This window comes from Cyprinus carpio, chromosome A24 (assembly GCF_018340385.1).
Source record: "Cyprinus carpio isolate SPL01 chromosome A24, ASM1834038v1, whole genome shotgun sequence".
Classification (NCBI taxonomy): Eukaryota; Metazoa; Chordata; class Actinopteri; order Cypriniformes; family Cyprinidae; genus Cyprinus; species Cyprinus carpio.
In genome coordinates, this window is record NC_056595.1 from 7,515,084 (window position 1) to 7,659,262 (window position 144,179).

General features: G+C 38.1%; 4 protein-coding genes across 4 annotated transcripts; 1 reads left to right on the forward strand and 3 right to left on the reverse strand.

The window, feature by feature from the left end:
* The first annotated feature begins 5,182 nt into the window (after nucleotides 1-5,182).
* LOC109074842 (bone morphogenetic protein 7-like) lies at nucleotides 5,183-47,933 on the forward strand. Its single transcript, XM_042714138.1, has 7 exons — nucleotides 5,183-6,422; nucleotides 24,344-24,536; nucleotides 29,373-29,521; nucleotides 29,846-30,040; nucleotides 45,399-45,478; nucleotides 45,765-45,875; nucleotides 45,980-47,933. Exons 1-7 carry the CDS (start codon nucleotides 6,053-6,055, stop codon nucleotides 46,127-46,129), a joined length of 1,248 nt encoding a protein of 415 aa, XP_042570072.1. The 5' UTR covers nucleotides 5,183-6,052; the 3' UTR covers nucleotides 46,130-47,933.
* LOC109049155 (thioredoxin domain-containing protein 5-like) lies at nucleotides 47,928-61,674 on the reverse strand. The gene is made up of 10 exons (XM_042714137.1): nucleotides 61,363-61,674; nucleotides 59,563-59,715; nucleotides 59,243-59,348; nucleotides 58,990-59,086; nucleotides 57,431-57,546; nucleotides 57,251-57,337; nucleotides 56,373-56,522; nucleotides 55,360-55,442; nucleotides 51,717-51,846; nucleotides 47,928-49,600 (listed from the first exon to the last, which is right to left on the reverse strand). The coding sequence occupies exons 1-10, from the start codon at nucleotides 61,620-61,622 to the stop codon at nucleotides 49,478-49,480; spliced, it is 1,305 nt and encodes a 434-aa protein (XP_042570071.1). The 5' UTR covers nucleotides 61,623-61,674; the 3' UTR covers nucleotides 47,928-49,477.
* A 40,384-nt stretch (nucleotides 61,675-102,058) lies between these two features.
* On the reverse strand, nucleotides 102,059-107,451 carry LOC109075473 (biogenesis of lysosome-related organelles complex 1 subunit 5-like). The gene is made up of 5 exons (XM_019091377.2): nucleotides 107,242-107,451; nucleotides 106,811-106,893; nucleotides 106,476-106,605; nucleotides 103,474-103,532; nucleotides 102,059-102,350 (listed from the first exon to the last, which is right to left on the reverse strand). Exons 1-5 carry the CDS (start codon nucleotides 107,261-107,263, stop codon nucleotides 102,177-102,179), a joined length of 468 nt encoding a protein of 155 aa, XP_018946922.2. The 5' UTR covers nucleotides 107,264-107,451; the 3' UTR covers nucleotides 102,059-102,176.
* Nucleotides 107,452-123,335: 15,884 nt separating this feature from the next.
* On the reverse strand, nucleotides 123,336-143,419 carry LOC109075474 (eukaryotic translation elongation factor 1 epsilon-1-like). Its single transcript, XM_042714139.1, has 4 exons — nucleotides 143,265-143,419; nucleotides 140,883-141,080; nucleotides 132,866-132,961; nucleotides 123,336-124,749 (listed from the first exon to the last, which is right to left on the reverse strand). Exons 1-4 carry the CDS (start codon nucleotides 143,346-143,348, stop codon nucleotides 124,606-124,608), a joined length of 522 nt encoding a protein of 173 aa, XP_042570073.1. The 5' UTR covers nucleotides 143,349-143,419; the 3' UTR covers nucleotides 123,336-124,605.
* Between the last annotated feature and the right edge of the window lie 760 nt (nucleotides 143,420-144,179).

The following is a 144,179-nucleotide window of genomic DNA, read 5'->3' on the forward strand; positions in this document are numbered from 1 at the left end:
CTGCAAACTTAATTACCAACTCTCAAATGTGTGTTCTTAAAACCTTTGTATTTGCAGGAATAGAGGGGTCAAGTAAACACTGAAAAAAAAGAAAACAACAACAACAACAAACAAACAAACATGCACTGCCTTCATATTCAATTTAATTCAAGTTTATTTGTATAGCGCTTTTTACGATACAAATCGTTGCAAAGCAACTTCACAGAAAATTAAGTTTATACAATATTTAATAGTAGCTTATCAGTGGTGACTGTCAGTTTATGTGCATATGGCAGAAATGTAAGGACAAATCAATTAAATACATAATCAAACAAACAATGAACACTATTAACTGCTCCGAGTTTGTGTTCACTGATGTGTGTCTGTTCACTGCTGTGTGTGTGCACTTTGGATGGGCTAAATGCAGAGCATGAATTCTGAGTATGGGTCACCATACTTGGCTGTATGTCACGTCATCGTCGCATCACATTTTTAACAGTAATTATTACATGATGCAATCAAACTTATAGCAAAATTTGGTAGTTCTGTATGTTGTTTCAGGGTTGGCATCATCTGAGGTCCTCTGAGGGTTTGGCATCATCTCTTCTCAGGTGTTTTGGATCCAGACTGGAGCTTGTGTGAATCCTAGTTACCATGGGATGTAGATCCCGTGGCAAAACAGAGAAACAAATAGAGACATAATTAGCGTAGCTGCTGTTCCAACCAAGTAAAATTAATTAGTTTAACCCAAGCAAAAGAATAATAATGCGCATTTGATCAGATATAACTGCAGTCCAAAATTATGAGATGCATTATCTGAATGCTTGGCCAAAGGGATGTGTTCTTAATCTAGATTTAAACAGAGACAGTGTTTCTGAACCCCAAACATTATCAGGAAGGCTATTCCAGAGTTTGGGAACCAAATGCGAAAAAGCTCTACCTCCTTTAGTGGACTTTCCTATTCTAGGTACTACCAAAAGTCCAGCATTTTGTGACCTTAGGGAGTGTGATAGATTGTAGCGTAGTAGAAGACTAGTTAGGTACGCAGGAGCTAAACCATTTAGGGCCTTATAGGTGAGTAATACTATTTTGTAACTGATACAGAACTTAATAGGTAGCTAGTGCAAAGACTGTAGAATTGGGGTAATATGATCACATTTTCTTGACTTGGTAAGGACTCTAGCCACTGCATTTTGGACTACCTGTAGCTTGTTTATTGAGGATGCAGGACAACCACCTAGCAGTGCATTACAATAGTCCAGTCTAGAGGTCATGAATGCATGAACTAGCTTTTCTGCATCAGAAACAGGTAACATGTTTTGTAGCTTGGCAATGTTTCTAAGATGGAAGAATGCTGTTTTTGTAACATGGGAAATATGATTTTCAGAAGACAAGTTGCTGTCTAATATAACACCCAGATTTTTGATTGTAGAGGAAGTAACAGTACATCCGTCTAGTTGCAAATTGTAATCTACGAGATTCTGTGTACTGTTTTTTTGGTCCAATAAGTAATATCTCTGTCTTATACGAATGTAATAGGAGAAAATTATTGGTCATCCAATCTTTTATATTTTTAACACACTCTGTTAGCTTAGATAATTTAGAAGTTTCATCTAGTCCTTTGAGATATATAATTGAGTATCATCAGCATAACAGTGGAAGCTAATCCCATATTTTCTAATAATATTACCAAGGGGCAACATGTACATTGAAAATAGCAGAGGACCTAGGACAGATCCTTGTGGCACTACATATTTTACTGGTGATAAATGAGATGACTCTCCATTTAAATAAACAAACTGGTAGTGATCGGACAGGTAGGATCTAAACCATCTTAAAGCCTGCCCTTGGATACCTGTATAGTTTTGTAATTGATCTATGAGTATGTCGTGATCTATGGTGTCGAACGCTGCCCTAAGATCATATAGCAATGAGATGCAGCCTTGGTCTGACGCGAGAAGCAAGTCATTTGTAATTTTAACAAATGCAGTTTCTATGTATCCAGCTTATGAAAAATTAATTATATTATCATATCCTTCCAAGGTATACATATAAAAGAACAGATATGTGTGAATATAAATGTGTTAGTGCATGTGTCTTTAAAGTGAGGCTTTTTCTAGACAGTATGATGACAGGAAAGTTAGTCTGTTAACCGACCCCACACAGACTAGCACAGGTCATTCATCACGCTACTGACAGCCGATTAGCAACTGACCCTTGAAGAATGGATGAGTTCAAACATGAATGCTGCACTTTTACATTCCTTAATGCTGCACTTTCCTCTCATCCTTTCTGTGATCGTACCAGTTGATCATTTCAAGTCAACTTGTTACAGCCATTTATTTTAAAGTTACCATGAAAACAAACAACTACCATAGCATCTTGATGTTGCAGATGGTGTGATGAAATGTATGAAATGGCGTGCTGTATACACATTTTGTCTTATGGCTGTGTGCAAGTGTGTGTTTAACACTTTAAGCAATCATTTGAAATACATTTGCAGAGGAATGCCCAGTTTTTATCTTAGTTAACCCCCTTATCTTGTCACTGTCTGTTTCCTTTCACTGTCTGTCTGAGATTCTTTCTGTCTTAAAGGACTAGTTGACTCAAGAATTAAAATTCTGTTCTTGTTATACATGTTCCTCCAAACCTCTATGGCTCTTTTTTTTTTTTAAGATTCTTAACAAAAATATCCAAAGTGCTTTTCCACAAAAGGGCAGTACATAGTGATCCAAGATGTAAAGGAATAATACAGGTTAATTTCAAACACACACACACACACACACACACACACAAAAGCTAAGGGTTATGTTGAGGCATTAAAAAGAATATGGGGCCATTTTTTAAATTGTTTTTTTTGGAAGAAGTAATAGCACTGTGAAACATAACTTCTTATATGTTTATTGTTATACACTGTGAAAAATATAAGTTGTTCTTGTCATTTGTACACTCATTCTAGGATTTTACATTAATTCTTTTGGCAACAAAGTTTTAAAAGTGTATATTAATTAATACGGAGGAGTTATTTTTCTCACTGTAACACCAACAAACATATTTTTACATATTGTGCCTATATTATTGAAACAGTATTTTAACTTTATTAATTAATTTATTATTTTTAAGAAGAATAAAAATGTTCATTGAACAATTTATATGGAATCCAGAAATTGTATTCATTTCAACATTTTAATTTGTTTATATAATATATCTGTTATATCTTTTTCTTTCAGAAGATTTAGAGTATAGTGCACAAATCACATTAACTACTTTTATGGTGCCTTCAATAGAAATTGAAATGTATCCAGCTTATAAAAAATTATATTATTTGTTCAATTTAAGTTTTGCAAAAGTGTGTGTAGCCTACTTGGTGTCCCCCACGTTATGAGGACCAACTGTCCCTGCAAGGAAGTTGATACCAGTAATTTCTGACCTTGTGGGGACAATTTATTTATTTATTTATTTATTTATTTATTTATTTATTTATTTTTTGAAAATCTAAAAATGCAGAAAGTTTTGTGTGAGGGTAGGTTTAGGGTAAGGGGCCAATATACAGCTTGTATATTATAAAACAATCATCATATCTGTGGCATGTGCCCGTTGAACATGGAAACCCATCATCGTGTGTGTGTGTGTGTGTGTGTGTGTGTGTGTGTGTGTGTGTTTGAGTGATGGGCTATCAGTGATTGGACTGATGAAGGGACGGGAAGGGGGTGGCTGGCATTGATTTGCGTTGCTTTGATGCATGCGTTTCTGCCCCACTAGATAAGATTAGCCCCTTAGAGATAACAACACGTGGCATTTTATCAATCTAGATCTCACCAGACACAACATAGTGTGTGGATTTGTGTGTGTGTGTTTTCTGAAATCAGTCTCCATAACATAAACACGTAAGCTCTCTCTCTTATTATAGTAAGTTCAGTGAGTGTCTCATCTTTAAAGCACTGCACCTGACCCTGACCGCAAACATCAGTTTGCTGTCTATCTGTCTGATGTCTGTAATCTCAAACATCAGAGAACTCCTTTAAAATACTGGAGAAAAACAGGTGAACGAGATTTTACATAAGATAAAACAATACAGTCAGGCTCAGTATACAGGCTTAGTGACTTGTCAAACATCCAAATTTTTCATAAAATTATATTTACAACACACACACACACACACACACACACACACACACACACACACACACACACACACACACACATCATGTGTGGTATCATGGTACAGTTATGGAATCATACAGTAGTCTAATACTACAACTTGTTTACGTTTTATTAATATTATAATATTTCCAAGAATAAATTATTATCATGTGCATTTATGCTTATGCATGTGCATATAAATGGCTGCCCACTGCTCCGGGTGTGTGTTCACGGTGTGTGTGTGTGTGTGTGTGTGTGTGTGTGTGTGTGTGTGTGTGTGTGTTCACTGCTGTGTGTGCACTCTGGATGGGTTAAATGCAGAGCTGATCATGGGTCACCATACTTGGCTGTCACGTCACTCACTCACTCACTTCAAAGATGGAGAAAAAAAAGAAAAAAAAAATACAAACAAACGCGGTAACACCATTAGATTGTACTTGTTGGTACTGTATGCTTGTTTTCTTCAATCTCTTGCGGTTATTTTCTGTGTCGTTAGGGGTCACGCTTCTGCCATAAAATGACTTGATTACATAGTGTAAATTTATTTATGCGTTTGTGGTGAAATTTATAGAAAGAAGTAACTGTAATCACTTGGATGATTACTTACAATTCTTAATTAAATTATGATATTCTTTCACGAGCGAATTTCGGTTTATTGGCTTGCATGTCATGGTGTAGGCTTCTACACTTCACCAACAAAACTAGAACGCGTTTGTAAGGCTAGAATGAATGAACTGTCTACATTCTAATCAATGCATGTGCAATATGGCCATTAGGGGTGCAATCCCCAATCTACACATACGCATTCAATCCGTCGGTTCTTACGTATTTGGTAGTTGCTGATTTTAAGACGCAGTTAAACTAAAAGACTAAACATTACACTAAACGTTAAACTAAACTAAACTAAACATCTGAACGACTGCGCGACGAAACTAGAACACTTGCGTTTTAATGGACGAAACAACTGTACTTACAATGAATAAAGTTATATACATGGCATTATCATCGACGCGCTATTTTAAGTTAAATACGGCCGCGTCGCGTCGCTAGTACACAAACTGTAGACACCTGACATGAAAGCTGAAATTGTCATCTATAATTACAAAGAAGACACGTAGACGTGTACGTAAAGACGGGTTTGAGGATGTTAAATCTGTCTTGTAAAGCTCCACCTCTGGACGCGCGCACTGGGGCGGGCTCAAGACGCGTCTACCTGCTTCAGCCCCGTTATTTAAAAGCCTCTGAGACAGATGCGCTGTCCACTCTGCAAACACATTCTGTAAGGATCAGTCTGAAGTCAAATCAAAGAACTAAACGGAGAAGATATATAGCTCGTAAGGACATACTTTCTTGGGAAAAGTTACGGATAACTTTTTTCTTTATTCATCGTTGTGAATTATACACTAAACTTAACAGTAACTATTGATGGGACACAGAGACGATTCAAGGAGTCTTCTGCCCGGAACGAATCATCACGCCAAATAATTGATGGAGATTTTGCGAACTGAAAAACCTGGATGACAACTGCATTTGTTTTGCACGGGATATACTTCTGTTTTGCAGAGGCAGTTTACAGTTAGGCTACAACCCAAAGGCTTTTTACAGCCTGATGCCATATTACCGTTTCAATAACATTTTTATTCTTTTATTCTTCAGAAAACCATCTATGCACTAGTGCTTTTAAGAACCCAGAAACCAGCACAGATTTAAAGATAATGTAGCCTAATCATGAACCTTTCAGGGAACCATGCAGGCAAAATCGTCCTTAATAAGAAGAGGGTTCTTCGCTGAAACTAAGAACCACTGAAGAACCTAGCTGTAAGAACCTATGGCGTGAAGCAGAAGAGAAGAGGGAAAAACACTGGCTTCCAAGTGATTTTATATTTAGAAGTGAATACACCCTCATGATCATCACAGACTGGATGTAAAGATGACAAGTGTCTGGTTTGCTCTGCTGGGCTTGTTGTGGAGCATTTATTTGGCAGGTAGTAGTTCTGTACTGGACGGATCTGAGCTTCAGCCCAACTTCATACATCGGAGGTTACGTACTCAGGAGAAGAGAGAGATGCAGAAAGAGATCCTGTCCATACTGGGACTGAACCACAGACCCAGACCACATCTGAACAGCAGTAAATATAATTCAGCACCCCTCTTCATGCTGGATCTGTACAACAGCATGTCCACTGAAGAGAAGAGCGACGTGGATCAGTACAGATCACTGTTCACCACCACACGACCCACTTTAGCTTCACTAGAGTTCCTGCATGACGCGGATATGGTCATGAGTTTTGTCAATTTAGGTAAGATGAACTTTTACATTTCCATTTTTGCTCTTGCATCCATTTCGTTAAAGATAGGCACAACGATCTCAGTATCCATACGGATCACACTACGAACTCTTTTATAAAAATGATAGCACAAGCACTCTTCAAGCAAATATTTCACAAAAATGTACAGTAAATGATTAAAAAGTAGATACTGTATATTGTTTAATAAATAGAGATATAGTATTTGGGCACTTTTATGTTCATAGTTAATGTGAAGAACTACACCTGGGTTTGCTCTGTTAAGACATCTAACACCTGTGTGAACTTGAGAACTGACTTCATACAGCCACTAAAACTTTTTTCTAAAAGTTGTTCAAAATGGCTCAGAAAACTGTAATTTGTTATCTAGTGTGATGACATTCAGGCATGTGTGTGACTTTAGTGAACAACTACTCATTTAGAGTTTTTATTTTGAGCAGGATATCTGCTTTGACTATATAAAGTTGAACAAACATATTTTTGCTGTGCCGGTTTCATTTTTTTTTTTAATTATTTCTTTCTGTTTTATTTATTTATTTTTTTTAAATAAGATATGCTTGCTTTTATATTTTGTTATCTAATGCAATGCCATTCACACATTTTTAAGTGTGAATTAAATATATATTTTTTTAATTTATTTATTTATGTGGCCTTTGCCTTTGTAAAACTTTTGCATGCACACAAAATAGATATTTTATATCTTATTTTATATGAATACATTCTTATATATTTATCCTAATAGCTTAATGTACAGGCAATCATTCCAAAATGTTTATTTTTATTATGCAGCTTGGGTAATGTGACATTGTTTACTGTAGCTTGTAGGACTGAGGCATTTAGATTTCATAACCAAGAAGAACTTTCATTGGAGTGCACATTGTATTATCAAGCACTGTCATGTCTCTTTGAGCTCACAAAAAAAAAATATCATAAATCATATTTTGCTCATATACCGTGGTAAAGTAGCCTACCTCTGAGTACCATGATATGTTGATTGGTGCTGCCTTTTTTTATAAGGATTTTTTGGATATCGCCCTTCAACACTTTTTTTAACTGACATCTATCAAGCTCATAGTGACCCTGAGCACAGTGTCAAACCACGGGTCTGTTTATGCTCAGGGATTCTGTGTGGTTTGCTTCAGTAAACACAAAGCTCATTAATGGAGGGAGTATTCGAGTCCAGAATTCACTTGTTTATGTGAACTTCCCTCCACGGGGGCCAGGAGTTGCCCAATTAAGTTAATTATAACAATACAAACTCTTCTGGCTCTGCTCACTGCAGCTATGGGCCAATTGTTGGAACAGTTGCTTTTGTGTGAGTTGCAACATTCTAGTTGTTGGCTGGGTTCATTTCAAAACTCATTTGTCTTTGTCAGTCTGTTTTATAAGACAATAAATGTGGTCTTTCTTGATCTAGTAGCAGTATTCTGCAGTCAGTAGACGGACATTTGCCATTGAATGACACAGTGGCCACATTTTCAGTTCTTATTGGAAATAAGCAGAATTTCATATCAACTGACCACCAGTATGTTACCCGAGACAGGCTTGAAGTGGCTTTTACTCATTTCAGTCAAAGTTTTTGGACAGGACAGATCTTTTTTTTTTTTTAAATATGGTTTTGTTCTAGACCGAAGTAAGGGAAGTCATATAACTTGTTTTATGTGATTTGTCTTCTAGACCGAAGTAAGGGAAGTCATATAACTTGTTTTATGTTTACTGCAGTCATTTGTATCATGTAGGAGAAACATACAGAAACTGACCAGTGTTGTGACACATCCAGAAATAGCCAGGCTTCTTCACACAGACAGTCAGTCTATCCTATGTGAATCATCTTATGACTGTAGGAACAGTAGTACACATTTCCTTTTTATGGTGTGGCTTCATAAGTAGTCAGGATTTCCGCCCTAAAGAGAAACATCACTGGTATGTTGTACACAATTATTACCTAAATATTTAACAAAAACATTGTCGTTGTGACACAAAATGTCAGTTGTGGCACAATTTACTCAAATTCATGTCATGTTAATCCTGTATGACTATTTCTTTTGTGGAGCTCAATGTTAGTCAAAATGTTCACAGTGCTCTTTTTCATAGTGAAAGAATTCAAAAATGAAAGCATTATAAGCATATGACTCATGTAATATATTGGAGATTTTAAAATTTTAAAATTGACCTGGTCCTTATGTTTCTAAATAAACTAATTTGTATGCTAATTGACAATGTCACATCACACACATGGAAGATATTCACTGGAGCCGAACTCTGAGTTTGACGGTTTTAAGTTTGAGTGATGTTTATGACAGATTCAGGTACATCCAGAGTTCTTGATGTTCCTATTTCTCCCAATTCTACCTGACCAGTCTTGCTCTGTTTATAGAAGGGTAGAGGATACCCTAAGCTCTTCTTGACACAGAGAATTTTGAGGAAACTCCCATCTCTTGCTTGCACTAGTAATATTGTGTATTTGTCTTTTTTCTGGATAAGAGGGGATCTTGCAGTAATCCAGGGAAAATCCATGGGGAAAAAAGCATTCCTGCTTTCTCTCCTTTGGTCCATTATTGCCTTTTCCCACCTGGATCTTTTGTGTTCACTCACATTTCCTCTTGTAACTGTCTCATACAAACATATACACATGTCAAACTCATTCTTTTCCACAGTGCACGTCTTAACTAGAGCCCAGCTGTCATTTCCCCTCTTAGCAAAGTCAACAGCCACCCAGGAGAGCACAGGAAAGCTTCGCTTTAGGCCTGCGAAGAAGTAAAAGTGACCCACACACATAATTGTAGGGGGTTTCTCAAGAGCTTAACGAGGTCTAGACAATCCTGGCTAATAACTGTATCAATCCTGTATTTGACAATGTGCTTTCATTTCGTTCTTCTGCTCTTAATAACGTCTTTCAATGTGCTGAGCTCCAAATCTGGGCTGAGCTGTGTGTTTTGCACTACAACCCATATTTTATCATATGAATTGTTTGATGTTAGCTGGTTATGCACAACATGGATGACCTCTTCTGAAAGACCGACCTTGGATCACAGACACAGGAGGGCTGTATCACTTCTAGTCTGCATGCGGGTGTTAACATAGAAATTAAGGAAGGAATTTGAGTTATGCGTTAGCTCCGTAAAGAAGGAAAGGGATTTTCTCAAGGGTGACTCAACAGACTGATAAGAACTGTTGAAAACAAGCAGCAAATGAGACTAATGGCCAGGCACAGATGAAATGTGCACTGATTTTGGGGGCAAAACTGGCAGAATTGTGGATTGATATAATGTGGTAAAATGTGTTAAATGGAACTTAGAATACAGCACTTTTACAATTAGTCATTTAGCAGCAGCTTTCATCCAAAATGACTCAAAAATGGTAGATGAGAGCAGTGTCAAATTTGGTCCATTCATGATGAAAGTGACACTGACTCATTTACATTCTCAGTGCATGTACCTGGTCTTCATGTGCACAATTGATCGGTGGATGTTATTCCAACCATCGAAATGTAATAACTTGTTTTGCCTTTGAAAACAATCTTAGCCTTCATAGTCATATAGAGACCACCACCATCCGATCAATTCTCCATATATCAAATCCCTCTCTGCTGTACATTCACAGCCATACATTTTTACAGAAGTGTTTTGGCATTACATTATTGACTTTAAAGCTGCATTTTTTAATGCATAAGCAAATGCATAAAAAAAGTGTTCAAATCTTTCCTTAAATTATCCCAGTGGTACATTTGTAATAATGATGGGTCAGATTTTGCTGTAAATATCAATTCTGTATCTTTTCTTTTTGTGTTGTTATGTCACATCTGTAAACAAAGAAAAGGAGGTCTGGTCATTACAATTTAACCTTTTAATGTGGTGTACTTTTGAGAAAAAATAATATTTTTACAAAATAATGATACTTGATTTTATCCATCGTGAATTGAAAAGTGTCCACTTTGATGGATGTGACTTCATCCGAAAAGAAAAAGTCGAAAGGCAAAATAAGTGATTACGTTTTGATGATTATGTGTATTGATGAAGTAAATAGAGTCCTTTTTGATTTCAGGTTGACTTTAAGCAGTTTTATGTAGGCAGGCTTAAAAGGGTGTACAGTAGTTTTAATACTTGTCTTTAAACACTGCATTTTTCTGAGACTTTTTCTTACATTCAGAAATTAGTTTTGTTGCATTTTTTTATTTTAATGAACAAAATGGGTTTTGTTGTTCTCTCTTAGCCTGCGGCCAGATCCCCTTGTTCTCTGGACATTTTTGGACAGTGATTATCTGACAACAAGTAATGCGAGTTTTAATCTCAGTTAAACAGACATGCTGAAGTTGATGATTGTGAGGCTTCTTTCAGGGAATGTACTTTTAGCTTAGCAGTGTTAGCTGTGAAGTCCTGATGCTATTTCTGCGTCTCACACCATAGCCATCAGACATGCCCCCACGGTCACTGGTTCCTGCAATCAGTTCTCAGGAATGTGCCGTTCTCTGCAGGTATCTGCTCTCTTTGACTGAAGCATCTCGTGTTATCAGGGATCATATTAAATAAGGAATAAGTAAGGATCTTGGAACAATAAAACATGCTGTGCTATTGCCCCTGGGTTATGAATTTGTCAGATAAAAAGCCGTTTGTTAAAGCAATGTGAGATGATAACCACAAACCCAAAATCTGATTACATGATAAATCACTTGTTGGATGGATCACATTCATGTAGCCATTTAGAAGTCTCATGTCAACATCTGAGTTGTAACCCACAGAAGGAAAAAGGGACCATACCACAATCTCCCCCCCACCCCCACCCTCCGCTTATTCCTAGCCAAGTGTGATATTTTTCTCTATAGCGTGCTAATGGCCTGACATCAAACACTCTTAAAGCCAAGGCTTCAACCAAGTCTGTGCTTGAAAGTGAAACGCTCATGAACAAAGTTAGAGATGTGTGGACAGCAAAGCGTGACCTCCTTGTCAATAACTTTTGACCCCCAGATGAGGTCACATCTGAGCCGTCACCATGGGTTCATACCTACAGGTATGTAGCATTTGTTATCATACAATATTATGAAATAGAAGGATATTAATCGGGGTAATTAAATAATTGACGTATTTAAAAGGATTAAAAAGAATAAGAAAAAGAAAGAAAAATGTCTAAAATATAAAATATAAACAAATTTGTCACATAAATGACAACTACATTTGATAAATGTCACAATTTGCTACGAGGAACCAGGAGACCAGGAGTACTAAACCAGGATGATTGATTTATGTGTGGTTTTAATGTTATTTGGGTTAATTTTACAAGAATAAATAATGTTTATGTAAAATGGTAAGCAGGTGGAGTGATTGGCTTATTCTAAAATGCTTAAAATAACATATTGCTGCCTCGTTATATGACCAAAATCCACATTAGATTGCAACTGGAAGTTATTACAAACACCAATGGTTATTTACAGTGAGTTTTGAGTACAAGTATAGTTTTAAGCTTGTATACCTTGCTGCAATAGTGACATCACATGCACAAATGAGTTCTGACTCACTTATGGACAGTAACTGCAATATTTTTATGGAAATCTTATTTGAAATAAGTTACACTACTCATTACTGAGGAAAGTAATATTATACCTGTAAAATATTACTAGTCAAGTCAAGTCACCTTTATTTATATAGCACTTTATACAATACTGGTTGTGTCAAAGCAGCTTTACAGTTTCAAACTGTAATAATAATGGAAAATAATAATGCAGTAATTGCCAGTAATGTAATAATGTACTAGTAATAGCAATAATGCACTAGTAACAGGTTACTGCCCAACACTGGTCAACATTAAGTGCAATTTGACCACAATTAAAATCAACAACAACAAAGAAATAGTGAGGACTTTGCCTCCTCATTCCAGAACACCACTGTATATGCCACTGGTCTGTTACAAATATTATAAAGGTGTTCCATCTGCATCAGTGGAAAAATGCAGACATTCAAAAACTATTAAAATTACTTAATGTCATGAAAATGATTTAGTTCCTGTGTTTTTAAACAAATCAACCCAGTTCAGGAAGAAACGGATCCCTCACTCATATTGTACACATACTCTCTCCACCCGTGGCGGAATGTCACCCAGTGCCCTCCACAAGTGAATAGGAAATGTGTGGATGTGTTCATTTAATGGTCAGTAGCACAATGAAATGTCTTGTGGTGTGCTGAATCAGTCATCTAAAGAGGTTACATTGTTTTGACTATAGAACAAAGTGCAAAAAAAAAAACAAAAAAACAATCTGAATGTTAATGGGTGTGCTAACCTTGAGAACATATATACAATATTTATATACACACTTCTACTGAGGCTGGCATTAACAGGTGTGGTGAAATTAAGGGCACTTGACAGTTAACACAATAGATCATTATTTATGGGATGTTGGACTGGTATTAATCGAGCATGGGATTGGTTAGTATTTACACTTAGAACATGTCCTACCTAGAGTTTCCAGGAGGAAGAAACCTATGTAAGTGAATGTCAGAGAATACACACAGCAACAGAGAGAGAAAGGACTTTGGCTGTTGTACTTGCTGCTGTGGAATGCAAGCCACCGATATTTTGACTTATCCTTTGGAAACAGCTGCATTTCCTTTTTCAAAGATATTTTTTTCTTATTTATCAGTTCCCTTAGGGGAGATCCATCTCTGCTGTCTGACGCAGACTTCCTCCTCTAGTTCTGTGTCTCTAGCCAGCCCTGAGCTCACACACACCTGCTGCAGCACACACAGATAGCTCTAACAGGTCTCTCTGTGTGGCATGCTCACACAGACATAGACACACAGGTAGCCACAGTTGTAGGAGACATTGCACATAATGGCTTAAAATACACACCAGAGGTATATCAAGACCAAATAGGTACCAGATTTGTTGTTCCGACCCCCAAGTGATGGAAAAAATACCATGTGGCATGCCACAATGGCAAGAAATGGTCCCGTAAGGTTTCAAACCCCTATCCCTAATCTTTCAGTTTGGAGTGGGCAGTATACCAGTTTGAAAAAAATCTATTTATTTATTTTTTTTCCTATTTCTGTAGGGTACTTTCTCGCCATGCAACACAAAATACCTCTGGTTTTGTTTTCCTCCTGCTGGGCTCCATTTTCCAGGCTGCTCTCTTTAGGCCGTGAGTTTACTCGTTACACCATGGTTTCAAACTGTTTTCCTGAGTCTTCCTTAAGTGTAAAGGAGCAACCATATCTAAAATGCTAGAAAAAAAGAGAGTTCAATGCTGAGGAATTGAGATAAATCAGGAAGATGACTTACAAAGCAGTATTTTGTTGTAGAAGTAATGGTTCTACCATACTTACAACAAGGAGTATAATTTACAGTTTTAGCTATCTGGAGTTTACAAAAGACTAGATAATGATCTGAGATGTCATCGCTTTGCTGCAGAATTTCAACACCGTTAACATCAGTTCCATGTGACAGTATTAAATCTAGAGTATGATTTCAACAATGAGTGGGACCTGACACGCGTTGTCTAACCCCAATAGAGCTCAGAATGTCTAGAAATGCTGATCCCAATGCATTTTTATCATTATCAAAATGGATATTAAAATCACCAACATTTAAAACTTAATCTGCAGCCAGCACTAACTTTGATAGAATATCAGCAAATTCTTTAATAAAGTTTGTATGGTGCCCTGGGATTTGTTGGATAATGTTATATGAAGCACTATTGCTTCAAACAAGTTATACTTGAAGCCCGCCCTCTGAAAATATTGTTATAAATTAAAGACACACCTCCCGCTTTTTCCTTTTTGATGCGGCTCATATTTATAACAGTAATCTTGTGGGGTAGACTTGTTTAAAATAATGTAATCATCTGGTTTTAGCCAGGTTTCTCTCAAACAGAGCACATCTAGGTTATGATCAGTGATCATATCATTTACAAAAAGTGTTCAATATTCAATAAGCCAAGTTTTATAATTTGTTTCTCTGTATTGTATACATGTCTTCTTCTTTTTCTTTTTTTTTTTTTGAACATCAGTTAAATTGTTACTCTTAAATTGGTTTGGATGTTTTTTCTAGTTCAGGGAACAGACACATTCTCTATAGTGTGATATCTAGGTGAAAGAGTCTCTATGTGCTGAGAATTAACTGATTTCTGTGACGTGAGGCAGCTAGCAGATGGTCGGTTTAGCCAGTCTGTCTGCTTCCTGATCTGGACCCCAGTTAGTCAAGTGCTGTTAGTCATATAATATTGTTTACAGCTTTTTTAACACACACCCTGTGGTTGACCAGTCATAACAGACTGGACCAGCTGACCAGTCAGAGTAAACTGGGCTTTTTCGGAATGGATCGCTGCAGTATGGACAAAAATAAATAAATACTATGGAGGTCAATGGGGACCAGAAACTGTTTGGTTACCCACATTCTTCAGAATGTCTTCTTTTGTGCTCAACAGTTGAGGGTGAGTAAATGATGAAACAATGACAGAATTTTCATTTTTTTTTAAAGCTGCAAAAAAGAACTCAATGCAGTATTTGCATGCTGTCTGAGATGCAAATTTCTGTGAGCAAGCTCTGAGACAGAGAGCTAAACATGCACAATGAAATTATAACAGAGCTAACCTAGCCTCTTAGGTTATTAATAAATAAATTAAAAAATATATATATGTGTGATGGATGTTAGTGGAGGAGAGGCTTCAGTACTCTAAATTGCTCTTGTGAGAAAATGACTTATTAATAAATTGCAATCCTCCACTAAATATTACAACAAAAAATGGTGAACAGGTAATTTTACAACAGGTAATATTCAGTTTTTGGCACTACTTCTTAATTTTTACAGCATGCCTTGATTTACAAGGCACATATGATGCAAGTTGCCATTGTTGTCCAATATTAATGCCAGAGAGGCTGGAATCTCCTCATATAAAAGATGCACCTGAACAAAAAAATGTCAAAACGCAAGTTAAATATTGAGTATTCACATAAGCAGTTCATAAACAGTTCAGTGTTCATTTGACTTTATTACCTTCACTACACTACACTAATCGAAATTGGCATCAGGAATTTTGAAATTCGATGGTATCTAAAATATTGGTATTGTGATAACCATATTTTAGCAAAGAATAACACTTAAATGAAAAACTACTGTAGCCTATTCTGCTCAAGATAAGGAAAGAAAATAATGATGGATGGCAATACATCTATTGGTCTCCAATTTTTCAGCATTATGTAATTCATAATATATTAATAAAGATATGCTTAGTTTTTTCTGAAACTAAAAATTTGACAGTTTTGATAACATATTTGTTTTTATGAAAATAGGTCCAATAATCTTTGTTGAGACATTTCTAGGCTGTGGGTGTTGAGGCCTGCATTCTAGTACTGTTCACATGTCTCTTTTCTGAGGTTGCCCAAGCACAAAGTACCATTAGTCTATCCCAAAATGTTTTGTCAGCTATTCTTATGGATTATGCCTTTATTAATGTTTCTATAAATGCCGAAAAGAAGGAAAGAATGTGAATGTTTATTTTCCAGATCATTTCCTCCATTTTATGGAATTCCCTCCTCATACAAAAAGACATTATAATATTTGTTGACAGGTCATTGGCTTGAGTAGGCACTCAAGTAAAAATGTATTTGTTTTATGCCTGTTAAATATGGAACAGCTGACTCTTATGTCATTTAGCCTGTTGCCCTACACATATGCAGAACCTAAAGTAGACATTCTCCTACACAAAGCAAGTTAACCTGATTGGAAACGCAAACACACACACACACACACACACACACACACACACACACACACACACACACACACACACACACACACTAAATTCCTTTCTGTTCTGTATTCTCCTGACATGCAGGTACAGTATGACCATCTGACTGCGGCCATTCACCATGGAAATGATTAGCTTCAGATAGTTGACGTTGGTTATAGAGATGAAGAGATTGAGAGACATCAGACATCTTTTAACAGTTGCAATTATCACTATTATTATTACTGCTATTCTCTAAATATTCTCTAAATATCCTGCAAATACAGAGCAACACAGATTTATTTTCTTCCCGTCTGAAATGGCAGATCAGTCCAATTAAGATTTGGGCTTACATACTATAAAATACTGTAAATAGGTTTTTTTTTTGTTTGTTTGTTTTTTTCCCTATAGGTCGGTACCACAAAATAAAACTGACAGGGTGATTTAATGCAAAATAAAGCTGACAGTCCCTGATGTGAAGCAAAGAAAATATTAAAAGGCAACTTGCCAAATAATAAATAAATAAATAAATAAATAATGGACATGAAATATCGATGTGAGTGTAAATTATTTTATTATGTAAGAATAAAGAGAGTGTAAAGAGACTTTAGAGAAATGAAACTAGAACAGCTATGCAGGAAACGACTTGCTTAGGACAACAGTCAGTTACACCATTGACCAATCAGAATCAGGTATTCCAGAGAGCCATTGAATGATCTTTATTAACTATTATCAGTTTGTGGATTCTGTAACTTTATTTTAAGGTGTCCTTGTTACACGTTACATGTACTTACTATTATAATAACAATTAATTATTCATAATTAATTACATTCAAGTAGCCCTACGCCAAACCTTAATCCTAACCCTAACCATAAGTGAATGTTGTTAATTAATATTACTCAGTACTTAAATGTATAATTATACTGTAACAAGGACAGCTTAAAATAAAGTGTAACCGTGGATTCCAATTTGAAATATATTTTGTATTTGCATGGAACAAGAGATACAATATGTTGTTACAATGCTTCATGTTCCTTCATAAACCACATTTTATAAGGTTTCTCTTAAAGGGTTAGTTCACCCAAAAATTTAAATTATGTCATTAATGACTCACCCTCACCCTCAACACAGTTTAAGATATTTTAGATTTAGTCCAAGAGCTTTCTGACCCTCCATTGAAAATGTATGTATGGTATACTGTCCATGTCTAGAAAGGTAATAAAAACATCATCAAAGTAGTCCATGTGACATCAGAGGGTAGGTTAGAATTTGTTAAAGCATTGAAAATACATTTTGGTCCAAAAATAAAAAAAAATTACGACATTATTCAGCATTGTCTTCTCTTCCAGGTCTGTTGTAAGTGCGTTCACAACACTGCAGTTACGCCGCTGACATATGACGCTGCTGACATGTTATCTTTGTTATTGGGCGCACCACAAAACACGTCAGCAGCGTTGTACGTCATAATTTTAATTTTTGGGTGAACTAACCCTTTAAGGGAAGAGCATTGTTGTCTTTAAACACAAAATCTAGTAAGTTTTTACATTGTATAACCACAATTTGGTGAACTAACCCTTTAAGGGAATGGATTTTTATTATTTGTCATATATTGTTTTAAGTTTTCTGTTGCACCTCTTGCTGACCTCTGCTCAGAGCTCTGACTCCTGTAGTTGCTCCTTTGATGATTTGCATGGGTCAGAGACTTAGATCATGGTTGTAGGAAATACCCACATAATGCTATGTCAAACCCCTGCCATCTCCCAGGTTCCAGAATATAAAACCCCATGAACCCCAGCCTTTTATCTACATGCAGTGACAATTTTAAGACTGGGCTATTGGATATTCATTAACTTAGTGTTAGTCCTGGGAATTGTTCTTCATTTCCCACTTTTCATATATCACTCAGGGTTAATAAATTATCTAGGGGTGTATCTCCCAAAAGCATTGTAAGCAACCTGTAATTTCAAGTTCTGCTGTTAACAACATAGTTCAACAATTTGGTTATACCCAAAAACCATAGTTTTGAATGAACATTCACAAACATAATTGCAAAGTTGTGTGGTGAGAACTACAGGTTTCGACCTATGGTTAGAAGTAGAGATCGACCAATATTCAGTCTTTTTCTTTTGACTAAAGGGGTCATATGACGTTGCTAAAAATAACATTATTTTGTGTATTTGGTGTAATGCAATGTTTTTATGTGGTTTAAGATTCAAAAAATAGTATTTTCCACATAATGGACATTATTGTTGCTCCTCTATGCCCCGCTTTTCTGAAACACGTTGATTTTTACAAAGCTCAACGTTCTGAAAAGTGAGGTATATTGTATACACAGTATACTGATTGGCCAGTTATCCAGTGCGTTGTGATTGGCCGAATTCCTCAAGAGTGTGACGGAAATGTTACGCCCCTTGCCATACTGTGATACTGTGTCCCGGCGCGACTAGACAAAACCAATAAAACCCATTATAAATGAGTCATTTGTTGCATCCAGTGGGGACATAATTACTGATTATAATGACTTATGCATTGCGTAAAAACTCACATTTGAATCATCAGTGGCAAATTCTTTAAATATGAAAATGTACTTACAGACTGTGAGTCAGAATCTAGGCTGTCCTTGCAAAGTTGGAATTGCCCCACTTTAAAGAAACAGAAGGCATTGTAGGCTACTCTCCCAGGAAACAGTCCTCCATAAAATGCACTGCACACACTAGAATATTTGGGTTGAACTGTTCTGGAACAGTGTTGTAAATACTACTTAAACACTGATTTCTAGTAGTGTCCTCTTTTGGAAGGCCAAACAAAGTAGCTTCACTTTCACAATGAAACACAGGCAACAATACTACAGTGACAGTTACGCCTTATTTCTTTGTGTAAACATTTGGGAGGTGTTATGCAAATCGTCCAAAATAGTGACGTAGACATAGGGCGTGGACAACTCTTAACTTTTTTAAAGAATATCTCCTTGGGTTTGAGACTTTAGTCTTTGCAACTTTAGGGATCTTATCTATGCATGAACAGCTTGTAACACTCCAAAGAGAAAGGAAAACTTGAAATCACATCATATGACCCCTTTAAGAGCATCAAAAACAAGTGCAGTCGTACAGATGACAAGCAAGTCGTAGTAGCCTTTCATTACAGAAGCTGGAACAATTAGATTGTGGGGGAAGAGAATGTGGATGGGGATTCTGAAGATAATTACATAAACATAGATGGATTCTTAACATGCCTGGCTTAACAGCACATTTTTATTGGTTAAATTGAAGGAGACAGCTTTCAGATCATCTGGTTCTCAATGTTTCATGTGCTGCAGAGATGCAGGAAATAATTGCAGGCTTTGTGTATGGTCAACATTTTTTTCTCACAAGTTTGTGGTGACTTGATTTTGGATTGGGCAGAATAATTAAAAAGCTTTAGATATAAATTATGCCTTAATACTTAACAGAAACTTGTTGGTAATGACTTGTTTTGCACCTAAGTACTGCATGTATAAAGTGGATACTTCTACAGTATACATTTTAATTCTACAGTTTTGTATAAATTGTGTACACTGTAGAAAATTTTATATTTAAAATTACAAACCTTGTCAAAAATTTCCTTTATGAAATGTTTGAATCACAGGGTGAAATGGTCAATGTCAGAATTCCCTGCACAAACCATAACATTTGTTTATATCAGCATAATTATTTAACATAATTAAATCAATATTAAAGTTATCACGTAGCTTAACACCTGTATTCCTATCAATACAGTTTATACTAACAAACTAATTTTAATGGGTCATTTAGTTTTATATTTTAAAGTTAGGAAATGTAAAATATACATTCACCATCCCGTGATGCTTATAACATTGTCATTGTATTTTAGCCATAGGGTGAGCAAATTAACACAAAATTTTCATTTTTGAGTGAACTTCAACTTTGAAGAAAGCAGTAGTACAGTCAGCCCTCCTACACAAAATTTAGCATCTCCCGTTCACAGGGCAAAACCTCTGGAATATAGGTTAAAATTATATGTAGGATTGACATGGACATCAGTGTAGCTCCCCCTTTGGTCTCGGAGGAAGTGGATGTAGTGAAGAAAATGGAAATGAGCTATTGTTTTCATAGTGGTTGTGGGAAGGTAGGAAAAAGTCAAGATGTGGTGAGTGAATTAAATGCAAATGACCACTGGACTTCTTCAGGGGATGTGATGGAAAACATTTAAAGTGCGACTCGCATATGACCACGGACCACAGTGAAGCCTGACTTCCCATCCCATGCAGCCGTATGCAACTTAATTTGGCTATGTATATATATATATATATATATATATATATATATATATATATATATATATATATATATATATATATATATATATAGCCAAATGAAGTTGCATCTGTGTGTGTGTGTGTGTGTGTGTGTGTGTGTGATATATATATATATATAGGTTTTCCAAATCTTTAATATCTCCATTTTGTCCTGTGTGGGCTAATGACAATAGCACAGAAGGAAAGAAACAGATGTTACGCAGGTGGAAATGGAGAATCAGCCCAAATTAGAACAAAGCAGAGCTTTATCCCAGACCCCTTCTCCGTATTTTTCAAATTCAAATTTTAATTAAATTTATTCAAACTCAGTCATGTACTACATATATATGTTAAATCTGATTCATTCTGGGTTGTGTTTGACATAAAACTTGCTGCTTTACTACTGTAGTACAATGCATCAATGAAGAAATTAACTAGTGCCTCAGTCATTTGAGGGGAATGACCTGGCCTAATGGTTAGAGAGTTTGACTCCTATCCCTAAGGTTGGGGGTTCGAGTCTCGGGCCGCCAATACCACAACTGAGGTGCCCTTGAGCAAGGCACCGAACCCCCGAACTGTGATCACATTCATATTATTCAAATGGATAAAGTGGAATCATTTCTAATCCTGGATGATGGTCCATGGCCATCCTGCCAAAATCGTTTCATGAGTAAGGTGTAATGTTATCTAGGAATTGACAATGGACTGCAGAGCAACATTCAAAGGCCTCTTACACCTTGGCAATGGTGTACATGACTCTATCATCAGAAAGACACTGGGCAAAATTAGCATCTATGACAGAATACCAAGACAGAAACTACTGTGGACAAGAATAACGTCTTATGTGGTTACACAGTTACTGTTGTAGGTCCTTTCAGGGTCTGTCCTCTGAAAAACCACATCAGTCATTTCAAGCCACATGGGCTCTGTGGTTTTGGTTGTGTTTCTTACTGTTGATGCCATGATTTTGATACAACTATATATATCATTTTGTGAGCCTCCTTTTTCCATTATCCTCTCAAAAATAATTGTATCCTCAGAGGACCCAATTAGAACTCCCGAGCAATTGGGGCCTTTGCAAATTTACACTTTCATGATGGTATTACAGACAATGAAAACTTATGAAAAGAATGGCATTGGCAGAGTATATATTCTGGCACACCCTCGTGGCTAGTCAGATTTCACTAATCATATTGTTTTGTAACAAAAGTAAAAAGGCCATTTCTAGACCAGTGGCCCTTGATACTGTCTGTGCTGATGACCTTTAATATATCTGTCATCTCGGATGTTTTTGCTACTGAAAGGCAAGCTTTTTGGATACACCTGTGGAAGTTGTTAATGAAGAAGTCTCAGCAGCATGTGAAACAGCCATGTTAAAACCTGATGTGCTGATGTGAAAAACATCACAAACGGGACCTCTGGAAATTGTTTTCAGTATGAATTACTCAGGCATATTGTGAGTGAAAAAAGGCCTGGTGTTAAGCCATCGCCATGTGAACCCTGAAGCTGGAACTGCAGTAAAGCAAATTTCTCTCTCTACTCTTCTTTCTTTTCAGTTTTTAGTAGTAAGTCCTCACTAGAGGTCAGAAGTCCCAGTTGCTGCCAGTACTCTATTTCATAGTTTGCAGGTGGGTTCTACAAGGTTAGTCAGTCAATTAGAGCCATGTATGTAGCACAAGTACAGGGTGTCCCTCAGAGATCCATCTTAGGCCCTTTGAGGTTTACTCAAGAGGCTCAGTTTTAATTTGTAACGCATGTGTCAGGACAGCAGAGGAGTGTAACTCCCTGTTGGAAGTCCACAGATCAGAGAAGCTGTTCCCTTGTGATGTTGGAGAACTTTAAACAGCTACTGTAATTCACCAAACAGAGAAAAGGGGGTAGTCTTCACATAACCCCAGTACCCTTGTTGATCCCTTATTCATTCCTCTGCTCCACAACTTTCTTTTCCTCTTCACAAGGACACTAGGCTCAGATGGAAGTGTGTGTTCCTCACCTAGGGAAGCATGGAAATACAATCAGAGCAAGACACTTCACCCAGGGCCCACAAGCAGGGTATCCGGGGGTGGGGGGGGTGGTTTGAGAGAGCAGCACGGCAGAATGACAAAGCTGTCGTCTTATGAGAAAACACACTCTGGTCATAGTTTCCCCTTTTTCTGTGAGAGTGGCTGCTGGCACTTAAAACAGTGGATAAATTGTAATGATGTCCTTTGCTGTGGGAACAGCTTGAATAAATAAAGAATTATAATTCTACTAGAAATAGTGAATCATTACTACAGTACATGCCCTGAACATCTGGACGCTCTGAGAAATGGTGCTGTAATATAAATGCATATGTATAGACCATATGGGTAAATTTGGTCAGTCAATAATAGGTGGTTAATGAGCATACATGTCTTACTTATCTTTATAATGTTTAGGTATACATAGGTAAACCAGGTATGATCAGGCTATTTTACTATTATTATTATTATTATTATTATTATTATTATTATTATTATTAATATTATTATATCATTTCAATGTATTTTTAAGAAAAAAAAATTGGTCCAAGTCCATTAAACTTTTGCATCTAAATAGCAGTACGTACCAGTACCATTATTGGTGGTGGTTGACTAGAGACCCCCACTCATGGTTGTAAAGTGCTTTGGCTGTACAGCAATACACAATAAAGCACTATATAAATGCATCATTCATTCATTCATACTTTGTGCCATCAACGTGACTTGGCTTAGCAGTAGTTGCTTTTCACTATACTTAGGCAACGAATTAGGAGAACAAGACAGTATAATCAAAATATTTGTCAATCTGGATTTAGCACCAAATGTTTACACACACACAGAACAAGACTTGAGTTTGTCTGCCACGGATGCACTGCAAGAGCTGCAAAGAATAAAAGTTTCAGAAGGAAATTTATGCAGAGACAAGTGGCTATGATAAATAAAATATACTACAGTGATAAGAATAAGTAAGTGAACCCTTTGTAAATATCTGAATGTCTGTATTGATTACTCATAACGTGGCCAATTGTAGACAAACACAATCTGATGCAACTAATAACAAACTTTTTATATTGTCATCTTAATGAATATATTAAGTAATCATTCACAGTGCAGAGTGGAGAAACTGAGTGAACCACTGAACCCTAACTTGTTAGAAGTTTATTGAGCAATTCTGGACCATTCCTTCCCACAAATCTGTTTCTGTTTATCAATATTGTTGGGTTGTCTTGATAACACAGTCCTCTTTAGGTCAGGATTCACATATTCATGTGATGTCACACCCTTAAAGGAACACCCACATGGAGGGGAAAACAAGGCTTTCCTCCACTAACCACCAGTTTTTTTATGAGGTTTGCATTAAGTAGTAATGTAGTAAGACAGCGATAGGCCAAATTCATCATACACCTTATTGACAACTAGCTTTGCGCCTCTCTGTAATGTGTTTTTAAGTTCTCATATTAGCTCTTGCGATTGAAGCATGGTTCACACTAACCTAGTTTTCCTTGAGAAGAACATATTTGTCAGTACATGCTTTTATTTAAAGAGCATGGATCTATGCAATCCACACTTATAATCTCATATCCATAACTGACTCCACTTAGCTTTTGTAGACATTGTAACACAGTGGTTCAGCCTGCCTTGTTTATGATCACTTAATTTCTTTAAGAACAGTTTAAAAAGCAAAACACTTTGTGTGTTAAGTCAGATTGTATTTGTCTTTAATTGTGACTTCAAACCACATTTTATTAGTAATCAGTGCAGAAATCCAGATATTTTCAAAGGTCTCACAAACTTGCCATTGTATAGTCAGTGTGACCAAGAGTATGCAAAAATTAAAATTATAAGTCAGTAGTAGCTAAAATATAAAAAATATATCATTGTCATTTTGTGTTTGTCTTTGGACAGTGGAAAATGACAGAGAGCTGTCACCCCAGAGAAGAAACCATAACGAGTACAAATTCAACCTGTCCCAGATTCCAGAGGGAGAGGCCATCACAGCCGCAGAATTCAGGATCTACAAGGAGTGTGTGACCAGGGCCTTCCGCAATGAGACATTCCTACTTAGTGTGTTCCAGGTGGTTGGGGAACATCCAGACAGGTAAATGAGAAGTATATATATATGAGAATTTGCTGCTAATTTAAGCCTACCACGTTTTGACATGAAAATACATGCGAGAACGGGAATGTTGTGAAACAACAAGTGAAACAAGAGTTAAAGATCTGATGTGAAAATGAACATTGGGAAGAAATTAGTGCTGCAAGCTGTTTGCGCAATGAACAAATTCGCTCCATTTCTTATGTCCAAACTTTTCTTAAAGCCGTGTTGCTGCTGCTGTTTTTCTTCCGCTGACCTCAACCCATGTTTTGCTCTCTGCTTGGCTGTAGCTCGTCGCGATGCCTGACACCACGTGATGTTGAATTGGCCAACCAGTCCAAATATTTAGCAGGTTTACCCTGCATTCCATTCAGAAGGGCTCATCCCTATGCCCTAATCCCTTCAAAGGGTTTACCCTCTAGAGTGAAATCTTCGAAGGGTTGAAGGGTATAGGGGACCAAACAACTGTTTTTTTAAAGTGCCCTTCTGCGTCATCATCACGTGCCCACACAGAGGCACCGTCATCATGCAAAGAATCTGTGCAACGGATCACGGGATCGCTTCATTCCGAAGGGCCCTTTGAAGTGGCCATTTTTGAGCACTTCGGTTTGGAATGACCCTCCAATATGGTGGCCATGATTGTTTTCACTCCAAAGTGCCCATCAGAGGGCGATATATCCTGTTTGGAACGCACCGTAGATATTGGTTTTTGCGTCAGCGAGGCATCAGCAATGTGTCAGCGAGCCTCTTTGATGTGTCGTTGAGTAGTTCACACATAAAGATTGCCGAGCGCTGATCACCTGCTGATTTTCCCCCAATCACAGCCCGACCTGTTGGCGATCTGTTAACTTGCAAATCTGGCTTAAAATCCTGTAGTGTGAAGGCATTACTTGCCCTCAGGCCATCCAAGATGTAGATGACATTTGTTCTTCAGTAGAACTGTAAAGAAGTTTTTTTTTTTAGCTGAAACCTGTGGTTCTTGCTGATTAATAAAATGCAAGTCAACGGCTGCCTGTTTTTGAGAGTATATATATATATATATATATATATACATATATATATATAGTGGCGGGAGGAGCAAATGACAGACACAGTGGGTGTGGCGTCAGGCCTCGGAGAGGCTTTTGTTAACAGAAAAGTAACAAAAACCGGGAATAAAGTGTCCAAAGGGGAAGAGTGTCCAAAATAAACAGGGAATCTGGTGTCCTTGTCGTGCTGCGGGGTATGTGAAGTGCAGGTAGTGTTCAGGAAGGAAAGGTCCAGGTAAGGGGTGGAGTCCGGCGGCCGCACGCTCTCCCCTGTGGCCGCCGGACTCTGCCCCTTAACTGGACCTTTCCTTCCTGAACACTACTGCTTGATGGGACTAGACGGCCTGGCATCCTGGCCCGACAGCCGTGTAACGGGTGCAGTTCTCGTCCAGACCGCAGGTCCGGCAGCTCACGTCTCTGGCGTCGCGGGAGTCCCTCTACGAACCCTTCCTGGACCCACAAGGACACCAGCGTGCACGCACGGGGAAGAGACTGGTCTCCCGAGGAGAGGCACGCTCGGCATTTAAACAGTGGTGGTGATGAGGCTCCATTTGCATCAGGTGTGCCTCATCACACGCCACCAGCCCAGGTTATTCCAGTGCCCCTCCTCTCTCACGCACCCACTCCGGTCGGGAGCCTGGTGAAGGGCGGCGATTAAGGGACGGGTTCATGATGATAATTAGGGGGGAGGCAGCCGACTCGTCACAATACATATATATATATGAGCATATCAAGGAAGACAAAATTAATACCCATTTGTTTAAATGAACTCAACTGGTTCAGTTCACTTATTTCTTTACGTAATCACGCAATGATGTAACATATACACAATTATATTATTAAAGCACCCAATAATGATGTGAAATATGGATGTTTTACATGTCTAAAGCATATAAAGTAAATAAACTTGTCTTCATCATCTGCTCACCTTTTCTTTAAACAATGAGAAACCTGAGATGAGAAATTTCGCCCCTTCATTCAAGTGCTTGTTTCACACATGTGCATATATGCGATTCATATTTTGGCTCATTTTTGAGTCAGAGTGACTGTCAGGCATGTCCAAAAGTAAATTTTGATTGAGGAACTTCACAGATTTCAGTGAACGAGTGCTGGTGCACACATGCACATCAAATTGATGAAGCGGATTAGAATGAGAGCACAATAATTCTGACTAAAATATTTTGCATCCAGAAGTGTAAACACTTCATATCTCTTCCCCCAATTACAACAGCACTATAAACTGCAGTGTACTGTATGTTGACAGACTTTTGTTTATTTAAAGACAGACATATTTTGTTCAGTAAACCACTGTTTATTAAAATTGAAAATCAGGTTTGTTTTTCTTCCTACTACTGAAAACATACTGAACGGTGACCATCATTTTCGTGTACAATTACACCCCTGGTAAATATAAACAAATTTAAGTACAATAAAACTGCTATTGTGAAAATATTTATTTGCTGGTGCTTATTCACAATTTTCAAGCTGAGTAAATTGACTGTTTTAAATTGAGCCAAGGCGTCCATCACTAAACACAGCAGAGGTTGTCTACCATGTACTTTATGTAGACCATGGCAATGACCACAACGCACAACTGAAATAGCTTTAGTTTGGTGTTTAAAAAAGAACCCACCAACACACGTCAAACATTGACTTTGTGGGTGGTGGGAGGGATATCTCCTTGAGAAAGGCAGATGGCGTGACCAGTGAAATGTCCAAAACTAACCAATAAGTTGTGACTGTGAATCTAGCCATAATTTTATTATTATTATTATTATTATTATTATTTAACAGAAAAACGCACCAAAAAAGAATTTTGTAACAAAACTTAGGCCAGAGCCGAAGCTGGCTAAATGAACTACATGTTTCTCTCAAATAGTTTATAATGTTTATCACAAAGTATTCATTTGATGTGCATCCTGAGTTAAACAATGTTTAACTGTTTTTCCACAAACCTGCATTGGGAATCGTTTATTTTTAGACATATCTTGATATTATGTATTGCCATGCATTGTATCTCTGTAAAACAAGTTTTACCTTGATGCAAATTATAGTGTTCTTTGTGGTATTTCCCTACATGCCACTTTCTGCCTATAAATCCCAAATTCTGTGTGGCTTGCAAAATGTATTTGCTTACAAACAGATTAATTTGCAAACTTGTCAAGTTCTAACAGCATAATTACTGTGTTTATGGTTTGTGATCTTTAAAAAACACATTGGTTGGGGAAATGCGGTATAGCTAAGCTAAGCAGATGCACAAGATGGCTGAGAAAAACTTCTGAAGTGTGTAAGCCTTTAATCCATGCAGCAAAAAATAACTTGGTTATGGAGGTGGTGCAGAGGGGCTGTACTGTATATCTGGCTGAATTTAGTCTATGCGGCAAGACAATTTGACCTAACACAGCACCATAGTGAACCTCAAGTCAACAAGTTTCACATGGCCTTAAATGTAAAGAAACAATAGCGTGTGAGAACATTTTTCAAGTCTCTGGACTTGGATTGTTTCTCTGGACCATCTATAATATGCCAAAGGTATTTCATTTCTGCACCACTATAAAGTAATATTTCCAAACATTCTCCATTTTCCATTGTTTGGGTATGACTGAAATTGATTACTAACATATTGCTGTATTTTACAATTATTATTATTTTTTTTTAAAAGTGAAGGAAACAGCATGCCAAAAAAAAAAAAACACATTACATGGCAAGTTTAATGTAGCAAGTGAGTCTTGTTTAAGATACTTTATAAATTCTTTTTATTTTGTGAAAATCACCTAATACTGGTAAACTGATAATGTAAACCATGTACAATTATTGCAAGAAACTTCGAATTTTAAGAAAATTTGTATTTGTAAATTTTTTTCAATATGACACTTTTATTCAAAGCAGCTTTGAATACTTCATTATATTGGGAAAAAATGTTTGGAAGAAATCTGAGATGCATTTTTTAAACACTGTCAGTTGTATTTATTTTGAAATCACAGCATAGATCAGGTTTTGTTTTCATGACAATCCATCAATACTTAGTGAAAAATCTAGTTTACCACGACTGTGGAGTTATTACTTGTTCTGTTTGTATATATTGTAATCTCTGGTTGTTTTCATGTGCATCTGGCCTCTGTGGAAAACCCTCCCAAGCCATATGTGAAGACGGTCCTGTATGCCTGCAATGGCATTGTGAAGCTATTAAAATTTTGGTCCATTTTAACAGCAGCCAATGACAAAGGCAATAAATGAAAAAAACCCTGACACTTCTGACTTTATTATTCCAGTTAATTTAATGTGTCTGTAAGAGGCTTTACAGTTGGGATTTTAGAGTTCACAGCTCCCCTGTGGTCTCATTCGGACCCTGTCCCAGGTGAAGGTGTGTGATTGGTGGCACTAAACAATATGAGTCAGCATATGTATGATCCGTTCATGTTGAATTTGACGTGAACCACCGGAGGGAAGAACCTCATATGGAGTTCCTTAGAGAGCAGCTCTAATTAATGAGCAATAACAAGGAGCTGCAGGGACATTACTAAAACACCTGTGTGACCAACAGCTTTGAAGTGACTTGCATTTATTCCATAATTTATTCCATTGAAGTGACTATTAGCATTTATTCCATAAATTCTTACTGTATATCCTGTTATTTACTTTGTTCTCACCATGAAGATAGCCTTTATGCTGACATGGGTTAAAAAAGGAATAAATAAATGTACTTTATTATTTATAAAAAGAAAAAATACAAAACAATTAAAAGGGGGTCATAGATTTGTGTAAATAGTGATTATAACAGTTAACGATCTTCACACTTGCGTATTTGCAGGGATGCCGACCTGTTTCTGCTAGAATCTCGCAGGTTGTGGGCCGCTGAAGAAGGGTGGTTGGAGTTTGACATTACAGCATCTAGTAATCTCTGGGTGATGAGTCCACTTCATAACCTGGGTCTACAGATCAGTGTGGAGACCAGCAGTGGTAAGATGATTTTAAGATGAGTTTAACTTATATGCGTGTAGATTAGGTGATTGACTCAAAACTGAATGCCTATGAGCTGCCATGAGCAAAGATGGCAGACTTCAAATAGCATATTTCCAAGGAGTCCTGTATCAACCAAGCAAGTGCCAGTGAGATGAATGGGAATGATTCTTTTCTCAAGGTATCATACGCTATAGACCTCCTTGGCTAGTTCAACCTATTCATTTTCATTTTTCTTTGCTGACTCAGAGTTCATTTCTGTTCATTTTGAGTTAGTTTAATGGACAAGGATATCACATTTATAGCACTTTCTTCTTTTTAAAGGGTGGAGCATCAGTCCCAAGGAAGCAGGGTTAGTAGGTCGTTATGGCGCTTTGGAGAGGCAGCCTTTCATGGTGGCCTTTTTTAAAGTGAATGAAGTCCGTATCCGAACTGGTCGGTCAGTGGGCAGACGACGTCAGACGAACCGCAATCACTCCAACAGTCCACAGGAGACATCAAAGGGATCAGCTCAAACAGGTTAGTCATTGATATTTCCCATATTGTGAACTAAGCCCCTTTCTTTATTCTAAATGAGACAAGTTTAATATGGCAGAAATTTGACAACCTCTTTTAATTCTTCGAGAGATGTTGATCTGGGATAGTTCGGGGATGTTTTTGTATTTTAGGGGATGTTTTATTAAGTACAAATCTTTATATACCACTGCATAATGAGAATCTGAACTCAATAAAACTCTTTAAGATCCAAAGATAATTTATTTAAGAAGCAGCACATATATAGGCCTGACATCCCCATTTCTTTTTTCACCAGCCCTCACAAATAGATTGCTGTTAAGGTAGCATTACCCTGGTTCCATGACAAAAGCCCCCAATCATTTTTCCATTGGCTTTTGGATTATTGTAGAAAATAAACTCTGTGACCAACAAAAGTGTAGGATTCTTACATCCCATTCTACATCCCATTTAGGCACTTGTTTGCAACAAACTTTTTCAAGACAAGTAAAAGCTTTTTAAAACTTATCAATGATTTATTTCATGTCGTAAACATGAAAATTGTGTTTGAAGCTTGTGTTAATCATAGATCTTATTTCTGGCATTTAACCGAAAACCCATTCAAAAAACCATTGAGCTCACTCCTGAACCACAGACAATGTCAGAGGAGTCTTACCTGGGCTAAGGAGAAGAAGAACTGGACTGTTGCCCAGTGGTCCAAAGTCCTCTTTTCAGATGAGAGCACGTTTTGTATTTCATTTGGAAACCAAGGTCCTAGAGTCTGGAGGAAGGGTGGAGAAGCTCATAGCCCAAGTTGCTCGAAGTCCAGTGTTAAATTTCCATAGTCTGTGTCTAATTTATTGAGATGCACCTGTATGTTCAGTAATAATGTTCTGACCCCTTTGTGAAAAAGAAGGCACTCTAAAATTCAGCTAACTGCATTTAATAAAATGAATACTAAACTTTTCATTTCACATTGCAATCAAAGGGTTAGTTCATCCAAGAATGAAAATTAGCTTGTGTTTTACTCACCCTCGAGGCATCCTAGGTGTATATGACTTTCTTCTTTCAGATGAATCCAGTCGGAGTCATATAAAAAATTGTCCTGGCTATTCCAAGGTCTATCATTGCAGTCAGCGGGTGTTGCAGTTGAACAGTCCACAAGTCGTCAAATAAAGAGCGTGCATTCATGGACTCCTGTAATGAATCCATGCTTTTTTGTATGAAAAATATCCATATTTCAAACCTAATAAACACTTTTTCCTCACTTACATTATCTGACATAAACGGAAGCTGTTCTGACGGATGATGTAAGATGTGGCCATTGCGTGATTAGTGACGAATGCAGAGAGAGAACAAAACAAAACGCTGAACATGAATTACAAATGTACAAACAAAGGATTTGCAAAGAAAAATTTAGGAGCATTTCGATATAAACTAAGAGGAGACTGGTTTTCCTTTGCTAAAGTAAGGAAACTTTGCTTCCTTTGAACCTATAAACAAACTCATGATACTAGCATATCTCAGAAGCGCGCTGCGCATACGTGCTGCGTTATCCACCGGAATGGCATCTGCTTTTGACAGATAATGGAAGTGAGAGAAAATTACATTTGAAATATGGATATTGTTCTTGCAAAAACACATAGATAGACATAGAGGAGGCCTTTATTCACCGATTTTAAACGATTCACTTTATTATTTTTCTTACAAAAACGCATGGTTTCATTACAGGAGTCCATGAATGCACGCTCTTTATTTGACGACTTGTGGACTGTTCAACTGCAACACCCGCTCACTGCAATGATAGACCTTGGAAACGCCAGGACAATTTTTAATATTACTCCGACTGGATTCGTCTGAAATAAGAAAGTCATATACACCTAGGATGCTTCAATGGTGAGTAAAACACTGTCAGATTTTCATTTTTGGGTGAACTAACCCTTTAAGTGTTCCAAAACATTACATTTAGTTTGATCTTAAACATATAACAGTATTATTTACGTAATAAGTACTCTTTTTAAAATATGGACTTTACAAGGCATCTTAAGGGGTTTTCACTGTCAAAATAGTTAACCCTGGGTCATTCTAAACGTAATCCTGAGTTATGTTGATTAGCATTTCACATTGCTCATACTTTACTCACAATCACAATCTGACATTTCACACATTACGTTCGTAAATCCTAGGTTAATATTCCTTTTGACATATTTGCAGCGTCAACAACCATGATTGGATAAATACAGTAAACAAATAGTATAAATAACAGCTTGTTGAGCACTTTTGTATCAGTGAGAAAAAAAAAAAAACTATTATTTCTCAATGTTTGTCCTGAATATACTTTTTGGAATAAAGAATCCCATATTCATTTGAGTTTAATTGCCACAAGATTTATTTTATAATATTTTAACTTAATAATTAATAATATTTTATTGTTAATTAAATAATCTTTTAAGTAAAGGGGTCTTAATCCAGTTTCATGCTTCTCATTATTCTTAGCGCTAACACTAACCCTAACCCTAACCTAACCTAACCTAACCCTAACCCACATAATCCAGAACTAATTGTGAATGTGAGACCACGAAGCACGAAGGACCTGGGGGTGAAAACTATATTTCACAACACAAGTTTATGTGTTCATTCACAATCACAATATTAGATTAATCTGAATTGGAACCTGTTGGGATGTTTTAAGATGTAGACTGTATATTTTCATTTCCTATGTCAGGAACATAATTTTCTCTCTGCTATAATTTAAACATTATTTGTCTTTGTGAAAGACAGTGCATCAAGTTTATATCTAAACTGTAATACAACAAATCGACATAAACACATACCATGTATGTAATGTATCTTGCTGAGAATAATTTACATCAGTTCCATATGTGAGTCAAATTCATCCACTTACAGTAGTGCTTAAACTCAAAGCTCCTAAACCTCCCACACTACGTGTCCCATCTTATGAGGAAAATCTGCTTAATTTGTTCTGAAGGATTGGACTTTATGTAACCCAAAACATCAACCCCTCTCCTTGGGATGTCTGGAGTGTAAATATTTAGATTTGGAGCAGGAAGTTGTGAGGCCATTGTGACAGCCATCCCCTTGTGGCAGTTCTGACAGTGCATATGGTTCCAATATGAAAACACTCTTATCAAAGCTTTCAAACAGACAGCCTGTGATCGCTGCATCTTGACCCATATTGAGAGACAAAAGTGCATTAATTTATAGACTCTCTAATTGTTTAAGAATTGAATTTTTTGAAAATGTGTTCATTTTAGAGTCAAGATAAATGTTAATAACAAGTAATATTTAATGTAATATTGTTTAATATTTAATTATACAATAATTTAAAATATTTAACATTAGTTTGCATTTGGAAAATTTCCGTGACAATTTATGATAACTATAATTACGATAACAATTTAAAATGTAATAAAATATATTATTATATCATATTTGTGAAAAAAAAGTTAAAAAAAAAGTGTGTTGCTGTCATAATGCATGTTGTGCCTTGATGAAGTCATGTGATTATGTAATAACTGTAACAGCCCTGTTGACATTGCAGCTGAAACATTCCTGAATGATTCAGTACTAAACCGATCAGTTGGAAGCTGAGCAGAATTTATTTTGTTGAGAGATATAAAGCTGGAAAAAAGCATTTGTGGAAATTAAATTGGATAAAATTAATATAATTTAATTAAATAAAATGTAATTTAATGAAAAATCAATTAAAATGACAAAAGCACATGACAAAATTACTAAAATCAAAAGTGAAATGAAAACTTTAACATAAAAATAAAAGCAAATTCAAAATCTCAATAAATTCTATAATAGTATAAGAAAAATACTAAAATATCAATGATATGATGATTGGTAGAAATGTATTAATTGAAAACATACCCTTATCTATAGTCTTATCAAGTATGTTGTGTGTACAGGCAATTTAGGTTCTTCTTTCTTTCTATCTTTTTTTTCTTTCTTTTGAATCTGGGCTGAAATATGACCCTGACATGTTCTTGAAAGGTTTTGGGGAGATTCACCTTTTGAAAATTCTTTCTTTCTCTATGAGCTTCCAATTCAGGCAAAGCACATTACGTATGTGATTAGAGGTTTGACACTATTTCTTAAGCTTTGGTGATCTGTGAAAACAAAACAACACATTAAGCACTAATGCTCATCTAGAGGTTGGGGGAGCTCACCAGCCTTTGGTCTAAGGGAAGTTAACAAGCGTCTAGCTCAGCTCAGTATGTGCTGCCCCAGTGCTAGACCTGTAATTACCTCCGAGCTGTTATTAGGTGTTGGGCTAAAATGCCTGACCACCTTAACAGTATCGCTTAAAGAATTATAATAACACAGCACTGTCCAGCTGCAGTTTTCATCTCCCCCTCTCTCAACCCTCCTTTTGTTTACCGTTGGTGTAATTAGACATCGGCAAGCTCTGGGGATGGAGGTTTAATAACCACAGTGATGAAAGACAGGAAGAAAGATAAACTTCACATGGACGCAGACAGCACTCGCATTCTCTTTCAAGTTATCATGGGAGTGGGGTGAGACAGCTTCCCTGCCTCAGCTCTTTCCAGGATGGATGTCATTCCTTGCGGAACACCGTGTCCATTACTCCAGCATGCCGTCACCATCAGGAATGTCACTGTGTAATTGCTCCAAGGAGAAACTTTTTGTGAGAGAGGGGCGGTGAGATTTCAATGCAGTTACCATATTTTTGTCTTTTGGTCAAGAAACCACATGTGATTTTGACAGTTTTTGGCCGTAACTGTCAAATTAAACAGGTCATAAAGCAAATATAAGCCTATTTCTATTAATGGTCCTTTAACATCTGTGTTCTTCCACTGATGCAGACCAATTTACTACAGTATTATTTATGATTCAATATGTGATTGCTGTGCTGTGACTCATGACTGTATTACAGTAATGAGAAACTAATTCAGTCCTCTTCCTTTAATTAGTAAATCTTATTTAGTATGTAGTTAGAACTAATTATTGGTTAATTATTTTAGCATTATTTTAGTAAAACTATACTAAAAGTATTATTAATCGACCTGCTAAAGAATCAGAATGAAGTAGAATCACGTCAAAGGTAGAATCTTTAAAGGGATAGTTCACCTAAAAATAATTTACTCTTGTTCCAAAAGTGAATGAGTTTCTTTATTCTGTTAAAAACAAAAGAAGATATTTTGAATAATGTTGATGGTAGTATTGACTTTAAATTTTTTCTCCATACTTTTTGTATTCAACGGCTGAAATTCTTACAGGTTTGGAACAACTTGAGGGTGAGTAAATGATGACAGAATTTTCATTTTTGGGTGAACTATCACTTTAAATGACTTCTAATAGTCATTCCTACATATGATAAGCAGTCAGTGGTCTTCACTTGAAGGCCAAAGGCCCACAGGACCCACTCGCAGCAGTAACAGTGTGGCATTAATTTTTACAGGCAGGAAGAGAAGCGCTTTATGGGCTACCGCAAATCTGGCCTTTACACTCAATGAAACTCCACACTAAATATCTGCTTTACTCCTAAAGAGCCCTTAACTGTAAATAGAGGCATTAAACAAAGGTGGAGGTAAACAAAACAATGTGTGTGTGTGTGTGTGTGTGTGTGTGTCACTCAATGAAACTCCATGGTGGGGACTTAAACCTTAATAAACACCAACTCATGGGAACTTGTGTAGGTTCCACTCATTCTGTATTATTTATAAGCTTTGGTACCCATGGGGACCTAAATTGAGGTCCCAATGGGTACAAAAGCTTATAAATCAGACAGAATAATAATTATTATTATTTTTTTATTTTTTTTATTTTTTTTGAGATTGTAAAAATGCAGAAAGTTTTCTGTGAGGGGTAGGTTTAGGTGTAGGGTGATGGAAAATACAGTTTGTACAGTATAAAAACCATTACGCCTATGGAGATTCCCTAAAAGGATAGTTAACCAGTGTGTGTGTGTATGATGCAATGTGTTTATCCATCCTCTCTCTCTCTCTCTCTCTCTCTCTCTCCCCCCCCCCCCCCCCCCCCCCCCCCCCCCCCCCCCCACCCCCCCCCCCCCCCCGCCCCCCAACCCCCCCCCCCACCCCCCCCACCCCTCCCCCCCCCCCCCCCCACCCCCCGCCCCCCCCCCCCCCCCCCCCCCCCCCCCCCCCTCTCTTTCTCTCTTGGATGTTGAATACACAGATGCATCATATATGGATGAATCTCACAGAAACAGTTCCAAGTCAAGAAGATGCATAAAGATGAGGCCTGTTTTAAGACCACCACAAGTTAAAGCATGTTTATTACGCAATTTTGGAGACACAACAAATGAATAGGGAAAGAAATTATACTTCAATATTCCTGTGAAATATTAGATATTATTATGGAAAGCTTGCCAATTATTACTCCCATTATTACACCTCTTTTTTTTTCATTACATGTTGCCCTAAAAACAAATGAATATGCAAATAATATACAGTGTATATATACATTATGCATATGTTATGCTATGTCCTCTAGCATGTCACACCACAGGACATCAACTTCCCATATGTGTGCGTGTGTGAAACTAGTGTGTCAAAATCTGACAATTTTGGGTTGTAGTTTGGGCTCATTCTCAGGCCTGTGGTTAGGTGTAGAACATTCTTGACTATAAATGTTGCAGTTGGGGGACTGTGACAGGTTCACTGCTTGGGATCAGAGAGGAAGGGGACCCCTGGGGGTCCGACTAAAAGGCCACTCGGGAGAGCTCGGGGGCCACTCCTGCTGGCAAATTTATCTCAGTAAATATTTACCCTAGTCCTGTCAGACAGAGTGAGAGAAATACAAGACGGGGTCTTATTTTAGGTGCTAAAAAAGGCCAGAGATTTCACACTATATTCCGAGCTTCAAACCCAGCACCTAATAATAATAGTTTAAAGAGAAATTATTTGAAAAAAAAAAAAAATGTAGTCAATATGGATTATATTTAACTCTTTCAACTAAAATTACTGTAAACTAAAACAATTATTTGTACAGCAGTTCTCACAATTAGTCAGAACTTAAGTGACATTAGTAAACAAAATGAACATTAGTAACAGTAGATAATAATAATAATAATAATAATAATAATAATAATAATTTATTTACCATTAGCATCATGAACAAAAATTATAACTGCTTTCAAAAAGGTTTTAAACGCTGCCCTCGTCTTCCATTGGTTGGATAAACTTATCTCTCCTTGTGGTGTGAGCATGAATTTTTTTTACTGGTCGAATAAAATGACAGCTTTAAGACCAAGAAGCTTTTGCCAGTCAGTTTCATCAACAGTGGACTGAACAAACCTTCTCTTAAAGGTGAAAGTGGGAAACACCTTAGCACTGGATGATTGTTGTACTTAGAATGACCTCAAAGATTTGCCTACACACTCACCATGTGGTTTCAGTTACATCCTTAATTTCTACTCTACATTATTCATAGACAATGTTTTAAGGAAAGTTTTTACATAATAGGTTTCCCCCATTTTATGACATTTGCCTTTTTTGTAAATATGTTTGTGAAGTGAACTGTCCTAAACAGCTTTTGCAATTATATAAAAAAAACTCACTTATTTAAAAGATAATCAAATCATATTTAAACTGATAATATGCAATGTAAACTTTGTCAGTTCTTAATATTGAGAACCGCTGCTTTAATTAAATTATTTATTAGTAAGTCTTTCTGTATTATCAATTATCATTTGGCAAAAAATAAAAATAAAAAGTCTGTCTGTAAATGTTATCATTCATTTGCATCTTTAGAATGTCTAGTTTAATTACAAGCAGATGGGTTTGGTTCTTATTCATTTACTGTACTTATTTACCAGATTATTTTATTCAATGCAACCTATAAGTAAAGATATAGTACAGTGACAACAGAGGGATAGTTCTTCTTTGAGGGTTCAGTGAGTGTTGTGAGGGTCAGAGGGGCTGTAATGCAAACAATTATGTATAGTAAGTGCTCATGGAAGTGCTGTGTGTTATTGTGAGGGACTCAGCTGCTTGGGTGGAGCTTTGAAGATCATTTCACTAACAAGTGGGTGTGGATGTTCTGGAAAGATGCCCTGTTGTGATGGTACCACTGGTCTGGATTCTGAATCATTGTAATTCATTTTGCTAGTTGGAAGGCTAACGAATAAAGTATTGCAGTATTCCAGTCTTGAAATGGCAATAGTTTGAACAAGGGGGAAGTTCTGAAATTGAAGAATGCAAATATGTCTGGCTAGGCAGTCATAGCAATGTAGTGGGTGAAGTTAAGCTCATCATTAAACTCTACAACAAAGTTCCTGACTGACTTGGATGTTGTTGATGTTATTCAGCCAGCTGGACTGTGATGATTTGTGGAATTGTCAGGCTTGCTGACTCTGAGTTGCATATATTGTGTATATCGATAAGAAAAAGGGGGCCAAGCATCGAGCCCTGAGGTGCCCCTGTCATTAGCTAGTGTGATTTATGGTGTTTTCACACCTAGTTCATTTGAGCAGTTCAGCTCGTATATGTGAACAAACAAGTGATCTCAGACCCCCCTAAAAGGACCCAAAAGCGAACCATAGTTCGGTTCGTTTGTGGGTCCTTTTGTGGTTCGATTTCCTCATGATTTGTGAAAGCAATGAGGTCCCGGTACGCTTTGTATGGACCAATATACTCAGTGATGCTTGAGGTTGAACTAAGCAGTTAAGTACTTGTTTTTATATAGGCCATATTTATTATTATTATTATTATTATTATTATTATTATTATTATATTGATGTAATTTTAGATGTTCAATTGTTAAATTTTTCAAAAATAAATAAATAATTGTAAATAAGTAAATAAATGAATCAACTTTTAACTAGAACAATACAAAATAATTCTGTTGTCATTTATGTAATCTACGGCTAACTGTGCATTAAATTATTTAATGCATGCATCGCTAAGCATTCTTGTCATGACAACCACCAAACGCGCCGGGGAGATCTAGAATTTTGCCCGCTTTAAATCAGACACAGAGATGAAGTAGTGTGGTAAGATCGCATATATATTAAATGCATGAAATATTGATTTGAATTAATTATCGAGAGATTGACAGAGAGAGAGATAGAAAGAGAGAGATAAAAGTTGTGTGTGTGAATTGCGTCTGTGCGTCTCATTCTGCAAAAGTGAAGCTGTGAATTTCGTTACTTCGAAACATTAATTTTTCCCCCTAGCTGCTGAGAAATATAATGTAACGATTCAGTATCAAAGCAACTATATTAATACAACTTCCAAACTTCCAGTGTCCAAGCTGAATTAACTTTATACATAACATTGCCTTTTAATTTTAACTTTGACTGAAATGCATTGTTAAAGCTATGCAAAGGTCTTGAACTGTGGTGACATGATCAGGGATTGCCAGCTCTTCCTCACCCCCTTCCCTGTCTACTTCCTCTTCCAAATTTTTCAGTAGGTCAGACTCCAGCCTTTCACTGCTGCACAGAAAGCTGGAGTCTGGGTTCTTATGAAGTTGTGGTGTGAACAAGAAAGGGTCTGAGATCACTTAAGTGCTGAAGAAGACCAAGAAAAGAACCGAGTTCTCTTTTGAGTCCACTATATTGTTAACACCAAAAGGACTGAGGTCACTTTTGGCTGGTTCCCTTTCTGGTTCACTTTAAGTGAACTGGGTTTGGTTCCTTTAAAACGAACTATATGTGAAAACACCCTTAGACACCTCCCTAGAGTGGTTTCCATCTAATGTCCTACAATGTGTTTACTGCAAATGTGAGCCCATTGTGCAAACTTAGGGGAACAAATTTTGTGTGCTGTGTGCTTAGGTGAAATAAAGATTTGTCATGTTGGACATCAAATGCACAGTAAAAGCATTAAACATTTATTCTGACAGGTGTATGTATCAATTGATTAGCTGCATTTTATGACAGGTTTTTATTTTCATGCTGAATCATCATATCCTTATATTTTGTCTTACAAGAACAGTAAATTAAATTAACTTACATTATAATGTCATGATTACAGTAATGAATTACAGTATGGTTTCATTAGGGAGGCTTTAGCAGCTTGTTTAAAAAGAAAACAAACAGTGTAACAGCAAGTATGCTCTTGGAAAAGGCAAAAGTTTGTTGTATATGGGATTGGGGGTGCGTTTGATCGAATGCTATAGAGGACCCACCTCTTCTGACTACCCATATTGCACAGCATGTCTTGCCACTGGTTTGGTCAGCAAGATCTATGGATGGCCAAAGTGCTGCTCTTTCGGACAGGATCTCAGAAAAAAAATAAAAATAAACAGGAAGGGATTACAGCTGGCCTGAACTGATAGCATAGCTTTCTCTCCTCTCTCTTACTCTACCGCACTTAGCAAAAAAAAAAAAAAAAAAAAAAAATAGGGCATATGAGAACATCAGTGGAAAGAATGTGTCAGAGTTTGAATTCTGAGCAGGAGTCAGTGCCAGAGATGACCTTCCCCTTCAGAAAACTCAAATCTACCTGCAGCTAACAGGACAGAGGGGTGGGGCTGCACAGATAATTGAAAAAAACTGTAAATGTTGTTGACAGCTACTTGTATTGGGCACATTATGTTGCACAGCAAATGTGTAGTGATGCTGACAGGATTAGCATGCTAACTTCAAACTTGCATTACAACAGATTTTGAATTATGCAATTTTGCCTTGTAAGTAAGTAGCAAGATCTTGAATTCAACTCGGTACTGTACTGGGAACCAGTGCAATCGCTGAAGAACTGGTGAAATGTGCTTAGTAGATGGTGTTCTAGAAAGAACATGAGCTGCAGAATTCTGGACCAACTGGAGCTTACGTAGCAGTTTAGAGGGAACACCAGTGAGAAGGGCATTACAGTAGTCTATACGTGAGGTGACTAGTGCATGAACAAGAACTGCTGTATTATTGGTTGGAAGAAAGGGAGGGAGACGGTTATATTACGCAAGTGGAAATATGCAGTCCGCGTGATATTATTAATTTGAGTTTCAAAAGACAGTGTGCTATCCATGATAACACCGAAACTTTTAAACTGAGAGGAAGGACAGATTGCATTATTGTCAATGTACAAGGAAAAACAATTAGATTTAGACAAAACAGATCTAGTGCCAACAAGTAGGGCCTCAGTTTTGTTCTAATTTAACTTCAGGAAGTTAGCTGAAAGCCAATCTTTGATTGATTGTGAACAGCTGGACAAAGATGGAGGAAAATAACCAGTGGGTTTGGCAGACAGGTAAAGTTGGGTGTTATCCGCATAACAATGAAAATAAATACCATGTTTCTTTAAAATATAACCAAGAGGGAGTATATAAATAATGAAAAGAAGCGGGCCTAAAACAGAACCCTGTGGAACACCAGTGGTGACAGATCTGAAACTTTTTAATTTGATACGCTGAGTGCGTCCAGAAAGATACAACCTAAACCAAGACAGAGGAGTGCCAGTAATCCCAATAGAAGCTTATCTGTCGAGAAGTATCTTATGTGAGACAGTATCAAAGGCAGTGCTCAAGTCAAGAAGGACAATTGTGGTTAAAAGCCCAGAGTCAGCTTCCAGCAACAGATCATTGGTTATTCTGACAGGAGCAGTCTTGTTTATTCATTTTTTTTTTAGATTTTTATTAGTGATTTTTTATTGAATTTGAATTTTAAACTATCTTAGAGATAAACGTTCAATTTGAAATTGGATGAAAATTATCAAAGTTAAATGGATCAGCCCCTGGTTTCTTGAGTATGGGAGTAATAATAGCAGATTTAAGAGATGGAGGCACAGAACCAGAAACAAGTGAAGCGTGAACAATTTTAGTAATCAATGGCAACAGGGCTGGTAAACAAGCTTTCACTAAAGGAGTTGGAGTTGGTAGAGGGTCTAACAGACAAGTCGAAGATTTAGTGACACCGGTGGCTGTTAAGTGAGCTGTGGTCAGCAACTTACTTCTCATGCTCTTGCACACACTCCATAGTAGTGCGAGCGAGTGACAGTCAAAGTGATTCACCAAGATCATGTCAACAGATGAGGTTTATTAAAATTACACTGTTATGATAGTTTACCTTGGATTTTCCCAGCTAAACTGCCTTCACATAAAAATTAGTTTACAGGCTCTCATTTTTTAAGTTCCGTTACATGCTGTTCACACATTGGCAATAAAAAAAAATAAAAAAAATATCTGAAAATTATTTCATAAAGCCCCTTTAAATATTTCATTTTGTCCATAGAAACAAGTAGCTAACTTAGCTAGCTAGCTAACGTCACTTGACGAGAGCACATCTTTTTCCTTCTGTCCTGTAATAACATTCAGTAAGCAATATCTGATGTGAAGATGAGTATATATTTTAGTACATACTTACCCAGTTTGCACTGAGCACCAAAACAGAACTACATTCAGTAAGCAATATCTGAGATGGAACCATGATAGAGTATTTAAAGGGATGGTTCACCCAAAAATGTAAATTATGCCATTAATTACTCACCCTCATGTCATTTCACACCCGTAAGACCTTCATTTGTTTTCCAAATACAAATTATTATTATTATTATTATTATTATTTTATTTTATTATAAAATCTGAGAACATTCTGTCCCTCCATAGTTTCTTTATGAAATCCGAGCGCTTTCTGTCCCTCCATAGGCAGCAATGCAACTTACAGTACACATTCAAAGCACAGAATGGTAGGAAAGACATTGTCAAAGTATTCCATGTGACTCCAGAGGTTTAACGTCAGTTATATTTATTTGTGTGAATTATAGTTCACATTCAAAGCACAGAATGGTGGGTTTGGTTCCAAATCACAATAAATCCATTTTGATCAATTTGAGTAAGAATTTTTAGTATTTTTTTTTTTTATCAAGAAAGTGGCAAGATGAAACCCACTATTTTCTGTTTCAAACTTTCACATAGGATGTTTAGGTTAGAATAACATTAAAAATTCAAATCCAGATTTTGATTTTTAAAGATTCATTATAAAGGTGTAATACTTTTTTCCCAAAATGCAATAAATCCATGACACATTTGTTTGTTTGTTTTCTATTGAATCAATATAAAAGTGTTTTTTTTTTTTTTTTGAAAATATTGAAACTGTTGAATATACACAACATAGTAAGTTGATCCACATATGACAGGCTCTGAACTTACTGAACTCAATGCTAATCTTATAAACAGGTACTGGACTAAAAATACATTCAATCATCATCACTCCCAAAATGAATTCAATGGGTCATCTTGTTAATGCTATAAATTAATTACAACAATAAAAGAAAATTTCATCATGAACATATATGAACAACAATACTAAACCACAGAAATTCCAAAATTATATTTCCCTTACATTTAACTAGCTACCAAAAGTGCATTCATCTTTGCCATGTTCGCATCTTTGCCATGTGTCAATATCGCATTCATAATCTAATGTGACTCATCTGCGATTATGAACGTGATACTGCATAACTTGTCAGTGATCTACGGCTCTGTGTAATAAATGCTGCTCCATCTGAAAGCACCCAATGAAGATTTATCACAGAACTGGCTTTACTGACAAGATGTGCATGGGAATCACATGCGATTTATCATGCAGCCCTTGTTTAATGACCACAAGTACAAAGTAGATGAGGAAAACTAGGATGCTGGGTGTATTCAAAGCACTGCCATTACTGTCTAGAGTGCGTGGAAAGGTGCGCTGTGATTGGTTGTTACCGTTTACAGTGCATGGAATGGTGCGCTGTGATTGATTGAGCGGATATATTGCATTCTGCAAAGAAAAGAGACTGGTGTATGGAAAAATAGGGAGAAAACATGACAGAATAACTTGGCGGATATCGCGCTTTGCGTAAAATAAAAAATTGACTTTTCAATACCGACCAGATACAATACTGATTTTGGCAGAAACTCATTTAAAAGAAAAAACAAAAACTTTATCATGTTTTGGAACCAAAGTCTTCATTTACAACTTTATTTATGAAAATATTGATCTGCATTGTGTGTTAATGAGAGCATCACAATGCATTTTTGCATGTACTAACGTTGCTTCATAAAATTGGATTGCTTGATGTACTTAATGACATGGAGTACTTTAATGATGTCTTTCCTACCGTTCTGATCCTTGAATGTCTAAGCTGCACGGCTGAGTGTAGCGGGACAGAAAGCTCTCGGGTTCATCAAAAATATCTTATTTTAAGTTCCAAAGGTGAACAAAGGTCGTACAGGAGTGGAACGGAACAAGGGTGAGAAATTAATGACAGAATAAATTTTTTTTGGGTGAACTAACCCGTTAAGACTCCGAACTATGGATCCAACATGATGTCATATGATTAACTTGCATCTAGCCAAAAACTGATAAGCTATAGCTGGCAGTACTATTGACACAGGTGAAGAAATGTTTTGTATTATCTGAGAATAAAATGACCTACTTGATAAAGTATTTTAAGTATTTCAAATACAAAATGCTGTCTCTCAGTGTATTTAATTACAAATTACATCAGATTTTTTTTGTTGTTGTTGTCCATGAAAATACAAATGACAAAATACATTAAATACATATTTTAAATACATTTAATTAAAATATTTCCCATCTCTGCTTACATGGAGCACAAAAGGAAATGTAAGGCTAAAAATACAACCTCCTTCACCATTTTTTTTCATTGTATGGGAAAAAGATGCAATGAAGCTGAAAGGTGAGGCTATCATTCTGCAATGTGGGTTCTTTTATAAAGAGTACTTATTATGGAAATAATATACTTTAAATATACTTCAGTGTGATGTTTGTATTGAATATAAATGATGTGAAGCTGTAAATGAAAATGTATTATGTTTTTACAGTCCAATTAGCTGAATTTAAGAGTGCTTTTTGACCCTCTTATAGGACTTAGGTACAACTTTAGATGTAATTTCATCCTGTAATTCTGTCTATTGTCTTTGAACAAAGTGTATTGTTGGATGTACTGACCAAGCAATTATGGTAAAATACAATACTTGTGTGTCATGCATTTAAACATATTTGTAATTACACTTTACTTCATATTGTAATGAAGTTGCGATTTTAACAATTAAAATATATAAACTAATATCAAATAGCACATATTACAGTTCAAATTATAATGAAGTATTTTACATGTGCTTTAGTATGTTAACACATCAAAATAAGTGTACTTATTTAAAGCACAATAAAAGTTAAATTGACATTACCAAGTTAATGTTTTAAATGTCTACTTAAGTGTGTTAATACACATGAAAGTGTACTCTAAGTACTCTTAAATGGCCTTTTATTTTATCTGCAAGTTATACTTTCACCATTTAAACACTACAAGACTACAAGTGCACATTCAGTATAGTTAAACTTCTTTTTTACAAGGGATTCCTTTGACTATCATGTAGTATGTTATACTGTAACCTAGCACACGTTAATGTCTCTCTTCTCTGTGAATAGGAGATTACAACAGCAGTGATCAGAAGACCGCCTGCAGAAAGCATGAACTGTACGTCAGCTTCAGAGAACTGGGCTGGCAGGTATAGATGAAGGATATGTGCATGCTCAGTATTACAAATCTCAAACTGGAGCAGCCTTCAGTGGTCATTTGGATATAAAACAAATTATTCATTATCATGGGGTGCATTTCCCAAAAGCATCATTAGCTAACTATGGTAGTTAGTCCCACTGAAATCTATTGGTAATGACGGAACATGTGACCATAGTTGCTTTTGGGAAACACACCCCTGAACCAGTGTTGAATCTAGTTTATGGTTATTTTTTAATGTGAGCAGCCTTTTTGAATTAAATATGTGTGTTTGTCAGAACTGGATTATTGCACCTGAGGGTTATGCAGCAAACTACTGTGATGGAGAATGCTCTTTTCCGCTAAACGCCCATATGAATGCTACTAATCATGCTATAGTACAGACACTGGTGAGTCATGATTCATAAAATAAACACCAGACCTAGGAGAACAAGTATTTTGAAAGTTTATTTCACAGCAGTGAGTGTAAAAGATATCTTGCTCCACTTTTCAGGTCCATCTAATGAATCCACAGAACGTTCCGAAGCCATGCTGCGCTCCCACCAAACTGCATGCAATCTCCGTGCTCTACTATGATGACAACTCCAACGTCATTCTGAAAAAATACAAGAACATGGTGGTGCGCGCATGCGGCTGCCACTAACACAAGGGACACGTGCCATCCTGCCCAACTGCTGCACCGCAGAGACAAAGACATATGTTTGCGAGGACTGATAAAACAAAAAAAAAGCAAGCATTATGAACAAATTTGAGAGAATGTCTTGACGGTGGAACCAGGTTTGCTGCTTCTCATCTTTACACACATTGCCATTTGACGACATTTTGCATGCTACAAACAGCAAAGAGGATGTTCATGTGAATCTATAAACAGAAAATGAACTTGATGCCTTCAGTCTAAAACAAAGACACAACGAAAATGTAAATGATGAGCTAAAATGCTGTTTAAAAATGTGTCTCTTACCAAATATTTAAAGGGGTTGCATCATACGTTATAATTTCATTTTCTGAGGTTCACTTGTTACAAAACAGTCAAATCAATTCTTCATGACTATTTTCCATCTTCACTCTGACCCTTGGAATTTAAATGGGATACGTTTTTGCTGCTGTGCATGTATCTTTCTGATGTTTTAAAAGTTCCAGAAATACAGAACAAATTTTTTTTGCAACTTTCAGGAACTTCCTCCCTAATATAAATAGACGATTTGAGTTCTGAAAGTTACAGTAGCTCTTTTATTTCAAAAGAAACTTTGATTCCTCATGATATGACTTATGAATTACTTTGTCCCAAAGCACAGAAATCAGAGCAGGATATTTCTACTGCTTTGTGTGTTTTTGATGAAGTCACTTAAACCCACAGGACTCTATTTTGGGTCTCAAAAACTCAAATTATTTTAAGTTTCTCAATATTTGCTCTGCACTACCTGTGGTTTGCATCAGTGAGTCAGAGCGAGTGGTTACACATTTCAACAGAACTCAAAGAACGGAACTATTATACTGCTGTCCCAAGTATGGAACTGTTATTTGATGCTGTCCGACACCAGAAGGTCTATAATTTCCCTGCAACACCTGCACCTTGGATGGCTTACATCCAAAACTTCCCATAAGACACGAGGACCTACAAATTATTTAAGGTTTTTCAGCAACAAAATTGTGTTCTTTGCCAATGTCCTTACATGAGCTGAAGATTTTCCACCATCTCATGTCTATTTATTGTCAAACTTTATATATATATTTTTCACTGCGAGCCGCTGAATGGTACAAAATTCTCTCTGGACAAAGCATATATACTATATATATATACATATATGTGTATGTATTTATGTATGTGTGTGTGTGTCTATTTTCATCGTATCAATATCTTTTGTTTTTCCTAGTTTGTAATTTGGGAATCGATAATTGCTTTCATTTTTTAATACCAATACTGGAAGTAAATAATTTGGTTGCGTTTATAGTTCTGGAACATCATTTTTCTTCCACTAATGTGAAGGGAATGCTTCAGAAAATATGTAAATTTTAATTCTGTTTGCACTCCCATTCATTTCACTGACACAGGAACCCAACAGACCAACAGGATCATGCCAATCAGCCAAACCTTGACTACTTGGTTCACACTGACAGGGGTCACATCATTAGTTGGTATTGGGTTGTACTATTGGTTGCCAGTAGGAATTTTTAATCCGCTGTACTCAAATTCCGCCCCAAAAATTGAATCTGAGGGTAGCAAAGGCAGTAAAAATTTTCCAAACATTGTCAACTTTTTACAATTCATATCCCTACTTATGTCACATACCTCCCACAAACTGCTGTTTACATGTATCAACCATATTTGGATGCTTGTGTGTAAATACTTGTACATTTTACAGTTTATTTATTGTTCCTTTTATGACTCATATACCACAGGGATCATATAACAAGAGTAAAGAAAAAAATAAAAACTGCTATTTTTGGAAAAAGACATTTTATTATGAAATTTGTCACAATGTGCCTTTTTTGTACAAAAACCCCCACGCAGTGAGTGTACCCCTCTCACACAGGACAAAAATACTGTGTTTTTTTTCACTGAGGTTGGCCGTGACTCATAAAGACTTCAATGAATATATGCAGTTTGTCTGATTGCTTTTACCTTCCTTCTCTTTCAGATCCAGTAAAAGAAAAAGATAAACATCTAGGTGTGGGAATATTTGAAAGGAAATACGTACATTTGTGTAAAATTTGTTTAAATCAATGAAACCACTGGAGAGCATCAGAGAAGACATACAAGTCTATAGGTGTTCTTTAAGAAATTATACCAGGCCACGCTAGTTTATGACTTTCACCACCACAAAGTGTTTTGAGCAGTTCACTGAAAATATTATATAAAGTGGTTGACTACATGTGAAACCCATCAAGAATGCATGAAGACAAATCAAATCAAAGGAAAAATGATGGGAAAAACATAAAAATAATAAAGCTACATCTATAGAATAAACAATAAGAAAGAAAAAATACTGTACCATAACTCGTTTAACATTTCACAACCTCTAATATACTTCAAAGTAAACAGTATTTCCATAAATTGTCACAATACAGCAAATATGATTTATTTTTCATTGTTTAACCTTGCTGAGTGTTGAGAAATTAAATTTTAAATAATAAAAAAGTATTATATAATGGCAATATTAGGGATCTGAGATGCATTTACTCCAGTCATATGCCTATAAAAACACCAATAAGCTTTATAAGACAAATTAACCAAAAGTAGTTAAACAAATGCCATCCTTACTAAAGAAATCAGGTTAAACCAGCCTAATGTGGTTTGCTGGCAATTAAGCTGGATAAGACTGGCCTGGTTTGATAATTATGGCATACTATCTGAAACAGCAAATCGCCATCTTGTTCTTGGCTGGTTTAAGCAGGTCTCCTAGTTCGACTGACAAAATACCTTAGCCTACCTTAACAATTCAACCTTTTCAAAACCTGAAGACCACAACAGAAACATTTGAAACTCCAATAGAAAGACCATGTACATGGTCAAAGTGCTGTTTGGAAGTTTGTATCATATAGTGTTTTATACGGATTAGAGAAAAAGGGAAATCACAGTAGGTACATGTCATTGTTTTCTTAAATGGTACATGGTCTCCCTGAGGTCATATTTTCTTAGTTGATAGCAAACTAAGCTGAATTTCCTCAAATATAACTGAAATTTGACATTTACGAAATATGCACCTTAAAAGATGCAATGATCTTAATGGAAGTGTAATTTTCTTTACATCATACAGCTGTTCTTTTAAGGGACAAAAGGCAAAATCAAAAGTCTGTGGTTGTAATTGCTAATAATCTCATCGACTGGTCGAGATGAAATCATGTACATTCACATTTCATCATGTGGAAGAGACTATCCTCACTTTAGCAGGTGAGGGATAGAAATAAAGAAAAAGCAGTCTTTGACAGTATGGTAGATGTAGTGTTGCACTGTGGAGGATGTGTTGTGAGATGGAAAATAAGGGAGGAGTTACAGCTCATCTCTCGCATGTTTCATGACAAAACTGTGCAGGCTCTCTAAGTCCCGCCCTCCATTATGCTCCTCCCCCTGTTGGCCAGCCCGGAACATCAGGAGAGTTGGGTATCCACGCACCTGTAGAGAACAGTGATCAAATATTTACATACATTTTGACTGTGTGTAGTAATTAAGCATGAAGCCAAGCCAAAATTGCATCCTGTCTGAGCAGCTACTAGGGCTGGCCAATTTTTCCGATTTTATCGATTAAAAGGAGCGTAGCGTAAGCAACAGTGAAGCGGGGGATTTCGGCACTGAGTCTATTTTCTCAAACTCACAACGAAAAATTCATCTTGCTCAGGATCTTAAGTTACAATGGAGTATAAACATAAGAAATTCATTATTCATTCATTATTGACAGCTTCTGTAAATATTGTATTCTGTAAATATTGCACACGTGTTCACTTACGATTGACGTGACAAACTTACGCCTTTTATTTATTTTCAGTTCCACAGTTATAGGAACGGAGCTATAGACACAATAACTGCACATGAACCATATTGACATCTTCAACATTCAGCTTAATAAAAAATATTATAAACGGTCAGCGTGTTCACCTGGGTTATAAACACATCTTTTCATTTTTTTAAATGAATCTCTTTGAACAAATAGTGACTTAAACATAATATTCTCACTTAACAATGAGCTAAAATAGAAGGAATAATTATATTGCTCCAGGTCTTCAGTTACAAAACGGACAAGGCACAAATTACAAAGGACACAAGACGAACAAAACAATCGTATATAAATCATATTGACAGCTTCTAAGAAAAATAGTAAGATTTAAATTAAGATTGGCTAGAAATTCATAGCCTACTTTTTTATTCAGCTCTACATAAATACATGTTGGCATTCTTACTTAGCCTAACATTAAATCCAACAAATAATTCACATTTCTCCCGATCAGTTACAAAAACGGAGCTTAAATCACAAGTAATTTCCATAAAGAATATTGACAGCTTCTATAAAAAATGGACATGGAGATCATGGGCTATAGAAGCTATAATTTGATTAATAGCGCATATCTGGGTGCGCCTATGGGTAAAACTAAGTATTATTATTTATAAAAAAAAATAATAATAAAAGTATAAACAGCACGTTCTATATTTGAGTATGACTGAAACCATTTACACGCGAATCCCCGTGTTAAACTTTCAAGACTTCAAAACATTCAAGTTTATAACAGACCAACCTCTAAAAACAAATGTATGTCTTTGTAAAGAAATATGTAGCTTTGGAGCCGCTGCTGTGATGCTGTACAAACGCTCCCAGTGTGAATACTCTGGCGCAGCTGCAGTGACGCTGCAGTTACGCTCACACGCTGCTCATGCTTGCAGTGTGAAACCGACACAACAATGTCAAACTTGTCCATGTTTACATAGAAAAAAACAGTGCAAAAGCAGCATAATCTAATAAAAACCTGAAAAGAACTACTACTGTATGCTATTTCATGTTTGTATCATGGTGACAGACTGAAAGCTGCTGTTCATTGTTTTTACAGAACATTTATTTTTAATAGTCTACTGGTGTTATACGTTAAGTCATTTCTGAATTTGAATTACCTTGACTTTAAGAATTTTTTTAAGTATTTTTCTTTGTATTATTTCTGAACTTATACAGTATTGTAAAAGACAAGTTTGTACAAGATGTAGGTGTAGTTCATGCATCTTTTCTGCAAAGATATTTAAGTGATTTGTTTAACAATTACATCATGTTGACAACTTCACGTGTGGTGCACTTAGAATAGAATTTTAACTAGAGGGTTAATTTTAAAAAAAAGTTACTTAAATCATGTCGTAGATGCAATTTCAAGTTGACTAGTCAAAAATGTTTAAAATCTGTCAATTGTTCTGTTAAAATATGTATTTTGTTTTGGCTCAGGGATTTATAAAATTTAATATTTGATAAATGATCAAAATAATCATTTGTTAATGTAACTAGAATCTTTAGACTGAATGGAGCTGTAATCTGTATAGAAACATTTGTTACATTTCCCATTCATAATAGACAGCAAGGCAGCACACTAGTTTTTGGAACAGGCTAAAGAATGTCCTCATTTCAAAAAACAACTCTCTGGCACTAATAATATGAAGTTATGTTGACCCCATCCCTCAAACATCCACAATCCACAAGACTTAGTTCTTCTCCCTGTCACCCATTAGTGCATTTCCAGACTAAATGAGTTGCACTCACAGAATATCTGTTGCAGAGCGTTCTCTCCACGGTGCAGTCCACTTTAGCAATCTTCACATCAGTCAGACCAGGAAACTCCTTTTTAGATAGATCCTCCCAGGTAGGGGCCAGGTTCTTGCAGTGACCACACCTTAAACACACGAACACACATCGCGTGAGTCGTTGAACAACACAGCCAATCAGGGAGTGGCGGGTCTTTTGATCAACCACTAAGGAAACATTAAGATGATAAGAGGAACAGATAGGGGAGGGGAGTACACTGTGTGTGCACATCTGGATGTACACACAAACATGTGGTCTGTCACTGCACAGGGTTTGGCAATGTGGCTTAAAGGGGTCATTAAATGGATAATCTAAATATTTGTGATAGTTACACATAAGTTGTTACTCTACAGGGGTCATTAAATGGATAATCAAAATATTTGTGATAGTTACACATAAGTTGTTACTCTACAATGAAAAACATACTGCTAGTTTCAAAACTAACTCCTCAGTTTAAAATATTAACTATTCCTCTCTAGCCCTCTAATAGACCTGGATTTGAAATCCATCACTTTCTAATAGTGTTTATTTATATATGTAAAAAAATGCACTTTAATGGTATATTTAACAAAAATGTCTCAATATTGTTGAGCTTTGACAATATTTGATGTATCTGAACATTTGCATCACTATTTGAAAACTGCAATTGTGCAGTTTTAAAACTCAAAATGTTTAATAAACTAATAATAAACAAATAAATAAATTAAGTTTTTAAACTCATAAATGTTTATTGATATTTGAAAAAAAAAAATCTAATTTACCTGTCAAGAAAAACAACAATGTATTTTTGAATGAACTGCATTTTGCAACTGCAACACTTTTAACACACAACTTCTCTCTCTCTCTCAAAAAAAAAAAAAAAGAAAGTCAAGACATTTTGCTTACCAGGAACTTCATTTATAATATACTTTAGATATTTGAATGGAAAACAAAAACACTTACCAAGGTTCCATTTTTAAAGTATTTTAAAGTATTTACTCATCTTTATATGTAACAGTTAGATTTGGTCCTCTAATTTTACTTCCCAAATGACATCCCAAGAAATCTATTTTTTCTGTAACTGCACCAATTTTCACTTTCATTATCACTCCACTTGATCCTGCTTTGGCTTCTTTTAGAACCATTTTTATTGGCAAAAATTAACAATACCTGGCTGTAGTGTTTTAAAATTTCAATTACACCATGTACTGGTTCAAACTACAAGCAGCATAAATATACAGTACTAAAATGGATTTGTGGAAATGAATCACTTCTAATCTCCATTGACATATTTTTTTTTATATATTTTTTGAGTTGAAATCAAAATCACTTCTAATCTCCATTGGCGCCGATATTAAGCATTTTTATTGTTACGGCATCGGCCACTTTCAAATTAAATTTGCCGATAAAATCACTTTATTTTGAAATGCGCGATCTGGCACTGATCCAGCCCAGCCACCTCAGTCAGAAAACGCTCTGTAATAGAACGAAGCCCCGCCCATCGTCCGTCTGATTTGTTGGGAGTCACGAGCCTGGCCAATCAATACGGCTGGCGTGGCTGGAAAATGTTTCGCTCTCACACCGAAAGCACACAAGCTGCTTCATTGATCATCATCACACATCAATAAGTGTATCTCTCGAAGGTAAGAACTGCAGTAAACGTTCCTGAAGTTGCAATAAATCACTACACTAAAGTTGCAAAAACACCTAAATATAATCGATTATGATGACAAGTCCCGTTCAGTTATTATACTGTGAATTCCCGGTCAATGTCCGTCATTGCAGTGATAAACGGATCATCACATCAGTGCTGAGATAGTGAAACTAAAACCTACTTCTCTCACCATTCGGCCCATTTAACACTTATATTGTGAATAGATTATCAACACGAATGAATTCACTCACGTCCTGCTGGGGGTTTTTTTTTTTTTGTGTTGTTCACATAGCTTCACTGAACAGCGTCCGTTCCGTTAGGGCTCTTAGTCAAAAAAATTGCACATATTTGGAGAAATATTGCTTTATTCTAACATGATTGCAAAATAATTTATCATACAGATTCAGAATTACCATTATGCAATTTTGAAGAGCTGAAAGGGCATCAAGCGCGAGCTCTGACGCCCTGACGCGATGCGATTTCCCTATTCCTGATTTAGTTTATCTCCGCGGCCGGCGCTCTCTCCTCTCATTTGACTAATAAGGGTGCGATTTGCCGGGGGGGATTTCCCCCCTTCTGGTCTATGCATCGGAGTTTCAAAAAGCTCCGTTGTGTTTTTTGCTCGCTTTCTCGATGTAATTTGTTTTTGAATAACCGTTGGACATTAAATCATTACAATTAATAGGCCTAACGTAGACTTACAATGTTTTTATTAAACTGAAGATCACACTAAATACAATTTTCCGTCGTATTAAAAACATTTCATAAAATTTTTCAAAAGCATCCCCCCCTCTGTTTATTTCACAAATCGCACCCTGTAATAACCCTATGCTAATAACGTAAATTGTCAATAATCTCACATTGCACGTTTCTGGATGACGCTGTCCTGTATACTCCTAGTTTGTATCGCCGTGATAAACTTCAAACAAAATTTTACACATCAAAAATTAAAAAAAAAAAAAAAACACTATTACAATATGGGTTGTGTGTGATTTTAATGCAATTCTGGGTTGCAAATAAAATGCTCAAATAACACACACACACACACACACACAATATATATATATATAATATAGAGAGAGAGAGAGAGAGAGAGATTACAATTTTCCATTACATTTGTTGCAAAATTTGCTTTAAGTTTTACTTTGTTTATAGGATGCTGCTGATGGATGCAAGTTTTACATGCAGAATGCTGCTGATGGATGCTCCCAGCACTTTTTATGTTTGTTGTGTTATTATTAATATTAATGTTGTTATTATGAACAGTTCTCAGAATTAAAGATGTGTTAAAATAATTTAAAAGAGAGTCTTTGTCAGAGGCCTTTTTAATCTTATTTTGACATTAATTTTCATTTTTTACACTAAAACACATATCGGTTCAAAATATCGGTTATCGGTCTCCTTGATCTGTAATAATCGGTATCGGCATCGGCCCTGAAAAATGCATATCGGTCGATCCCCTATTTTAGTTGGATGAAAGTCATGGAATATTGTGATGACCTTAGGATACTTACTGCATAATTTATAAGTGTATTGTGTTTTATGATATGTTAAATTTTTATGTATTATCATCAGAATCTAAAAACAACTGTTAATGGAAATAAAGCTGCAATAAAAGTAGTAGATGAAAAAACAAAACAATAACAACAAAAAAAAAAATTAAATGTTGCCTTGGCAACTAAGTTTAATTTGAAGCACTACAATTACTAACTGGAAATAAACTAAAATAAACTGTATATATGTTTAAAAAAGAAAAAAAAACTGAAAATATAAAAGCAAATTCAGAATAATAAACACTATAATAGTATATAAATAATACTAAAATAGCATCAGATGCTTAGGGGGGAAAAAGGCAATCTCTGATTTTATAAATTAATTATTTGTCATATCAGAAAGCCCAACACTTCCATTAGATCACTGATAAAGTACCACTGCCAAAATGTCAAATGAAACCCCAGTTACACTTACCATGGGGCATAGAACTTGATGAAGGAGAGTCCTTCAGCAACAGTCTCATCAAAGTTGCTCTCAGTCAAGACCAGAACATTAAACTGAGAGAAACAAAAAGAAAGAAGAAAAAAAGTATTAGTGGCAGCACAATTTGTACGCATTTAACTGTTACATTGTGTTTCTTGTTAACTAATGTGTTAATTACACTAATAGCACAAAATCTGTGTCACAAGGCAGAACATACTCATAGCATAACCCCTAGAGAATCTCCACAGGTGATCTTATCCTGCTGAGATTTAAATACCTCTCACTGGATGGTTTCCTTAATTACATCACCAGTTCTGAACATTTGTTTAGATTTAGATTTAGTCATTTAGCAGACACTTTTATCCAAAGCGACTTACAAATGAGGACAATGGAAGCAATCAAAATCAACAAAAGAGCAATGATATACAAGTGCTATAATAAGACTCAGTTAGGTTAACGCAGTACACATAGCAAGGGCTTTTAAATAATATAATAAAAAGAAAACAGACAGAATAGAAAAAGAATAGAGCAAGCTAGTGTTTAAGAGCAAGGTCTCATCTCATAGGCATCAGCAACGGTTTACAATCTTTTAAAATTAACCTCCAAAAAAAAAAAAAAAAAAAAAAGAGAGGTTTAAATTATTTTAAAATTTATTTAGGGAAAATATTTATTCATGCAACAATTCCACCCTACTAAAATCCCTTTATAAAAGACAAGCTTAGACAGGAAAGTCAATTAACAAAGCAAAATAACAGCCCTTAAGTTCCCCGCCCACCAACCCACGCGCACGCACACATGCACATTTGCATCAGCAGGAGGAAATAGCTGCTCTGCCCATAATTACTACCTCAGTTTCAAGATGCAGATTTGTGTCTAAGGGCCAAAGTCTGCAGCTCGCTGTTCAAACATCTGCCCGCACACAAAAACGAATCAAATCTCTACGGTGCCAAGCAGGAAACCGAAAACAAAACCTATATTGTGCAAAAACTAAAACAGACACACACCTCTTCTTTGTCAGGTTCAGCGCTGGGTGGGATTTCGTGAGAGTGCTCCTCCTCTTTCTCAGGTTCATCTTTAGATTCTGGAGCTTTCACGTGACTATCAACAAATTCTTTAAATGAATCCAGATCACGTTTTCCTCTGTACTGATCAATCTGAAAACATACAGTATGCACACAGCTATCATTACTGTTTAGTGTAAACACTATTGGAATTTGGTTAACATTCTTTATTCACGACATCTAGTTACAGTTTGATTTGATTATATGGGAACATTACAGTTTTACAAGTGAAAAATATTGCAGGAATATCCTCATGGTTGTGAGGACGTGAAGTATATAAAAAGTAACAATGTCTAAAAATGAAAGAAAAAAGGGTAACATCTGGGGTGTTTTTTTTTTATTTATTTTTTTTTACGTTATTCAGCAAGGATGCATTAAATTTTCAAAAGGGACAGTAAAGACTAAATGTTCTTTTGAACTTTTGATTCATCAGTTTCCACAAAACATATTAAGCAGTACATCTTTCAATATTAATTATAAATGTTTCTTGAGCAACAAATCAGCATACTAGAGTGATTTCTGAAAGATCACATGACACTGAACAGTGAAGTACTGAAAATTCAGCTTTGCATGACAAGAATAAATTAGATTTTTACATATGAAAATGGAAAATAGTTAGTTACTTTAAATTGCAGTATTTCACAGCATTGGAGTTTTACTAAATTTGTAATCAAATAAAAGCAGCCTTGGTTACTATAAGACTTCTTAAAAAAAAAAGGTAAAAAAACAAGCAAATCCTACCAACCACAAACTTGTGAACTCCAGCATGTATACACATTGATATTTATCTTAAGAAATGATTCCACTCTAGATATTCTTACCTTCTCTCCATCAGTGAAGAAGAGTAGTGTGGGATAACCACGAACCTGATTATCTGAACACACCTCATAGTGCTGTGTGCAATCAACCTTAAGCAAGCAAAATATACAAATATCAGAAAACAGAAGTCAATTTACAATAAAGAAAAAAAACAAGAGAGAAACCACAATGGCCTCTCTCACCTTGCCGATCTTGATGGTGTCTGAATGCTCAAAGCTGGTGGCAAGCTGTTCCCATGTTGAAGCCATGGCTTTGCAGTGCCCACACCACGGTGCATAGAACTTCACAAAGTGAGAACCTGTAAGTAAAATTTTATTTATACAGCACTTTTAAAGCTACAACGCTTTACAAAATTTAAAAACAATCATAAAAGATACATTTATGAAGAGCTATACACAATATATGATAAAGCAAAAAAGATCTTACCGCAAAAACACACATAAACATCACAATTTTTAAAAGCACATCTATACAGGTATGTTTTTAAGCGACATTTTAAAACAGACACACATTCAGATGATCTTCATAGCCAAACTATTCCAAAGTTTTGGAACATGTAGAACACAACTGCAGGGTTACAGCCACAAAATGCAACAAGAATCCATGTTTCAAGTAGGATAACAAACTACATAATGTTTTTAATCATAACTGATCAAGATGATCACAGATTACAGAAAATGTGGTGTTGCAGACTGCACATTTACGCAAGAAGAGAAGCCAATTTACAGTGTCATCTCACAGCTAAACTCCACAGTCTTGCCATCCACAATGATGTTACAAGGACTGTCACAAATTGTGTAAATTATGTGTACACAGTACAGCCCTGAAATGTGGAAATATATTAATTTAGCATGATGTATACATTAAATGAAGATGTAGAAGAAAAAAGTTTGGTTATTAGAGTTTCCTGCCTCTCCTCCAAACAGGAATCATTTATTTGACTAACGGACGGAACATGTAACATTTAAAGGGTGTTTAAGAAGAGGGCTGAAACTGTACCAAAGCCAAGACCATAATTCACTTCTGCTGCCAAAGTTATTGTCATAGAGAGAACCTTATGGGAATAACAGAACCCCAATTAAAATCCTGATGCATGCTCAATGAAAGTGCAGAAAAGCAGGAGCTCTTATCATTTATAGAGACTTTTTATATATATATATATATATATATATGCACATTTATTTATGTGCAAAAGTCTTCGGCCATTAGTATTTTCACCAAAAACAAAACGTTTTTAAGGCAGTTTTTTCTATCTTTTGCTTTATTGTGTCAGTAGGAAATATCAGTTTACATTTCCAAACATTTATTTTGCCATTAACTGTAATAATCCAGTGAGATTTTTGTATGTGCAAGGAGTCTGATAACAGCCAGTGCTCCACACAGAGATCTGATCTCACCATCATCCATTCTGGGATTACATGAAGAAACAGAAAAAACTCAGACAGACTAAATCCAGAAGAACTGTGGCAATGTCTCTAAGATGCTTCATGAAACCTTCTAGTAACTGGCTTAAAACATGACAAAAAATACTAATGGTGTAAGACTTTTGCACAGTAGATCATATACAGTATAATAATAATAATAATAATAATTAATTATTATTATTTTTATATTTTATACATATACACAAAAAATTATCATAATGTAAAACTTTATATCATTAATTTGTAAAGCAACTGAATAGATGTATATCTATGAACAGATAGATATAATATTGCTAAAATGGGTTGTGGGCTACTACCTTTAGAGATGTGTGATTTGAAGTTTGTGGCTGTGAGTTCATACAGGCCCTGTTTGGGTTCAGGGACTTTGGGTGGCTCCGGTTCAGTCAGGGGTTCCTGGGGTGAGATGGGCAAAGACCAAAAAATAAGTGCTGTAATATTGTGACATTTTAGAATTACACCTTGACCATGTATTACACACAGCACTTTTAAAAGCCAGTATAAGAATATGTTTCTAGTCATACAAATATTTGAGCAGATTTGTGATCTTACTTCCAGTTCCTCCTGCAGGGTTTTCAGCATCCAGCTCTCCAGCGCCTGCAGGTCTCTTGGGCCCTGATACTTTACAGCCTCCTGATCAGGTTTAAACAACTTCAGACTGTAAAGCAAACACAAAGTTAGTCAGTCAATGATTAATCAAACCACATATAATTTTTACCTTAGGCCCATGACTGTCAGGTGATTATAAATCATCCATATAAAATGTTTTACACACACCTGAATAATTTTACTGTCATTCTGCATGAAGCATCTTAAAATGCTTTCACTAAAAAAAAATTTACGTACAGTACTAACAGAGAAGAATTGCTTACGTTGGGTATCCACGGATCCCATGTTCACTGGAGCAAAACTTTGTGTCTTTTGTGCAGTCGACTTTCACAACATACACTGGAGGAGCCTCCATACTGTTATATTTATCTGCCAGCTCATTCCAGATTCCCTGCAGCCTCTGACAGTGACCACACCTGCACACCACAGAACATATATTGAAACACATTTTTCACATAATTAAAGTTTTATTCCATCACATATAACAAATGTTTTACAAAATCCTGCAAACCCATTAAAGGATTGTTAGGCTGCTTAATTAGGTCAACCGAAACACTTCCCATAACACCTGATGTACTCCCTACATCGTAAGAAGAATGGCATCTACGCTAATATTAGTCTGTTTCATTCTTATTCTGAGGTCAACAAACCCATACAGATCCGGTCCATATCCAGATCAGATGGAGATGACCTCTACAGCCCTGAATGTCAGCGGAGACCATGTCAACTAGATGTGCCCCAGAGACAGATCCCATGTGAAAACCTCATCACCTCGATGACTATCGGCACAAGACCAGGGGAACCAGAGTCCTCTGCACAATCTGACCTGTGCTGCAGCCTGGAATTAAACCATGCCATGCTGGTTTCGTCTGGTCAGAGGAGAACTGGCCCCCAGTTTGAGCCTGGTTTCTCCCAAGGTTTTTCCTCCATTTGTCACCGATGGAGTTTTGGTTTCTTGCCACTGTCGCCTTTGGCTTGCTTAGTTGGGGACGCTTGACTGATTGCACAAGTGCTATTGGGAGAGCTCAACTGGATGATGACATCGCTCAATCATCAATGAACTGACTGAAAAAAATGACTCTTTGTTATTGTCCTCTTGTATTATTGACAAAATATTTACCTGTGTGACACCGTAAAGATGCTTTGACACAATCAGTATTGTATAAAGCGCTATACAAATAAAGGTAAATATATATAAATAAATAAGAGCGCAATGAGCCACAACAAGCTAACGTAACTTCTTAAATCTGCTTCAGCTTTAAAGTCTGCCTTCTTACTGAACCGCTTTCAACATAAAACTAACATTTTTATAACTTAAAAGAACAATATATCATAAAGTACAATAAAATACAGTACCCAGAAGAAAAAATTATAATAAATAAAATCAAAGACTATGGTGGTGTGGGTAATTCAGGAATACTGTTTAGTGGTTTAGAATCACAGACTGTGTCTGTCTCTTCTTACATTGTTAGCTCATGTAATGTGGCTGTTTGTTTTGATTGAATACCATCAAAGACAGAGTAAATAATAACATGGTAATACCACTGCATAGATAGAACTGAGAATTTTTTGGTGTATTTTTGTTTAAATGCCATGGCATTACCAAAAAAAAAAAAAAAAAAAAAAAAAAAAAAAAAAAAATGACATGATATGATATTTGCACATCGTATTAAACTAAGAGAAAAAAGAAAAACCCATGGTACTACCATTGCAGTTTTTTTTTTTAATGAGAGGATGAGATATAATCTCGTGCCTGCTCATGCTTCGCCACGTACACTAGACCTTTATAACTGCAGGAATTTTAACTTTTTACCAAAGTCTTATCATCACTCTAATATTAAAAAAGGTGCTTCGTGTCTTTAGTAAACTTGACATCCACTTAATCCAGAACTTACTTATAATGATTGTCTCTGTAGATTAAAGTAGCTAAAGGAGTTAATCATGGAGTCACTTCAAACTTTGCAGCAACTCAGAACTAGCATAACGGCGTTGATCTCAATGCATTTACCATTTCGTATATCTCTCAATATAATGAAATATTTGATGAAGGTGTTCAGTTTTACCAGGGCGCGTAGAACATGACGAAGTGTGGAGCAGTAGAGACGGCATCATTGAACATCTCCACCGTGTATGTGTGTTTGGCGTGCTCATCCTCTTCTGTGTCATTATCACAACAAATCCTACTACACAACAGCGCCAGATAAATAAAACTCGTTAAAAACGGCGTCATGTTCATAACTGAGCAGGCCTGTGAATAAAGCGGAGCTATGAGTTTAAATGAGTGTGTGAGTGAGCGAGCAGACAGAGCTGATCTGTACAACATCCAAACAGCGATCAGCAGAGCTGTTAAAACGAGCCGTGGGATCTGTAGATCTGTGAACTGCGCAGACGCTCTCACACGCGCTGCGCATCCGGGGCACCGGTGTACGGAGGCTGATAAGAGCCAAACTTTTTTTTTTTTCTCAACAAAGACAAATTAACACAATTTTAAGTGAATATAATGCATATAAAACACAATTTATCTGTATCAACATCCAAAGAATACTATGTAATATATATAATATGGAGTCAGGCAGAAAGTAGCATATGCATTATTGAAGCTTTACTTGTAAATATTAAGACTCATTTCTGTAGCTCTGACTAATTTTACACTGTAATTTTGTCACTATAATAAATGGGTTATACCAACATTACCTGAGCGGTAAAAGTATAGCACTCATTCAAGGATGTGCATTTAAGGCTTGGACAGAACAAGAACACTAAGTGTCTAAAATGCATGTACAGATTCAGTCGAGTGATAACGTTTATCCTCTTTAAAATAATGCTGTTGAACTGAATTTACGAAGCAAGCTATTTGCAAAAATAACCACAACCTTCTTACCACAACCCGAGAGACCTGCAGGCACTGGAGACCTGGATGCTGAAAACCCTGCAGGAGGAACTGGAAGTAAGATCATAAAACTACTAAAATATTTGTATGACTAGAAACATATTTTTATACTGGCTTTTAAAAGTGCTTTGTGTAATACATGGTCAAGGTGTAATTCTAATATGTCACAATATTACAGCACTTATTTTTTGTAGGGCTGTCAAATGATTAATCACGATTAATCACATCCAAAATAAAAGTTTTGTTTACATAATATATGTGTGTATACTGTGTATATTTATTATGTATATATAAATACACACACATGCATGTATATATTTAAGAAGAATATGTTATGTTTATATATTAAATATATTTATATATAATATAAAATATAAGAATATAAATATATAAATGTATATACATGTAAATATTTTCTAAATATATAATTTATGTGTGTGTATTTATATATACATAATAAATATACCCTGTACACATACATATATTATGTAAACAAAACTTTTATTTTGGATGTGATTAATCGTGATTAATCATTTGACAGCCCTAATTTTTTGGTCTTTGCCCATCTCACCCCAGGAACCCCAGACTGAACCGGAGCCACCCAAAGTCCCTGAACCCAAACAGGGCCTGTATGAACTCACAGCCACAAACTTCAAATCACACATCTCTAAAGGTAGTAGCCCACAACCCATTTTAACGATATTATATTCAAATCTATTCAGTTGCTTTACAAAGTAATGATATAATATTTTACATTATGATAATTGTTTTTTAATACCCCTGTGTTGTGTTAAATAACCACAACCTTAACAGCAACACTGAAATACAAGCGGTTTATCGCTCAGTCAGATGCACGTGATTGTTCACGAGGTGGAGGGTAAACCATTTTCAGGAAGGCTAAAAGTAGCCTATGTTACTGTAATCTATGAAAAACGCACATCATAAACCCATCTTTTTAGGCAAGTACTAGATATGGGTGGCATTAGACATTTTTAAATATGACTGGATTTGCATTTAACTTGATTATAATACAAACATTGTTAGATATTAATGCTTTTACTTTCACAGTTATTCAAACAGCGAATAAATTATACAGAGAATGCCAGTAAAGAACATACATTATCAAAGAACAGTTTAGTATGGATGAGTTTAAGCACTCAAAAAAAAAAAAATATACTCCCATTATAATCTGTCTGTTTGATAAATGAATCTCTTACATCATACTTACATCTGCACTTTGTTATTTATGATGAAAGAATTCTCGAGAGGGCAGTCAGCAAGCGAGCACACTGAACAACAAAACTCCAGCATTTCAGCGATGACTCATCTGAACGCCTCTGATTGGCCATTGCATTCATAAACTCAACGGAGTTGTGTGTGATTGGTTATAATGCGCAACGCTGTAAATCAAGTAAAAATAATTTTGATGCAACATGAAGGCCATAGTTCAATTAGGATTTTAAAGTAATATTATAAACATGCCTTAGAAAAAAACATCACTGGTGTGCATCTTGAGACAAAACAAGGACACTGACATATTTCAAGATCAATCAGTGCAAGTTTTTTTCAGTTTAAACAGCTCAGTCTGCTTCTTTCTTATTCCGAGGTCACCGTAGCCACCAGATCCAGTCTGTATCTAGATCAGATGGTCACAGCAGTCACCCGGATCCAGTCCGTATCCAGAGCAGATGGTGGATCAGCACCTACTGTAGATAGGACCTCTACAGCCCTGAATGTCAACAGAGACCAGGACAACTAGAGCCCCAGAGACAGATCCCCAGTGAAGACCTTGTCTCCTAGACGGCCACTTGGACAAGACCACAGGAACCAATTGATTCCTCTGCACAATCTGACTTTGCTGCAGCCTGGAATGGAACTGCTGGTTTCGTCTGGCCAGAGGAGAACTGCCCCCCGATTGAGCCTGGTTTCTCCCAAGGTTTTTTCTCCATTCTGTCACCGATGGAGTTTTGGTTCTTTGACGCTTTCTTGCTTGCTTACAGTAGTTGGGATCACTTAATATCCAGTGATATTTTCGACTTGATTGCACAGATACTATTTAAACTGAACTGAGCTGGATGATGACATCACTGCATTCAATGATGAACTGCTTTTAACTGAAAATTGAGTGTTTACTATTGTCATTTTGCATTATTGACACACTATTTTCCTCTTTAATACTGTAAAGTTGCTTTGACACAATCTGTATTGTTAAAATCGGTATATAAATAAAGGTGACTTGACTTGACTTGACTTAAATACTGCTACTCACAAATCAGGCAACCAATTGGACCTTATTTACACACGACACTGCTCCTCTGATCATGTACTGGTTACGCCACTGCACACCTTGGATCACTTCCTCCTCACTCTTAACACATACCCCTCCACACCGTGTCGTGGCCTAGCGGTTAGAGAGTTGGACTCATAACCCTAAGGTTGCTTGTTTGAGTCTTGTACTGGCAGGAATTGTAGGTGGGGGGAGTGAATGTACAGCGCTGTCTCTACCTTCAACACTAAGACTGAGGTGCCCTTGAGCAAGGCACCGAACTCCAACTGCTCCCCGGGTGCCAGAGCAAAAAATGGCTGCCCACTGCTCCAGGTATGTGTTTATTGTGTGTGTGTGTTCACTGCTGTGTGTTTGCACTTTGGATGGGATAAATGCAGAGCACTAATTCTGAGTATGGGTCATCATACTTGGCCACATCACATCACCTTTTTTTTTTTACGTCATCTTTTGATGTAACCTATGCTCACGCTCACCCTCCCGGCTATCTGCTATGGTTTCATCTTCGCTTCCTATCCCTAAACAGTTATCATCTCTTGATGCTAACAGTGCTACCCTTATGAAAAATAAGTTTATTCAAGTGTGCCACTAGTATACTTCTTTTAAACTAAAAATAGAAAAGTATGCTTTTAGTTTACTTTTTATGTACTTCTCATAAATGGGCTTTATGTACTCCTCAGAAATATACTTAAAATGACATTTAAGTATACTTATACTTACAAAAAGTCTAAATATATTTGAGCTATTCTTGTGCTCCTAGAATCCATGTTTTCATTGTTATACAGTAGAGGGTGCTAGTACACATCTTCTGTACAGAATTTCCAAGAAAACACAAGTGAAGAAGAAAAAGAAACAACAGATACTAACACATGTAATCTAACACGATCATCTGACATGAAACAGCATCAAAACTGTAACGTTATGGAATAAAATGTCGACTGATGAAGAGGTAATAATTACAGTCAAGCTTTGGGGTGTTGATCGACTTCATCTATGTTTTGATTATCATTCTGAATCCAATCATAGTCTTTTTTTCAGCTTTTTGTTCAAAATGTTATTTCTTTATTTTTTTATGAAACTTGCCCACATTAAAATGTTTAAAAAAAGAATGCATGAAGCTAGAATAAAATGTTTTTGTATACAAGCAGATACCCTGTTCTTTCTTTGGATGTTTTGGATGTTCAGATATTCATATAACAAAATATATACAAATTAAAACCTAAATAGGGACATAGTAGTATACTTAAAGTAAGATGTAAGGTTCACTTAAAGAAAAAATTACTAAACTAGTAGTTTACTGAGACTATACTTCAAAGTCTACAAAGTATTTAATTAGTAAACTATCAGTATACCTATAAGTTCACTTTTAGTATAATTGCAGTACAAACTACAAACATAGAGGTAAGCTAGTTGTGTACTCAAAGTTTGCTACTGTTATACTTAAAGTATACTTTTATATACTAGAAATTGGGCCAATTTAGTCCCAAGGAGTATTGAAACAGTATACTTACAAGTATACTACTAGAACACTGATATTTGTATACTTGCTACAAAAAGTATACTTAAAAATATACTTGAACTTTACTTAAGTATACTTTATAAAATAAACTTGAAGTATACTTCTTTTTGGTAAGGGTACTGATACTTTCTGCTCCACTCTTACATCCTGTTTAAACACTGTCTGCCCCTTGTCTTCCAGGCCAGGCCGTACTACCCCTCCTGCCCCTTGGCTATCTGATGTAGGTGTCTACATGGAGGACCCGAGACCCAGGACCCGACCCGGGATCTGTATGGGTTCGGGGCTATATTTTAAATGGACAGCCGGGTCTGGGTCGGGTCCCAATCTATTGCTTTGGGTCCCGGGTCTGTTTAACATTGTGTGTAATACCCGCGTCAATCAGACTCGGAGAACACCCGGCCATTGTCAGAGTCAGTTAGCGCTGTACGTGTGTTGTTTTGTAACTTTCAACTTGTAAAATTAGGATGAGAAAAGTGTGAGTCAGTAATTTGAAATAAGATGGGACAAAAACACGATGCAATGACTACCTTTGACAATTGGCTTTTTTATTTAGAAGGCCGGACTTATTGCAGTTTCTCCAATTTTTTATAATAATATTATGAATGAACTGTCTTGTTGTTATATCTACAATTTTTGCACAGACTCGGCTCAGAGAGCACAGAGATGATAGCAAATATGTAAAGCTAACGTCAGCAGCCATGGCACTGGACAAGCAATCATTATTATAATCCAAATGGGCAAACAGTTTAAATTATTATGCAAGTTGACTCGAGATACAAAAATGCAAAACTGCAAAGTCGCATTTGTCATCCGTCACCGTGACAGCAAGTGGGCTTTTGAAGCGGGTATAATGAGTGGATTAAGCATTTCAGTTGGCAAGAGAGGAATAACATGGATGGAACTTTCTTGGCAAGGAGGATTGTGTGCATCACACTCAGGTACAAAAACACATCTCTTCCATCTTTATTTGACCCTCTAATTCTAGCACTCTCTATTCTAATTATATTCTTAAAAAAAGGCACTCTATTTATTTACTAACAGCTTGTTTTCTTTAAAAAATAAAGAAATTAACTAGATTCTCTAATATTTTTGTATTCTGTTTGTTTTCTTTTTTGTTTATTATACAATTAACAAAAGCAACAAAAAATGCTAACACTAGCTTGCTCTATTCTTTTCCTATGCTATCTTTATTTTTGTTTTATTTTTATTTATTATACGATTAAAAAAAAACTTGCTATATGTACTGCATTAAGCTAACTGAGACTTGTTATAGCACTTGCATATCATTGCTCTTTTGTTGATTTTGATTGCTTCCATTGTCATCATTTGTAAGTCGCTTTGGATAAAAGTGTCTGCTAAATGACTAAATGTAATGTAATGTAAATTATATATTATAAATCATAAATCATTTTTCAGGCTAAAATAACATGCAAGCATACACTCACAGGCCACTTTATTAGGTACACCTATTCAATTGCTTGGTAACACAAATTGCTAATCAGCCAATCACATGGCAGCAACTCAATGTATTTAGGCATCTAGATGTGGTGAAGACAACTTGCTGAAGTTGAAACCAAGCATCAGAATGGGAAAGAAAGGGGATTTAAGTGACTTTGAACATGGAATGGTTGTTGGTGCCAGACAGGCTGGTCTGAGTATTTCAGAAACTGCTGATCTAATGGGATTTTCACGCACAACCATGTGAGTCTCAATTTCTGCTGCGACATTCAGATGGTAGGATCAGAAACTGGTTTAAAGAACATGAAAGCATGGATCCATCCTGCCTTGTCTCAACGGTTCAGGCTGGTGGTGATGGTGTAATGGTCTGGGAGATATTTATTTTCTTGGCACACTTTGGGCCCATTCGTAGCAATTGAGCATCATTTAAACACCACAGCCTACCTGAGTATTGTTGCTGACCATGTCCAGCCCTTTATGTCTACAGTGTACCCATCTTCTGATGGCTACTTCCAGCAGGATAATGCACCATGACACAAAGTTCAAATCATCTCAGACTGGTTTCTTGAACATGACAATGAGGTTATTTTACTCAAATGGCCTCCACAGTCACCAGATCTCAATCCAATTTGGGATGTGGTGGAACGGGAGATTTGCATTATGGATGTGAAGCCAACAGATCTGCAGCAACTGCTTGATGCTATCATGTCAATATGGACCAAAATCTCTGAGGAATGTTTCCAGCACCTTGTTGAATCTATGCCACAAAGAATCAAGGCATTTCTGAAGGCAAAGGGGGGTCCAACCCGGTACTAGCAAGGTGTACCTAATAAAGTGGCAAGTGAGTGTATGTGCACCAACCAACATTTGCTTGCCACATCATTAGAAACATTACTTTATATTATTATTTTTGTCTTTGTCTTTATGCACACTTTTGTCTTTCTCTGGTCAAGCAATCACTCAATAACTAACATCAAAACTGCAACACATGCTACCTGGCTTTGGCTTATGATCACACACGTTCTGGAAATGTTGTTAAGTTCTGATTCCAGGATTCTCCTAGGTCCTGATCCTCCAGAGGTTTTCCAAAATCAAAGCCCAGTGTGAACATAGCTATAGTGTTATGCATTCACTGCCTCCTCTCATGTGACTTTTCATTTGCATTTTACATTTCACCTCACATAATGAACTTTCTTATGTCATAACTTTTCTCATATTTTATAAAGCATATTGTAGTAGGTTTACAGTAAGTCCATGAAGATGATGGTCCCTGGTTCTGGACCTACAGAATTTTAATAGCTTAATAGCTTTCACTCAGGTATTCTGCAAGTTAGAGGCACTGCAGATAATTTATTACCTTTACACTCTCACTGCATACAGAAAATGTCAGTCTTGAAGGAAAACCTCCATAAAGGACTTTAATCCATCCAATAAACATTTGGTTGTTGTACTGTAGTTGATTATGAACTGACAGGTTAATTTGTAATGTGTTCGGGATGTCTTGCCTCCAGAAAAGCAAGTCATTCAGCTTGATTCTTTTCAGAGGTGACATTAATCACTTACTGAACAGAACACTGGGTACTAGAGAATGGTATTTTAAAGCAAGTGCAGGGACATATACACTTGAAGAATGTATATTTCCATTATTATATTGTCTTAGTGGACATATATAGGCTGTAGTTTTAGTGTTTGCTTCTATTATAGACTTCTAATGAGAAGCTGAAAGCCCTAATAATAAACTCAATTCATAAAAGCCCTTTAAAGTTATGCAACATCCAAGCTTGTGAGTAATAAGCAAAAATTTATTAATTTTGACAAGAGGACAACAGTGGTAGTAGAATAACTTACCAAACACCATTAATTAGAATGAATGGCAAGCTGTTTATTTAATTAATTAGCTAAAAGGAATAGCAATGATGGATGGAGATGTTAGTTACAACATGTGGGTAAGAGTGATAGTGCAAGATTAAGCACATGTTACAGGCTGTCATGCTAAAAGAATGAAAAAATACCACAATTGTCAGCAGAATTTCAGCAATTACAGTAACCATAGTTGCAGCACATTATTTCAATGTTTTTAATATTCAGTAATGTGAATTGTCAGGAAATACCGTTGAGAGTAGATCAAGAGTGCCAAGTATTATTGTTTGTAAAAAATGTGCTTATGTGAACACATGGTTCATCATCTAATTCGAGTTTCACTGCCTTGCAGGATATCCTTTAAAACAATTACCAACATCTGAAAAAGATGGTAGTTCATCATTGTTTCCCTTATGGAAAAAAAAAAAAAAAAAAAATATATATATATATATATAGTGACGGGGTGAAGAAGCACACGACACGAGGATCAAGGTAAGGTCCCCGAAGGGTGGATTTTTATTGACAGACATGAAGGGGAAATAGCCAACGTGAGGGGTTTCCGGTGCTCAGTGCTCGGCCTTCTCTTCTCCTCTAAGGTGCAGTGCTGAGTGGGTCCTTGAAGTCCGTGTCTGTGATGTCTCCTCTGCTGTCTGGAGAAAACACAGAGAACTGTTAGCCGAGACTTCTGGAGACATATCTCACCTCTGTGTTCGTTGGTGCCGCTTATAAAGCCCGTCCGTAATGGGCTGCAGGTGTGACCTCTCAGCCCGTAATGAGCAGGTGCAGGTGTGCCTGCTCTGTTTCCAGGGCGACGCTGATGAGAGCTCGGGACACGCGTCACACTCCCCCCCCCCTAAGCGTCGTCCTGTCCCTGTGGAGAAGTGGGGAGATTGGGGGAGGGCGGGGAGTTGAGCCTGACAGACCTGCGAAAGCTGACCATATCCTCGAGAGTCCATCGGCATTCGCATTGGCCGTCCCCACCCGGTGTTGTACGGTGAAGTGGAAGTCCTGGAGCGGGAGGAACCACCGAGTCACCCTGGTGTTGGTGTCCTTCGCCCGGGCCATCCACTGTAGGGGGGCGTGGTCCGTGATCAGGGTGAACTGGCGGCCGAGAAGGTAGTATCGGAGCTCCAGGACTGCCCACTTGACGGCCAGTGCCTCCTTCTCGACGGCCGCATACCGTCGTTCCGCTGAGGTCAGCTTCCGGCTGATATAGATCACCGGGTGTTCCTCGCTGTCGATGACCTGGGAGAGGATGGCTCCCAACCCGGTATCGGATGCATCCGTTTGCACCAGGAAGGGGCGATTGAAGTCGGGGGCCCTGAGCATGGGCTCGGAGGTGAGGGCGGCCTTCACCCGATGGAACGCGCTCTCCGTCTCTGGGTTCCACGGGACCTTCTCTGGTTGCCCCTTCCTGGTCAGGTGTGTCAGGGGAGAGGCTAAGGAGGAGAAGTTAGGGATGAAACAGCAGTAATATCCCGCCAACCCCAAAAAGGCCCGTACCTGCGTTTTGGTGGTGGGCCACGGCGCGGAGAGGATCGCCGCCACTTTCTTCTCCTGGGGCCGAATGAGGCCGCGGCCCACTCAGTAGCCGAGGTACTTGGCTTCAGTGAGGGCCAGGTGACACTTACGGGGGTTGGCGGTCAGTCCAGCCCCGCGGAGTTCCAATAGCACCTTCCGCCGCCGCTCCAGGTGCTCCTCCCAAGTCTCAGAATGTATGACTACGTCGTCCAGGTAGGCGGCCACGTAGGCCTGGTGGGGCCGCAGGAGGATGTCCATGAGCCGCTGGAAGGTGGCGGGAGCCCCATGCAGGCCGAAGGGTAGGACCTGGTACTGCCAGTGGCCACTGGGGGTCGAGAAGGCCGTCTTTGGCTTGGCCTGCTCGGTTAGGGGGACCTGCCAGTAGCCCTTGGTGAGGTCGAGGGTTGAAATGTACCGGGCCCTTTCCCAGGCGGTCCAAGAGTTCATCGACCCGTGGCATGGGGTAGCCATCAAACTCAGAGACTTTGTTTAGGCGGCGGAAGTCATTGCAAAAGCGGAAGGTGCCATCGGGCTTTGGAACCATGATGATGGGGCTGGACCAGGGGCTGCGTGATGGTTCGATGGTCCCTAACCTCAACATCTCCTGTACCTCCTCCTCAATGGCGTGTCGCCGAGCCTCCGGAACACGATAGGGCCGCTGCCGGACGATCACTCTGGGTGCTGTGCGGATATCGTGCTTGAGTACGTGGGTCCGCCCTGGCTGGGGAGAGAACACATCGGTGAACTGACTGACCAGGTGTTGCAGCTCCGACTTTTGGGCGGCCGAGAGGTGGGGGTCCATGTCCACAGCCAGGGGAGGTCGATGAGCGAGGGCTGCCAGCTGGGGCCCGGTCCCGACCCAGCGCTTCAGAACGTTCACGTGGTACAGTTGGTCCTCTCTGCGTCTTCCGGGTTCCCGGACTCGGTAGGTGACTGGGCCGATCCTTTTCGTGACGGTGTAGGGACCTTGCCAGCTGGCCAAGAATTTACAGGCAGCAGTGGGGGACGAGGACCATGACGTGGTCCCCTGGCTGAAACTCCCGTGGCTGGGCCGCCCTGTTATAATGTTGTTGCTGGGCCTGCTGGGCTTTGGCCATGTGCTCCCGTACGATGGGCATGACCCTGTCGATCCTCTCCCACGATCGAGCATGTCCGGGAGATGTGGAGCGGTGGACGGCTGGCTGCTGTTCCCAGGCTTCTCGGGCGACATCTAGCAGGCAGCGGGGCTGGAGGCCTGGGGGGACCCCCGAATGCCGAACACGTAGGGCAGCATCTTGTCCCAGTCGCGCTTGTCCTCCGCAGCCACTTGCCGCAGCATCTGCTTCAGTGTTTGATTGAAGCGTTTGACCAGGTTGTCCGTCTGTGGATGGTATACGGTGGTGCGGAGCTGCTTGATTTTGAGGAGCTTGCAGAGGTTAGCCATCACCCGGGACATGAAGGGGGTGCCCTGGTCAGTCAGTATCTGGGATGGTAGGCCGACCCGACTACTCAGTGGGAAGAGCTTCTGGGCGATGGCTTTCGCGGTGGCTTTGCGAAGGGGGATGGCCTCAGGGTAGCGGGTGGCGTAGTCCAGGATGACCAAGATGTGTTCATGACCCCGGGCGGACTTCAGCAGCGGCCCTACCAGGTCCATTCCGATCCACTCAAAGGGCACCTCAATGATGGGCAGCGGAATCAGCGGGCTGGGGGGAGGGGTGCGTGGAGACGTCCGTTGACAGGTGGGACAGGCCATGCAGAAGCGCTTCACTTCGGTCTCCAGGCCTGGCCAGTGGAAACGGTCGCGGATGCGTTGGATGGTTTTTTGAGCTCCCAAGTGGCCGGCCATGGGATGGGCATGCGCCAGCTCCATCACCGCTTCTGTCTTGGTCCTTGGTCCCTGTCTTGGACTACCAGCAAGGTTTTTTCCTCCCCCCTTTGCTGCGCGACACAGTACAGCAGGCCGTTTTTGACCACGAAGTGCGGTGTTGGGTGGGGTGCCGGTTGGAGATCCTTCCCTTCAGCGACCCTCACTTGGGCCCAGCAGTGTTTGAGGCGGTCATCCTCATGCTGCTCCCGGGCAAAGGCCCCAGCCCCAGCCCCAGCCACCTGCTGGAAGAGGTCTAAAAAGAGGTTAGGGTTATGACAGGAAGACTCACCCTCCCTGGGGCTGTCCGAGGCCAGCAGCATGGGGCACCGTCGGGGCTTCGTAGTCGTCCGGCGCTGGGAGCGGTTCCCGGCGGGGCTGACAGGCTGGCTAGCGGAGGCGAAGAGGCGGTCGAACCCCGGCCAATCCCTGCCGAGGAGGACCGGTACAGGCAGATCCTTGACGATCCCAACTTCCACTGGCCAGGCACCCGGGGGTGCCGTGATAGTGACGCGCCGCGCCGGTACTTCCCTGGTGTCGCCGTGGACGCAGGTGATGGACAGTCTGGCTTTGGGTTCCGGCCGTGGAGGAAGGACTGTCGGCCTGATCAGGGTGACCCCGCTGCCAGAATCGAGGAGGGTGAGGACCGGTCGGCCATTTATCTTCACTTCTGCTCGTGGGGCCTGCTTTGGAGGTTCCACGTGTACGGTACAGCCTGCCAGCCAAGCGCGTCCAGGGGAATGGGGAGCTTCGGTAGGCATGGGCTCATCCTGTGGCCCGGGAACCGCCGGCCTGCCGACTGGTCGCCCTCCGGCGTGCGTCGCTCCTGGACCACCCTTCAGGGAAGGGGTGGCGCTCGCTCCCCAGCCTCCCGGTGTTGGGTGGCCTCCACCAGCTCGGCGGCCTCTCCACCAGCTACCAGCGACATTGGCGGGGTTCCGCATACCGGCCACCTGCCGTAGAGGGCGAGGAAGGGCCCGAAGGAGGTGGTCCACTACTACGCGCTCCGCTACCTGGTGTGCGGTGGGACCCCCAGCCAGTAGCCAATGTTGGGCAAGGCGGGAGAGGTCGGTCACTTGCGCACGGGCGGGCCGCCTTGGATTGTAGGACAAGTCATGGAACAGTTGGACAGCGCTAATGGGCGACAGTCCAACCCGTCCCAAGATCTCCTTTTTCAACTCTTCATACGAGCCGCTTCGCTCGGGGCCAAGCATAAAGTATGCCCGTTGCGCCTCTCCCGTCAGCAACGGCGCCACGATCCGCGCCCCACTCGTCCCTGGGCCACGCCTCCCAGGCGGCGATCGCCTCGAACATCTGAAGGAAGGTCTCGACGTCATCATGCCCTGTCATCTTCAGGATGAGCTGGGTAGCCTGGGCTCGGGGTTCAGGTAGCGGAGTTCGCGGGGCGGCGGCCATGCGGAGGGCGGTGAGCTCTCGTTCCGTTTCCCCTTGTCGGGAGGCCATGTGCTCCATGATCTGTTGCTGGCGGATGCTCACCTCGGTGAGGTGCTTCAGCAGATCTTCCATCGTGGGGGGGAGGAGCGCCACCTGGGGAAACAGGAAGGGGACGTGAGCAAAACAATCCGGAAAAAAAAGTCCGTCAACAAACCCAGTGATAGTGGATGTAGTGGGATCCTGGTCGGTGACTTCTTCACTGCAATGCCCGCATTCTCCACCAGTGTGACGGGGTGAAGAAGCACACGACACGAGGATCAAGGTAAGGTCCCCGAAGGGTGGATTTTTATTGACAGTCGTGAAGGGGAAATAGCCAACGTGAGGGGTTTCCGGTGCTCAGTGCTCGGCCTTCTCTTCTCCTCTAAGGTGCATTGCTGTGTGGGTCCGTGAAGTCTGTGTCCTGTGAGGGCTGGCGGTCACACGCTGCTGTCTGGAGAAACCACAGAGAACTGTTAGCCGAGTCTTCTGGAGACATATCTCACCTCTGTGTTCGTCGGTGCTGCTTATAAAGCCCGTCCGTAATGGGCTGCAGGTGTGACCGCTCAGCCCATAATGAACAGGTGCAGGTGTGCCTGCTCTGTTTCCAGGGCGACGCTGATGAGAGCTCGGGACACGCGTCACAATATATATTATATATATATATATATATATATATATATATATATATATATATATATATATATATATATATATATATATATATATATATATATATATATATATATATATATATATATATATATATTTGCATGTTTCCTGGAGGGCTACTTTCCTGCTCCAACACACCTGCCTGCAAGTTTCTAGTGATCCTGGAGATATTGATTAACTGGTTCAGGTCTGATTAATAAAGGCTAGAGCTAAACTCTGCTGGAAGGTGTCCCTCTAGGAGCTCCTGAGTAGTGTATAACAACAATTGAAAAATAGCAGAAGAATACAAGAACACATTGTGAGTGGCCCCTTCGAAAGTAGTTGCTTATGCAGACAGTGCACAGGAAGACAGCTCACTAGGTTTCAGTGAAAAAGAAAATCTCTTCTCATAGCTCCAATGACAACACATCCCAGTGAGCGGAACTCTGCTGCTTTGGGTCTCTTTAGGAAACTGGCTCTGGACACTTCGGTAAGCTTCTCTTCTGAAATAAGCATTATTTTGGCTAACTACTTGCATTACTACTGCATAGATCAGTATCTCGCAACCTGTACCTAGAGTGTGACTATTAGAAGCCAAGCATTTTAAAGATTAATATCCAAACTTTACGAAACTTGACAAATTGTCATCATGTCATCCAGCAGGACTTTGTAGTCTAACTTTGCAGGAACTGTGTTTGATTCAGTGATCCTAATTAGGATTACACCTCTGAAATCAAGGCTGTCCAGAGACTTACATGGAAGCAGATAATTAGCACTTGCTTAATGTGGAAGTATGATTTTTTTTTTTTTGTATTTGTCAGACTTTTGCTAGTATAACTAAAGTTAATTTGACTGCACAGTGTTTGTAAAATCAAGTTCATCATGCCAAAAAGGAAGGAAGGCACATAATTCTCTAGGAATCCACAATGAACTTTAGAGAAAAATCCAAAGATCCAAAGGGAGACATACACTCATAGACATAGGCTGTATGAAATCATCACAGAATGAAAGAGAAACTTTGATGGTGTGGCAGTTCAACACGTGACATGGTTGATGTTAAGAGTTGTTAAAGAAATAAGCTGCAAGGCAAATGTATTATTACTGTGACTGATCATATTTCCGTCCATCCATCCATCCATTCTCCAAACTGCTTGTTTAATGTAGGGTCATGGGGATGCTGGAGCCTATCCAATGGGTCTTGGGCTATAGTCAGGGAAAAATCCTGGAAGGATGGCCAGTCCATCACAGAACTAACAGACACACATACAATCATACTCTAATTTACACCTATGGGAATTTTACAGTGTCCAATTCACCTGTCCTGCATGTCGTTGGATTGTGGGGGATTGAAGGGCATCCCGGCTGAATTGAGTCATTTCAGTGCATAAGCCAGAGGCGACGTGGCAAGGAGCTAAAATCTTTGAGGTTTGAGCTAAGTGTCCTTAGGGGTGTTCCTTAAGTAGATAAACAGCTGTGATGAACAGACAATGTATATGATATATAAATGATGTACAGAACAACCTGTGGCATATCACACAGAGAGTGTGCAGGTTCTGATGTAACTAATGGTGAGACGCTATCACATGTCATTCCCTGATGTGACTTGGCTGAAAACAGTTCTAATAAAAACAGCCTCTGGTCCTTTGCTTTATAGCACGTCGACTTCTTACATTTTTAATTTCTTCAACATATGATAAATTCAGTCCCCTCATGACTTTTTTTTGCTGAAGGTGGGTGGCACACTTCTCTCACATTACCACCAAATGAAGGCCAAGAAAGTCTGGTAAATTTTAAGGTCTTGGCTGAACATTTACGTGCCTCATCTTTAAACCAGAGACAAGATGACACTATTCAGAAAGGTCACCGTGATAAATGACATTAACTTGATGGCTGAGGAAACTCTGAGGTTGTCCCTTTGGTTCTGTTTATAGAGTACATATTGCAAGGCACTTAAGTTAGCCTACTTGCATCATGGTTTGTTTTTATTTTCCCATTTAAAAGAAATTGCAGATGTTGTCACTTGCTAGTACTCTCATGGAAAACAGCCCTGCCTTGCTGAAGTCAAGTGTGACTGTGCCAGAGAGAGGACGCCAAGTCTCCAAACAGATGTATTCTGTTTTTCTTAGTACTGATACCTGTCCAACCCAAACGGCTCTGCCTGCTCAGTGGAGAGCATAGGCTACCTAATGGTGCAACAGCAAAGACGCTGTAACGGCAGATGTTCATTGGAATATGCAATTGTAATGGCTTGTTTTACAAATGACAGCATCCCAGTCTGGAAAGTTGTGCATATACCTATGCAGAGTGTATTAAACATTCCAAAGTTTAAGAATTACTCAGAGTTTATACTTGGTTCATCAATCAACCTTAGTTGTTTGTGACGTTCCAGAGTGTGCATGCATGGAGCACTTCCTGACACAGGACAGGGGGCGATCTTACCGTAACTGTTTGTTTCCAGCTCCCCACAGAAGCCATTAAGTTGCTCTGCAGGCGGAATAATGTATTTGAGTTGGCCAAGAGTAAGCAGCAGGTGCAGGGAATCTCAGCCCCTGGCCAGCTCACTCTCAAACTTTGATGTGCAGGCCAGAGAGGCCTAGGGTGTGCTCTTCCAGAGGACACAGAGGAAAATCATCCCAAATTCACTGTTGTCAGACAAACTATACTCCCAAAAAGCAGCTGAGTACAACAGGAGGATCATTATCCATAGATGTAGTAGACTGTAAAAATACTGCTAGAGATAAATGATGAAGCATTTCATGAAAAGTGTCAAAAACAGCAGAGAGATTTACTGATGCTTTTTCAGGCTTTGTAAAAGAAGTGTTTTCTGATACCCTTAGATTTAAATGCACCATTCTTGATGCTATGCTGTTTTAATGTGAAGAATTGTCAGAATATATGAAGAGCTGTGCGCCACACAGTCAGAACCCTAACAGCAAGCAGTTTCAGCCCAGATCCGGCCCACATCTGGCCAGATCTGGGCCAACACTATGTTGCTGTCTGGGAAATGATACAAAGTCTGGCAAACTTTCACAGATTTCACTCTTCTCATTAGTTATTCTTGTGTTTAGGTATTGTTTTTTCTATCCTTCTATCTGATAACAGGTGTTTTACTCAACTCAGCAGACATTATATCACCAACATCAGCTAAATATCATCTGATGAAATTCAGCTGTCCTGAAAAGCATTTTTCCTCAAACATTTACTCCATTTCTGGGCATCATCTAACAGCCAGTTCAGACATTAACATGAATTGACTGATTTCAGTTTCAATGCACAGGTCTTCGATTTTTTTTTTTCAGCTGATGAATCTAGAGCCCCAGCAGAGCTGTTTTTAGACTTGTTCATTGTGTCTGGATCAAAGGCTTTATGAAGGATACCATAATTTCCAGAGAGGATGAATCTGTATCTGATGTCACCATGAAGTAAAGTTGGCTCCAGGTAAAGACATTAGAGCAGAGTTTCTTTTGAAAGGAGAGTTAAGTCAAGGATATACGTGTGTGTAGTAAAGCTAGAGGAGACCACTGGAAAAACTCACACACAAAGCATCTGCCAGGACTCTTAGGCCCTCTGGGTCCGGGGACTGAGTCAGGTGAGGCCTGCAGTAGGGGACATGCTTTTATAAACACACACAGAACATTTATCACTCTTAACTAAAAAACAAACAAACAAACAAACAAAAGACTTAGTAGATAAAAAGCAAGATTATGGTGATCATGAAATAATAGTACACTGAAATTTTTTTTTTCCATTCATCTAATTAAAAAAATTTAGGGTAATGTTGTGAGATGCAGACAGGGCTTAGCTTAAGCCAGGATTAGGCCTTGGTTAAATCAGGATGTATAAATAACTTCTATAAAAATGACTTAAGAACTTTACTGGTGTGCATCTTGAGACACGACAATGGCACTGACATATTTTAAAATGTGCCAGTACAAGATATTTTCAGTCAAGACAGCTTGAACATGCATTTTAGTCCTAAACTTGTCTGTGAAACCAGGGGATAATGTTTATATAACATTAGCTGTGCTCTCTTTTCACAATTATGAGGGCCATACTTAACGTTACACATTCGTAGCATCTCTTCCATTTCTTCTTACATCAAAAACAAGATAGTCATTAAGAGGGCTCTGAACCTAGATAGAGCAGAAGTATAATTCATCCGTTTTTGTATTTATGCCATTAATTACATTAAACTTACTCTTTCAAACAACAGCCATGTCTATTAAACGTGGTCGTTAAATTATTGCACTCACCATATTAGTGCCACCATGAAAAAAATTAACTTACACTCCTCATAAACAACATCGAGTAAAAAAAGAAGAAGGAAAAGATGAAATTTCCGGGTTTCAAGTGCGCTTTTGTCCGCTGCAGGCGCATGAGGAAACTAGTTAACTTCGCTAACAGATGAGAAATGTTCCGTCGTTTAGACAAAGACCAATTTTTGCCGATCACAAACAGTCTCTCGAGGAAAAGAAAGCCGAAAAAGGTAAATGGCGGAAAATAACGTCCTAACTTATCTAAAACAAAGTTTCCACATTCTCATCCACAGCTTGTGACAAAATGGTGTCTTTAACGGACTCGCAGCAGCAGTGTGAGGAGGCATGGTCATGATATAAACTAAATAATGAGTTAATCTAACCTGATATTTTACATTCAACAAAACAATTATGTCTTAGTTGAGCTCTTAATGAAAAATATTTACATTTATCAATGTTTTGAACTAAAAAAATATTACTTGAAAAATAAAACAAATAATGGTACATTTAAATTGAAAGACAAATTATTAATTGGATGAAGTACTGCTTGAAAAACGTTTTTCAGTGTAATATAGTAATAGCAGTCATAATTTATACCAGTAATTCCCCAATTAAATATTTTTTATTTAATTTGTATTACAAGAAATGGAACATTAGTACTGAACAAAACATTAGCAGATTAATGACAGTAAAAACCATGCAACCTTTCTTTCTCAAGGCAACATTTATCATATCAACTATTCATACGAAGATGTACATTTTGATGAATTGTGGTGCCAATACACTCATGGATTTCACGAACCTATTTGAGCATGTCCAAATAAAGACCCATGGTGATCTGATGAGCACATGTGACAATTCCATATTTAGCTTGTGGAAAATAACAAAAATTTTAATTATCCTCTACCCCCCACCCCCAAACAACCAAACAAGAAATTAATATTAAATAAACTTTTAAATGTGCATGCATATTATATAGCAGTGGTTTGCATTAGTCAAAAACAGCTTTTTTTTTTTACAACGTTAGTAGCATGTATCATGACAAAAATCTAAAAGTAAAATACTTTTGGTAAAAATGCACAATTCCTAAGGACCTAGGGGTCAAAGGTCATACGTTAATGTAAGGACATGGTGAGCTCAAGATATAGTGAGTAGCCTAAATACAGTCCTCTACAGATGTGATGCCATGCAAGAAGAGATCCATGCCCAGAGAAGTCCCCAAGAACCATTTCCGAATGTCTGCTAAGTCAACATTCTGATCCATCATTATTCATTTACAGTGCAGAAGCTATAATCCAAAGGTGGAAACAAGAAGTAGTGCAACCATACATTTCAATAGCTAGAGCAGAAGTACGTGTAGCTAACACTGCTCCTAGAGACCTACCATCCAGGGGCAGCGTTTCTGTATGGCAGAATATGGCAGTCACCATACCCTAGCCCAATCAGGTGTGCTGTGGAAAACCCAAACTATTTATTATATTTCGTTATTATTGTTTTAAATCACTGCTATTGGTCTTCCATATGTCTGTTTAAGGGTTTTACAAATATTTATCAATGAAAAGCATTCAAAAGAGCTTGTCAAACTGTCAGGGAAACCTCATAACTTCATCTTGCCTCCATTCAGAACGAAGCTCCGTGAAGCGCACAGCTTGGAGACAGTCTAGTTGTAACCAATATATAGGCTATTTTGTAGGCTACATTTTAAATATCCTGTGCATATAGCGCTTCATCATCTATATCATGAGATTTTAGCCAAGTGTATTAAACAATAAAAACTAAGCACCCATATAGCTACAATAAATGTTATAACCTGTAAGTTAATGAAAGCGTATAATGCGATGCACTTGTTGCCTCAGATGCCGCCATTGTAATGATTGAAACACAGATTTCCATCATTCGCTGGTCAAAAAATTTGTTAACTCAATTTGAGCTTGATTTTCATAACGTTAAGTGCAAGTGTCTGATAAAGCTTCATATGACGACGGAGTGTTTAATTACTATATATATAACAAAAACAACAACAAAACACTTTTTCATTTTCAATTTTTTTTTTTTTTCAGTTCTTAGTAATTTATGCCACTGCCATACCCTATGGTTTTGTGAAACACCGCCAATGCTACCATCCTTCAGAGTTTTACTCCAAACTCAATTAAACACACCTGAACCAGCTAATCAAAGTGTTTGGGGCAGAGATTGGCTGTTTCACAATTCCAAGAATGCAAAGAACGGACTTGTGTTCTCGTGGAAATGTACTCGGTTACTTAGTGTAACCTTGGTTCCATGAGATACGGGAACGAGTACTGCATCTTGCTAGACGCATATGAGAAAAAGCCTTTTTCTCCTCAACTGAAGCCTTTCTACTTTCACGCAGTGAAACTGTGCGGCCAGTGGTTCGTGCAGTGTATTAAAAAACTAAACTGTGGAGTTTCTTGTTTCTATGGGTGAGAAGCCCGCCAAGCCTGCCAAAACCCACCAGAATGGGTGGGGCGTCTGACTATATAAGAGGGTGTTCGCCATAGGATTCTCAGGTTACTTTGACTGAAGCGATGACGAGTCATGCAGCTACATAGCATGGCTAGCAACGCAGTACTCATTTCCGTATCTCGGGGAACCGAGGTTACGTTAAGTAACCAAGTATATTCCATTTCAATACACTCATAATGCATCTTACTAGATGCATATGTGTGCGGTAAGTTGTTGGTGTGGTGTTGTAGTGGAACAATTAAAGATATCAAACTTCCATAAGCAGCCATTGCCCATAGAGAAGTTAACAACAATCCAAGGCTAAGATGGGTTGAGCTTCCTGAGGTCACACCCGGCCTGGTTAATCATTCCAAAGTACTCCTGTAACTTCGACACCCAAGGGTCGAGAGCTAACAGGTGAACTGATGCCAGAGAGCTTAAGCGTGATACTGTCAAAGGCTATCCAGCAGATCTGTTTATGCAGTGTGTCACTCCAAGCAGAAAGGACCCTGGCCTGCAAGGCCAGGATTTTCAGGTTATAAAACCTTGCGAATGTGGACAACTAGGCCCAGTCGGCCGCCTTACAAATATCCACAATGGACACACCACTGGACCATGCCCAAGACGAAGCGATGCCTCTAGTAGAGTGGGCCACGTACTCCAATGCGAGATGGCATCTAATATCCTATCTAGAGAGTCTTTGCTTCGTGACCGGAAGCCCTTTGGTGTGGTTACCAAAGTTGACAAAGAGTTGTTCCGACTGCCTATAAGGGGCGGAACGCTCAATATAGATTCTCAGAGCTCTGACGGGGCAGAGCAGCTATAGTTCTCTGCCCTCGTCAGAGGGTGGAAGTGCCGAGAGCGTAATGATCTGTGCTCTGAAGGGAGTGGAGAGCACCTAAGGTACGTAACCATGCCTTGGTTTCAGGACGACTTTAGTGTCGCTAGGCCTGAATTCCAGGCAGGCAGGGTTAATAGATAGCGCCTGCAGGTCCCCTTTTTGCTTTACTGATGCCATTTCTAGAAGCAGAGCAGTCTTCTGCGATAGCGACTGAATGTTGGCAGACTGTAGCAGCTCGAGGCAGGGCCCTTCAGGGCCCTCAGCAGCGTGGGCAGATCCCATGAAGGGACAGTAGGGGGATGAGTCGAATTCAGCCTCCTGCACCCCTTAGAAAGTGGATGACCGCACTGTGTCTGCCCACCGATTGGCCCCCGAAAGGGTCATGAGAAACTACTATAGCCGCCACATAGACTTTGAGTGTGGATGGGGAGCGTCCCTTATCCAGCAGCTCTTGCAGAAGTGACAATACCTCTGTCTAATCGGAAGTCTAAGGGTCTTTTCCGTGGTTTAGACACCAAGCGGAGAAAAAAAGACCACTTCAAGGCGTAGAGGTGTCTCATAGATGGGGCTCTAGCCTCCGAAATTGTGTTTAAAGCTCGCTCTGGGAGACTGGAAGGCTCCCGTCCAGCAGCCAGAGGTGCAGGGCCCATAGGTCGCAAACCATACCTATGGCCACGCCCTGTTCCATCCAGCGCGAGTTTTTTCCCTGGGGACCAGGGCTGTTACACAGGCCTGAGTCACCTTGATCTGCAGGCATCTGTGATGCCACACATGGGATGGAACCTGTGGTTTCAACCAGCACTGAAGGGGATGTATACAAAGCAGACCCAACTGTAGCACTGGCGATGCCGCCGCCATGAGGCACAGCATACTCTGAAATGCTTTGAGAGGGTGAGTGGTACCAATCTAGACAGAGGTCGCTAGCACTCCAGGTGGCTGAGGAGGAGGGTCCATGTGTGATATTAATTCTGCCTCTGACTGGGCCAGAAGGAGCCAGTCGTTGAGGTAGTTGAGAATGTGGATTCCTATCTGTCTCAGAAGGGAGAGAGCCACGTCCATGTACTTCGTAAAAGTGCGGGGGCCAGAAAGTATGAATCCAGCGAAAAGAACCAGTCTCTTGAGCATATTTGCTCAAGGATCTGTTTCAGTGTAGTCATCCTGAATGACCTTTTCATGAGGGCGTGATTCAGGTGTCTGAAATCAAGAATGTTCATCTTTTTTGGGGACGAGGAAGTAGTGGCTGTGGAAGCCTGACTCACTCTGAGCTGGGTGAACTGTTTCTGTGGCTCATATCGCCAATGAATTCATCACCTTCTGAGCGCACGACGTGTGCATCTTTGCTCTAAACTGAGGTGGGAACCACGCAGTTGAATCGCGGGGTATTTGAGCGAATTGCAGTGAATAACCTCGTTTTATTGTCTCCAACACACAGTTTGGCACTACTGGGATGGCCTAACAAGGGGTTGGATTAAATTGAGAGGCTGGTCGCTGTATGGGGACCCCACACTCAGAAGAAGAATTAGCTTTCCCTGAAAATGCTTTCAGAAAATGCTTTGTTAGATTTAATGCTCTCATAACAGAGAAGTCAGCCCCCGTCTGTGCTGCCTCCAATTTGAAGCTGTCAGGGATAATAATCATTAGTAACAGCATTCTCTTTTAAAGGGGTCATATGATGCTGCTAAAAAAAACCTTATCTTGTGTATTTGGTGTAATGCAATGTGTTTATGCGGTTTAAGGTAAAAAAAAAAAATTATACATGTACATTATAGTTTCTCCTCTATGCCCCGCCTTTTGAAAAACGTAAATTTTTACAAAGCTCATCGGTCTGAAAAGTGAGGTGTGCTCTGATTGGCCAGCTATTCAGTGCATTGTGATTGGCCAAATGTGCCGGAAATGTTACTCCCCTTAACATACTGTGATGCCATCTCCCAGCAGCATGAGTCCAGCTGCTCTGCTCGTGCACATCCCAACATCGCTTTCTTTTAGCAGTTCAGTCAATGTACTGTTAGGAGTAACTGAATAACTCAGGATATTGGTTTATTTTGCATCAGAGGGAGTGTAAGGCACGTTTATAAACCGAATAACTTAAGTTTTTGTGGATAAGAGCGTGCTGGAGACGCGAACCATTTCAAACGATTCAGTTCGGTTCGACCGGTTCACTAAGAAGATCCGGTTAAATAGAAAGATTTGATCGCGATCCGGACATCACTAGACGAGACAAAACAAATAAAACCCATTAGAAACGAGGCATTTGTGATCTGAGAAACAACAAACAACAAGCCTACTCATCATTGACAAATAATTTCAATATAAATACTATATTAATACGATATTGATACTATATTAATATGATATTAATATAAGTAATATATTAATACGATACTATATTAATACGATATTGAATCATTGGTGACAGCGTTCTGCTCAAAACCGCCCAGGAGGATTGAGCCGCTCGACAATGAGGGGCGGTGATCTTCACGTGTAAACACACTGGCAGATCAAAGAACTGCATGGAGAGTGATGTAAGCTGGGGCTATGCTGGCATTAAATCAATCAAGCCTAATCAATCATACCCGCGAGTTTGCCATTTCTACCTCCGAGTAACTGGGAGGAGAGAAACACAAGAGGAAGGGCTCAGCGATGCACACACAAATGCGAAGCTGCCTGCATGCTGCTTTTATCTGCCTGGGAGGATTCAGCTGCTCGTATAACAAGGTGCACTGATCCTGTAACACACACTGGCAGATTAAGCACGCATGATGTGTCGAGGATTGCTCAAGTCTGATCGTTCAACCCGCGAGCTCGTCGTTGCTTCCTCCGAGGTAACTGGGAGGAGAGAATCATGCCACTGTGGAGTATGGTCTAATTTTTCTGGTAGATTTGATTAGTTTGGAACTAACTTCTACAGGAAAGTGGTTCTTCAGGATCGGAGTTGCTCATCCCTGGTCTAGAGTCTACAAGAAGCTAGTGGAGTGAGGCCAAGAGTGATGTGACTGATTTTAAATCATTTTGCTGATTGAAGACTAGATGCATTGTGAATCATCTAACTAACTAGAAGGCAAACTAGAAGGCTAACTAGAAGGCCAACTAGAAAACATTGTTCATTTAAAATTTAGATACAGACAAGACAAGTAAATTATTCTGTTATCGATGGTACAATATGTGGCTCTTAATAATACTTTATTGTGCCAATGTTGGAACGTTAAGAGGATTTGGTGGAGGAATACTGGCACAAAATAATATCCAAACAGGAGCTGCTGAAATGGGGAAATTCTCAAGGTATTTCACTGGCTCCTGATCCAGACAATCCTCAACCTTGAGACGACAACATGCAGTGGTGGGCCGACAATGACAAGGCATTCCCTCCAGCCTGGCTGCTCATTGTTCACCAGGGTGATTGACTGAGGAAAGAGGTTGTTATTTGTGTTCTTATCGCTTCTTGACTTGGCAGAGTGAGCATGGTCTCTATTTTGGACAGTGAAAATACCCATTCAGTCACATATTTGTACACAGAGAACACACAAAGATAACAGAAAGCAACTGGGTCTACCCTCAATATTTTTCCTATAAGCCAATTGGCTAATGTGGTAGACTCTGGGCTGAATTCAGCTAGCAAGAAAGGCCCTTCACATTTTCATATTTTAGAGTTTCTAAAATTGTACATTAAAGTTTCTAAAATTTCTGTAAAGTATTAGAAATTTTCCAGAAATTTTCTGACTTTTTGCAACCCTAGTTTTGAGTCACTACATATTCAAATGTGTTTACTTTCACAGCTCCAGTGAAGTATGTATTTTTACACTTACATAGTATACACTTGTGAATTAGGATGCATATTCTTAAAGTCAGCAAGACAACCTATTTTACTCTTAATATCTGAATAAGAAATCGTAGCAGAGAAAAAAGAATAAAAGAAAAAAAAGAGAAAATTGATCTCATGTTGGCCTTAATTTCCTTGACTGCCTGGGCATCCCCTGTAAGATCTCTCATCTCTTTCACTTGCTCTCAAGGTGAACATTTGCCACTGCCAAAGAATTTATTTCAGCATCTGTTTTACTGAACACTCAAGAACCCCGCAGTGCAGTAATGCTGAGTTATTAAGCTGGTCGCTGCCCTCCTCTCACTACTGTTTTCATTTGGAGAGGCTCATAATTGCTATTGCTATAGAGAGACACAATGGGAGAGTGAATGGCAAGCTCATATACCTCTTAAATGAATAGCCTCTTAAAATTAATACTCTCTCTACTACAGGAACAATAACACTTAAATATGCTTTTCCCGCTTTTCAGGTTTTCCCCTGTCCTGGTGGGTTTTCTCATAGATGATGAGTGCACTTTTTTATTTAGCAAGTTAATAGTTCACACTAAGCAGTGCCAAGGACCCTGTTAAACATTCAGAGCCAAATGAACACAAGTAGGTTTATTGGGCCACACTGTATGATTTTAGCCTGGCATGATGATCCGTAGCAGCCCCTTCTGGGTGAAACTTCAAAAAGGAGAGACAAGTCAGCATGTAAAATGTTCCCAAATATTTGCCTGAAATTCCCAGACATTTAAACATCAACCGTTTTGGAAGATAAGATAGCACAAAGTGTCATGGTAAAAAAAAAAAAAAAAAAAAGTGAAAAAAAAAATATATATATATATATATATATATATATATATATATATATATATATATATTATATATATATATATATATTATATAATAATATTTTTTTATTATTACTTGGAATTTTGGAAACTAAACTAGACTAATAAACCCACAAAACACTATAATTTTTATAACTTATTTGAACATAACAGCCACATTGAAATATAGCTGCAAACAGTAATTACCAGGGTTTTAAGTGCTTTAAGGCATTTAAGCAAATACGAAAAAAGACATTACGTACTATTTAGCAAGCCTGTATCTGCCTAAATCAATGATTAAAAAGAGCATTTTTGGCAATTCCAGGTAATTTATAGTGCCACCTATTGCACAATTTCCATAAAATTTGGCATGCTTCTTTAGAATCATATGCTGCATATGCACACCTAGTTTCATGACATTTTGTGGTTTTGGTTTAGTTTTTATAGGCTTTGGGGTATGTTTGGCCAGGCCCATTTTCTAAATGACCCTGTAATATCTAACCAATGTAAAAAGTTGAAACTTTTTTTTTTTTTAACCTAGAGAGTCCAGATAATTGTACTTTAGTGGTTTTCTTGAGGTTAAGTGAAAAACCTAGGACTAGTTCAAAAAAAGTATTTTTTTTTTAAGTAATCTTGAATAATTAACAAATGATCTGATTGACAGCAGTGGTTCTTGAGGCTAAAAAATATCATATGATATGTTTATTGTGTGTATGTGTGAAAAATCATGCAATAAACAATCATTTACACATTGGCCAATTTCTCTCAAATTTCTCACAGACCTTTAGGGTCATGAGTCAAACAGGCCCAACAAATTTGTTCTGATCGCTCTCCATAAACCCCGTCTAATTGGACGATGATGGCTATGTTTTTTCAAAATATGTGAAATATGTCTATGTGCTCATAGACAGCAGTGGCACTTTGGACATGTAGTTATAGCTAATTTCATGCTTTTTTTATCACCTTTAATTTATTTATATACTGTTTTTAACAATACACATTGTGTCAAAGTACTTTACAGTATTAAAGGAGACTTATTATGCCCCTTTTTAAACCATATGAGTTTAAACTTCTGATATACGGTTTTCTGAGAGCACACATCTGAAGCACATGGACAGAAAGTGGCTGTCAAAGCATGTGTGTACTAAACTAAGTTCTCAGTCACACAAGTTTACGTTAAAAACCCACACGAGTTACAAAACAGTCAGTTATGTCTGTGAAGGTAAATTGGTGGGAAATAAATTGCATGTTTATTTTAGATCTGTTTGGCAGCAGTAATATACAGTAAATAGTATATAGTATATAGCACTTATATATCATTGCCCTTTTGTTGTTTTTGATTGCTTCCATTGTCCTCATTTGTAAGTCACTTTGGATAAAAGCGTCTGCTAAATGACTAAATGTAAATGTAAATAAAAAAAATAAATCCACTGCTCTCTTGTCTCCTCTGAGGCTGGGACTCTAAATAGTGTTCTGTGCTCGTCTGTGCAGCCAAAGACAGAACAGTTAGCATCTTAAACGTTCGCCATGGCATTAGAGCTGGTACACCGTTGTCTTTTGCAAAATCAAAATGACAGGACCGTGGGTGGAAACTTACAGATTAAGGGGTGGTAATATTATAATGAGATCCCTTTGCCACATCACCAAGGGAGCGAAATCACACAAGCTCGTTTCCTCAGATGCTTGCAGAAACAGGCTTACCAAAACAAAATTACTTGGTTAATCTTTTTCACATTATCTTGGTTGGTAGATGCACCGGGGACCTGATTATAGCACTTTAAACCTGGAAAAGTCTGATTTTCATGATATTTCACCTTTAAATAGGAAAATAGTGTGTCAATAATGCAAAAATGACAACAGAGAACACTCAATTTTCAGTTAAAGGCAGTTCATCATTGAATACGATGATGTCATCATCCAGCTCAGTTCAGTTTAAATAGTATCTGTGCAATCAAGTCGATGATATCGCTTGATATTAAGTGTCCCCAACTAAGCAAGCCAGAGGCGACAGCGGCAAGGAACCAAAAATCCATTGGTGACAAAATGGAGAAAAAACCTTGGGAGAAACCAGGCTCAGTTGGGGGGCCAGTTCTCCTCTGACCATCGAATCTGGATACAAGACTGGATCTGGTGGCTACTGTGACCTCGGAATAAGAAAGAAACAGACTAATATTAGCATAGATGCCATTCTTCTAACGATGTTGCAAGTTCATTGTGTGTTTTTGGAAGTGTTCCCAGTTCCGGTTGTCCTAATTAATGCAGCCTAAAAATCCAGATTTGAATATTAGAAATGTGTTAGTGTGCTATGTGTAAGCCAGGTTAAAGAGGTGGGTCTTTAATCTAGATTTAAACTGATAGAGTGTGTCTGCTTCTCAAACAATGTTAGGTAGGCTGTTCCAGAGTTTTGGCACTAAATAGGAAAAGGATCTGCCGCCTGCTGTTGATATTGAAATTCTAGGTATTATCAAATTGGCAGAGTTTTGAGAACACAGTGGACATGGAGGATTATAGTGCAATAAGAGCTTGTTCAAATACTGAGGTGCTAAACCACTCAGGGCTTGATAAGTAATGAGCAAGATTTTAAAATCTATACGAACAAACAAATCTTTTGACAGTTCAATAATTTCTATTAGCTTTTCACAAAATATTGTTTGTTTTGATGCCTTTTGCAAGACATTGCATTGTTTCATACTTTTCATCTTCAGAAAGATCTTTCTTCCTCACCATAATTCATGAGAACTGTGACTTGCTTAATAATGTGGAACAACCTCTTTAAGTAGGGTTTCCATTTACCTAAGAAGACCTGGCAAACTATTGACCAAACCTGTCTGATATTTATACCAGTTATCTGAAAAGCTGTGAAAAACAACACAAACAAAAATCTGACTCTTTATTGTACCGAAATCCTATTGATATGTCACTTGCATAATAATTTGGAATGCAGTGTAGATAATGATCTAAGACATCACTTGGCTGCATAATTTCAACAACATCATCAATTCCATGAGACAGTATTAAATCTAGAGTATGATTTTGACAATGAGTAGGTCCTGACATGTATTGTCTAACCCCAATAGAGTTCAAAATGTATATGAATGTTGATCCCAATGCATCTTTTTTATTATTAATGTGGATATTAAAATCACCAACAATTAAAACTTTATCTGCAGCCAGCACTAACTCGGATAGAAAAAGAGATCCTTCGTAGAATCCGCCTGCCGCGCTGTTCTCAAGCCATCCGCCTCTGCTCACTCAAGCCGACCGTGGCTCACTCTAGGCCTCCGGCCTCTGCTCACTCAAGGCAGCAGTGTGTGTCGCTGTTTCATTGACAAAGCAAAACTACTTTGTTTTTTGCCTTCCAAAAGAAGACACGACTAGAAATCATGTTTATATCACGTTTATAATGGGTTTCATGTTTATGTCTCATCGCTCCGGCCGGACAAGGCATCACAATATGTTAAAAGACGTAACATTTCTGTCACACGCTTGAGGCATTCGGCCAATCACAACGTGCTGGATAGCTGGCCAATCACAGCACACCTCGCTTTTCAGCTTTGTAAAAATCGACGTATTTCAGAAAGGCGGGGCATAGAGGAGAAACAATAATGTGGAAAATAATGTGTTTTTAACCTTAAACCGCATAAACAAATTTCATTACACCAAATTCACAAAATAATGTTATTTTTAGCAGCTTCATATGACCCCTTTAACACTTGTTTCTCTGGATAATGTTATATGAAGCACCATTACTTCCAACGAGTTATACTTGAAGTCCGCCCTCTGAGAAATACTGAAAATATTGTTATAAATTGTAGCAACACCTCCCCCTTTACCTTTTGGATGCAGCACATGTTTATAAAAGTAATCTTGGGGGGTAAACTCATTTAAAATAATGTAATCATCTTGTTTTAGCCAGGTTTCTGTCAAACAGAGCACATCTAGTTTATGATCAGTGATCATATTATTTACAAAAAGTGCTTTCGTAGAAAGGGACCTGATATTCAATAAGCCAAGCTTTATCATTTGTTTATCCATATTACATCTGAATTTTATTTGTTGAACATCAATTAAATTGTTACTCTTAAATTGTTTTGGACGTTTTTTGTATTTTCTAGTTCGGGGAACAGACACAGTCTCTATAGTGTGATATCTAGGTGAAAGAGTCTCTATGTGTTGAGAATTAACTGATTTCTGTGGCGTGAGGCAGCTAGCAGTCAGTTAGTTTAGCCAGTCTGTCTGCTTCCTGACCTGGACCCCAGTTATGTGCCATATTTCTAGAGAGAAGAGTGGCACCACCCCAGGAGGGATGAAGACCATCTCTTTTCAACAGATCAGGTCTGCCCCAAAAACTCGTCCAATTGTCTATAAAACCTATGTTATTCTGCAGGCACCACTTAGACATCCAGCCATTGAGTGATGACAGTCTGCTCTCATCACCACGGTAAGCAGGGAGGGGACCAAAGCATATTACAGTGTCTAACATCATACTTGCAAGTTCACGTACCTCTTTAATGTTATTTTTAGTGAACTCTGACTGGCGAAGTCAAACATCATTAGCGTCAGCGTGAATAATAATCTATTGTCCTATTGAAGTGCCAGACAGTGGTCAGACTCTCCAATTTTTCTCATATGACCTTAGATTGAGGTCTTACATATGTGTATGTGGCAAAACATTTACCCCCTGGTAGTGGTCGAATCCGTCACATGCGATTTGTTCGTCTTAACCTAAGGATTCCCATGATATAAGACACTTGAGTCTGCTACAAGAGCTTTAGGAGTTATGAGTGATTTTATACTTTTGATCACTGTAGCACCCCCATCAGGCTGACTCGAGTGAGCCTTGGTGGCGTTGTAGTAGGTTGTAGTTGTAGTACTAGCACCGCTCAAAGTTTCAGGTCACTACACCCACTTTTAGGTCAAAATGGTGATCTTTGAAAATCTTAACAGTTAATAGGGTTTCAGCGCTATGTGCTTGAACCCCTAATTATTATTTTGTGAAATGATTTTAATATAATTTCACAAAATAAGAGAGAGTCTCTATAAGTTCATTTCTTGCCAACACTAATCTATTGATTGTGTTCCTCTGAGGCCATACTGGGTTTGACAGTAGGTCAGTGCAGTTAAGGGGTCAGAGGTTGCGTAAGTTAATGACCGGTCAACATGTACACATTCACTAAATAGCTGTATATGGATGTCCCTTTGTTTGGATGAATGTCCATTATCCTGTGATCAAACATTTCCTCGACTGTCTCCACAGTCTCCTCTGGCTGCTTAGTCCTCAATGCCTTTCCCCACACAATTTATGTTGGCAGGCAGCTCATCTCGCCTGTCGGGATCACCACGCTCACTGAAAAACAGGAAGGACTCTGAGAAACTGATAGAGAGTAGATGAAAAACAAGCCTGTGTTCCTGTGCTGCTGGTGCGGCGGGACATGGTCTGATAAACTCCAGCGGTCGTGCTCCAAGCTACTTCATCCTCATATTCTCGGACAGAGGGTCTATCTTAAGTGGGGCAGAGAGGAAATGATTGCTTCAAATGCTGTTTCCTGTGCAAGCCACTGAAAAAGGAGGGAGGTTTTCTCCAGGGTCAGTGTGCAGAGGTGATAGAGTCTTGTTCCGAACAACATCAATTCTAACATTGACACACAATGCTGATGTATGTTGACCCTTGTTATTTTGTCCCTCCAATAGCCTGTGTAGAACTCAAATAGCATCTTGAGTAGCTCGTAACACTTTATTTTAACATGATGTAGTTACACATACTAACTTTAATAATAAAAGTAAATCATGCATAATTATAAGCAACTAACCCTTAACCAAAGTCTAACCATAAGCTTGACATTATAGTAATTACATGTAGTTAATTAACCAAAGTCTAACCATAAGCTTGACATTATAGTAATTACATGTAGTTAATTAATATGACTCAGTACTTATAGGTGTAAGTACACTGTAACAATGTCAGTTTCAAAATAAAGAAGGAAACCGCTTGTATTTAGAAAAATTTCGATTTCATTTTAATTCACCATGTAATGCTTGATAAGGCAGGTTTGTGAGCTCAGCATGCTTCGCAGCCTTACAATCAGTGCCTGAAAGCTAATTTGCATATATAGTTATGCTGCCGCCACAATAGAGTGTAACTGTGGCAAACACTGCATATACTTATAGGTGTAAGTACACTGTATGTCATAGAATAAAGTGTAACCGTGTAACCAGGTGGTTACAATGTTTTAATCAGTGCCTGAAAGGAGGAATAGTTTGCTCATATATATAAATATTGGCGTATATAAAATATTACATAAAAAAGAGAACGTATATAAATATATATTTATATATAAATATTACATAAAAAAGAGAACAAATAAAATTAGATTTTGTATTTTCTTAATATTATTTAATTTAATATTATACTAATTATACATTTCATAGTGTGTTTATGCATTTTTATATTTATTCCAAAATAATAACTAAAGGCAGTAACAATTTGAACAATATTCTGGAAACAGTTTACAATAAGGTTTTATTAGTTCACATTAGTAAACTACTTTAGTAAACATGAACAAGGAATAAACAATAGCCCACTTCTACAGCATTTATTAATCTTAGTTAATATTAATTTAAACATTTACTAATGCATTATTTAGTTGTTTGTTAACATTATTATGCACTGTGAACTAACTTGATCTAACAACGAACAACTGTATTTGTATTAACTAGTGTAAACAAAGATTAATAAATACTGTAATACATGCTCACTTTTTGTTCATGTTAGTTAACTCATTAAAAGACACCTTATTGTAAAATGTTACCATATATATATGATGTTCAGCTGTTCTTTTTAATAGTCAACTTATTTCGGGTCATCGTCATAAAAGCTCTGTAAACACTGCCACAGACACGAAGATATATATTCAATTTCATCACGCTGAAAGCTCACTAAAAACTGACGCAGTCATGATGTTTTCAGATCATTCCAAGTTTTATTTTGATGTGACACAAAGTAGTGGTATCTAAGCGGGAGAGTTGTTTACTTACTTGATAATTAGTCAATAATAATCATAATTTTCTTCATTCAGCATGACTATTCACGAGCTGTTTTATTATATATATATACATATATATATATATGGGAGAGTTGTTTACTTACTTGATAATTAGTCAATAATATATATATGTATATATAAAGAGAAAGTGACGTGACATACAGCCAAGTATGGTGATCCATACTCAGAATTTGTGCTCTGTCAAGTATTTACAGTGCGTGCACACACACAGCAGTGAACACACACACCCGGAGCAGTGGGCAGCCATTTATGCTGCGGCACCCGGGGAGCAGTCGGGGGTTCGGTGCCTTGCTCCGAGACTCGAACCTACAACCTATATATATATATATATATATATGTTTTCAAGTCTCTTCATTTTCACATTGATTAACTTTATTCATGCAATATAAGGCTGCTCCGCCATGGCCTCCCGAGTCCCCTGATCCGCCATGACGCCGTGAATGGGTACCCCTCTTGAGGCCCGCCATCCTGTATCTGTCCTTAGGGTCCTCCAGAGTGCCCGGGATTTGTTTTTTAAGAAATCAGATTAGGAATTTTTTCATGTGCATACCCTGAGTAAAGGTAATCTACGTCCCTGCTACAGAATATTTTTGTTTATTCTTCAATGATGGCAGACCGGAAGCAAGCTTAATTTTATTTTGGTTTACATGAAAGATGCTGGAAAAGCCACAGCAATGTGTAAATGATCAGGACATATCATGTGAAGTACTGACAGTCCAAACGCTCCACCCGTGTCAAAGGCAGCTAGGATTTACTGAATGTGCTGTCTGACCTTTTGCTATTTTGTAAAATACAGGGACATGTGAGGAGAGAGGACATATTTCTGGCCAAGATCTCTCCCAATCTAAAGCAGGTGCATGGACGGCCTTAAATACATTCAGACATCTTTAATGCAAGTGATTTTATACATACAGTACAAACACATGTAGGGGAAAAAACTGTCATATGACTTATTTACAGTTTTAAATGATTTGGAAATGACTATGATGAGATGTGAACTTAAAGGATGTGAGAGGCACAAGTGTGCCATGATAGATAAAAGATCTCATGAAAGACACACAATGAAAGACTCTGAAATAGATGTTACAGGCATGAACTCTTTGTACTTACTTTTATATTTTAAACATAAGTAAATATAATATTTGATAAACCTTCAGCTCTTGTGTAAAATCAACAAGGCCACAGAGGAATGCTTAAAGGGGTCATATGACGTTGCTAAAAGAACATTATTTTGTGTATTTGGTGTAATACAATGTGTTTATGTGGTTTAAGCTTAAAAAAACACATTATTTTTCACACACTGTACATTATTGTTGCTCCTCTATGCCTTTCTGAAATGCATCGATTTTTACAATGCTCATTGTTTTGAAAAGCGGGATGTTGGCCAGCTATCCCAGACAAATTGTGTACAAAAAGTATTGTCGTCACTTCATAACATTACGGTTGAACCACTTATGACAGATAGACTATTCTGACAATATCTTTCATACTTTTCTGGACCTTGACAGTGTATTTTACTTGGCAGTCCATGGGACAGTCACAAGCCTCCCGCTTTGAACATTCTCTAAAATATCTTCTTTTATGTTCCGCAAAAGAAAATCATATAGGTTTAAAATGACATGACCGTGACTAAATGTCAAAAAAAAAAAAAAAAAAATTCTAGTGTCTTTAAGATGTTTATGATTTAGAATATATGTAAAACCTACATCTTAAAAACGTCTATCAGATGTTCGTAGACAGCAGATGCTTTCCAGATGAAGAGATCTTTAACAGACACATCACAACAAAGCAACATTTTGTGCATACATTTAAATGAATGTCATGTTTAACAAATATTGAGTTCCCTTTCAAGGGAACTTCGAACTGTGTCCTCTAGGGGTCGCTATGGGGAACACCTCGTCGTGACCCGTGTCTGAAGCATACACTGAAAAAACACCAACGAGTTGGCCGGCGACAGCCTCTGACGTCACTACTGACACGACTATAAACAGGCACCGGGATAACACGTCCTTCTCTTCTTCTTCCTCAAAACTGACTGTTTTGTTTGAAGCGTGCATCTGAAAGAACTGGTAAGAGCGCTCTTTCTCAATCATGGTGACTACTAGCAAGCGTTAAGACAATGTGTGCATCCGTGTCGGCGTTATTTGACACCCGATGTCACACACGATCTTTGCGTCATTTGTTTGGGTAAAGAGCACGCACGCGATGTCTTTGAGGAGGCAATATGCATGCATTGCGAGCGTTTTTTCAAGGAAAAAGCTCCGCTCTCGTTCGTCTCTCTTTCCAAGAAAAAAAAAAAAAAAAAAAAAGGCAGCCATCTGCTTCCCGCGGTTCAGGACCCGCCGCTGCTGAGGCACGGAGGAGAATGAGCTCGTGAGAATTTCAGGTGGATCTGTCTGAATGGTTTAAAGAGGGACTTTCCCTTTCGTGCTCATAATGGCGGCGGACGAGAGAGAGCCTTGGGAGGATGATGTTATATCTTTAACACTTTCTGATACTGAGGTTAGTGCTCTGCTGGGTTTTTACCCAGGAAAATCAGGAGATATTTGAGGATGGTGAAGAAGAGTTTTGCCGACATCGAGGCAATGCGCGAAAACGGCTATGAGAGGATGCCCCCTGTAGAAAGAGCTTTCATTCTGCAGGGGAGACATCCTCTCTTAATCTCCATCCTTGCCATCTAAGCCCCTTCAAGAAATATATCTCGCTTAAATGGCAAGGCATACGTAGCAGCAGGTCAGGCTGTGGCTTTATTACACACAATGGTGGTGCTTCAAGCATATCAGACTGATCTGCTAAGAGACCTGGATAGAGGCGAAGGCCTTTTTCCTGATCAGGTAGCCGAGTTGCACCGCACCACAGGCCTCTCTCCGGGCTACCAAGCTGCCATGGTGGTGGCGAAGAGACTTCTGTGGATGAACCTGGCAGACATCGGGAAGAAAGAAAAGGCTTTCTTCTCAATGCTCAGGTTTCGCCTTCTGAACTTTTCGGTATTTCCGTTGAGACGGTGATCGAGAAGTTTGGGGAGACGAAGGCTCACTCCGCTGCTTTCAGATCCTTCGTTCCACGAAGGTCCAGGTCTGAGCCCGAACAACATAGGGGTCCTGGCCTGTCTCGATCTGAGGATCAAAGATGGGCACAGAAGGCTAGTGTCATGACTCCCGCTCCTCCCCCACCTGCGGGCAGGGGTAAGAGGAATTGTTGGTTCACAAGGAGGTAAGCAGAACCTAAGGGATGTGATCCAGACGAGGCAGCGTTCTCGTCTGAGTCAGAGTGATACTGAGGTATCTACTCGTTCCCTTTAAGGATTTTTTTACTTCTGCTTTTATCCTCCCCTTCCTAATTCCCCTGTAACCACCAGCTCTCCACCTGATCGAGGTTAGGTGGAAACCTCTAACGCATAACAGTCTCCTATGCTGGACCTATAATGTTTTTGGCTGGTTCTATGTTCATAGCAACCACCTTACTGATGGTCCGGAGTAAAAGGAGGCGCCACTTGAGCGGGGCTCCAGCGCAGGAGGATGGGAGTATAAAAATAACCCTTTCTGTATATACTTATGTGTAAATTGCTGGTGGTTATGTGTCTACTAATAAACTCTGTGAGTTTTCTTTGCAATGCTCAGTTACAGTGTTTACTAAACACTCGTCAGCACCAGCCATCCGGCTTCATGTTCAGGTATTAGGCGGCTGAGATCACAGGTTTCTGCGGGAGCCTCCTTGATCATCAGGCCTGGCACAGCACTGCAGGGAATTTCATGGATGTCCAGCCAGGTCACCCTGAGGGGTCTCCTGGCCGCTTAGGTGCTGTCCCATCCAGCGGGAAGTGAAGGTATATGCTGCCTCAGGTGATGCTCCCCTCGCTAGAGGTTTGTAAAATTTGAGCTTGCCTCTCCTGTGCGGTTCAGCGCCTCTGCCATGCTTAGGAACCTTTAGGTACACACGCTAAGCTCTGTGTACTTTCTGAAAACCACATGGTGGTCAGTGTGCACGTGAACACTTTGTGCACTTTCTAAAAATCCACGTATTGGTAAGTGTGCACGCAAGACTCTGAAATCCTGCGCACTTTCTGAAATCCTGTATGGTAAGGGTTACACGCTCCGCCTCGTTCCCTTTCTTGAGATGATTAGACCTTGGTTCCTTGGGCTCCATTCAGCCATTGTGTACTCGTTTATACACTTCAAGCATCGCTTCCCTCAACTTGAGGGGCTGTTTGGGCGATTCTCGTGGTAGTTTAGCAGTGCTCCCCTTTTCCAAAAAGGGTCGCCTATGAGCGCGCTTCTCTGGATTCAGGAGTTCTCCTCTCATATGAGACTGAGTTCACTGTTTTTCCCCAGAGCGCTCCAGCATTATTTTCACAGATCGAGTTGATGACTCTCAAACATACTGTTTTGAGATGCACCATTCCATCTATGAGCTGCTCTATCAGAGTGCCACGAGAGCCCTTCCTTAGAACAGTATTTGAAAATCCATGCTATGGTAAGTGTGCACGTGAAGTCTTTGCACAATTTCTGAAATCCACACTGTGGTAAGTTCGCACGCTAGTATTCTGCGTTCTTTCTAAAATCCTATATGGTGAGGGCTTCGCGCGGTTGCTTTGTGCCCTTTCTTGAGTTGGTAAAAGCCCCGTTCATCTTGGGCGCCACTCCACCTATGTATCCTTGGATCTAAACAGGGTGTGCCACTGGAGATCTGTTGAGACAGCTCCTTCAGCAAGCTTTTGCGGAAGCAAGCAGTAGCCCCTGTGTGACAGGCAGGACTTAGTATAAAATGCTAGGTTCCTAGCCGTATCCCTTTAAAGAAATCTTTCCCGATTTCAAGCCTTCAGCTCTACCCCGGGCCGAGGCCCTAACAATTAAGTTGGGTATGTAGCTTAGGCCCTTTGGCCGTAAGGGGTACTGTCACAGACAGCCGTCTAAATGTCCCAGGGGCAACTCCCATGGAAATGGTAGAGTTGGTACTTAGTGTTCGCCATGATTCTGGCTTGCACTCCCCTCAGCATGGCGGCGTGAGTATACTGTTCCCCATAGCGACCCCTAGAGGATGCAGTTCGAAGTTCCCTTGAAAGGGAAAGGTTCAGGTTACGAATGTAACCATGGTTCCCTGAGTAGGGAATGAGACACTGCGTCCTCTAGCTCCCTGCCATGCTTCGGACACAAGCTTCAGACGAAGAAGTGAATGACGTGTTATCCCGGTGCCTGTTTATAGTCACGCCGGTAGTGACGTCAGAGGCTGTCGCAGGCCAACTCGTTGGTGTGTTTTTTCAGTGTATGCTTCAGACACGGGTCACAACAAGGTGTTCCCCATAGCGACCCCTAGAGGACGCAGTGTCTCGTTCCCTACTCAGGGAACCATGGTTACATTCATAACCTGAGACGTTTCTTACACTTCACCGCCTAAGGCAATCTGGTATTTCTCCTGTCAAAAGCAGCGCAGGCACACAGTACTTGTAGTCACCAAATGACAGGTACTCTCATAAAGAACAAGTAAATCAGTACAGAGCCCCTCCAGTGCATTAAAAGGCTCCAATGTGCCTATAAGAGGAGGTCAAAGACAGCCCGCACTCTTGCCTCAATGGCTGAGGTTGACTCTACTGGGGTAGGTCGAACACCTGAAATTGAACAGCCATTAGCAGCATTGGTGGTATCACCAGATGAAGCATTTAGAGACAATGTACGCTGGCCAAGTGCACAATGTGGTCGTACTGACACATAATTGAAAAAAGCATATTAGTCTGTAGCCTACATAACTCAAGTGGAGAATACTATTTGCCAGCTGCAGCTGGAGTCAATGAATGTTGCCCCATCTGTACCTCAGTTCATACAGCCCTGTTGACTATAGGTCATGTGACACGTGAACTTGGGACACTCATCTCACTTGACCCTTCTAACAGCCCGGCACCAGGTATGGCTTGCTCAAGCAAGGTTACCTGAAGATTGTAAGAAGACAGTGAGGGAACTACCAGTTCTACCGGGACATCTTTTTGGCCCCATTGACACAAGCTCACCCACGCTACTCAAGCTCAGAGCAGCAGTTGCATCACCACAGCAGTCCACAACTTCAAATGCCACAGCAACACAGAGTGGCCGAAGAGACTCAGTCACGCCGCCTTTTTCACAGACACCATCAAGGTTCAAAGGGCAGAAACCCCAAACCCTTCAGTCAGTCAAGTCAGACAACACCTAATATACTGGGAAAATATCCGACCCCTGGGTTCTGATGACTCTAAAGAGGGGATACACTTTGCAAATGAGATGGCGGCCTCCAAAGTTTTCAGGAATTCTTCTGACAGATGTCAAAGATACAACCAGTTCAATGGCCCTTTCCATGGAAATTTGTTTGCTGTTGTTGAAAGGAGCCATAGAGAAAGTTTCCCCTCTCAGACAGAGGGATGGTTTTTACTAGACATACTTCCTTGTTCCAAAAAAGTATGGCAGATTTCAGCCAATTCAGGATCTGCGACACCAATATGTTCCTAAAGTGTCTTCCTTTTTGAATGTTACGCACAATTGATGTTCTTCGATCTGTGATGAAAGGTGACTGGTTAGTGAGTGTAGACTTGGAAGTATGCTTACTTTCACGTTCCCATTGCTCCCCACCACAGGAAGATTCTAGAGCCCCTTTCACACTGCACGTTGGTCCTGGAAAATTGCCGGATCGCCTTCTGTGTGAACGCAAACACATCCCGGAATTGATTCTGTGATCAATCCTGGGTTGGGGACCTAGTAACATTGCCGAGTTCAGTCCCGTTACGAGCTCTGTGTGAACAAAAGCCAGAACCAATGCCATAAAGGGTGTGTCATAGTGATGACGCATGTTATTGTGCAACTCTTTTACTAGGTGTTTTGAAGATCAACATTTGCGATGAAAAAATATGTGCAAACTGTAATGAAGCAGAGATCAGTTAGCTCCTCACTATCCACGCTGAAGCTGAGATTGTTCGCCAGCTTAAGTGAAAGTTAACGTGCCTAGCGTTTTCGACTCGTACATTACACGTCACATCCTGATGTCCCGTGTCATTACGGGACCTTTACGGGTTGTGTGTGAACACACAAACAGATTCCGGGAAATCACTGGAAGTGTGAATGAACCAAAATCTAACGATCCGGTAACAATTGGCGGGACACATTACCCGTGTATTATCTGGAATCTCAGTGTGAAAGGGGCTTAAGATTCAGCTTTCAGGGTCAAGTCTTTCATTTCAGAGTCCTGCAATTCAGGCTATCTCTGGCTCCTCATGATTTTACAAGATGCATGAGTGTGGCCCTGTCTCCTCCAGGGCTCCTTCAAAACGACAGCTTTATGCTGCTCGTTGGAGGATTTTCTCATCTTGGTGTGGGGATCAAGGACTTGACCCAGTTAATTTGTGCTGTGCTAAAAGTATTGAGTCATTTGAAGCATCTATTAGATGACAAGGTGGCTTCTACCTTAAAAGTTTATGTTGCTGCGATATCTACTTACCATGCCCCTTGGGGTCTCACAACCTTGTGTGTAGTTTCCTGAAGGTAGAAAGGCGTTTTAAGCCTGTTCATACACTCTGGGCCTGTACATAAACTTATACATAATTTGCATTTGTAGCCATATAGTGGTTGCGTGCTGTTGCTTTAAGTTACAGTATAAACAAATAAAATAAATACAAAAAAAGTCGTTTTTTAAGTATATGTGTATACTCATCGTTATGCTTATGTATGCTTTTATTTTAGTGCAATTGTATCAATAAACAAAATCTCCAGTCTTTCACGTGCTTCTTAAAGATCATCTTTAATTGTGAGTGTGAAGTGGAGGCGGCAGGACAGTGTTTTGCCTAGAGCGGTAGTTGAGCTTGTGCCGGCCCTGGCCCTAATACTGGCCCCTAGCCCTTATTATTTTAGTCTACCATATTTTCTTTTCAGGACATTAAGCAGTACACTTTAATCATATTTCAAAAACATTAGAAGTAATTATGAAATGAAGTAATTTTCAGTGTATTAAAGTATTAAGTGTATTAAAATGTACTTCTTTTTCACAAGGGTTGCGATGACATGAGAAGTGAGTGTAAGTGATGACAGAATTTTCATTGTGTATAATATATTTCTTTATTGTCATCATCAACAGTGTCAACTAATTGGAAAAAGGAAATAATTGGACTACATTAATATGTCATAAGTAAAACACACATAAGAGTTCATTAAGGTTCAGAAGCTGCTGTATTTGTCCAGGTCTTTTTTCATGTCATTGTATAGAGCACTGAGTCGGCCCACAGCTTTAACGTGCTCCTCATCCACCTCCTCCTTCAGCCGAGACTGCTCTTTAAGGAACTCCTTCCAGTCCTGCTTCCGCCTCTCCGCACACACCTGCAGATGTGTGTTCTGAACACACACACACATCAACATACAATATGCCAATTACTTAATATTAGCTTTCATAAGAATTTGTTTGCAATTTGACCATTAAAATGCTAAATAACTGTGTTTAGTACTCAGTGGCAATGGAATGCTACCTACTGTATACTACATAGTTTACACCTTCCATTTTTAAAATAGTTACTGAAACATTAGACAAAGATTAATACTTCAAACTGTAGAATGCTACACTGCTGTCATATGACCACATCATACTTTTTAATTCAGCAAGTGGATTTGTTTCATTTGTGATCTACACACAAATAATTTTTTTTTTACTTTTCTCTAAACTGTGCAATCTATTAGATTCAGAGAGTAAAGTGTTGAATTAAGTTATTTTATGGTAAGATTGTTATATGCTGCTTTTCTCAATAAGTAATTATTTTGGAATGCTAATGTAATATCACTAATGGCCAATTACAGTTAGTGATCAGAAAAACTGTCTATAAACTGTCTGTATAATATGCCTCATTTACTGAAATCATGTAACACCGAAACACTAGTTTGAAACAAAGGATTCACAAAGGTCTTTAAAAAAGCAACCATCATATAATAGCAAGCTAGTACAATCTTATTATTCAGTGATGTGACACTAAAATATCTCAAATTGAATTAACTAAAAAATCATCCCGTTAGGGAATCAAATACATTTATTTTGAGACTACTTAATTGGGTCACTTAAAAATAACTTAATTCCATGCTTCAAGTTACCTTAACAAATTATTTAATTACTGATTCATAATATAATTACTGATTCACATGGAACTGATGTATATGATTAAATCATGTAAATTTTAACACATTTTTTTTTTTTTTTCAGTTCAATTCATATTATAATTGCAAAAAAAAGTGTTATTTTGAATTTTTAGTTAAAATGTCTTAACATTTCTCAGTCCGACCAAAAAACGTCAAGCATAAAAATGGAAGCACAAGCAAGCAAGCACAATGTACAGTATGCATTTTATACTGCAGTATTCTAAACATAGCTACTCTATATCAGGGGTGCTCAATCCTGTTCCAGGAGACCTAACTTCCAACAAAGTTTAGCTCCTGCTCTATATAATGATGCTATTGGATTTTCCTCATGTACCTGTTCAGCCTCTAGCTCCCTCTGCTGGATCCTCTGGGCCATATGATTCCCTGCTTCAACTACAAATAGAAAAGCCAATGTCAAAACAATATTACCATCAATACACTAATCTTGCTTTTAGAACATTTAACTAAAAAAAAAAAAGGAAAGTAAGAAAGAAACCCTGTAACCACAATTGACTGGCAGGGACAGTAAATAACTAAAATTTGATCCAAACTAATTACATTTACTCATAAAAATTGTAATTATTATTATTATTATTATTTTTTGCAGTGTCTCACATTTTTGTCTAAGCCTCTTTAAATGACTCTGTTTCTTCACTGGAGCAGATTTGGAAAAAAAAAATATATATATATGTAGTTTACATCGGTTTGTTTGAATGAAAATCGGTTTTCTTTTTAACATCCACCGACGCTCCACTCAGGGCTCCCGTTGTTCCGATTGGGCTCAACCCTCCTCCGTGTGTTTGCCATAAAGACATGCTGCTGAGCAAAGTATGTTTCTCCGGAGCGCGGAGTAGAGCGGTGTGATTTTGACTGGAGCGAGGCGTGGGTTTTTTAAAAGTCAGAGCGTCGTGGTTTTCACTCGCTCCAAGAGCACTCCTCCACTGCTCCATCACGAGTACAATTCATGCCAACGGCCCGTAATATAACTGCATATTTAGCAATAATTCACATGTTAAACATATTTAGCTATATAGCTTGATACAGATGAATCTCTCAAATCAGAAGATTATAATGACGGCAATAACCGAGCGGGAAGTTATAGGCTAGTTCTCAAGGAGTTTGTCTTTTCTTTTTTACTGAATATTTCTGGGTTAAAGCATGATTTAAACAGATACAGCACATTCACACGCAATCGCTTTCGCAATAATGCATTCAAACAAATGTAATCTTACAATACTTCATCTGTATCTGATTTTGAAATCTGTAAGAAATGCATCGATCTGTCAATAAAAAAACTGACGAAAATGAACTGCTATTTTCATTACAAACAAAATTTGCACCAGCAGAAAGCAGCAATTATACCTTTTAATGCTGACAATGTTATTAGTTTGGCATGTGGTAGGAAAAAAAAGTTTGCACACAATAGCCTAAGCCACTTTGAAACTCTACTGTTATTTTATTTACTTTTTATTTTAATATAGGCTATGTTATTAACATAACATTTCAAACATCCTGAAATACTTTAGCCACGGAACGAAGGCGGAGCGGTGTAAATACTTTAGCCACGGAACGAAGGCGGAGCGGTGTGGAATGAACGCGGAGGGAAATAGTTGCCGCTCCACTCCACTAACATACTCCGCTACTGAGTGAGAGAAATGTTTTGCTCTACAAAATGAACAAGACCGCGGCAGCACAAGCACAGCATATCCGCCAAAAAGCAACCTACAGCAATGCTCATTGCACGGCTCACCAAGCTGTACTTTTGTGGCTCTCATGGCAGTAAATAATACGATGATATGATCATGCAGTCAATACAGATATTTAATAAAAAAATTTAAAACAAGCAGGGCTGTAACATAACCCATTTAAAAACGCATGCAATGTCTACACACCGGGCGTGAGTGGTGCGATCCGACAATAGAACCCAGTGATGTTGTCTAAACTGGACGCGGCGTGATGCGACACGATCCCCATCAGTAAACTGATGCTCGTTCTATTTATGACGAAATGTTCTGACACTACGTTCAGATGATTTGCAACTGTAGTGTGAGGTCAAGTTTAGACAGACTTTTAGCACAGGGGGATGCAGCAGGACAACTCTCGCGTCCAGTGTAGACACAGTTAGACAGTGTCTGCTCTATTTACAAATAATTTATATAAGAAAAAAATGACTCACTGCGTAGTTGCCAATTTTAATTTTAACAGTTCTTAACGCTGAGTGGATGATTAGATGCATGATGGGCTAGTATTAAATAAAAAAATTTAAAAATCATCTTCTCAGTTATAAATTTGACTGGTAAATAATAAATAATGAATTATATTAAAACGTGTTTTGAACAATTTCTTTGTCATTTGAATATTGTTGGGGGGGGCAAAAAAAATCGATTTAAATCGTAAATCGGATTTTTGGTGAAAAAATCGGGGATTTTTTTTTTTAGGCCATATCGCCCAGCCCTAATATATATATGTGTGTATATATATCACTACTCACCACCAGAGTGATTAGTGTTAGGGGTTAGTGAATGGGTGCCGTCAGAATGAGATTTCAAACAGCTGATAAACACATCACACTAATCCACTCGACTCCAGTCCATCAATAAACGCCTTGTGATGCAAAAAAACAAAAAAAACTAATTGTATTTGTAATAAACAAATCAATCATTAATGTTTTTTAACTTCAAACCATTTAAAATACAAGTTCATAATCCTTAATATTGCTTTCTCCATTGAAAAAGTTGTCTCGTTTGAGTCAGGAGGGAAATACACACAGATCAAACACCATTTGTAAAAAGTTCTAAACAAATAAGTCGGTGTATTTTGATGTGAGAGGACAACAGACAATGGACTTTTTCACTGGAGGAAGCGTTATTATGGACTTGTATTTTGGCCAGAAGTGACGGTTTAAATGTGTTTAATACAAACACATAGCTTTTCATTTCACAAGATGTAAATTAATTGACTGGAGTCATGTTAATTACTTGTGGATTATTGGGATATTTTTTTCAGTTGTTTTGATCCATTCACTGCAAAGGATCCAATGGTGAGCAAGTAAAGTACAGTATTTCTACATCTGTTTTGATTAAGAAACAAACTAATCTATATCTTGTATGGCCTGAGGGTGAGTAGCTAAATTTTCAGCAAATTTTCATTTTTAAGAGAAAATGAAAACTATTCCTTTAACGCATTAAAATATATTTATTTTTAACTATACTGACAAAATAGTGCAGACTTTTTATTACACAATATTTAACATTACCCAAGATGTACTCAACACAAGTTTCTTTCCTGTCTCCATGTCACGTCATCACACTCTCTACTATAAATGATGAGACTTACGTCGTGTGAGAGCATCACATAGTTTCTCATGCATACTCTCAGAGCACCGTGGCAGATCATGTTCATTTGTGTCCGACGTCATCTTATTCAGATTTTCAAGCAGACGGCATTCTCTGAAAGCACGCTTCTCCTAAGGAAACAAACATTTCTGGTATGAATTTGGCTGTTGTCAGTACGTCACAAGTCAAAGAAAATACGACTAAAATGACAATGCCACCAATGACTTATACCTAAAGAACACACAGCAGTTGACAAGTGTGGAAATTTGAATGCAACCATATATATGTTCTCAATTCATTGAAAAAGCAATTATCAAAATAAAGTTATGTAATGACCTCAAACTCCCTGATGAAGTATCTGATTTCTCCCTGCAGGACTGGCCTGTGATCAATCAGTCTGGACTGAATATCACCAACATCTGTGAAGTAACAAATACCGTGACATTAATTGAAAATCACAATTAAATAAACAAAAGGAACCAAATTAAATAAGACATATGAAGGTTTTTTTTTTTTTTTTTTTTTTTTTTTTTTTTCAATTCAGTTGTCAGTGACCTCACTCGAAAGCGTCAAGTAAAGCTAAATCGATATATTTAACTGAATATCGCTAATGGACGTTTATGCTTTGAATCACAACCATAGACAAGCACTGAAATAGGCTAGTGTAAATATTAATACACATTTAATGCTTGAATCATTTGATCTGTATTAACGGCAACGAAAGACGTCTAAAATGTCTTATACTTAACACAATTAACATAACTTACCCTTAACTATCTTTTCCATCATCACAAGATGACGGTCAATCCGACAGACCTACACGATGATATTTATTATTCTGCCAAATCTTTTCTTTCCTCAACGTCTGATGATTGAGAAATGTAAATGAGTAAAGTGAAATGTTTCTTTGCCGAATTTGACAGACAGAAGTAAGTCACATTTTTCAACTACTCACGCGCAAACAATAACAGAAAAGAACTCCAAAATAAAAGTCCCACACTGAACTTCAAAATAAAAGTGGCTATATAAATCAAAAGTCCCTTCACGTTCAGCAACAGCCTTTTTGAGGTCACATGAAATGTAAACTTCGAGGAAACCAGTGAGTTTAATTAGCAAATGTAGATTTACATCAATCTTTTTGGTGCATATTTCCTTTATTTAACAAATAGCTAATCTAAATAATTAATTTTCTTCTTTTGTAGAACATAATAGAAGATATTTTAAAGAACAGTTAGGGCCAAACAACACTGCCTTTCAATGTATAGAAAACAACAACTACATGAACAAGGGTGAGTAAATGATTTTTATTTATTTTTTTCAGTGAACTACTACTTTAATACACAATTAAAAAAAAAGGTAATCAAAAAAGGTTTATATATATATTAATAAATGATAATTAACGCCAATATCAGTACATATGTATAAATGTATAATTTAACTAGACTCTATATATCCATTTTGCTACCAGTGATGGTCCCAAAATTGCAAAGATCACAGGCCTCTCTGTTGCCCCCTGTACACTGATACACGTCTGCAGTGATAGCTCTTTATTGTTAATAACTTATACTACGTTTTGATGCTACCTTTATTATTATAATGAATATTCTAAACAAAGAGAAATGCATAGAATCTATACAACGTTTAACACTCTGCTATTTGTATAATTTCATTGGGCTTAGCTTAGGTTTTTTTTTTTTTTTTTTTTTTTTTTTTTTTTTATTTATATTGGAGTTTTTTTGTTTGATGATATTTTTTTTTTTTTTTTTTTTTTAAACACCTGAGACTGAATGTATGTACTGATATTGGCGTTAATTATTGTGATGTAGGAAGAAATTTTTTGGTTTGGTGAGAGAGTTGAGAAGTTCATTGAATTCAATACATATTCTGAAAGTATGGGAATTCTGATGCAGCCATACACTTTATAACAGTATTTTATTTATTCATTTTAATAGCAAGTGTCAGAATAAAAGGTTATATAATAAAACCAGGCCTTCTTCCAATTCCCACATGAAGTATCTGATTTCTCCCTGCAGCACTGGCCTGTGATCAATAAGTCTGGACTGCTTTCTGTTTTACAAAACAGGGTGTGGGATAATTCATCAGAACATTTTTTATTTGTATTTTTTTTTTTCCATGTTTTGCTCCTTGCCCTGTGTGTTTTTGCACTTGCAGTCTGGCCATAAATTCCAGCCTGGTCGAGCCAAGTACTTTGTAGTACACTGTAGTTTTAGGAAATTTAGCAACTGTTCTTTCTGTCATGGTATATGAGTGCTGAACATACTTATTGTTAATCATTCAATCAGCACATAAAGACATCAAATGTTCAATGTGATTTATATGTATTCTATGGATCTTTCATTGGGTTTCAAGAAAACTTTTTAAACAAGCTCACATTACATGCAGTGTTTTATCTACCTACTGTAAAAATATCTGACGCATTATTATTATTATTATTATTATTATGTGTATATTATTTTATATTAAAGCTGTCCTTTATTAAAATAAATAAATAAAATAACACAAAGGTACACTGGCACTAGATGGAGACAAAGTATTATTTTAGCTAAATCTTTTTTTTAAGCTCAGATTGAGACTGAACCTTAGCTTAGAGATAAATGACTTAAAATAACTAATGATTATCACAAACCCATTAAAAAAAATTAATGTAGTATGTTTTACAAGGAAATACTATTTCAGTCATATACATCAAAATTTCATGTTTAATTCAGTCTGATACTTGCCATTTCATTGTAATTATTTGTGAAATATAACCCCATCTGGTTATATCTCTTGTATTTAAATGTAATAATGAAGTTGTGTTAATAAGTGGAAATTTATTAAGAATTAATCAGTTGTACATTTGTGTACTGGTAACACTCTACAATAAGGTTTAATTTGTTAACATTAGTTAACTACACTAGTTAACATGAGCAAACAATGAACAATACTTAAACAGCATTTAATCATTTCAATTAATGGTTAATAAATGCTGTAAAAATCTATATTGCTTATTGTTAGATTATGTTAGGGGGAAAAAATGTTAGTTAATGCATAAAGTAATGCAAAACTAAGACCTTACTGTAAAATGTTACCAGTGTATTTATGTACACTTATGCACATCTGAAACTTCACAACTCACTTCAGAAAAGTCTAATACAGCTAAATTAATAATAATAAATGCATCATGATATTACTGATTCAGTCTAGCACTTCTGTATTTTACTTAAAATACATATTGACATACTAACAATCCCCATTTCCTTTTAAAATGCATGAATGTATTATGTGTCATTTTTATTAATATTGTGTTTTATTAAAAAAGAATATTTATATTTTCAGTAGCAAAAAAAAAAAAAGTAAGAAGAGTAGAAGTAAGAACGAGAAAATCCATTTTAATGGGCCTATAAATAGTATACTGTTTATTCAGTATTTTGAGTGTGAGAAGGGTCTGCAGACAGGACTGTTATTGCTGTAATGAGAATGTGTCTCTCAGCATCATCATCTCTATTAGAGTTAATGCTGAGCTTCATGAAACCAGCGTCAGCACACGTACGTGATCTATACATTTACAACTGTAGAGACTGACATCGGTTTCTTAATTTTTGGGGTCTGCTCTTGATCTTTTCTCAACTTTTTCTCCAGGGTCCTCATTATATATCTGGTCTGGTTTTTGACTGAGGACCATTTTTTACAAACAGCAAGGTCATGATAGTTGATCGAACAACATTTAGTAAATTGCATTTCCTGTGCTGTGTGCATTACAAACCCAGCAGAGCTCAATATGATGCCATCTGACAACATGCCATGAGCATCTGAGAGCACAGCTTTACTGTAGATATCTGTGCTAATGTTTTGAAAGCTTGAACCTTGGATTAGAGAAATTAGTGTGCAGTGTTATGACAAAATGATGTATGTAATTTGCATGAAATCATGGAAAATGTAGAAAACACTTAGGGAAAAAAGTGATCGCTGTGTTAAAAATTACTTTAATTTTTAATTTAATAAAAACTGTAAATTACATTTATATATTTTCCCAGTTTTTTGAATACATTCAACAGCTTTTTTGTTGTTGTTGTAGCCAAGACCAACATTCAGAAAAAAACACAAAAAAAACATGTTTTTGGTCAATGTATATCAGGTAAATTATATATTAAACCCCTCTGTGAATACCTTCAGAAAAGGGATAACATTGGAACGCTTGGTGTGTATAAGTTAAGATTTCTGGCTCAGTGCATGAGAAAAACTCATTTCGAGAAAATGGCCTTTAAATATATATTTTTTCCAAACTATAGACACAAAGAGATAAGGTGTTAGAAAATGAACACTTGAAAAAAAGAAAAAAAAAAATGTTTCTGCCTGTGTCTTGGCTTAAGTTTTTATCCAGACAACTGACCCTTAGGTTTAATTAAATCAATCTTTAATATTATATAACTTGCAAACATGACATATTCTAAAAAAATTATATGATTGGCCTTCACAAAAAGTGAATTGAATTATGTGCAGGCCTTGTTCAGTGTGCTGACTGTAGATGAGCTCTTGACTCCTGGAGCGGTTAGTGAACACAAAGTGTTTAGTAGGAGGTCTGAGATAAGCTTTACAAAACATACCCACCAGGGTCGACTCAAACACACACACTCACACATGATACATGTTTCCCCATCCTTGCCATCCCAGGCCATGGAGCGCACATTACCCAATGGGTATTATTATTTTACAATGAATGGCTTTCTCTCTCTCTCTCTCTTTCCTCTCATTCTCCTGTTTACTCACTCTCACTGTGTTTTATCTTCCTTTTCTTGCCGCAGAGGTGGCTGCAGGGACTCGGCAGGCCAGTGGTGGCATGGAACAGGTGGAGGAACTCTCGTGACCTGCAGCCCTGGTGTGAGCTCTCATCCTGGGGCTGACCAACCTGCCTGACTCTCTTGCTCTGCCTCTCTCTCCGTCAGTCAGATCCAACCCTGGGCAAAAGAACAGGTCACCAATCCTGGTACCGTTTTACCCCCTGAGAGTCCAGAAGCACAGAGAGGAAAACAGCCCATCACGGGCAGTGTCGGAGTTTGTCTGTGCGTTCTCTCGGGGGCTGAATGGAGTCCACTGGACCCCTCCTGAAGTCTGAGAATCAACATATGCACTTATCATCATGTGCTTTTGTGGAAACCCCGGTAACCCTGTCAGGCCTGTCTGGCGATGCTAAACTCTAAAGCTCTTTGGGTGGAATTGTTGTCTTTCACAATTAATGTTCACGGCAGAACTGAGGGCCAGAGAATATGGATGGGCGCGTGAGTGTGCGCGGACTCGTCGCTGTCACTTCCCGCTGCAGATTTGCGTCGGTGTCCAAGTCAAACTGCCGGCAACAGGCGGAGAGATGCCTGAACCTGTGGAAGCGCCGATCCCGCATCGAGCGCGCAATCGAAGTGACAGGCCGGCGGTGGAAGTGGGGACATTCTCCATGTGTGAGCAAAACAAGTCCGCTGGCAGCGGCTCCCCCCGCCACCTCTCTCCTCCCCTCTGCAGCCGTGTGTAGGAGTGCAGCGATCTCCTATGACGCTTGTGGAAGTTTTAGCGGCCTGCGGTTTCCCACGCGGGATGCCAACGGTGCCAGCGTTGGGAGCAGTGCCATGCCGGATTAGGACCTCGCTGGCTGAGTTTGATGGCAGACCTGGAAAGACAAACCCTGCCAGGCACAAACTGCTCAGCCACATGATGTCAGGAGGATGAAAAAAAAAAATCTAGCCATGCAGCGGCAGAGCGTGCAGACAGATGACACCCAGCAGGAAGCTGCAGCCAAATCTGTAAGCATCCACAATCCAGCTGGCTCGCCCTAGGGTACCTGTCTCACAGAGGAGACTCCACAACACCCTGTGAGCTGTCAAATTAACTCACAGATCTGGAAAGATGGAAACGATGTGTCCCCACACATACTCAACAGGGGCCAATATAAAGTGCTTTAATTTCTTGTTGCCTCCTCTGTTTATAAATGAAAAATATATAACATATTGAAGCGGTAAAAATAAATAAATAAATAAAAACACACATGTTCAGTAGACAGAAAGCAAACGTTCATATGAGCATCAGCGAAAGCATGTACATACACACTGCTGAAGCCTCTGGAGGTTTACAATCATTGCCCATTGCTCTGCAATCACCTAGGAAACATGTTTATGGAAAAACACACTTTTCCTATTTTGTTCAATACACTTATGCCTAGTGACCTCATTTTCATACAGTGTGTCGTAACGTTAAACAAACAAACAAACAAACAATAAAACACTATTATTATTATTATTATTATTATTATTATTATTATTATTATTATATTATTATTATCATCATTATTATTATTTTAATAAAAGACATTGCTTTAGATATAATTTTTAACCACACAAAAATCTAACTATCATATAACTAAATATATATAATAAACCAAACACAAGGCCAGTTTATATATATATATATATATATATATATATATATATATATATATATATATATATATATATATATATTATATATATATATATATATATAAATAAAAACTGTATTTTAAGTTAATACATCTGAACATTTACAAAATCTCTTTGAGGAATAAAAACAGGCCTAAAGGTGCAGTCACAGTACTGTTTTTCTGCAAACTTTTGTGGACAAAATCCAGTAATAATAAGAATCCATGCATATATATATATATATTTTAAGTAATGTTTTTGTGGAATATTTTGTGGATATATATATATATATATATATATATATATATATATATATATATATATATATAATCAATGGAGACCAGCAACTGATGGTGAACTATTCCTTTAAGTATTGCTCTGAAAGTGGAAATGTATATTTTACATTTACTTATCCCACACATCATTACTGTACTCTCAGTCTTTACCATATAGAAATTTGGCCTGTGTGTCCCTCATATTTATGGTGAATGAAACATAAGCTCATGGGTTTCCAATTAAGTGTTCCTAATCACTCATGTGAAAATTTTTCATATTAATGGAAATATACTTAAGTTGTTTGGGGATTTTTACTTGCTAGGTGAATTTGTAAAGTTTCCAATAATTGTAGCACAATTTCACATTTAATATTATGGTAACACTTATTTCACATTTAATATTATGGTAACACTTTACAATAAGGATCATTAGTTAACATTAGTTAACTACTTTTATTAACATGAACTAATGAACAATACTTCTACAGCATTTATTAATCTTAGTTAATGTTAATTTCATCATTTACTAATGCATTATTAAACTCAAAAGTTGTACTTGTTAACATTAGCAAAGATGAATAAATACTGTATTTTGTAATTATTATTCATTTTAGTTAATACATTAACTTAAAATGAACTAATGGAACCTTATTGTAAACCAATATTACTTTATATATTTTATAATTTTTTAACAATTTTACTTCAAATTAAAGTTGAATTTTTATGAATATTTTGTGAATGAATGACTAAAGAAGGTCACACACAGGCTACATTTAGGTTGACCTATATTTCAAAATTGTGGTTTTCTATGAATGTAAACACATTGCCATTGCTCTATTTTTTTTTGTTTTTTTTTTTTTGTCAGTGGCGCTTAGCTACAGAATGACTTCAGAAAAACTCATCAACAAAATGAGCAAATTCTCTTTATTTTAGTCAGTTAAGTAAAGTGAAGTAGCAAAGTAAAAGCTAAGAATGGGCAATAACACTCTTTGCCTTTGTTCACAAAAATGAGAGAAACAAATTACAGCTCAGGTTTGGGTGAGTTATCACACCTCTCTTTTGTTCTTTCATACATTTCCGACCCAAATCGTCTGTTTATTTTCAGAGAAACACTCCATGAAATTATATTAAAGACAGTAACAAAGCACATTAAGTCAGGGGCCATGTTATCAAGCACCAAAGAGAATGTCACATGTTTATCTGTGAGTGTGTGGCTGTGGCAAAAGAGTCCTGGTAGGTCACTCACAAGATGAAAGGTGAAGAATTAAAAATCACAAAGCAAAATCAATCAGTAAACAAGAATATTGCATCTTGGCTGTGTCTCGAAGCTGGATGTGGGTGAAAGTGGCTTCATAGTGCTGGTGTGTCGAGTTAGCACCATAAAATACAGCTATAACCTTTCCAATCCACAGCAAACTCATCCCAGATATCTTTGATTATGGAGCGGTACGGGCCCTTAAGGGCCACAGTGCTTCCAGTTCAAACACTTTAAGCTCAGGAATGGAAGCGTTGAGGAGAGCAGTGCAATAACAACTGTGACAATGATGAGAAAAGTTAAGGAGAGTGATGAGGAGAACAAGACATTAGGCTGCAGCGCAATAACGACAGCTTTGTCCCGCGTCCTCACGCCCTGCAGATGGGTGCAAATGTCGATTTCACGCCAGCCTCAAGCGTGTGTTTTTCAAAGGGCCAAGAATCAGCAGTTTGTCATGTGCATTTAAATATAGCCTGAAAAATTAAGCTCTACAAGGAGTCTCTAACAAGTGGATGATGGCTCATCGTATGATATGATTCCCTTGAGCTGAATGACTTAAGGGCTGAACAGAATGAAGCATCCTCAGTCATGGATCCAGACGACCCATAGGTCTTCCTCGTAGAATGGAAAGTGAACACTTCCTCTCCTGAACCCTACAGGGCTGCACATTTCTCAAGGCACTGTTGGTGTTTCTAAAATCAGATGTAACTAATGTCATAGTACGGCAATTAACAAGGAGTTATAAAAGGTTTTTTTTTTTTTTTTTTTTTTTTTCTGTTCACTGTATTGACAAGAGCAACATAGAGTAGCCCCAAAAATAATTTGGACACTTAAGTCACACTTAAAGTTTTATTGTAACAACGTAACAGTCATACCACAAAGCACATTTTCAAGCAAATTTTACAGAAATAAATCAATAGATCTATTGTTAAAAATGAAGACAAATATATATATTTGATATACACCTCTGTGTATTTTAGTACATTATGATATTATTATAATGTGCAACAATATTAAAAAATAAAAAAAAATCATACATGTATCCTCTTGACCTTGGGACCTTACTTTAACCATGCATCAAAGTTGACCGATTGATCAACCTTGAAAATTAAAGGCCTATTAAATAACCACTTTTCAAATGATTTCTTTATTTTTATTTTTAAAATACGCACCTCTCTGAGCTCCATTAAAATTAAAAAAAAAAAAAACTCCCTGCATAAAGCACATTACACACTTAATCATATTCATGTACACTTAATAATACTATTTATCCAAATTCAAATGTAAATGAATATGATAAATAAAACGGAAATTAAATATACAAGAAACACCAAATAATTAATCAGTTCAGAATATTTTTTATATAAATATATATTTATATTTTCTGAAACAATGTAAAACACGCTGCCATAATCTCAGGTGTTTTGGGTTATTGCTAAGTTGTTTCCCTTAAAGAACATAAGACACAATGTTGATAGTTGATAATAAATCCATTTCACGGAAGTCTTCTGAGCCATGATAGAGCAACCTCTAAACAATAACATATTCTTACTAAATACTATCGTGACGAAATGCACAAATATGCATGTGTGTCCTCCTGTAGCCATGGTAAGCGTGAGTCATACTTCTACCACAGTGGAGTTCCCTGTGATGGTGGTTAGTAGAAGAAATACCATGTGGTTGCAGAGAGTTGCACTGTGAAGTCATATAAAGCCCACTTCCAAATCTCTATGAAATTTCAGAACTCCAGATTTTCCTTTTAAGTAAGCAATTTAGGACTTTATACACTTTACAAGAAATTTTGCACTTTATTTGACAATTTCCACACTTACAGTGTACTAATTGTGTACTTAACTCAAGCAAGTACTGAGAAGATTACTACATGGGTTAAGTTTAGGTTTAGGTTTCAGGTTTAGTACCTACTAATTAGCCAGTTATTAAGTACACCATATGTACATGCGGAGCAAGACTGCTGGGTTTTATTTCATTTGTTGTTTTATTTATTGAAAATCATTGGCCATTAGAAACATAACCTATCCTAAATAGTTAATTATAAAAAATACAAATATTAATAAAATTATATATAAAAATCAGAGACCTACAAATAATTATATTGATAAGGTGCTTTCACTCACTCAATTAGTTCTGAGGAACCAAAAACCCTGTCTGGTCTTGAGGTAGTCTTGTTATTGAAGATCATGTGCAGGGAAGGGGTTTGATTGGTCGGAGCATGTGTTTAGTGGATGTATATGTTGAGGAAGCATTAAGAGCCACAGCCTCATGCCTGCAGACATGTATGCAGCTAGTGAGCAGTGAAGGCCATGCAACAGGGACACAGTCGTGCAGGACTAAAAGGTACATTTCTGGTTCATAAGCATGTCCTGTCAAGGTTAATCCATTAGAGACGGGCCATCTGACTGCCAGCCGATGCTGTGACCGCTGTATTTCCACTGAAAGCATCTTACACATGAGATGGGAAGATGTTCTGGTCAGCTCATTCTTTGTTCTCTAGACTTATATACAGTATGACCAATGTCTCTTTATCACTGATCTGAAGTCAGTATCAGCAACAATCTGTGTTCTTCAAACTAATGGCTGATACTGATATCTAGAGATCAAGGAAGGCAATAAAATGTAGATATAAACACTGTAAACCTGAAATTAATTTAACACTTAAATATCAAATATCAGCTGATAGCCACTACACTGGTCTGATAATAATATAGTTTCATTCCTTTTGAATTCTAAACGAGTTGAATATATATTTACAAAGCATTTCATTTAATACTTATTTAATAATCACATTTTAATATTTGTGGACATTTATATATTGATATAAAAACACATATTATTGGCTAGATTGTTAAAGGGTTAGTTCACCCAAAAATTAGACTGCGTTTTACTCCCCCGAGGCATTTTAGGTGTATATGACTTTCTTCTTTTGGACGAATCTGTTGCATTAAAAAGCGCAATAAAAAGCGCTCTTCCATAAAAATAATTGAATCGCCTGGCTCCGGGGGCTGAACAAAGGCCTTCTGTAGCGAATCGATGTGTTTTTTTAAGAAAAATATCCATATTCAAAACATAATAATCACTTGAATCTAGCTTGCACCCCCTGTTGTAAATGGAAGCGGTTCCAGGTGAATTAAGATAGAGGAGAAGTAACGCACGCAGAAATGAAAGAGAGATCAAAACAAAACAACGGTCACTAATTAGAAGTACAAAACAAGGATTTGTAAAGAAGAATGACAGAGGATTTCAATATAAGCCAAGAAGAGACTGGTTTTCCTTTGCTAAAGTAAGGACACTTCGCTTTTTTTGATCCTGTAATCAAACATTGGTTTTAACGAGACTCACTGGCATATGCGCAACGCTGACCTCATACGTCATGCTTCCATACTGCTTCTGTGTACAACTGTTGGTGTAAGCTAGATTAAAGTGATTATAACGTTTTGAATATGGATATTTTTCTTACAAAAATGCATCGATTCGCTACAGAAGACCCCCGGAGCCGTGTGAGTTACTTTTTTTTTATGGAAGGATGCTTTTTATTTCAGGTCTTTTGGACTGAATCAATGCAACACCTGCTGACTGAAATGATAGAGCTTGAAAGATCAAAGAATTTTTTTTAATATTACTCCGACTGGATTCGTCTGAAAGAACAAAGTCATATACACCTAGGATGCCTAGGGGGTGAGTTAAACGCAGACTAATTTTAACTTTTGGGTGAACTAACCCATTAAATATTTTTTTGTAAGTGAAATAAATGTTGCTTTATTTTTTATACTTAATGTAACTTAATTGCAATGAAGTAGCAATATAAATATTTTGCTTGACAACAGACACATTAGTTACATTATTAATATTATTTATAAAAAGGTTGGGTTTCAACACTTTTAACAATATTAACTCGTGTTTAATTGTTTTGTCAAATCTACATAATTTCTGCATTTCTGTGTTCATTATGGAAATATGAGAAAAAGTAAATTGTGGCTTTGAGAGAAACTCTTAATTTCACTCCGGGTTTAAATAAATTAGTCAGGAGGAATTAAAACCTGCATTATAATGAAGCACAAATTAAAAATTCACAACCGGTGTGACAAATATGCAGATTCGAATGGAAGATATGCTTATGAGATGTTATTTGAGTGTTCTCTGACCAGTGGCCATTAGGAGGGTAGCTGAGGGCACTGCACTGCCCCTGACACATGAACCCAGATAAACAACTGCAGGCTGGACTCCAGTCTATCAGCCTTATGCCTCTGGAGCTCATATAAAGTCTTTGTCATGCCATTTCAGCTGGAATTACTTTTAGTATCACTTCTCACAGCACCCCGGAGACATCCTATCAGAAGACATTAACACAGGAGGTCTAGCTAAAGTTCCCTGGCAAGACCTGTGGGACAAAGGGGGCAACCAGAGGAGATGGTGTATAGAGGAGATAATATACCCTCTTGTTTGTGAAGATATCTGAGAAGATGTACAAATTCAACAGTATTTTTTTTTTCCTTACTGTAAATTGAGCCCTAATATCAGGTCTTCCTCTTTGATTTGTTCAGTTGCAACAGTAGAAATTATGTAAATGGGGGCTACAAGTCGCCACTTGTGCAAACACCACGTTAAAATGCATTAATATTATTTTTAAAAACCAAATTATTCCAAAATTACAGAGCTCTCTGCAAAACATGAAGACAATAAAATAGATATCATGGCCACTAATTAAGGATTCATTCACATGACTCATTAATTTGTGGCTACATTTTAATTAGTTCTCTCATTTTAATTAAGTTCAATCATAGCCACAGTTTACCTAAAACAAGGAAACATATTAATATGTTGTGAAAATATTTATAATGAATGAACCTATGTCATGTGTGGGGTTTCATGCAAAAGACCCCCATACTGCTCAAGGGAATATTCAGACCCCTCCCAATCGGTGTAACAAATTTTACAACATTCCTCCAAACATTGTCAACTCCTATGATAGAGGAAATATTTTGATAATAAAAACAATACAGACTACACAACAAATATAGCTGCAAACAGCAATTATGGGGCCAAAGCACGGAAGTAACGTGTACAACCCCATAAACAACAAAAGTACAAATATAGATTAAAGGTTTATTAGCAGAGTTGATCCACAACTGCAGATCATGTAAAGATGGGGATGATTGTATTCTGAGGAATAACTGATATGTATTTTTTCTTTGCCAGTATGTTGTTCCTAAATTGCATAGAAAATCCCAGGGCTTCATCAAAATATATAAAACATATACATATAGCCTTGTTTGCCTTCAAATTTGTTCATGTGTTTCCTGGGAAATTTGGCATGGTAGTTGTTCCTCAATATGCATGTGTCAGATCTCACAGAACATGTAACTTTACAGTTCTAGGGGCTGCTATAGACTCCCTTACTAAAGATCAGCTACAATAGATGCCTACGCTCCTTCTATGCATGGCCCATAATCTCTCAAGATCCAGGAGGTCATTTTCATGTCTTTAACCCCCACCCCCAAACTTCTGGTACCCTTAAACCAAATCCATAACCCCTTAAATGAAAGTCTCAAAGCACACATGGTGCACAAGGCCCACATATCTCTCTCAGGACTATGTTTTGTGCAGCTGGGATGGTTTCATTCAGCAGAGTCTATTTCCGGAAAATTCTGTCATCCGTGTCAGTGTTAAGGTGCCATCACGGTGCCTGGGGTCACACACATGTACTTTAGCACCTTTTAAATCAGACGCCTTCTGTGATTGCTGAAGTGAGCAGGGAGCATCTCAAAGACTCTGTGCACAGACCCACACCTGCGATCCTTCCGTTTTATTGCAAGACCATTCTTATACATAGGTAAGAGGGTAATGCAAAAGCAATGCTCGAGATAAGACGCTCCTCTCTTTCTTAATCATTGTGTATTTCCATCACTAAGATTGACAGGCCTTTGATGTTAGTGTTTAGCTCAGAATACCGCGTTCCACTATAATATGCATAGCTGTATCTGTAAAACGCTTTTGCCTCTGAGACATATTAATTCGATTCACAAATGCTTTTGACACTTACACTGCCTCAAGTAGAGCATTTCCACCTAAATTTGCTTCTCGCTGTTCTAAAGTAAAGCTATTAATTGTGTGTGGATGCGTTACCACTGCGTAAATTTTTTGCTTCAGTCATGTAATTGCAGTAGACAATCAGATGCCTGTTTTATGGGCGCATGGTAGAACTGTCACTTCCTGTTGGTTGCAGATAACACGGGAGCTGTCACAACTACTTACCCTGCGTTAATGCGCCCCACGCAGTGCTGATAGTTTCATTGAATCAATCAGGGTCTTCTGTTTACCCAGCTTCACATCTCACTTGGCATGCAGCTCTTTATCTTGTTAACAAGACATAATGAACAGTTGGTAAAAACTTCAGGCACTTCAGAGGACATGATGCAAACAAAATGTGAATACAGCCTGGCAAAGTCAATTTGTATCTGTCTATCCATTGTGGTCTGTAGCAGTGCCAATGATGCAAGCCTGTTACGTTCTAGAAGAACCAGGAATCACTGTTGTTCTGTTACATGACTCAACTTTACAGAAGTACTGCACAGTTGTCATGCTGTATACCTGTTGCCATGAACCGCAGTGTAATCATGAGGCGTTCACCGACGGAGATACAATCGTGGTAGTTTGTGTTTTGCCTTTGGATGATCGGACTGATGAGTTCATTCAACATGTGGAACTGAACAGGAAAAAGACAAGCAAAATTTTTTACATCTGAGATTTTAGCTATCTCTAGCTCTTGACAAAGGCTCAGGGAAGCCACTTGAGCTTGTCGCTGTAGTATCTAAGATTTCACCCATTTAGTGTGGTTCCTCTGAATTTTATACCTCCTATTCCTCTTTTCTTCTTCTACAATAGCAAGATCAAGTGCTGAGAATGCCAGTGCCACTTGCAGATTATCAGACATATTTGCACAAGTGAATCCCTCTGTGGTGAGCGAAAAAGTACTGTGAAAATGGTATGCAAACTGCAAGGCAAATTAATTGGCAAAATTCAACGAATGAGCAGAACGCAAATAAGGCTGTAGTACTCGAGTCCTGACTCGAGACATTTTTCTATTGTCTCGGACTTGTCTCAGACTCGTTAGTGTTTGCACTCGGACTTGACTCAGACTTGGTCATTGGACTCGCCAAATGTCCAGCAAAATTAGTTTTTCTCCTTCAAAACAAAAACACATTTGCATGTTGGTCCTGAAAACGTGTGGAAAACACTAGGCGTGCCACTTTCTCCTTTTTTCCAAAGCACTCTGTAGCCTGCGCTCCCATGGCATCTGCCATTGCTAGGTAACATGACCTGCTCTTCATGAAGACGCAGAAGTTTCAGCAAAGAATAAATGGATTTCCAGCACTAAAAATCCCTTGCAGTAGCTCTGCTAATAAATTCATTTAAAAAATGGCTATCCTTTTACAACTATGATCAGCTGTTTCTCCATCTTGGCTTAGCTTTCAATTTTGTGATGGGAAAGAGTGAAGCTGATTCGTTGATTCTTGTCACATGACCAGCGGTGCACTTGCTGCGTTCTGAAAAGTTTAGATGTTTCTAATTTAATTTTCTACCTGTTAGATTGTGTTTTATTAACTTCTACACCTACACCAGCTTTAAACTTACCCTTTACAATAATGAAATACTAATAAATGTTGTACAGTATGACAAAAATTATGCTGTATTTATGTGCACGTGCCCAGTAGAGCCAAATGTATTCCTTCTAGCCTTAACCGCATGCATGTGTCATATCCATAGACTGTATAAAAACAGCTTGGCGTGTGTGTGTGCTGCGCCAAGGCATCAGTCATATTAATTTTTGACCACAGACATTATGTCAGCAAACAGCAGCATTATAAAGTAAATAAAATGTAAATAAAGTACATAAAAAATGATTTGACCCTACAGCTCCAAACTCAGTCCTAGAGGGCCGGTCTCCTTTAGAGTTTAGCTCAAACTCTAATTAAACACACTTGAACCAGCTAATCAAACTCTTACTAGACACACTAGAAACTTCCAGATAGGTGTGTTAAGGCCAGTTGGAGCTAAACTCTAAAGGGTATTGGCCCTCCAGGATCTAGTTTGGAGACCCCTGTCCTACAGAGTTGTTACTGATCATTACAAATAATAATGTAAAATAATTTTCTTAGAATAGGAGATATGCTGTCTCTCGCATCACATACATTATCAGTAGTTAAGAATATGGTCTTGAAGAGGATCCTTTTTTTTCTCTCATTTGAACTCTGGTCTTGTCTTGGACTCGACAAAGCTGGACTTGACTACAGATCTAAGTGCAAATGAATTAAATAAGTCCACCCATGAAGAGTGAATTGCCTCTAACTCTGCATAAGGACAAAGGCCCAAAAATAATTGGAGTGTCCTATACCTCTTGCTGTGGATCTTTCGTGACTTAAAACATCTTTCATCTTCTTCAACTTTGTGCTAAAGCAACAGTGACCCCATGACACCTGAACTGATGTTTGAAAATGTGGAAAAAATCTGTTAAAATCTCCTTAAAGACCTCCATTCAGAAACAACTGCTACATGTGGTTTGGTCATCTTTTGTGGACGTGAAAGAGGCGATAAATTTCATTTTGATGAGGGAAGCCCCTTTTAGATTAGCCGCCCAATTAAATCTGGAGACAGAAATAAACAGGCAGACAGAGACTCCACTGTGGTTATCTCCATTATCTGGTCACAAGGCCTGTTATGATGACTGCAATTTTTCTCTCGCTTCTTAAGTTTGCTATTCCACAAACACACATTGCTTTGTTCCGCTGCGTTTCCTCTATGAACACACTGAATGTCAGATGGAAATTCTTTGAATTCTGCAAAAAATGGGATGTGTCATATATCCAGATGGAGGACTCATAAAAAGGACACTGATAGTTCTGGTTTCTTTTTTTTTATTTATTTATTGGCACAGGACAACATTGTGTTGACAACACAAACTTGAGCTTGAAAACAGCACACATTTCATAAAAGTAGCTTACAGGAAAGGAAGTATAATAAAAAGAAAAAAGGGACCTTTCTGTCATCATATGCACAGCAGATAAGTAAACGTGCAAAAACACATCTCCCTTTCATAAGAAGAGGATTTTCCACCATAAAGGCTATGGACAGAGCAGCTCCAAACCAGATTGGCCACATGTTGTGTTGCATGAAGCACTCGGTTTCCCAAAAGATGTTTTGAGTCAACCTTTTATGATCAATGAAGCTACTATGTTGTCAGGAACAAGTCTCCTGGAACTGGAAAGGTATTTTTTTGTTTTGAACCTTTTATAAAAATGCTTTAATTTTGTACCGTGAAAATGCTACTTCTACAAGATCTTCTACAAGAATGCCTATTTCAAAGCCATTTTGAAAACCTTTGACACAGCCAGTGATTTATATAACACAGAAGCGGATTAAGCAGTTGAGCACTTTAAGTGTCTAAAGAAATTCACAGCTATGACAGAAGGGGATTTTGAGGAGAATTACACATTGGTTGTGGATGGAGTGAAAAGCACAAGAAAACCAGAACACACCAGTGCTGTCTGTGCGGCTACAGCTGGTAGTCTGCCCACTGCCCCAGAGCAAGAACATGACATCCTGTCAAACACCAGACTACTGCCCACACCAGCGCCAAGGAGAAAGAGGCGAATGGCAGAAAAAAATGCCAAATGAGGAAAGAAATTTTTGGCTTGATGTAAGGGATATCCTTATTATCTTAAGTAATGAGTAACTTATCTAAAAAAGCTATTAATATATTTACTTGTTTCACATTCAGGTTATTATTCAAATCAACTGCTTTTCCATTAGTAAAAGTTTTATTTTAACCACAGCCACTATTCTTATTGTTCATGCTCTGGTACTCCAATACACATAATTTGAATAAACCTTCCACAAACTGCATTCATTCTAAACACACATATTAAATAACACTACTAATGGACATAAACTAGCTCACACACGCACCAAAAAAAAAAAAAAAAAAAAAAAGGGAAAAGACCTGCTTTACTCGCCCTGACTGTTTGGGTTAATGTCAGGGTTGTGGTGCAATACAATGGGACAGCTCTGTGTGTCTGTTGAGCATTGATATTGTGACCTTAAGGTATGGATTATTTGACAACCCACAATATGTTATCGAGGTTTTCAGTGGTTACCACTAGGGTAAACTCTGTTCCTCAAAACCACCACAGGAGGCAAATGGTGTCGTACACCTGGATAGTGCTGGATATGATCAAACCACCTGGTGACATTCAGATATCGCTCTTTCTCCTGTATAGCCAATTCCACCTATAACAAAAAGTAAGGGCAAACATGAGACGGTGAACATTAAATGTAAAAATAAATGTGCATAACAGTAAAGAGACATCCAGTACAGTGTCTACAAAAAGCACTTGCTTGCTTAGGCATTATTTATTCATTTTTTAGAGTGTTTATCTAAAGTAAGATGATATTGACATATATATATATATATATATATATATATATATATATATATATATATATATATATATATATATAGAGCATCTTATAGAAGTATGCAATGCAATAAAAAAAAAAATCTTAAAGTGTTAAAATTTAAGACAAAATTAAAAGAATAAAATAAAATAGAAAATAGCTAATAAAATAGACGTCTATGGGCCTTTCACACTGACAGCAAAACAAAAGAGTAAAGCGAACTGATGCTTTCACCAAACGTGAAATGATGGATCACCTTCAGCTTATTCATGCCTGCACAATAGGAGGCGTTGACTGAGACTGCATTTTTAGTTTTTCTCACAACATCTACATTGATTTCTCCTGAAGTTACAGTCAGGGATCCAAACAAAAAAATCAATTAAGGAGCCATTGGCTCCTACAAGAAAGAAAGAAAAAAAAACCTTTTATTTTATTATTAGTATTGCTACTATTTTACATTTTAACATTTCAATCATACTGTCGTGTTTATGTCTCATCTTTTCTTGACTTTATTAGCATTTTAATCCATCCTGTAGATGACCTGGGAACTAAGGTTCACTTAAAATGGGAACTAAATGTCTTTTTACAGTCACAAAGAATTGTTCATCATCTGTACCAATTTTATGGCCGAGTATCACTCGGCCACTGAGTGTATGTTGGGCTTCTCCTGCATCCTGTAAATGTTGTCATACACTCTTAAAGATAAAGGTGCTTTACGGTGCCATAGAATAACCTTTTTTGTCTGAATGGTTTCATAAAAAACCTTTAACATCTGAAGAACCTACATTTCACAAAAGTTTCTTTGTGGCGAAAGAAGGTTCTTCAGATTATAAAAAGTTGAGAAAGAGATGGTTCTTTAAAGAACCTTTGACTGAATGGTTCTTTGTGGAACCAAAAATGGTTCTGTGAAAAACCTTTCAGGGACCTTTATTTTTAAGACTGTAGCCTGTTTTTCACACTTTCAGTCTGTTTTTCTTAATTAGTAAAATTCAGTTTTATAGGAGGAGTTGAATCATGTAGACACAAGGTTAAGTAAAAATATTAAAATGCAATAGCGCATAAATATAGCAAAAAGCTCCTATTTATAGTTATTTTCTAGTTGACTGATGAGCTTATGGACACCAAATGGTTATTCTGAGGTAAATGTAGGTCTATTTTACGTTGCATTGTTTACAAGCTTTACACGTTTTCAGCAGTTTGAAACCCTGAATGAGCTTTTGCACAAGACATTTCAGTGAGTTGAACTGTAGGCTCTCTTATAAAATAGCCTACCTTTTGATGTTAATTAATGTTTATTATGTACTATAGTAGTAAAGAGAAAGATTAAATGGGTTCACTTGCCGCTGAACTGAGGCACTAAAGCGATTGTGCCTGCCGCATTAAAGAGCACCAAATAACTGTAGTTACTGTTTGTATTTCGTTATGAATTTTGAATAATTTTAAAGCTGATACTTTGTTTATTAAAAAGTAAAAAAGCACAAAGCTTTTTGCGATTACTGGACGGCAAGTGCGCTTCAAATAATGAAGTCCACGCATTTACAGAACACAGCATAGACCTAAGAACTTGTTAAAAAAAAATACATATTATTAATGATTATAAATGAGAATTTGTAACAATATTGCCAATATCCACACTGCTGTAGTTTGCTCAAGTTTTTCACAAAATAGACTGCTTTTGTACACTTTCACTTCACACGTCTCCGTAATTTCGATCTCTCTCGTGCTGCACAGCTAAGCTGCGTTTATCAGGTGTGTGTCAGCGTCTCAGTTTAATACGTGAACATAGCAAATGATGCGATTGCAAAACAATCAGGAAAAAAACTTAACTCGCAATTTAATATTTTTGGTCGCAAATGTGACCGTTTTAGTCGCAGACATGTATTTTTGCATATATAAATAACCATTTTATGCATATTGTATTATTGAACACAGTGAAATAGCATTTATTTGACCGAAATTAGGAATCGTCAGCCAGCTGGATATTTTTATGCCAGTGAATGTTTACCAAGGAATGGGATGCTACCCGCTGGGAAACTGTTGGATATTGACTAAATATCTTCCAAGGGAACTTCAAACTGCATTCTCTAGGGGTTGCTATGGGGAGCGCCTTCAGTGTGACTGGTGTCTGAAGCATACATCTAAACATGAAAATAACATTGGCCAGCGACGTCATCACCCGGTGCAACCACAGTATAAAAGGGTGCCGGGAGAACACGTCATCCTCTTCTTCGTTTTCAAGAACTGTTTTGTTTGAAGCGTGCATTTCCGGTAAGAACAATTACTCTTCTTTACCCAGGACCCTCTGCTGCTTAGACATGGAGGAAAATGAGCTTGTGGGGATCGCAGATGGATCTGGCTGAGGAGTTAAAAAAGGGTCTTTTGCTGGATGACAATGGGTCTTTTGCTGGATGACAATGCTTTTTCCTCTTATATCGTCTGATCGCTAGTGCTCTGCTGGCTCAAAGCCAGGGTGAGCAGATGTCGTCAGATGAGGACGAAGAAGTCGAGACTGAGTCCTCCCAATCCTCCTGTCCCTCGTATGATAAGCTGCTTGAGGTTATGGATTGCGCCATGCGGAAATGGGCCAAGAAATGGCCACCTTGACAAGCGTTTTCTTTCTTGCCATAGGCCTCCAGCTCAGGTGAGCCTTCCATTCCTTCCCGATCTCCATGTGGAGGTCGAGAAGGCTTGGAAAATTCCATTCTCATCCTGCATCTACAGATTCCAGCATACTAGTTATGTCAACATAGAGGGGATGCATGAGAATGGTTATGAAAATATGCCCTCTGTTGAAGAGACGCTGGCCTGCTATCTCTCTATGGAGGACACATCTTCTCTTAAGGCTCCCTCCCTGCCGTCCAAACTCCGTAAGGATACATCTCGTTTGAATGGCAGGGCATACGTGGCCGCAGGTCAGGCTGCAGCCTCATTGCACACCATGGTGGTGCTTCAGGCTTATCAGGCTGATCTGCCGACAGACCTGCATAAAGGCCAGGGTCTATCCCCTGATGTCCATCCCCGGTGGTGGCTGAGTTGCATCACACCACAGATCTTGATCTCTGTGCCACTAAGCAGGCCACCACTGCCATTGCCAGATCCATGGCGGCCATGGTCGTTACGGAGAAACATCTGTGGGAGAATCTGGTGGCTATCGGGTCGAAAGAGAAGGGCTTTCTTCTTGATGTGCCAGTTTCCCCTTCTGGGCTTTTCGGCACTTCTGTTGAGACGGAGGTCGAGAAGTTTAAAGAGGCCAAGACACGCTCGGCTGCCTTTAAATCCTTCATTCCACGAAGGTCCAGGTCTGAGCCCGAACATCAAAGGGGTCCTGGCCCATCTCGATCTAAGGATCAAAACTTGACATGTAAACTCTGCTGATCACTGATTGGGCAGAGAGAATCGTCACTACCTGCGTCACTGAACTTAAGACACAGAGACACAACAGAAGCGCTAGATTTAAATCAGCACTGCCAGCGAAGGATCGAAAATAACTGTTTTGAACGAGCGCAACCAAAAATGGCTGTTTCGTTACCTGTTGAGGAAGTACAGATGTTCCTCTCGTTGACAGCATATGAGTGGATCCAGCGAGAGATTGATGGGGCGATGCGGAATGAAAAAAGTTTTTCAGAAGTCACGGCAGTAGAGGTGGCGCAAATTATAACGACATGTGAATTATCCCACCCACTCTAAAGAGGTACTAAACTACAGTGGAAATGCAAACTGAGCCGAGCCGAGCTGTGCCGAGTTGTACCACGCTGTGGAAATGAGCCATAAGGGTGTCAGGCAAGATTTAAGGGAGGTAATCCAGACTAGGTCTTGTCAACGCTCTCGTCTAGACTAGAGTAAAACCTTAGCCATCTACTCACCTCCCTCTGAGAGTATTACATATGCTCTCATCTTCCTCCCCATAAAGGGTTAGTTCACCCAAAAATGAAAATTATCCCATAAATTACTCACCCTCAAGTCATTCTAGGTGTATATGGCTTTCTTCTTTCAGATGAATCCAGTCAGAGTTATATTAAAATTTGTCTTTGATCTTTTTAGGTGTTTAATGCCACGCAGCAGGTGTTGCAGTGCATCAGTCCAAAAGAAGTGAAATAAAAGGCGCCCATCCATAAAAAAAAGTGTCTCACATGGCTCCAGGGGTTGAACAAAGGCCTCCTTTAGTGAATCAATGCATTTTTGTAAGAAAAATATCTATATTCAAAACGTAATAATCACATTAATGTAGCTTGTGCCAACAGTTGTACACGGAAGCAGCTCTGGGCTGATGACATATGAGGTTGGCGTTGCGCATGCGCCGGTGAGTCTCATGTAAACCAATGTTTGTTAACAGGAGCAAAGGAAGCAAAGTTTCCTTACTTTAGCAAAGGAAAACCAGTTTCCTCTTGGCTTATATCGAAATCCTCCGACATTCTTCTTTACAAATCCTCGTTTTGTACTTCTAATTAGTGACTTTGTTTTATTTTGATCTCTCCCATGCTTCCGCATTCATCACTTCTGAGCGGCGCATGCACAAAGCCGACCTCATAAGTTATCTGCCCAAAACTGCTCCCGTGTACAACAGTGTGTACAAAAATGCATTGTTCGCTAAAGGAGGACTTTGTTCACCCCCCGAAGCAGTGTGAGACACTTTTTTTTAATGAATGGGCGCTTTTTATTTCACTTCTTTTGGACTGAAGCACAGAAACACCCACTGAGTGCCATGAAACAGCTGGAAAGATCAAAGACAGTTTTTAATATAACTCCGATTGAATTTGTCTGAAAGAAGAAAGTCATATACACCTAGGATGACTTGAGGGTGAGTAATTTATGGGATATTTTTCATTTTTTGGTGAACTAACCCTTTAATTCCCCTGAAAAGCTTTCCTCCTGACTGAGGTTAGGTAGGAGCCTCCTGCGCTTGCATTACAGTCTCTTATGCTGGACCTATGATGTTTTGGCTAGTTTCTATGTCTCATAGAACTACCTGCTGATGGTCTGGACCTCAGTGCTCTTCGGACTTCGCCTCCAGCCTATATCCATGAGCCTGAGTCATGCACGGGAGCCATGGTTGGTGAGTACGATCCATTTCATTTACTCTACTGCTAGTTCTTGTGTATTCGATACTAGCCTTTCTCTGCAGCGCTACTCTGACCTGTTCTGTTTGCTGACTTTTAGGTTTGACCCACCTGCCAAGTCAGGACTTCCTGCTGTTGACCGATTATAGTGATAGTGGACTCATTGGTTCTGGATCCAGGCTGGTGATAGCCCTCATATTAGGGTTGGACACGCAGCCTGGGCTTCTGCAGAAGCCTCCCACCATGAGGTCCCCAGTATAACGCTGCAACCTCAGGACCTGTGGTCTTTCTCACAGGCTAGTACTCTTCTGAGTATATGCTTCGTGACATGCTTCCTATCCTACAGCCCAGGGGGTGCTACTCATTTCTCACCCTGATGGGTCTCCCCAGATTTGAGTCATTCCTTAACCGTCATGCACGTTCTCTGAGCTAGAACTCCTCTTGCTGAGGCACTGAGGAGATCAATGCTCCATAGACGGTCAGGCCTGTGGGTCCTCTCTGTCACTCTGCCCTTTTGGTTGAATCAGTAATCGCTCCTCTGGGCTTGAGTACACTGCGTTCCCTGAGGTAGAGGGATTTGTGTTTCTGGGGAAACTCCTCTTGTACACTTCTGCTCTGAAGAGCAGTAAGCTCTATACGCTTGAATGGTTATTGGGTCACGCCATTTCTTCAGATTCTATCGGGTCTGGGTATATAGGACCCATGCTCTCTATCGAGATAGAGAGCAGGAGACTGTGTCCAGCTGCACCAGTGGACTGTCTCTAATTGGGCCCTGCTGGGTTGCCCCTTCTAATGTCAAGCTGAGAAGTGCTCCCCTCACAGTGAGGGTTAACTATAGCCCCTTTCACACTGCACGTCGGACCCGGCAAATTGCCGGAACATTGCCGGGTGAACTTCTGTGTGAAAGCAAACACGTCCCGGGATTGATTCAGGGATTGAACCCGGGTCGGGACCTAGTAACATTGTCGGGTTCAGTCCCAGAACGAGCGCTGTGTGAACAAAAGCCAGATCTAATGCCGTGTCGTGGTGAGGCGTTATCGCGCGACTCTTTTAGCGGGAGTTTTGACGGCAGATCAACGTTCGTGATGATACAAATATGTGCTAACTGTAAGGAGAGTTAGTTCCTCACTTTCTGCGCTGAAGCTGAGATCGTTCACCAGCTTCAGTGAAAGTTAACGTGCCTAGTGTTTTCGACTCGTACATTACACGTCACATCCTGATATCACGCGTGTCTTCACGGGACCTTTACGGGTTGTGTGTGAATGCACGCACATATTCCGGGTAATCACTGGCAATGTGAAAGTGCAAAATCTAGCGACCCGGGTACAAATGCCAGGACACATTACCCGTGTATTTGCCAGAATCACAGTGTGAAAGGGACTTACGAGTCGCTTCCTTTGGGGCAACTCCCATGGCTATGGAAGAGTTGGTACTTAGTGCTCGCCGTGGTTTCTGGCATGTACTCCCCTCAGTATGGCGGCATGGGTATAACATTCCCCATAGCGACCCCTAGAGGACGCAGTTCAAAGTCCCTTGAAAGGGAATGTCTCAGGCTACTTATGTAACCATGGTTCCCTGAGAAGGGAACGAGACACTGCGTCCTCTAGTTCTCTTGCCATGCTTCGGACATAAGCTTCAGACGAAGAAGCAGATGACTTGTTCTCAAAGCGCCCTTTTAAACTGTGGTCGCACCAGGTGATGATGTCACAGGCTGTCGCCGGCCAGTGTTATTGTCGTGTTTAGATGTATGCTTCAGACACCGGTCACACTGAAGGCGTTCCCCATAGCAACCCCTAGAAGACGCAGTGTCTCATTCCCTTCTCAGGGAACCATGGTTACATATGTAACCTGAGATGTTTCTGATAGCATTTGAAGGCAGCATAAAATCTAGTTGGATGGCTTGTTTCATCTTGGGGCGACCGAAGAAAAAAAAAAGGAAAAAAAAAAAAGAAAAAAAAAAGGCAGACTAGTTGAAAAAAAAAAAATCTTACTTTGTCACGCCTAGATTGATCATGCATGGTGTAAATAGGTCCACAGGGATCTACTTTTTTGAATCAAGAAAATCATCACATCGTACATTTGCGATGCTTAATTGCACTCGGTGTGAAAAGTCTTTTTCTTGGAAATTCTTTTTTGTCACAGTGATGCAACTGGTTATACAACTCACATACATAAATAAGCAAAAAGTAGTCAATGGCTTTTAATTGACTATAGTATAAATAAACTTTCTGGCCATCAGACTAAACGCCATGTTTGTCAAAAGCCAAACACTGTGCATCATACAGCAAAATGGGGAAATCTAATAACACTTGAAGAATGGTGAATACAAATATGTTATTGTGAGTTTAATAAGGGTAGTAAATTTTCCAGACATTTGTATTTACTTTTACATGAAAACAACAACAACAAAAAAATCTGCTGATCACTTTCAAAAGTCAAACAAGTTCCTCTGCAGTTCAATGTTGCACAATATAAAAAAATGAATCATGAAGGGGTGAATCATTTTTATTTTGTTATAATTATTTTTTAAGAAACTCTGTCTAACTGACCTTATCTTTAAAAGATTTAAACCAAGTGACATACTAATGCCTTCTGGGAAATTACAACTCTCTGTCAGTCATTTAGTCAGTCAATTACAAACACTGACATGAAGAGATGTGATCTTCTCTTTCCTTTCCCTCTAATACTCATTTAATCCCTTTCTTCCTTTCTCAATGGGCTCCTTCAGGCTCTTTAAACTTCCTTGGCTGCTGTCCTGGGAAATGACATCATTATACGTCTCATCTTTTCTGCTGTGTCAGGTTTCTCCTGTGCTTTAAGCGTCTTACTGCTTTAATTGGGAGCTCTGCATCACTTCTCTCAAACCACTGAAGTTCACCGCTGGGACTTACAACAATGTGGTGAATTCCGTAATACATGAGGATGTCTGCCAGGGTGAAGACGTTCCCAGCAAGGTAAACTTTGTCCTCCAGGTACCGGTTAAGATCCTGCAAGGGAAGTATAAATGGATGTCACTCTGGGCCTGCTGTGCTGACAAAAATGGGAATTTTGGAGGGTTAATGGCACTTCTAAAGGCCATGCATAAGAATAAAGGAATAAATCTTTAGATGCATTCAACATGTTCAGACTGAAAGCTGGTATAATTACAAGGAAATTGTTTTGTGAATAGTTTAGCAGGATCACCAACATATAAAAGCATGGTTACTGTTAGAACACTGTTGTACCATTTACTGCAGTTTAAGAGATCACAGCAGCTGGCAGTTTAACAGGGCTCCAGACTGAGAATAAAATGACCACATACTACACTTGGTAGACTTTATAAGTAGAATTTGGTCAAATTTAAAATCCAATCACCACTAGTTTATTTACATCAGTATGTGGTTTATCAGATTCACCACAATGAGACATTTGTTAATTGAGTGTTTGAACCTCACGAGTAGGGATGTAACAATTCACTCAATTCACGATTCGATTCACGATTTTGATTTTCTCACTATTTTTATTATTTTTTTTTTTTTACAAAATGAGATTAAAGACATTATACAGTAAATGAAAAGGTGTCGTTTTATTAGGCTATTGGTGCACGTTTCTTTGTGAAATTTAAATATAATAAAACTAAGTTGAAATTTTAAAACAAACCCCAAATCAAACAAGTTACACGCATAAAATAAATATCTTAATATGAACAAACTAATGCTTTGTCTGTGCTCTTTCCATTTAAAATTAGAGGCAACCACTGGATTTTTTCATGAGCCAAACAAAGATGCAGCATACATGCAGCATGAGTAGTTTTTAATCTAAATTAGATTGTATAATTTTGAAATTTTAAGCAAAAACAGAATGGTCTGACTTTAGTTTTGTGAAACTATACTACATAAAACATATCTGAACGGAACAGCAGACGAGCTGAATGAGATACAGATTCACTCTATGACAGCAGGTGGCGTTTATGAACAGCAATGATACAGTGTTTCCTGGGTTACTGCTGTAAACAAAGCAGAGCTGCTTTTCTGAACATAACTTAAATATGCATTATTCAGAGGGAAGATGAAAAGAAAATACCACGCAAACTTTTCTAAAGATAGTCATTTCCCATTAGAGATACATTCATATAAATTCCTACTCCAATTGTATCACGATTTGTTTGAGATCTTAACCGATTTGAATAGTCACATATTTGAATTGATTTTCGACCGGCTCACAGTTAATTGTTACATTCCTACTCATGAGTGTTTCTTTCACTGCTATATGGCATCTTTGTTGTTTGATTTGCTCACCGTATGCAAAAACACACACAAAGTAACCCATGATGACTCAGTGGATCAGTCTTAAACTCCCTGTCCTGCAAGTTGTTTTTCTCCCTGTACTGCAAGTTATTTTATGTCTGATTTAAAATTAACGGAGAACCTGAGATGTTATCCTTAGTTTTCTATCTTAATATATTTCAAAATTTTATTTATTCCTGTAATGGCCAAGCTGAATTTTCAGGAGCCATCACTCCAGAATTCTGTGTGTCACATAATCCTTCAGAAATCACTCTAATATGCCGATTTGGTGCTTAAGAAAAATTGTGATTTTTAGTGGTTTTGATTTCACTCTTATTTGTTGATTTGTTGCTTTAGTATGATTTTTTTTGTAATTATAAACGTCTTTATGGTCACTTTTGATCAATTTAATCCATCCCTGCTGGATTAAGTAATAATTTCTTTAAAAAAATAAATTTACAGACCTCTAACTTTTGAACAGTAATATATAAATTAAACATTGGTGTATTTTATCATTGCTGTTACCACAATTTGATAAAAACAGTAAGGTTTACCACAGTTTACCATGGTTAAAAAAGGTCCATTCTGCATCAAGCTTAAGAACACTCACTTTCTGTGGTAAAACCATTACGTGTGGCTTTCTTGATCACTTTAAATGTAGCTCATCCAATCTGCTTTTAAAGCTGGAACCATCTGTATCATGAAAGGCCTCTTAAGAATGTAAGACCTTAAGGTTGGAGGTATTCAAATACTTCAGTGACCGTAAAATAAATGGTTACATTTTAGTATAGGGACCAATTCTCACTCTTTTTCTAGTTGCTTTTTAGCATTCATATAAGTAAAATATTGTTTATTAGAAATTAAAATACACCTTAAAATGCAGTGTGACCAAATTAATTGTAATATATTGTAGTATTAAGGGTGTCTGATTGATGGAGTGCAGGCATACAAGTGTGTGTGCTTGTCTGAGTGTGTGTAAAGACTGGCTCATCTGAACACTGTTCAGTGCCTCCATTAGCCCTCAAGACGCTGTGCTGTATTGTGCACAAGTGCTGAAGATGCTCCTTTCCCCTGAGACCCGAGCATCTGTGCGCGCACAGACACACACACACCACCCCCGCTGTAGTTCAACCTTGCTCTGTTCAAGGAAGAGTGGATGGACAGCCTACAGACACTATGTTGGACTATGTTGAATTATGAGATGTCAGCCAGGGGGTTTATATATTCTGTCTGAAATGAAGCTCAATATTGTGCACAGTTCTGCACACAATTATACCAAGTGATATGATTTCAGTACAGCAACTGCATACCATCGAGAATGAGCAACATTTTTCCTACATTTGGTTGGGGATAGTTCACCAAAAAATGAAAACTGTCATCATTTACTAACCTTCAAGTTGTTCAAAACCTATAGCACTTGCCTTCATCTTCAAAACACAAATTAAGATGTTTAATGAAAGACACGCATGTTTTTTTTTTTTTTTAATCTTATTTGATGTGCTCTATGGATGTGTCTTGATCAGTTTATACATGAATAATGCCTAAATGAAATCTGTTCCATCACATATAGCATATAACATATCGTCTCTTCAGAAGACTTGGATTAAACCACTTGATCCATATGGATTTTAAAATGTCTAGTAATTTTTTGAAGTTAAAAGTTTTGGTTGGTAGAAATCTATGACGTTTCATTTAAAATATCTCCATTTGTGTTTTAAAAATGAACAAAAGTCTTATGGGTTTTGAACAACATAAGGGTGAGTAAATGAGTGTGTGTGAACTATCTATCTGTTTAAGCCAGAGATGGCCAAACTTGGTCCTGAAGAGTTTAGCGCCAACCCAAGTCAAACACACCTGAACCAGCTAAGCAAAGCCTTACTAGGAATACTAGAAACTTCTAAGCAGGTGTGTTAAGGCAACTTAGCTAAAGCTAAACTCCGCAGGACTTTGGCCTTCCAGGACAGAGTCTAGGGCTGTGCAAAAAATCGAATGCGATTTTTATGCGCATCTCCTCAGTAAAGGCGCTCCTGTGATTAGTAGTATATCTCCAGCACGTGCGTTCAGATCAGGATTGCCAGGTTTTCAAAACAAAACCTGCCCAATTGCTTCTCAAAACTAGTCCAATCGCGTTTCTTTCCGGGCGATAAAATACACGTTTTTTGGCAGGGTTCCCTTGGTAATATTCACATTTTAGGGGCTAAATATCATGTTATTGGTATTGTGGTCGCTTCAACCCGCGAACATTAAAAACAACCACAGACTTGGCAACACTGGTTAGCATTTACTACACAGAGCCGTAATTCACTGACAACCTACACAAAATCGATTTTAAAATTGCAGGCGATTCTTTGTCGATTTTGAAAGCAATTTTGTGTAGCTTGTCGGTGGACTACGGCTCTGTGTAGTAAATGCCGCTCCACCTGAACTAGTGTTGCCAAGTCTGCGGTTGTTTTTCATGTCCGCGGGTTGAAGCGACCCCAATACCAATAACGTGATATTTAGCCCCTAAAATGCGAATTTTACCAAGGGAACCCTGCCAAAAAACTTATTTTTTTAACCCCGGGATGCAATTTTTATCGGGGAACCTCCTGGAAACATGATTGGGCTAGTTTTGGACTAGTTTTGAGAAGCAGCTGGGCAGGATCTGTTGTGAAAACCTGGCAACCCTGATCTTAACGCACGTGCTGGAGATATACTACTAATTACAGAAGCGTCTTTACTGATGAGATGCGCAGGAAAATCGCACACCCCTGATTTAAGCTGTACAGACAGTGGAAAAACCAGATATTAATTTTAAATTGGGCTTCAGTTTAGAATTGGGCTTTAATTTTAGTTGCCAAATTATAATATCGCTCAATATAGAAGATTCTGGCTCTAATGTCACCCACCTTAAAAGTTTTTATCTAAAAACAAAGCTCTCCCTTACAGTCAATTCAACCGTTTTTTATATTAAATACATCCATCGAGGATAAGCTTTATCATGGTCACTGTTAACTCCCCCTTGAGTCTTGTCATTACTCTGGTGTCTATTCCTGTCAGCTGCAGAAGTACTGTTTCCTCTGCTTTTAAATGTTGTGATCCTGCCTCATAGAGTGCTGAGAGTTGGTCAGACAGTGCGTGCCGTAGGCATTACCTCAGCCCTTCATTACTGCTTAAACTGCCACTATTAACCAGCGATCAGCAGCTCTCTGCACCAGTCCCATGCTTGGACAGCCCTTTGCCACACACTGACAGTTACTGCCGAGAGGCGTCTGTCCTGCTGAGTGCCTGTGTTAACGAGACTGCCTCTGACTGTCCACAGACAGACGTTTTCTACCTTTAATCCCTTCTGAACTGATTTCAAGACAGTGTGTGACCCCTGTTACCCTCAGCATGTCAATTAAAGTCCATCTGACAGACTGCATTGTGGATGATTCTGATCCAAACCTCCAATGCTATTATTGAGAAACCCCTGTCACCACATAGATGCTGAGTTTGGAATGGCGTGGTTTTCGGACACTCAACTGATTCAACAAGATGATGTCATGTTGATATGTTTTGATATGAAACAAAGTCTCAGATTTCAAATTCTGACAATTCTTTTACAATATTCAAATATTAAATGTCGTTTTGGCGCTGTTTAATGTGGAGTGACAGATCCCTGTTGCACCTCGGTTAGAAGCGTCAGTGCGAACTTATCATCTCTGCTTTAATAGCAGCCACAGCAAGAAATAAACACGAATGAACATCCAAAGGTATGTTAAAAGAGTACAACTTACCTGCCTCATGTAATCGCTCAATCAGTGTTTCAAATGCAGAAAGACAACTATATATAGAACTAAAATAACATATGTACGTCTTTGAAGCAAAAAAGTATGTTGAATGTAAGTATGTTATATATATATATATGTATTATATTTATATATTTCAAAAAAACAAAGAAAAACAAGTAGATAGAATAGAAAAAAATAGAAAGCTAGTGTTAGTATTTTTTAAATTAAAAGAGATAAATAGATAGGTTTTAGAAAATATCCAGTGAGTGGCAGTTTTGTTGATCCCAGAGGTCACAAGAGAATGGCCATCAAGCTGATAGAAAGACAACAGGAACTCAAATAACCACTCGTTACAAACGAGGTATGCAGAAGAGCATCACTCAACGCACAACACATCGGACCTTGTAGCAGATGGGCTACAGCAGCAGAAGACCACTACTGTCAGCTAAGAACAGGAAGCTAAGGCTACAATTAGCGGTGTGACGTTCAGCTCAATATTCCATTCTATGAATATGCATTCTGCTCATGTTCCGCTCATGCTCACCAGAAAAGCAAAGTCTGCTCAAATAACGCCTTCACAGGAAGCTTCTCTGTACTATATTAGTAAACTTATTTGCAATAGCGCTACTGTGCTGTAACATGGCAACACTGGTAATATGGCACTATACCCTCGTTCACTGAAGAAGAAAAAAAAAAAGAAAAAAAAAAAATTGTAACCAACACGAAGGGTATAGGGTATAGTGCCAAAAATCAGTGCAAATAGTTTTAATAAAGTTGAAATAGTTTCCACATATTTTAGGCTATGTTTACTCTGGTGAGTTTTTGTTTTAAAATGCATAGTTCAGACAGAATCATCATTTCTGTTGATTTTCCACTGTTTTACTGATGAGCAGCTGCTTCCAGTGCTGTCTGTCTGTGTTTTCTCTTCCATGATCACTGTTCTGACTCAGAGGAAGCTCATTTGCTGCTCATGTCAATCATATTACGCGTTTATAACCCACCCTGTCTCCAATGGCAAACGTCCATTACACTTCCGCATTCGTTTCTGTACATAAGAAACCCAGAAAACCTTTCCAACAGATGAGACATGAAGCTAATAAACACATAATTATGACAGTATATAATTTGTATGTGATTTTCATGAGATTCTGTCTATTTTCATAACAATATAGAATATTTAAATGAGAAAAGCTAAGCAGTAGATTAGGCCGATATAAAAGGCTACACATAACATATTTCAACAACATTATATGACCAAATTAAGACACATTAGATTGTGATCGGAAATTATAACAAACACTCAATGGTTGTTTTTGGTTGTGTGGTGTGGACGGAGATCTTTAACGCAGTGGAAACGCCAGCATGGACGAGGAACACTTTCATTTTAAAAAGCTGTTTTAAAACGAAAACGTACTAGTGTAAACATAGCCTTACATCTGCAGGGGGTCAGACGCTTTTACAAACTACAGCCTCCTGTGTAAGCCACGTCGCTGAGAGTCGGTCTGCGTCGTGTTCGACTTGACACGGTGCTGCACAGACCAATCGGTGTTTGACATCAAAGTACTGCGAGAGCAGACTGCTCCGTAAGCTTTCGATTCACTCTTGCAGTACTTTAATGTCTGTGCAGCACTGCACCAAATTGAACACAACTAACTTTAGTGTTTTTCCTTGATTAACCCCTTAGAATTTTTCACTTTTTTCGATACTCGATAGTATAGAGGCAATTCGGGTCAGTGCCTAAAAAGCATCAAACTTGATACCCAGCCCTATAGGCTAATGCAACTCTTCTTACACTTTCACTCTATGATGACTCATTTTTAAGATGAAATATACATTTAAACTTAGCTATATATAATTTAATATAATATATAACTATTATCCTAAGATGAAGCATACATTTTGTCCTAACTTAAGATGCTATATATATATATATATATATATATATATATATATATATATTATATATATATATATATATATATATGTTTTTTGTTTTTGTTTTTTTCCTTACATTATTTAGACCATCCAGAGAATGTGCTTTTTACGTACGTGTACTTTCAGTTGTTCCTATATTTTTGGGGAAATTTAGTATCAAATTTAGTAGTAAATTTTAGTATCAAAGATTTTAGTCAATCATGATTTGTTTGTGACAATGTTTGTATGCAGGTTTCACTCACAAATGAGAGCCAATGAGAGTTAAGAATCACACACACCAGAGGCATGTTCAAAAACAAGAAACAACCAGTTTTTCTGAGATCTTTCATATATCATCAAGTATGCTCAGATTTCAATTCAAATAATTTTTATGTCATTAGTTACAGCATTTATCTGTATAATTTTTTTTCTTACTGTGTATGTACAGTGATTCAATGAATTTCCATATTAACATAAGTATTATTTAAAGTCGCCATGAAACTGAAGTTGTGATAGTCTTTTGTTCCCCATTGTGACATATATCTGAGTGAAATATACGCTTGCTTCTTGAACAAAAAATGTAGGGTGGGACTTGATTTTGTCCATCAGGAAGTGCACGTCATCAGAGAAAAGATGTTACACAAGGCAGTAGTTATTTTGATTAAAGATTGCGAGGGCACATTAAGTAAAAAAAAAAAAAAGATGTTACACAAGGCAGTAGTTCATAAAAAATAAGTCAATTTTTATTTCAAAGTGACTGTAATATAAATATCTCACAATTCTTTCACATTCAATTTTTATGTCATCTGAAGCATTGTTAGACATAAAAGAGTGTAGTACAAATGTGTACCAAGCTGCAGGAGGTGAATCATATGGCCAGTTTATTATTATTATTATTATTAATTAATTATTTTGTATGTATTTATTTATTTATTTTTTTATGAGAACTGCTTAACCCCTAATCATTATCATCTTACCTTCAAAATAATGTTGATTTCTTCCTTAGAACAGTTATCTAGTCGTGTTATTCGATGTTCAAGCCATTGCTGGACCACAGCTCTCTGTTCAGCGCTGTCTCCTAGCAGCTCAGGTCTCTTAGCCTCACGGATCAGATGGGACGCTATAGTGACCAGACCAATCAATGCTGGTCCATTGTTGTTTTGGAGAACAGGGACCTACAAATGGATAAATAAATAAATGTAAAACAATCTACTTACATGATAAAAGTGATCAACAGGGGTATATCCATTCATTAAAATATGTCTGTAAGTCACAGCAATGCTCGAGGTGTGTAAAAAAAAAAAAAATGCTTAAGTCTAGCTTAAGAAATAAAAGGGGTCATATGATGCAATTTCAAGTTTTCCTTTCTCTTTGGGGTGTTACAAGATGTTCATGAATAGTCTCAAATCCAAAGTCCCTCCTAAGACACTTCGTTTAACACACCCCCACATGTCTTCATCACGATGTGGGAAGATTTGCATAACGCCGCCCAAATGTTCACACAAATAAGAAGGCATAACTTTTATTCTCGCTGTTGCCGTCGGCGCCATGTCGTGGAGACGCTGTTTCGTTGTGAAAGCAAAACTACTTTGTTTGGCCTTCCAAAAGAGGACACAACTAGATATTAGTGTTTAAGTTGTATCTACAACACTGTTCTAGAACAGTTCAACCCAAATATTCAGATGTGTGCAGCACATTTTATGGAGGACTGTTTCCTGATCTGCCGGCTGTTCTGACTCACAGTCTGTAACGTTTACATATGTAAAGGATTTGTCACTGATGATTCAAACGCAAGTTTTAAGCAGTGTAGAGTAGCACTTGTTGATTGTCGTTTCTCTGGATCACAAATGCAGACATGGTTTTATGTTTATGCGATGCAACGCAACATGTAAAAAGACAGTATAAGTCATTATAATCAGTAATTATGTCCCCACTGGATGCAACAAATGGCTTGTTTGTAATGGGTTTTATTGTTTTAGTCTTGTCGCGCTGGTGTTCTGACCGGGACACGCATCTGGATAGCTGGCCAATCAGAGCACACCTCTCTTTTCAGAACGATGAGCTTTGTAAAAAACAATATGTTTCAGAAAAGCAGGCATAAAGGGGAAAGAATAATGTACAGTATGTGGAATTTTTTTTAACCTTAAACCACATAAACACATTTCATTACACCAAATTCACAAAATAATGTTCTTTTTAGCAACATCATATGACCCATTTAATACAAACAAGGGTTTTTGGTTAGCATTTCATAAAATACATAAATTCAGGCTAATAAACTAATACTTAAGTTTGTACAGGTTTTTAGGCTGATGAAGAGATTTAGCAAACATTTCAGAATTTGCTAAATTACATTCATACTATGTTTAATGTTGACCGATCACACTCACAATTATCAATCCTAGGACTCAACCAGTCAAAATACACATTTTAATTTTACCATTGATATAATTAACATGAATATTATACATATCAAACCACCAATCACATCTCATGTCATTCTATTAGTTGCAACCATGGCTGCAGAGTTTTATAGTACATTTTTTTTTTCAAAATGTTTACCAAAAAACAAAACAACAACAACAAAAAAACATTATCTTAATTATTTATAAAATTAATTATTTATAAAATGCAGCTGTATATACAGGTATTGCATCATGTTTATTATTAGTATTATCAATGGTATTAATGCAAATATTAGTGTTTAGAGAACATGAAGTTCAAATCAAACTTCACATTTTCTCAAACATTTTCTCTTTGGAAACGCATCATATTACAAACTTCTAAGAGCCTTGAATACAACTGGTGGGTCTGAAAGCGCTCCTAACTTTTGTTAAATTTGTCTATTAACTGTTAATGCTGACTCAGGGGATGGGGGGGGTGTCCACGTGCAACAATACAAGTTAACTAAAATGGCCATGTAGTCTTTTTATAGTCTTGTGTTTTTATGTACATCTGTAAATCACCCGAGGTATTACATGTTCCGATCTTAAGTGATCTTATTTTTTATTTAGTTATTTTTTTGTCCACATGGTGTTGTCTCTTCAGTGCTCCAGATCACAGGTCACAGTAACACACATCTGTCAGTAAGGCTACAAATACTAACACACACGATCGCTCGTTTAAATAAATATTCATCATAATTCAAGAATTTATGGAATTTATGAAACAATCATGTCAAAATCCTGAAGAACTTGAAAATCTGAAATCTTAAATAATAAAAATGTGAAAACTACAATAAAAATTGATTTACACCATTCATTGATTCATACGATCTCGTATTACCACACACAAACGCGTCTTTAAAATGTATTACAGCCTCGTAATTCCAAATATATCACATTCATCGTTTGATTCACCTTTTTCCCTCCTTGCGTGCTGTATTTATTGGGCTTCTTCAATCCTAGAAATTTCTCCAACGAGCTCAGCTCCCTTAACGCCATCTTGCTCACACCGGAAACCAATCTGACACATAAAGCGATCGCTGATTGGTCGAGATCCTCCGGTCGCGCCTCTCTTACGTCATGATGGACAGATGTGTGCTGATATAGGCTACTGTGCAGAGTATTGTTTATATGGTAAATCTTATTCTTTACTTGCAGAATTTGTTTATCCAAAAATGTAAGTTCTCCTGCAAAAACAAAAAAGGCATTATATTGACACAATACGATTTTCTATGAAACAAAAGGTGATTAAAATGGTTACAATTTTATCATTTTTATATAAATTTGTATTTGTGCACAACACTCGTGTACAAATGTTTGTAACTTTTATTGTTTTTTGTTTTGTTTTGTTTTTTCCCAATCAAAATATAAATTAATAAATTGAACAAATCAATAAATTTATTTATTTATCTATAATACTACTACTACTACTACTACTACTACTAATACTACCTACTAATAATAATAATTAACCTTTTTTTTTTTTTTTTTTTTTTTTTTTTTTTGGTATATTCCTAAAGTAAGACCAGTCTCTTTCATTTATTACATTACTTTATTTGTATATGATTTATTTTAGCAGCCACTCAGCTTGGTGAATCTAAGTATTCTTTTGAAAACCAACTGCACTGTGCATTAACCACATTTTTAAATCACAGTTAAGATAATTTTTTTTTTAGCAATGAGCTGAATTTATTTTGAAAATTATGTCTTTAGAAACAACACAAAATTATATTATTCAAATTATATTATCCAGAATTGGACTAAGGGCTAAGTTTAAACAATGCCTCTCCCTCTATTAGCCACAAATAAATGTATGTTGATTCCAGGATT

Bases quoted from the DNA above. Each gene is read 5' to 3' on its own strand.
- LOC109074842 (XM_042714138.1), top strand. From the start codon at position 6,053: ATGACAAGTGTCTGGTTTGCTCTGCTGGGCTTGTTGTGGAGCATTTAT. The intron at 45,479-45,764 runs GTATAGATGAAG...TGTGTTTGTCAG, and splicing joins TCAGAGAACTGGGCTGGCAG to AACTGGATTATTGCACCTGA. The intron at 45,876-45,979 runs GTGAGTCATGAT...TCCACTTTTCAG, and splicing joins ATGCTATAGTACAGACACTG to GTCCATCTAATGAATCCACA.
- LOC109049155 (XM_042714137.1), bottom strand. From the start codon at position 61,622: ATGTTGTACAGATCAGCTCTGTCTGCTCGCTCACTCACACACTCATTT. The intron at 59,087-59,242 runs GTAAGATCACAA...ATCTCACCCCAG, and splicing joins CCCTGCAGGAGGAACTGGAA to GAACCCCTGACTGAACCGGA. The intron at 56,523-57,250 runs GTAAGAATATCT...GTATGTTTTCAG, and splicing joins TCTTCACTGATGGAGAGAAG to ATTGATCAGTACAGAGGAAA.
- LOC109075473 (XM_019091377.2), bottom strand. From the start codon at position 107,263: ATGATGGAAAAGATAGTTAAGG. The intron at 103,533-106,475 runs GTAAGTCTCATC...TTCTATTTGTAG, and splicing joins ATGTGATGCTCTCACACGAC to TTGAAGCAGGGAATCATATG. The intron at 102,351-103,473 runs GTACATGAGGAA...GTGTGTGTTCAG, and splicing joins GGGAGCTAGAGGCTGAACAG to AACACACATCTGCAGGTGTG.
- LOC109075474 (XM_042714139.1), bottom strand. From the start codon at position 143,348: ATGGCGTTAAGGGAGCTGAGCTCGTTGGAGAAATTTCTAGGATTGAAG. The intron at 141,081-143,264 runs GTGAATCAAACG...ATCCATTTGTAG, and splicing joins GCACGCAAGGAGGGAAAAAG to GTCCCTGTTCTCCAAAACAA. The intron at 132,962-140,882 runs GTAAGATGATAA...CTTCCCTTGCAG, and splicing joins AAATCAACATTATTTTGAAG to GATCTTAACCGGTACCTGGA.